At 35.4% G+C, this 144,179-nt stretch overlaps 2 protein-coding genes across 4 annotated transcripts; both read right to left on the bottom strand.

Annotated features, from left to right (window-relative positions):
* Positions 1 to 78,217: 78,217 nt before the first annotated feature.
* SLC17A9 (solute carrier family 17 member 9) lies at positions 78,218 to 123,804 on the bottom strand. Of its 2 annotated transcripts, XM_074288812.1 has the most exons (13): positions 123,153 to 123,804; positions 112,984 to 113,181; positions 112,046 to 112,185; positions 105,193 to 105,292; positions 91,127 to 91,257; positions 90,076 to 90,172; positions 89,503 to 89,599; positions 87,492 to 87,579; positions 85,845 to 85,879; positions 85,166 to 85,281; positions 84,181 to 84,236; positions 83,858 to 83,887; positions 78,218 to 79,459 (listed from the first exon to the last, which is right to left on the bottom strand). In XM_074288812.1, exons 1-13 carry the CDS (start codon positions 123,308 to 123,310, stop codon positions 79,296 to 79,298), a joined length of 1,410 nt encoding a protein of 469 aa, XP_074144913.1. In that variant the 5' UTR covers positions 123,311 to 123,804; the 3' UTR covers positions 78,218 to 79,295. The 2 variants fall into 2 exon arrangements, with proteins under 2 accessions (XP_074144913.1, XP_074144915.1); XM_074288814.1 differs by lacking the exon at positions 84,181 to 84,236.
* Positions 123,805 to 132,509: 8,705 nt separating this feature from the next.
* On the bottom strand, positions 132,510 to 143,513 carry GID8 (GID complex subunit 8 homolog). Of its 2 annotated transcripts, none has more exons than XM_074288815.1 (5): positions 143,093 to 143,513; positions 141,400 to 141,529; positions 138,642 to 138,838; positions 138,119 to 138,316; positions 132,510 to 133,255 (listed from the first exon to the last, which is right to left on the bottom strand). In XM_074288815.1, the coding sequence occupies exons 2-5, from the start codon at positions 141,515 to 141,517 to the stop codon at positions 133,082 to 133,084; spliced, it is 687 nt and encodes a 228-aa protein (XP_074144916.1). In that variant the 5' UTR covers positions 141,518 to 141,529; positions 143,093 to 143,513; the 3' UTR covers positions 132,510 to 133,081. The 2 variants fall into 2 exon arrangements, with proteins under 2 accessions (XP_074144916.1, XP_074144917.1); XM_074288816.1 differs by lacking the exon at positions 143,093 to 143,513 and adding an exon at positions 142,725 to 142,881.
* Between the last annotated feature and the right edge of the window lie 666 nt (positions 143,514 to 144,179).

Raw genomic sequence — 144,179 nt, 5'->3', positions numbered from 1 at the left:
TTATTGGACAAATTAATAGACTCCATTTAAGTACAAATAGTATTTATTACTATTTTTTTTACAAATAATTAAAAATAATTAACAATTATCAACACTACATTCTACTAAGTTGAAGTTCAAATGAATGAATAAACCCCATTGGCCTACTTGGAGTTTCTATATTTAATTAAATTAAAAAAAAAACATGTTTCTTTAAGAATATTTTATAATTCAAATTTATCATCACTAAATCAGTATCTTTCACACAAATTATTTTGTATTATTGAGGAGGTTATTGGCCATTTTGCAAATATACAAGCATTCTAGTTTGTTAGCCTTTCATTTCTATTTTTCCATGACTCATTTTCTAGGGAAAGTTAACTGATATAAAATAAATTATCAGTATTTCTGTACATTATTGACAAAAACCAGCAAGAAGAGAGAGAAATTTCATTTTAAATTATTACAAAATGTATAAAAACTTGGGAATCTACCTATTGCTATATAAGTAAGAACTATATTCATTATATAATTATATTCATACCACTCTTTGCAGAAATAAAGATAGACCTAAATAATATCAGGAATAAATATTGTTCCTGGTAGGCAGAGCCAATATAATAAAAATTACAATAACACCTAAATTAATTTATTCTGTACCATGCCAATCAGACTACCAAGGGATTACTTTAGAAAGCTAGAAAGAATAATAACAAAATTAATCTGGAAGAAACAAAGATTAAAAATTTCAAGGGAAATAAGAAAAAATGGGAAGGAAGAGAGACTAGCAAGTGCCAGATTTCAAACCACACTCCAAAGCAAAAACCATAAAAAATAACTTAATTAAAAATAGAAAGGCTGATCAGTAGAACAGATTAAATACACCACATGCAGAAGAAACAGAGCCAGTAGGCTAGTGTTTAATAAACCAGAAGACCCTATCTACTGGGGTAAGAGCTCCTTTTGTTGTTCATTCATTTACGACCCTATGTGGGGCATTTTTGGCAAAGATACTAGAGTGGTTTGCCATTTCCTTCTTCGGGTCATTTTACAGATGAGGAAACTGAGATAAACAGGGTTACGTGAATTGCCCAGGGTCATAGAGCTAATAAGTGTCTGAGACTGTATTTGAACTTAGTTCTTCCTAACTTCAGACACAAATCTATCTGTCATACTACCTAGGACTCACTATTTGACAAAAACTGCTGGGAAAGCTAAAAAGCAATCTGGCAAAATTAAGTTTAGTATAAGACCATCTCACAATGTATAACATGATGATCTTCAAATATGTATATGATTTAGATATAAAAAGGTCATATAATAAACAAATAAGAACAACAAGAAAATCATCCTTCAGATCTATAATTGGGGAAAGTTTGTGATCAAAGAAGGGATATAGAGCAGCATAAGAGGTGCTCTAAATCACTAATAATTAGAGACATGTCAATTAAAGCAATTCTGAAGCTCTACTTCCTATTCATCCAATTGGAAAAATTCTCCAAAAAGGGAAAATGACAAGTGTTGGAAGAGCTATAGAAAAGGGGGCATATTAATGCACTGTTGATAGAATTGAGGATTAATCCAGTTTTCTAAAAAGTAAGAACTATAGCCAGAAAATTAGTAAACTATGTATATGTTCTTTGATCCAGAAGTACTACTACTACACCACAAAAAAGATCAAAGAAAAAGGAAAAGGATCCATATCCATTACCAAAAAATTTGATAGCAGTTATTTTATAGTGACAAACAACTGAAAACTAAGAAAACATTCATCAAGTGGGAAATGACTGAACAAATTATAGTGTATGAATATAATAGAATATTATTATTTCATAAGAGATAAGGAAAGAGACAGTTTGAATGAAACCTGGGAAGACTTAAATGAACAAATTCAGATTGAAACAAACAGAACCAGGAAAATAACCCACGTAATAACAACAATATTATAAAGACTTAAGAACTCTGATGCAATTACCAACCATTATTCCAAGAGTCTAATAGTGCAAACAAATTGTTTCCTAACAGAAACATTTTGGATTCGAAATGCAGAATGAGACATGCAGTTCTAGACATTGTCAATGTATGAATTTGTTTTGTTTGCCTATTCATTTTTGTTACAAGGGTTTTGTGTTTTTACCCCTAGTACTGGAGAGCAGAAGGTTGAAGGATAAAAAAATAAATGCTTGTTAACTAAAAAAAAAATTTAAAGAAAGCAAAGAATTAAAATGTTGGGGAGCAGCCAAAACTTTGTATTTTGGCTTATACTATATTACTCCTGCCAAGACACACCACCAATTCTATATCACCTGGAGTGACTTGGTTACCACTAGCTAAACCAGAGGAATAGTTCAAATCATATCAACTTTGATTCTCAGGTCAAATTAACTCTTTTCCAGGATAAGACTAATTAGGGTTTGGTGGGTCTTCTATGAGTGGGCCTATTTCTTCCAGGAGATTATTTTCAGAGAGCCAGTGGAAATGTAACTGTCTTGATTTCTAAGAGATGCTGAAAAAAGTGGAATTCAGTATGTCTTCAGCCAATCCACTCTTCATGTTTCTATGATTCAGACCCCATCTCCAATGTAGTACTCCACCTTGAGCTCTTGATTAGTGAGCATTCCCCATTATTACCCCAACAGAGACTCATTACATTCCTCCCTTCCACCAAATTTACATCCAGGAACAATAATCAACTAACATATCAACACTATTATTATGGGAGAGAATGTTTCAATTTCCCTATGGCTCCACTCAACCTCCTTGTGACTTTCCAGACTAAGGCACTCCTCTCTGCCCACACCATTCCCCTATAATGTTTTATGCTCCCATATTAGAATGTAAGCTCATTAAAGGCAGGGATTATCTTGATTTTTCTATTTTACAATTATATATTCCCACCACTTAATATAGTACCTGGTTTAAAAAAAAAGTACTTAATAAATACTTTTTACTTCATTCTTGCATTCATTCATTCTCTTCTGAGTTTTTACCAACAATAAGCCATAGGACTACAGTAATATAGATTTGGACATGGAAGGTATATGGCCTATGTTATAGTCCAATTCCATATTTTAAAATGAAAAAAAATTAGATCAAGGAAGTGAACAACAAGAATCATTTCATTACAGCAGATTTTAAAGAATTGTTACCACAGCATAGGACTCAGAAGCAATTATTTTATGACTTCAGCATAGGAAATAAATTATGTTTTTTAATGACCATATTGTTGACTCTCAAATATGCTCTCCTTCTCATCACATAGTTTGTTCCCTTCCTGAAAATAAGGAGACTGGCAGGAGAAGCAGTTAATGAATTGAGGCTCCAAAGGATCAACAAGGATCATGTTCTAAAACATTCATTCATTCAACAAATAGCTACTAAGTACCTAAATGTTCCATGTCTTTAGTTCAGTTCAATGGGAATTTATCAAACATCTATTATATGCAAGACACTCCCATAGATAAGGAAACCATTCATGTTGCCCTAAAGCAAGCAATTACATAGTGCTTTAAGATTTTGCAAAGTGCTTTACAAATATTATCTCATTGGTCCTCACAATAACCCTGAGAGATATATACTATATCTCCATTTTTCAAGTGATGAAACTGAGGCTGAAAGGTTAAGTAATTTTCCCAGGATCACCCAGCTGATTTGACGTTCACCCTTGTAAAGCCTTCTGTTCCAAATTATCCCCTCACCCATTCCCCTAGCTGGCAGGTAGTCCAATACATGTTAAATATGTTAAAATATATGTTAAATCCAATATATCTATACATATTTATACAGTTATCTTGCTGCACAAGAAAAATCAGATCAAGAAGGAAAAAAAGACTGGGAAAGAAAAAAATTGCAAGCAAACAACAGAAAGAGTGAGAGTGCTATGTTGTGGTCCATACTCAGTTCTCTTGGTCCACATCAGCTCCCATGGTCCTCTCTTTGGGTGTAGATGGCTCTCTTGATCACTGAACAATTGGAATTGGTTTGAATAATCTCATTGTTGAAGAGAACCATGTCCCTGATAAGTATTTGAGGCTAGATTTGGACTCAAGTTTTCCTGACTCCCCGGTAAAGTTCTCTCTCTATTGTACTATCTAGCTGTTACTCAAGGATCATGTATCCTGCTGGGACACATCCTCAGATAAATAAATACCAAACATATATAGTAGCTTCTGAGGTTGGAGAGTCAGTGAAGAGAAGTGAATTTGAGTTGAGTCTCAAAGGGAGTTAAGAATTACAAGATGGAAGTAAGAAAGGAGGGAATTCCAGGTACCAAGGACATGGCCTATGTAAAGGTGTAGATTATAGCAATTATATATATAAATGTACAAATAGAAAGCAGAGGGGGGAAGCTAGGTGACATAGTAGATAGAGCAGGAGCTCTGGAATTAGAAGGACCTGAGTTCAAATTCAGCTATGTGACTCCAGGAAAGTTACTGAACTCTGATTACCTCAAAAAGAAAAAAATAGCAAACAGATCAATTTGGATAGGACATTAAACATCCTGGAGAAAAGCACTGGATCTCACATCAGGAGACCAAAATCAAACTCAAGATTAAGTTCAGTCCTGGATCTGCCATTTACTAGCACAAGTCATTTAGCCTCTAAGTCCATTTCTTCATCGATAAAGTGGAAATAATCTTATACTATCTATCTCAAAGGTTATTGAAAGGATCTAGAATGGAAATATGAATAAAGCCATTAATAGAATGCAATACAATTTTCGTATTAAATGAACAAAACATGTTATCTGCCTTAAAGGAGTTTGCAGTCTAGTAAGCTTCTTATTGCCTGAGTCTGGTGCTCATCCCTGATTTTTCCATATATATGCTTAAGTTGGGTTTTTTTGTTGTTGTTGTTTCGATGGATTTTTAAAAAATGAATCTTAAAAATCTCATTTAAAAAATTGTTGGTCTCAATAGTGAAATATGGGTCATATTTTATGATAGAATATTAGAAACTGCAATAGCTCAAATATATCCCAGGCACTCAGTAAAACTCTAAAAATGAACAAGAAGGAACAATAATAAAGAAAATCAAAGAGAAACAAATGAGTTTTTCCAACTAGTATGGGCAAAGACTACTGGGAACTTGTGGGGTCTCTGAGCACAGAAATGCCAAGGAAGTGGAGGCCCAGTAGGCAAATATCCCAAACCTATTTTTAAAAAAAGGTAGAATCATATCATTGGCCAGAGTGCCAGGCGGCCCTTCCTAGTTGATAGCAAAAAGTTATAGCTAGGTCAGCGACCATTTGAGGAGCACAGCAGGGAAGCTCCTAGGCAGTCAGTTCCTAAGCTTCAACAGAAAAGAGGGCTGACTGATCTAACACAACAACATAACATTCTGAAAAAACTGGAGCCTGTGCAGCACAGGACTAAACTACAAAGCCAAGTCAGTGCCCAGAGACAGATAGCCGGTATTCATAGTAGGATTCAGAGTAGGATCAGCATCAGGAGAAAAGGCCAGGATAACACCTGGAAAAGTAGCATACCTGAGGGTCCTGTAGGAGGCTTCTCAGTATCAAGTAATGAAGCCAATTCTACATTCAGGACTTTATAAGGAGGAAAAAGTAAAGGAATCTAAATTAAGCCCCCAGGACACTAAAGCTAAATTCAGTCATTCTTGTGGAGGGTAGAGCAGTCTTAGCCCTTTCCTCCAGGTCCATTCAGAGGTTGTCCATATCATCCAACAATATGGGAAGGAAAAGAATCTAACCCAAACACAAAGTCTCAGATTGAAGATAGATATATGAATAATCAGGAAAAAAAAGCCAAACAATGCAGAAAGATGATGTATTTATAATTTGCAAAAATCTTTTTATATGTTATTTTATTTGATAGCTACAGAACAAACCTATAAGATAAGAGTTGTTATTATCCCTATTTTGTAGATGAAGAAACTGAAGGAGGGAAAAGTTAGGTAGCTAACCAATGATCATGCAGCTAGGAAGTAAGTATCTGAAGTAGGATTTGAATGCAGGTATTCTTGATTCCAGATTCAATTGTGTGTCTACTATGCTATCTAGAATTGTGAGAAACTCACCAGGTAAACCCAATATAAGAGTAACTTCATAAGTACAAGTAAAGTCTCAGAGCATAAAAATAACCTGACACCAAGAATTATAAGAAAACCTCAAGAAATTAAATCAGAGATTTTACAATATAATGTAAGTGAAATGAGAGCTAATGAGGAAAGAATAAGAAAAAGAATTAATTAATGGCTTAGAATGAAAGGTGCCAATCCCTACCCAAATGTGAATATTAGAATTGGACAAATAGAAAGGCATGACTCTATGAAACAGCAATAAATGTTAATAAAAAATCAAAAATTAAAAAAGAACAGAAAAATATAAGATATATACTATCAAAAGCCTCTGACCTAAAGAAATGATTATCAAAAAATCATCAGAATCCCTGAAAATCATGATCCAAAAAAGGCTGCATACTGTGGTTGACAAATTGTAACTAAAAGTTCCCAGAGCTATTAGAAACAAAGGGCAAGATGAAAATCTATTGGTCACCTCCCCAGGGAATTGTCATGAGTTTCGCAGCACATAGGTTGTCACCCTACAAAGAATTCCTTCCTCAAAATACAGGTTGTGGAAACCATCTTCTTACCTAATCAAGAGCAGTCAGGGCTCCTAGCGTCATAACATTAAAAATACAGTCTCTTTCTGGCAGACACAATTTCCAGAGTCATACTTTGTCTCCAAGCAAAAAGTGTTTTTAAAAAAGGAATTTACAGAAAGAAAGGGGTTGGCAGAAGCAGGCCTCCAACTGCAGCAGACACAGGAGAGTAGTGTCTGGCTATGGTTGCTAACGATGACAAATGCTTCAGGTAATTTAAAAACAGGAAGCTAACACAAACACCCAGCTCAGCTGAGCTAGACAGGCTGCAGTGCGGGATATCTGGCAGCCCTTCAGTCAGTCAGAATGGGGTGACAGGCACCCCCACTGAGGACAGTGTGAGACAGGCAATGGAATGCAAAGTTTTTGCCAGTCAGAATCCAAGCCTTCCTACATAAACATAGAGATAGGTGGAAAAGAAAAAACTAGACACATAAGGTAAAAGAGGCAAAGGAAGGCTCTTACATGAAGCTGTCCCAGGAGATAGTTGAAATTGCTTTGAGGGTCTTTGTTAAGGTGAGAAGCAAGGAGGGCAGGAATTGTCTTTTGCTTCTCTTTTATATTCCCAAAACTGTGTTTAACACTGTGCCTGTCACACAGTAGGTGCTTAGCAGATGTTGATTGACTGATTGCATATAACATCAAACTTATTTGATGTGTTGATTGGTTTTGCTTCTCCCCCTCTCCCTTTTTTTAAAAAACTCTTTGTTACAAGGGCTAACAGGCTAGCTAGGTGATACAGTGGCGACAGTGCTGAGTCTGAATGAGAAAGACCTCTTTTTGATTTCAAATCTGGTTTTAGACACTGTCTGAATGACTCTAGGTAAGTCACTTGACCCTGTTTGCCCTTGTTTCCTGATCTGTAAAATGAAGAGGAGGCAGAAATGGCAAACTGCTTCAGTGTCTTTGTCAAGAAAACCCCAAATGGGATCACAGATCCCGCCCAACTGAAACAATTCAATAACGATACAAGATAATAGTAACAACAGCTTGTAGGGGAACATAGAGGAACAAATTCAGAACTGAAGTATATGAAAATAAAAGATATAATAAAACACCACTTTAGAAAACAAAAACATTACTTTGAAGAGTTTGGTTTTGTCATTCAACCAAACTGGAATCACAGGCAATATATCTTCTCTCTCCATCAGCCCATAATTTTTCCTGCTAATAAGTATTCTCACTGATATTTCTGGCTGGATCCAATGGGAAGACTCAGTGTGCTTATTTCACAAATTTCAATGGGGTCATTTAAGTTACTACCTCAGGTGAACCCTGTGGAATGAAGCCCTAAGCCTGCCAAAAAAGATAGAATACTTACTTGACATTGGGAATGTGAGCACTTCATCCCCTCAATACCAAACATTGTGTTTAAGTCTCTCTTGGGGTGTTTAGTTTTTACTTTATATTATAGTTATGTGGGAAGCAAAGTAGCATAGTTGATAGACAGATCAGCTCAAAACTAAGACTTGGATTTGAGTTTTACATTCAACTTATATTGACAGGGTGATTTTGGGAAACCACATAATCTCTCAGTGTTCTTAGCAATTCAACAGCAATCTGAATTATACAGGAAGTTTTCTCACCTTAGGCATAGTTGCCTATATCAGAGAAGTCACAAATCCAGTCCTTGACTTTAAAAAAAAAAATGGAATTTTTGAAACCAGATTATCTAATCCAAACCCTTCATTTTGCAGAGTCAGTAAAATAAGACCTAGAAATAGAAAGCAATTTATCCAAGATCACAAACCTAGTGAATGGCAGAATGGATACTGGAAAGAATCCAGATTGTCCTACTCTTATTCTAAGATAATTCTATTATCTCATTATGTCTACTCTGTGTCCCTATCTCACCCACCTATGAGAGAACCATAAGGGCAAAGATCTATATGCCTTTGTAGCCTTCTACCATGCCCAATCAAGGTCACACAGTGGGATTTTTTTAGTTAGATTGTTGAATGGATGGGATTAATTAAAAATCATGGAGTCAGTCATTTTTATCTGAGGAGAGAGAGAAGAACAGTCTTAACTTTATGTCACATTTCTCTATAATAGTCTTCTACAGAGTTCAAGACATCTCTCATGTACATTATTGATTGTCACAACAATCTTTTTAATAATATTTTTCCCAATTATATGCCAAGACAATTTTTAGCATTCATTTTATAAGATTTTTAGTTCCAATTTTTTTTTCCCTCCCTCACTTCTCTTCTTCCAAAAGTATTGGGCAATTTAATACAGGCTATATATGCGTTATCACGTAATATTTTCCATAATAATCACATTTCCAAAACAAATTATGAAATAGATATAGGTAAGGTAAATTCTCAGACTGATTTGCTATAGTCAATACTCCCTGACTCCAAGAAGAAGCTGACAGGTATGTCCACCTGACCCAGGGATGACCCACTCTTCCCTAGGAATGGGAACTAGTATAATTTAAGCAGGTACAACTAAAACCAAGTGCAATTGATTTTATATCTTCATCATCCCTGACTCACTGACAGAGAGAGAAATAAAATAATGAAAGGCCTCATGTAGGAATTGGTATTTGAATCTAAAGTTAAAAGAAGCTAGAGATTCTAAGAGATAGATATGAGAAAGAAATATGGCTTGTATAAAAGACCTGTAGGGAAGAGCTGAAATATGGTTTTTAAAGAACAGCATGAATATGCCATTTGATTTAGATGAATCATAGAATAGACTAGACTATAGAATGTATGAAAAGGAGAAAGAATTAATATAGAATAAGCCTGAATAGGTATTTATGTTGTGAAGGGCTTTAAGAACAGTGCTATTTGATGCTAGAAGCAATAGAGAATCATTCAAGTTTATTGAATGGGGAGTGGTTTACCTTTTTATTAGGAGATAAATCATACGTTTAATTATGTATAATTTTGGTAGATCATTCAATGATCATAGTTCTTAAGTCTTTCAAAGCTGGCTTAACTTTACTTAATATTGTTATATAAATTTTTCTAGTTTTGTTCATTTTACTTTGCATTACTTTACATAAGTCTTTTCAACTTCCTCTAAAACCATCTCCTGCATCCTACATACCCTAAGCCAAGAAAAAGGATAATCTTTAAAAGAGGAATTTTTATTCCAAAAAAGAAGATAAAAATACAAAAATATAGAAGTAGTATTAAAGACTCTGAATCTCACTTCATATTTGCATAATAGCTAATTATTTGACTAAACCATTGACTTAATATGGTACTTCTCTCTGTCTCTTGTCTATCTCTGTGTTTTTGTCTCTGTCTTTCTTACTCTTATTCTCATCAACTACCATGGATTTAATTATCATTTCTATGCCTATATCTAACAGATCCAGCCCCTTCTCTCCCCTGAACATCATTTCCCCTTCATTGATTGTTTATTGGATTCTTCAAATTGCCATCTTAGAGACATTTCAAATTCAATATGCCCAAAATGTATCATTATCCTTCCCTCAAAAAATTATCCTTCCAGATATTTTCTTCCAATGCCATTTCTGTCAATAGTATTATCATTCTTTTAGTCTCCCAGGTTCAAAGACCCATAATTATCCTTGATTCTTCACCCTCCCTCATCCCACATATCCAATCAATCATTAAATATTGCCACTTCTATATCTATAATATCTTTAATATACAATTCTCTCTACTCACACTGCTACAACATTAGTTCGGGCTGTCATCCATCACCTCTTGCCTACACTATTATAATACCCTACTAATTTGTGTATCTCAAATCTGCTCTCCACTCCAATTGATTCACAATACTACTTCGAATATGATTTTCTCTAAGTATATATATGATGAAGTCATTTTCATACTCAGTAAATTCCAGGGGCTTCCTACTGCATCTAGGGCCAAGTATCAACTTTTCTGTTTAATTGTTAAAGTTCTTCACAACCTGACTTTTACATATCTTTCTAAGTTCATTGTATATTACTCCCCTTCGATGATCTTTAAGCCAACCAAACTGGCTTTCTCTCACTTCCTTACATATGCTATTTCATCTCTCATTTCTGTGACATTGGACTAGCTAACCTACAAGCTAAGAATGCATATCCCTCACTTGAGAATCAAAATCTTTCTCTTTCTTCAAGATTCAATTTAAGCATCATCATCACCTGGATGAAGACTTTTCTGATCCCACAAACTGCTACTACTTTCCTCCCAAACTATCTTTTAGTTAAGTAAAAGTATTTTTTTAAACTTAACTATTTTGTATTTTATTTGTTGTCTTCCCCATTAGAATTAGGCTCTTAACAATAGAGACCGTATTTTATTTGCATTCTATTTTTTAGCTTGATACCTCACACATAGCATTAATAATTGTTCTTTGTTGATTGATTTCCCATAACTTCATACTTTCAGGCTTGGAGAATTCATTGAATTATCTCTTTATCTTGGTCAAAGTATGAAAAAAAAATACATTTTTTTCTTTTTTAAGCCAAAGAAAAGGTAAAAATCTCTAAAAGAGGAACATTTGTTTTTAAAACAGTAAGAAAAGATAAAAATACAAAAATATTGAAGCAGATATAAGTCTATCACACCATTTCTATATATTTAATATAACATATATATAGTGATAGATAGCTAATTACATGACTACACTATTGATTTAACATGTTACCTCTTACTAGTAAATGTAGGTACATTTTAACAGCGCCCTTTGGGAATAATATCATAACACAAAAGAGATGCCAATGGTGGATTATTTGGGACCTTGCATTACCATGACCAGGGAAGCAGAAAAGTTGAACTATGGGAACATGAATACAATTCACAACCATAAAGAGGACACCAGGCTGACTATAGGAAATAAATAAAATTAAAGAAAACTCAGCCTTCTGGGTTTGTGTTCCTAATTTGGTTTTCATATTAAACGTTTTGACAATTCACATGTCCTAACAAACAGGACTCTGCTATAAACAGTGTACTTGTGGTGAATTTAGTTACCTGTGGGTATCTAAGTTTCCATGAGAAAAATCTTATATATTGGGCTCCCTGTGATCTTAGACATAGAAACATAAAATATTGGGCAAAAATGATTGTCCTTAATCATACCTTTTAATCACCCCCAATTTTTTCTGTTATCTCTGTATTGGGGGATATGGGATACTTATAGCACAAGGCAAGTTAGGGTAATTAGAAAGGACATTTTAAGGCAATAAGAGTTTCATTCTTCACATCAAACCTCATAATCAACCACTTAAACCCTTCCATGTCCTGATACTTCAACTGAGAGAGAAATGAACACTAGGCTGTATTCCAGTTCTGGGCATTGGATTATAAATATATCTTTGACAATTTGACACTCATGTTCCATAAATATTTTGGTAATCTTTTTTTTAATTATTCAGCTAAATTGTTCAACATTTGAACTATCTTTGCTTACCTTAACCTGACTCTATAGGGCCCAGCAGATACCAATATTACATAGTCTTATGCTTGTGAAACTTTCATCTTCACTGAGACTTCAGAAATACACAGATATACTGATTCTATAAATCCCCTGATATTATCTTTTATTGGTAGTAATAAATGTCCATATTAATTAACTTAATGGGTTTAACTGCAGTAATGACTTTGTATTAAACTAGTACCCATTTCATGTCCCATATAAAAGCTGCAATAATAAAATTTGCCTGCAGGATTTTTTTTTAAAGCTCCCATTGTTCTGAAACAAAGCAAATAGGCTGTTGGAAAACTCTAAAGTTGCTCATGAGGATCCAGCCTTTTGGAGATTGGAAGTAAAAGGATCAAAACAAAAAAGGTTGGTAATCTGATCCCTCACCCTCAGAAGATATTTGGATAATGGGTCACAAGGCCCAAAGTCAGTAGGCAAGGACTTCCTTGTGGTATCAGTTACAGGATATTCCCCAAGAGAAAACGAGGGTACCACAGTGTCATCAGAAAAGGATTTTTAGTTTGGATTTAAAGTCAGTAGATCTAATTCAGTTCCTGCTACTCTATACCTTAGAGGAGTAAATTTCCCTTTGTGAGCCTGTTTTATCATCTGTAAAATGGAAGTGATATTACTTAATCCTATCTCCCTCATAGAATTACTGGTAAGAAAATTCTTCATAAGTGAATATGAAGTTATTATTACTATTATCATCACCTTAGTTATTGTGGTTTGTCAATCGGTGAAGATAAGAAAAGTGCTCTGGAGTTCCTCCTAAGCATCTTGGTGAAGGAACCCTTGTGGAGGAAGAGGAAAAGTGGTCCACCTGGATCATGAGAACTTGTTTTCTTTCTCTTTTCTACTTTGAAAAGTTTTAACTGAGTCAGCCAATTTAGGAATTTTGAGGGTGCCTACACTATTCAGTTAGGCACGTGGGGTGGAATAGGGGTTTATTTTTCATTTGGTATGAATATTTAATTTGGGAGAAGTGAGCATGTAAATGACTGTCTCAAAGTTAAGTGTAATGCTTGCTTTTTCTGTAGAGACTTAAATACATTTTTCCTTAAAGCAAAATTCTATAACCACATCACTTTGTTATCCTCTGTTGTCCTATTCTGACTCAATTTAGACAGCAGTCTACTTAACAACCCTTTTCATGGGCCCCATTATCCATCTTCAGAAATGGCCACATCTTAACCCCTTAGTCTTCCTTAATACTCTTCAGACATCCTTAAAAGAAGCATCCTCAACACTAAGCTGGATGCTGTTTCTCCTTCATTTCCTAGTGCTAACTGAGCAGATTCACTGCAGAAGCTAAAAGGCAAGATAATCTAGATAATAGGTTATGTAGCCTAAAAAATAAAGAAAGGCTAAGATTTTAAATCAAATCATGCTTTTTCATCAGACTACATTCCCAGCATCTCATTGACACAAGAGGAGACTCTCAAGTCTTTAAAAAGAACTTTAGTATTAATCTGAGACATGAGAGACACTGGCACAGAATCCCCCAGCATGGCATTCCCACATCAAAGAAGATGCCATACTCCATGAGCAAGGTAAAACTGAAGCAGCACAAAGGAAACATGAGCTAGACAAATCCAGCCATCTCTGTTCCAAATGCTCTAATGGACTATTTGTGCCTGACCTTGGTAGAGTCTTCCAAACTCATATGGGACTGATCAATCATAGCCAAACACATTGTACCCCAACATTATGATGTCGTTGGTTCTCTTCAGAAGCAGGATAGATAATAATAGAGCTTAAGGGAGCTCCATTTTCAACAAACACAATATAGTTGTATCCTAGAAAAAGTTAAGCTGTGTAAACTTTGGATTATTATTTGTCAATAACGTCTTTGATACATTTATGAATAATGCGACTGCATAGGTTTATAAAGTTACAAAGGACAAAATCCCCATAACATCGTTTGGCTGACTTCCCAAATCATTATGTTATTTGTTACTTTGACTTTATACTCCTCTGTAAAACAAAGGGATTGGCTTAGGTCATTTTAAAGTCCCTTTCATCCCTAACATTCTGTGATTCCAGCATCCTTCCCCTAAGACATATCTAGCTCTCCATTATAATTTACCTCATTTATTTTCTAGGAACCCATCAAGACTGTTAGACAGGTACAGTTTGACCATAAAAACCCAAGCCTACAGAGAACGGATAAATGAGAGGTGGCTACTGACTTTATTTAAATAGTCATGATTAGTCCTTGAATAAGGTAAGATTGGATATACAAAAATTCAATTTATATGTAATTATTCTAAAATTCATCTAATGTATAAGATTTGGCTTTGTTTATTTAAAAGTCAATCAGAGCTATCATTAGCCATTGCATAACCTATGAATAAGGGATTTACTCACCAAACTAGAAATGCAAATAATGCCGCAGGAGGAATGTTCAATTTAATTTACAGTCCTGAGTACCACTGTTCATGAAAATGGATTCGATTTGCTATCAAATTAGAATTGTCATACCTATTCATTAAAGCTGGCCTTTCCTATGAAGCCTACTTAGAAATAATCTTGGAATATGGTTTGATTTAGTGTCTCTCTTTCAATTTAACTACTATTTCTTATGCACTTACTATATAAAAGAAAATATGCTAGGCTGGGAAGCAACAAAGGCCAAAAATGCAATTGCTCCTGCCCTCAGGAAACTTACACTCTGCAAAGAAGGTACAAGGTATATACATAGTTTTCTATGAAATAAATAATTTCAAAAAGGAAAGAGTAATAACAAAAAAGAGTATATAGAAAGTGGAAAACAATGCCCAAGCTGAAATTTGAAGAAAGTTACAGATTCTAAGCAGCAGAAATGAAGGAGTACATTCTATAACTGGGATGGGGGAGAGGCAGAACCAAGACACAGAGACAGATAGCAAATCTGAGAACAGAGAATAACTAAAAGGCAAGTCTGACTGGGACATGGAGTAAAAGAAGGACAATGACAAGAAATCAGCCTTGAAAGATAAAGGGAGGCCAGATTGTAGAGGACTTTAAATGTCAGTCTAAAGAATTTTGTATTTTATCCTAGAGGCAATAAGGAGCCACTGAAAATTTTTGAGTAGGGGACTAGCAGAGTCAGATTTGAGTTTAAAGAATATTAATTAATATCCATTTGAATTTCTTTTCACAATCTATAGTTTAAATTTTTCACTAATCAAGCCAGCAGTATTATTCTCTCTTCGCCAGCATTATTTGAAAATAGTGTTTGCAAAAAATGCAATAATCTCTTTACAATACAATGAAAACATAGTCTATGTTTTTAACTCCCAAATAGCAAGTATGGAGATATGTGAGGTAATGGATTCTAACCTACATATGGCTTTTCTTTGTGTTTGCATGGTGATCTCACTTTGCATGAGGATAAATCTGGTCTTTCCTCAAACATCACAGAAAGTTGGGCTCCAAAAGATCTGGACGACAACTCTTTTCTTTCTGCCTAGAAAAGAACTCATGCTATCTTGTATATGATCCCTATATGCATTTCTCTTAGTAATAGATATTTAATGGGTATTTCTCTAGGAGCACAATTAGACTTACCAAGGGGGGAAAAAGTGTATATACACACACATAGACACATACCACAGAGTTAGTTTCTTCTGTAGCTGTCTGCTACTTTCTACAAAATCACTTTCAGCTTGGGCCCCAAGCCCTGTGACTGCAGAGCAGCAGTACTCATAAATATTAAACATGGCTTCCAAGCGACTCCTCAGTTCCTTTTATGGCACAAAGCATGGAGATCCCAGCTGAAACCATTATGTTCCATCGCTGGTGCCTGCTGAAAAGGGGACAGAGGCTCCAAATATTTATCAATGCTTTGTTGTATTGGGAGAGTGCTCACTGACAGATGGACACTCTCTTTAAAACCTCAACGTATGCAAATCGCCAGACAAAAGAGCCCAGGATGTTTTTAATATCACACACTTGCCTCAGGACATGTTTTTAAATCCCCGTTTACCTAGAGCCCTGGCTTTTTATCAGTCAAACGCCTTAAGCACTATGTCAACTTGGACATCTGGACGTATTTTTTTTTAAATGTTTTATTTGCTAAAATATTTAGTAATGTGACAGGGGTTTTAACTGGGGACATCGATTGTAATGGCATATGTTCCAACCTATCTGCTCCAACAAGAAAACTAGTGCAAAACCCTAAGACTTGTTATCCAATATGGGCTAGGTAGTAAGATAAGAAATAATGATTCAAGTACTTTTAACATAACCAAGACATCTTCCCACCACAGCAGTGAATAATAACATGGTGATTAACTCCTTAGATAAGTGCTAAGAATAGCGTGGAGGGGCAATTGGTAGAGTAATCTTGCTATTGCATTCTACCCAGTGCCTGCAGCACAGTCTGAGCTCTCCAATTTAGGAGCAATGGGGAGAATCTGGGAATCTGACTATGAAAAGGATGAAGGCCAAGTAACTGGCATTGTTAAGTCTGGAAAAAAAAAAGGTAAGAGGTTACAATATATCAGTCCTCTTGGCACAGATTGGATAGGAAGATCGACCAGATGATTTTTAGCTCTGTTAAAAACTATAAAGAAATGGTATTTTAATTTATCCCAAAGATAGAGGTTAGCTATCAGCAGAACTTCCCAGTTATACTTAGCTAAATTGATGATAGGTATTGTAATATGTTTATTTAAAAAGGAAGAAGAGTAGGAAGTTTGCCTTTTGTGGGGAAGATTTTTCTCTTTAAAAGGAAAAAAGTTGGTTTATTTTTGCTTTATTTTTTAGTCTGGGAGAAGAGTGAAGAGAACTTGAAGATCATTGAATGCATCCAAATCAAGACCCACAAAATGGATTTGACTTGCCCAAAATAACACAATATCAATGAAAGAGTCAGAACTCAAATTCAAGTCTCTCCATTCTCAGTCTTTTGGTCAACAAACATTTATTAAACACCTGCTCTGTACAGAGCCATACTAGGAACTGGGGTATACAAAAACTTTATATAAGGCATGGATCCCCGCTTTCTTGAAACTCAGAATCTAGTAGGAGATTAACAACTCTGGGTATTTGGACAAAAATGAATAGAAATTTAATATTACAATTAAATAAGGAAGATAAGATACACATACAGATAATCATCCTATAATGAATTGCCTAAGCATCTAAGAGAGCTCAAAAAAAAAAAAAATTTCCATGGGACTTCCTGGAAGAGGGATTAAAGGGTCTAAGCATTCCTATTCAGATATATGTTGAACTAATTGAATACTGAGGCCCTTTCCAACCCAAAGATTCTATGATAAACACAAACCACTATATAAGTATATTAGAAAGATATATACACAGTACCATGTGAGATTTGAGAATAAAAGTCATTACCAAACACAAGAATCAAAATAGATTTTGTATGAAAGGTGAAATTTTATTTGAGCATTGAAAAGTGACTAGGAATTCAATGGGAAAAGAAGATGTGCATTTCAAGCACAAGGAATAATATGAGCAAAGGCAGAACAGTAGAAAGACACAGAGAATGTTCAGTGGCTCAGAGAGCTGTCTGGTTTTACTGAGGCATAGAGAAAGCAAAGGATATAATGTGAGAAAAAGTAGGTATTACAAGATAATAAAGAGCATTAAATACCGAGTAAAGGAGTTTGAAATTTATTCAATAAACAATAGTTAGCACTTGATATTTTTGAGCAGGGTTCCATAGCCACCTCTATGTATAAAGAAGATGATTTTATACTGATAAGAAGGATGGAATAGAGAAGAGTGAATGAAAGATATCTCCTCTCTACAATGCTCTTTCCACTGTAACACACTGGCTTGGCTATATATGATATTCAGATGTTCAATTCAGCAAACATTTTTAAGCACTAACTATATGCTTGCTAAGATACAAAATAAACACAAAATAGCCCTCAAAATTATGAATTTTATATTCTAGTTAAGGGATCCTAGTATATAAATGAATACAATACAAAGAAAATTGAAGGCATGAAAAGCACAAGTAAATGAATCAAGGAAGACTTCACTGAGAAAATGGTAACTGAGTTGAGTCTTGAAGGAAGACTAGGATTCTGAGAAGTAGATAGAGATAAAGAGGAAGGATATTCTAGAGATAAAGGAGAATGGTTTATGAGGATGCATAGAGACACAATGGAGCTATAGTTTCAAGAAACAGTATTTCTGTTTGGCTTACACATAAAATAAATGAAGAGATTAGTATGAAATTTGTAAATAGTTTCAAAATCTAGGCTAATAAAATTGGGGGAGGGCTCTACAAGCAATGGAAGCTGCTAGACATTGAACAGAGATAGGTTTGGTCAGAAGTATGGCTTAAGAGAATTATTTTGCAACTATGTATAAATTAGATTGGAGAGGGAATAGATAGAGTCTAGGAGATCAATTAGGAGGCCTTTACATCCTCAATTGAGGATGATGTGGACTTGAACTAGGGTGGTTGCCATATAAATGGAAAAAAAGGGGATATGCAAGAGATGTGAAGGTAGAAATAACCAGCTTTTGCAAATAAGGATTCTTCCATTCTTTGAACTTGTAAGCAGGAATGTTCTGAAAGCAGCTAATACAATTGATGTGAGCTGATTAAATTTTCAGTGTAAGCATTTACACTTTGGAAATTAGCAAATGCTAAAAATCAGGGAATTTTTTGTTTTGCTATTTCTTTACTTAAAGTGATAGAATATTAACAATATAGATTAAGTTTAAAAATGGGTCATACCTACATTCGAGGGAGGGAATAGACTATGTTGTTAGTCATTTATTAGCACACCCTTACTTGTATCCCCTGTGCCTTAACACCACATCTGGCATAGTGGACATTCAATAAATGATGATTGATTACAAGTCTCAGAAAGTGTTTCAACAAGAAGATTCAAGTATGACTACAAAGTTTCACATCTGGGTAATTTGAAGAATATTGGTACCTTCAATCTCATTTTTATACAAGATGACCATAGATTCCTTGGCCCTTTTTAACTAAGCAATGTGCAGTGAGCATTGATAGTCAAACTTTAAATATGACAAGATGAAGCATTTGCATTAACTGGTGAAGAGATCTAAGGAATTCCCTCTCTCTGCTGTCTCATAAGGCAGAAAGAAAGTAAGACACTTTGGGAAGATTTAGGTCACTGGGGCCCAGAATGTGTTATAAATGCTTTTTACCATTTTTATCATTCAAGTTGAAATTGGAAATACTTTATTGTTCACCTTACTTAGAAGTTTAAATTCCATCAATACTCTTAAATTGATGTTTCAAGTTTATTGGTTTCCCCATCATTAGTAATAAACATCCTAAATTGTTGATTTTTATATTAATCAACAGCCACACAAGAGAAATGAAAGACAACAAATGCACAAAATTTAACCACTACGAAGTCAGTTTTAAAGAATAAAATTTTAGATGAATTGGTTAGCACATTGATTTCATATGGGCAGGAATATGTCTGCTGAAAAATGTAACCCCTTAGTAATAAATATTAAATACTAATTATTGAGGTAAAGAATCCTTATTCCATAAAAACTTCTGGGGAAAGTGGAAAGCAGTTTGAAAAAAAAGAGTTTTAGACTAACATCTAATAAAATGTTATATTATGAACAAATTAGAGGAGAAGGGAAGAAAATCCCCTTCACATTTATAGATATGGTGAGGATAATACTAACTAAACAAGGAATACAGATAAAAGATGAAAAATTTAAAGATAAACTGCATAATTTTGATTATATAAAACTGAAAAGGTGGTAGGCTATTTGTTCAAGTAAAATAAATATAGTTAGAATTAGAAGAGAAAGAGTTTACTGGGGGAAATTTTTGCAATAATTTGATATTCAAGACATATAGGGAATTGATTAACATATATATGCATATGTGAATAAGCGATTCCCCAGTGATAGAGAAATGATAAAAGAATGTGTAGAACTCAAAAGAAAAAATACAAGCAATAGTGGCCATATTAAAAATGCTTCCAAATCACAAACAATAAGAGGAATAAAAATTAAAATCAATTTTAAATATATTATGAACAAAACCCAGAATGGAAAAGAAATTCCATTAAAAATAATTATCAACCAGCTACACCCAGCAAAATAACTCTGGGAGATGACTATAAACCACTACATAGAATTCCCAAACCCTCTAAATTTGTACACCTGCATTTTGGATTTCCTTCACAGGCTAATTGTACACTATTTCAAAGTCCGATTCTTTTTGGACAGCAAAACAACTGTTTGGTCATTTAACATATATTGTATTTAATTTATACTTTAACATATTGAACATGTATTGGTCAACCTGCCATCTGGGGGGAGGGGAGGAGGGGAAAAATTAGAACAAAAGGTTTGGCAATTGTCGATGTTGTAAAATTACCCATGCATATATCTGGTAAATAAAAACTATTAATAAAAAAATAATTATTATTATCAAATATTTGAGATTCTACCTGCCAATAGGAGGTTACAAAACTGTTTCCATACAATTAAAGACCAATTTAACAATTTGAAGAAATAATTGCTCTTGAGTAGGCTGAGTTAATATAATCAAGATAATTCCATCAAAATTTATTTATTTATTCAGTGTCATACTAATCAAATTACCAAGGAATTGTTTTGTAGAGCTAGAAAAAAAAATTTTTAATTCACTAGAAACATAAAAAGTCAAGAATATCATGGGAATCAATGAAAAATGTGAAGAAAAGAAGTTTAACAGTTGTAGATTTCAAAATTAAACAGTAGTAATTATAAAAATAAAACTTTTACTAGCTTGTTCAGTGGAATAGATTTGATATACAATATGAAGAAGAAAATGGCAATAGTAATCCAGTGTTTGATAAACCCAAAGATCCAAAGTTTTGGAATAAGAACTCACTATTTGACAAAAACAGCTAAGAAAACTGAAAAATAATCTGCAGGAGCTAGGCATAGAACGATATCTCATAAAGTATTCCAAGATAAGGTCAAAATGAGTATTGATTTAGACATAAAGGGTGATATCATAATCAAATTAAGAAAACAAGAGAAAACCTCTTAAATTTATGGTTTAAGAAATGTATAACCAGACAAAAGATAGAGAAAATTATGGGAGATAAAATGGATAATTTTAATTATATTAAATTTAAAAGCTTTGTATTAACAAAAACACTGCAGCCAAATTTAAGAAGAAAAGAAAGAAATGGGGGGTATAACAAGTTTCTTTGATAAAGGCTTCATTTCTCAAAGATTTAGGGAACTGAACTAAATGTATAAAAATAAGAGCTATTCTTCAATTGAAAATATTCTAAGGATATGAATAGGCAGTTCTCAGGAAAAATATCAAAACTATCAGTAGTCATATGAAAAGTGTTCTAAGTCACTATTGATTAGAAAAATGTGAATTAAAACAATTCTGAGCTATTGCCTCACACCTATCAGATTAGCAAATATGGCAGAAAAGGAAAATGACTAATCTGAGGGAAAGAGTATTAATATGTGAAAAAATTGGTACACTAATGCACAGTTGATGGAATTGTGAACTGACCCAACCATTTTTGGAGAACATTTTGGAACCATGTCCAAAGAGCTATAAAACTGTACCTACACTTTGACCAGCAATGCTACCACTAGGTCTGTATTACAAAGAGATCAAAGAAAAAAAAAAGGAAAAGGACCTATACATACAAAAATATTTATAGTAGCTCTTTTTGTGATAGCAAAGAATTAAGAGATTGAGGGGATGACCATCAGTTGGAGAATAGCTGAGAAACGTGTGGAATAAGATTGCAATGGAATGCTAATATGCTATAAGAAATGACAAGGAATGTAGTTTCCCAGAAAAACCTGGGAAGACTTATATGAGTTGCTGCAAAATGAAGTGAGCAGAATAGGAGATTATTGTGCACAGTAATAGCAATCAATCATTAAAGATTTAATACTGTGATCATTTTCACAGTTCCAAAGATAATGAAAAAAATATCCTGCTCTAGAGAGAGAACTATTGAATTCTGGGTGCAGATTGAAACATTTTTAAACTTTCTTCATTTTTATTGCTTTTTTTTTCACAACATAGCAAATATGGAAATATGTTTTGCATGACTCACATGTATAATAGTTATTATATTGATTGACTTCTCAGTAAGTTGGGGATATTCTAAAGAGATGAAGAGAATTTGGAAGTCCAAATTTAAAAATGAATGTTAAAGGTATAATTGGAAAATATTTTAATATCTTTTTATTTTCAAAATACACACAAAGATAATTTTCAACATTCACTCTTGCAAAACCTTGTATTCCAAATTTTCTCCCTCTCTTCCCCCTATCTCCTCTCCTAAACAGTAAGTAATCCAATATGTTAAATATGTGCAATTCTTCTATGCATATTTCCACATTTACTATGCTGCACAAGAAAAATCAGATCAAAAAAATGAGAAAAAAAATCAAGCAAACAACAACAACAACAACAAAGGTGAAAATATTATGTTGTGATCCACATTCAGTCCCCACAGTCCTCTTTCTGTATGTAGATGGCTCTCTCCATCACAAATCTATTGGATAATCTTATGATGAAGAGAGCTATCTACACCCAGAGAGAAGACTGTGGGAACTGACTGTGGACCACAACATAGCATTTTCACTCTTTCTGTTGTTGTTTGCTTGCATTTTGTTTTCTTTCTCAGTTTTTTTCTTTTTTTCAATTTTTCTTATGCAACAAAGATAACTATAAAAATATGTATACATATATTGCATCTGACATATATTTTAACATATTTGACATGTATTGGATTACCTGTTATCTAGGGAAGGGGGTGAGGAGGAGGAGGAGAAGGAGGAGAAAATTTGGAACACAAAGTTTTGCAAGGGTCAGTGCTGAAAAATTACTCATGCATATGTTTTGTAAAAAAAAAAAAAAAAAGCTTTAATTTTAAAAAAGTAAAAACAAAAACAAAAAACAAGTCTATTGGAATTGGCCTGAATCACCTCATTGCTAAAAAGCACAGCTGATCATCACATAATTTTATTGTTGCTGTGTACAATGTTCTTTTATTCTTCTTACCTCACTTAGCATCATCCTGCTGATCGTTTCTTATAGAAGAATAATATTCCATTACATTTCAATATCATAACTTATTCAGCCATTCCTCAAGTGATGGGCATCCACTCAGTTTGCAGTTCTTTGCCACTACAAAAAGGGCTGCTACAAACATTTTTGCACATATTGGCTCTTATCCCCTTTTTTATGATCTCTTTCAGGTACAGTACAGACACTGCTGGATCAAATGCCCCTTGGGCATAGTTCCAAATTGTTCTCCAGAATGGTTGGATCAGTTCACAACTCCACCAACAATGGAGTTGTGTCCCAGTTTTCCACATTCCCTCTAACATTATCATTATCTTTTCCTAGCATCTTAGTCAATTTGAAAGGTTTGTAATGGTACTTCAGAGTTGTCTTAATTTGCAGTTCTCTAATCAATAGTGATTTAGAGCATTTTTTCATGTGGCTAGAAATGGCTTTAATTTCTTCATGTGGAAGTGTTCATATCCTTTGACTATTTGTCAATTGGGGAATGGCTTATGTTCTTATAAATTTGAATCAATTCTCTATAAATTTTAGAAATAAGGCCTTTACTAGACCCTTAGATATAAATTTTTTCACCAGTTTTCCTTCTAATCTTGGCTGCATTGGTTTTGTTTGTATTTTTAAAACTTTTTAATTTAATATAATGAAAATTATTCTTTTTGTATTTCATAATCTTCTTTAGTTCTTCTTTGGCCATAAATTCCTTCCTTCTCCACAGATCTGGGAGATTCTTCTAAATTGCTTTTAATATCACCTTTATGTCTAAATCGTGAACATATTTCAATCTTATCTTAGTAGAGAGTGTTAGATCCTGGTCAATGCCTAATTTCTGCCATACTACTTTAATTGGAAAATATTTAACAATATAAACAAAAATTCAATTAAAAATAAAACAATTATGGGTTTTTTTCATACCCTTTAGGGTGGCCAAGATGAAAAAAAATACAATTTTTGGAAGGGCCAATAAGAGAAATGGCAAATTAATGCATATTAATGGAGTTATGAATAGAACCAAACATTCTGGAAAACAATTTTGAATTTGCACCCTTGTATGATGCCATACATACCTAAAAGAGGCCAAATTCAGGTGCAAAGGACTCATCTATACAAATTTATTTATAGTAATAGTTTTTATAACAAATAAAGAAAGACAAAGTGCTCATCAACTGGAGAATGGATAAAGAAATGATGGTATCTGAACAAAATAATATATAACATTGTGCCATGAAATAATGAATAAGATATATTTGGGGGAAAGCTAGTAAGATATGAACTGATTAAAAAATAAAATAGAATTAGAACAACTTACATGATGACCACAATAATCTAAAAGTAAACAATTTCAAAAAACTTCAGAGCTCTGATCAGAGAAATGACCAATTAAACTTCAAAAGATTGATGATAAAGCATTGTTCTCCCAACTTGATACAAAGGTGATAGACTAGAAGATCATAAAACAACACATTTAGACATTGCCAATGTATTGATTTGTTTTGCTTGACTATACTAATTAGTTGCTAGGAAGAATTTAAGGGTGGAGTAAGAGTAAGAGGAGAAGTGAGAGAGATGCAAATTTTTTTTTAAAAGAATGAAACATTTGATGAGGTAACTGGGGTTAAATGACTTCCCTGGAGTCACACAGCTAGTAAGTATTAAGTGTCTCAGGCCTCATTTGAACTGAGGTTCTCTTGACTTGAGGGTTGGTATTTTATCCACTGAGCCATCTAGCTGCCCCACATTCTGTTACCAAAAATAGATAAATCATTCACAATTGATCATCATACAGTATTGCCATTAATATGTACAGTGTTATCCTGGTTCTGTTCATTTCATTTTGCATCAATTCATGTGAGGCTTTTCAGGTTTTCTGAAAGCATCCTGCTTGTCATTTCTTATATCATAATATTATTCTTTCACAATCATATACCACTAGTAATCTACTTTTAGTGGCTCCAAGCTAAGTTTTTTTTTTGCTTCTCTCAAACTTTAAACAGTTTAGCAAAGAAGAGATTTAGCAAAGGAACATACAAGAATGGGAGTTGTTAGGTTTTTTGGGAGGAAACTGGAGGAATAACATACCACAATGGTACATTCAGCAGGACTAAAGACAGGAAAAATTCAAGTAAGAAAAATTCTCTCTCTCCCTCTCTCTCTCTCTCTCTCTCTCTCTCTCTCTCTCTCTCTCTCTCTCTCTGCCTCTCTCTCTCTGTCTCTCTGTCTCTCTCTCTGTCTCTCTCTCTCTCTCTCTCTGTCTCTCTCTCTCTCTCTCTCTCTCTCTCTCTCTCTCTCTCTCTCTCTCTGCCTCTCTCTCTCTGTCTCTCTGTCTCTCTCTCTCTCTCTCTGTCTCTCTGCCTCTCTCTCTCTGTCTCTCTGTCTCTCTCTCTCTCTCTCTCTGTCTCTCTCTCTGTCTCTCTCTCTGTCTCTCTCTCTCTCTCTCTCTCTCTCTCTCTCTCTCTCTCTCTCTCTCTCTCTCTCTCTCTCCCTCCCCCTCCCCCTTTCTTCCAAGAATTCCAACTTCAAATCTTGCCTACTTTATACTGTAACAATTACTAAATACCAAGCAGGATTTGATCTCAGGTCCAAACACTTTACTAAATCAAATACTTATACTACCCAACTCAGAGATAAGTGCTTTGCAAACTTTAACAAGATATGGGAATATAAACTGTAAGTTACTAATTTTTCTGCAGGACCACAGACAAAAGGGTATGAAAAAACAATAAAAACTCTGAATCTATTGTCAGCTTCACAAATGAAAAAAAGTCAAATGACCTTTATTTTCTGTATGGTAAATCATTTAGCCTTGTTCTAATACACCTAAATTATGGAACTCCTTTCCATATATCACAATCTTCAAAGTAACCTCCTATGATCAACCTTACCTAACATTCATATTCTTCTAGCTCCTTTCAATTGAGCCTTATATTGACATTGTTATTGTTGTCATTATCATTGTAATTTATTATTAACAATAATCACTATAATGCATATGATTGTGCAGTTTTCAAAGTACTTTTAATCCATTATTCTATTTGATTGTCCCAACAACCCAATGAGTTCTCTTTCTTTTCTTTGCTTTGCTTTTTTGCTAAGACAATTGGTAACACAGCTAGTGAGTGTTAAGTGCCTGAGATGGATTTGAACTCAGGTCCTCCTGACTCCAGGGCTAGTACTTCATTCACTTCATCATCCAGCTGCCTCCATGAGTTTTCTTTCTTTTTTTTTTTCTTTTTTTTTTGCTGAGGCAATTGGGATCAAGTGATTTGTCTAGGGTTACACAGCTAGGAAGGAGTTTTCTTAGGTAAAAGAAAATGAGCCCCAAAGAAGTGATTTCCTCTAGTTTATCATGACAGTTCATGACAGAATTTGGAACTAGAATTTAGATGCTCTCACTTCAATCCTAGTACTTCTTTCATAACAGTGGGCTGTCCCCTAAGCATGAGTAATAAAGATGAATCTACCAAAGATACCAAGAAAAATGAAAGATCATTAAATAAAAACATGGCTTACCTAGAAGAAAAAAAACAACTAAAATTTACACTTAATTTATATAGCATTATAAGCTTCATGCTCTACTTTTTTATGTCTTTGAAGTAAGTGGTAAAAAAAATATTTTTGGCCTAGACTTTGATTTCATTGATGTAGATATTTTCCATTTGGAAACGTCCACACTCCTTCAGAATTGCAACTAGTCTGTAATTTATAAACAGAGAGTAGCCTGAGGTGATAGGTTTAATGACTTGTCCACTGACATCAAGCTAGTATGAATAAAAGGCAAGACGAACTAAAAGATCTTTCTAACCCCAATGTTAGCAGCCCCCTATCCACTATGTAAAAGTTATTACTTATGTTTTTCTGATAAAGAAACCAGTTCAGAAAAATTAACTGATTTATCCAATGTTACATAGATAATATATGGTGGAACAATGATTTGAACTTTTGTCTCATGGTTCTAAATCTAAAACTTCCTTCCCTATATTATGATATTTTTTAGAGACTAACATTTATTTTCTTAACTACTTTAGTGTAGGATGTTAAGGGAAGTGGAAGAAAATGATATTTGGATACTTAAACAGAGGTCAGTTGAAACATTATTGTTATAAATCATTTGAGGAATTGAGATAAAATGTAATAGGCAACCAGCCCTAGTAATTCATTAGTAAGGTAGTTAGAATCTGGATAGATTATAAAGGAGGAAAGAGAAAAAAAGATTGGAGGCAGGAAAGTAAAAGAGAAAGGAAATGCAAGAGATATTATAGGAAAAGAATGCACAAGATTTAACCACTGATTAGATGGAGAAGGGAGCAAGGGAGAAAGCATCAATGACTGATGTGTCAGTCTAATTGGCCAGAAAAAAATTAATGACAACATTCATAGAAATAAAGAAGCTAAGAAGAGAAAAGGGAGATTGGTGATAGGAGGGTGGGAAATGAATGCTATTTTGACCATGTTAAGTTTGAGGTGCTAAAGGGATATCCAAGATATGTCAATCCTGATCTGGAACATGGAAAAGAGAGCTGGCTAGAGAAACAAATGTGGGAATCATCCATCAAAGTAAGTTAAAGTTCTGATTGTGAATAAAATCAATGAGAGTGTATATAAAGAAAAAAAGGCAAATACAGAGTCTTGGGGAACAAGGAAAGAAAGAAGAACAAGAGAAAAGAGAAAAAAAGGAGCAGTGAAAAATGTAGGAGAAAGCCATGAAAGTAGAGTGTCACAGAAGCCAAGGAAAGAGTTTTAACACAGTGTAGTCAAGAGTATCAAATACTCTTTGGTCCAATTTGGGGTATGATCTTGAGAGAAATTCTAAGAGTTAAGATGCAAAGGAAATAGAGAACCATGAAGAGAAGAGAGAAGTTCTTTCCTATGTCTTTCCCATCCCATCATAAAGTCATAATGCTGCATATCCAGAACTATCTTGAGATATAGATTAATCTCAAAGGTCTATACCCTGAAGCCAATTTCTAATCCAATTGAAAGCACAAGTGTTTGAGCATTTTGGAAAGTCCTTAAAGCTCCAACCAAGTAAGCCCTAAAATGTGCTCCCTTTACAATGAGCCTTGTTCCTTTCCAGCTCATTGTAAACTTCTTCAAAGAGAACATTTGTTCTTCTCTCAAGGAGACAGATTTCCCTCCCCCCACTTTTTCTCTTCTGGAAACACTTTCATGTCCTAGGCAAAATGTCAGGAAAGGAAACAAAAAAACACCCAGGGTAAACATGAAATGCTTCTGCTACACTGGCTGCTAATTATATTTTCAATATAATAAAGGGCAGAGATTCTCATGTGGTTACAGCTTTTTTAGGATGAAACTTAAATTACCTTCATGCCTTCCTCTTCTTAAAAGTTATTTTTTCTGCTGCCTTCATGACTCCGTGTCATGTGTCTATCTCTGCCTCATCTTTCTCTGGAGACCAGCCGGTCAGTTCTTGCCTATGATGTACTGTGACTCCACCAGTGATAGTTATGTACCCAGATTTTTTTTTTACCTTTAGATGTTCAACAGCATGAATATTCTTATTTTTTATTTAAAACTAATTTGGAGTTCTCACTCTCCAAGGGGCTTCTAATCACCAAAAAGTGCCCCAGGCAAAAACTGATTGACAGGAAAACGGTGAGGCTTCTGAAAAGTAAATTGGCTATTGACAGAGCAGTATACAAAGGAAAATGCTAAATGCTTATTATTTATGAGCTATTAGGGAAAATGTTATTAGCATCTGTTTCCCACATGGGCAAAAACACCTGTCAGACATCAGGAAATGATAAAACGAGGCACATTTAATAGTTACTTTGTTTAAAAAGTCATTAAAATTGAATGTCAACTAAAACTTAGGAAAACATTTATTCTTCAAACCACTTTGAATCTGGTTGTTGAGGAAGAAAAGAGCTTTTGCTAGTAAAGACCACTACATAGGATTTGACAATAGAAAGGCTAGTGTTCAGAGAGCAAGCGCAATAAAATACCAAAATAAAAGGAGATAGGAAGAAGTGGAGGGAATGGCAAAAGATGTATGTGTGATAGAGTTGGGGGGGGGGGTTATACCCCTTTTGACTACTGAATTCAGTGCAACCAACTAAATGGGAGGGGAGATGTCATTGCCTTACAGAAAGGAATGGCTTCTAAGTACAATGAATGAAGTTACAACTTACTCTCACTATCAATCTTTCGGAATTTCTGTTTATCTGTCGGTCTTTCTCTCTTTATTCTATAAACAAATTATTTATTCTTGATAATTGAAAGGATGAGCCTCCCTCCCCCATGGCATCAAGGGAAGCCAAGAGCAAAAAGGAAAGAAACTAATCCCCTTCTTCTCCCAACCTTCCTCCCCCCATCTTCACTCCTGCTGGTCCTCCATCAGTGTTTTAATCCTGCTCTGAAGACACAGGAGGGGATACCCCTTCCTTGAGTAGACTGTTTGGAGGCAGGGTGCATCCCATGTTCCCTATTGCTGCTGAGAACTATAGCCAAGCCGCCAATTATGGCCAATTGTAGAGATGGCTTTGTGAAGGAAAACCTATCTGCTCAGCCTCAGGATGAGGTCATAGGCAGGGGTTTGGCAGGAAGGGCTAATGAGAAAGCCAAAGCCCATACCTGGAATTTAGAAGGGAATTCTCCACCAAAGAAGATTGAAGCAACCAAGTTCCCTACTATAGAGCCTGTCATATCCCCCAAATTCCTGCATGGTACTGCTCCCAAAATAACAGATGTTTATACAAAAAACAAATAGTGGCTCAAAAGAGATTACTCTGAGGCTCCATTCGCTCAGTATGGACCTGATGTCAGAAGAATAGCAGAGAATCATTGAAATAAAATACAGATTATAATCAACTGAGTTATAGATCAGTCCCCAATCAATAAAAACAAACAAATAAAATCCAGCATTTCTCAATTTATGTTCTCTCTACTAAGGTAAGAGACTGAGAACCAAGGAACAATTAACCATCACTAAATCTCTTCTTCCTTTCCTGGTTCTCCACATGAGATTTTTTTTTACTATCTTCTCTGTCGCACCCCTTCCACCTAGGTTTGTTTTCCCAACCTCTACCCAGTTTCCCCTTCTCATTTCCATTGAGAATACAGACATGAGTTGCAGCCCTACATATAGGGAGGAAAAAGTAAACGTAAATTTTGGCACTACTCTTCCCTCACTCCCACCACGGTCACATTCCCCATCCCCATCCACATTCAGTACATGTTAATTCCCATTCCATCCCACTACCACTTACCCAGAAGTCCCAAAGTGCTTATCACTCAATGTCTCTTTTGACAAACTTCCCAGGACAGCCTGAAACACTAATAAACCTTAGCTTCACTCCCTTAAGTACAAAAACCCATCATTTATATATGTATGAGAAATTCTTTTTCTCTATTGGACAAAAGAGAGGAGGGAAAAGGTGTGGGGAATAGAAGGAAGCCTTTTTATTTCTAATTCTCCCTTTTGTTTAAGTGGTAAGCAACATTTAAGAGGAATTATGTTTTGATTTTGAGAGCAGAAAACAATAACATTCCTAATTGGAAATAATAGGTGGTTCTATGGAAAGAGAAGTAGACCAGTTTTATATATTTATATATAGAAATTTATATTTAATATATTTATATCATATATAAAATATAAATAATATTTATAATATACATATAATATATTTACATTATATACATTTATAACTATATAAATATTATTATATTACAAATATAATATTATATTATATTTAATAAATTTATATACATATATATATAAAAGAAGAGGAAACAGAGGGACAAACAAGGGATTTATACTTAAAGAAGAGTCCAGAGAACACACTACTTAATGAAGATGAAGATGTGCTACTCCCTATCATACTCAGTCAGAATGCCTGAATCCACTTCAGAGCCTCAACTCAGAAAACTCTTTCCCACTGTAGACACTCCCACTCTCCCACTCCCTCTACCCATTTACTTCCACCCCGGTATTTGACCAAAAAAAAATAACAAAAAAAGTTTGAGAATTTAAGTAAGAAAGGTGTGAGGAAGAACCTTTCAATTTCAGAGAGCCTAAAATTCTTTTAACAATCAGAAAGTTCTATCAATCACATAACCAAAAATAAAGAAAAAATTTTTATTATAGCTTTTTATTGACAAAACATATGCAAGAGTAAATTTTCAACATTGACCCTTGCAAAAACTTCTGTCCCAACTTTTCCTCTCCTTCCCTCCCACTCTCCCCTAAATGGCAGGTAATCCAATACATGTTAAATATGTTAAAGTATATGTTAAATACAATATATGTATACATATTTATGCAGTTATCTTGTTGCACAAGAAAAACCAGATTTAGAAAAAAAAGGTAAAAATAACCTGGGAAGAAAAACAAAGCAAGCAAACAATAACAGAAAGAGTGGAATTGCTATGTTGTGGTCCACACTCATTTCCCAGTGTTCTTTCACTGGGTGTAGCTGGTTCTGTTCATTACTGATCAATTGGGAGTTGATTTGGATCCTCTCATTGTCGAAGATAGTCACTTCCATCAGAATTGATCATCATGTAATATTATTGTTGAAGTATATAATGATCTCCTGGTTCTGCTCATTTCACTCAGCATCACTTCATGTAAGTCTCTCCAAGCTGGTCATTTCTTACAGAACAATAATATTCCATAACATTCATATACCATAATTTACCCAACCATTCTCCAATTGATGGGTATCCATTCAATTTCCAGTTTCTAGCCATTACAAAAAGGGGTGCCACAAACATTTTTTGCATATGTGGGTCCCTTTCCCTTCTTTAAAATCTCTTTGGGATATAAGCCCAGTAGTAAAACTACTGTGTCAAAGGGTATGCACAGTTTGATAACTTTTTGGGGATAATTCTAGATTGCTCTCCAGAATGGTTGGATTCTTTGACAATTCCACCAACAATGCATCAGTGTCCCAGTTTTCCCACATCCCCTCCAACATTCGTCATTATCTTTTCCTGTCATCTTACCCAATCTGAGAGGTGTGTAGTGGTATCTCAGACTTGTCTTAATTTGCAAAAGAAATAATTTTTAAAGAAAATTACCTGAGTCAGTAAGCTTCATCAGTCCTTCAGAGCTCTGCTTGGTATTGAACTGCTTCAGACTACATCCCTATAAAGTAGCCCTCTGAATGTGTGGCTCACTCTGCCATCTTTTTCCATTGCCACTCCTGAGTTCAAATACTACCAGCATATGCTGTCTGCTTTGAATAGTGCCCTTGTCTGACCCTGATGTTATCTAATTCAACTCAACAATCTAGCATAGATTTTCCTCACCAGTAGGACACAACTACAGCTGACCAAGAAATAAATACCTTATCTTTTAGGGGGCCAGGAACAGTTTGCCCAATCTTGGCTATTTCCCAGGATATCTACCCACCTAGAATGGACTCTCAAAAACCTTTACCTTGTTAAATCAGTAGATTCATTCTTGAATTATCATTATTAATGGATATTAAAGAAGGGAAATGGGAACCAGAGAAAAGTGAGACTGAAAATCATAGAATCAGATTCTCAGAACCTGAAGGAATTTCAATTATTATCTAGTCGAAACTGTACATAAACAAGAATCTCCTCTCCTGCACTTTAAATAAATAATATCCTTCTGAGTTAAGGGGATATTTATTCTAAGCTTATGAAGATTTTCTTCAATGAAATGAATAGATGAAAGCAATTTAATTCTGCAGCCATGAAGGCAGCTAAAGCAAGTATTATGAAGTGCTTAGATGCTGGTCAGACATCAGACCAAGATCATCCTCTGTATCCTAGGCCATCAACAATTGTCTTGACTTCTGCCTTACCACTGCACAGCAATGACTGTGGAAGAGAGAGCAAGATTGATAAATTTGTGCACCTCTGCCTCATTTAAATCAAATACATATGCAAGTCAAGATATTTCCTGTGATATCATTGGTCCTCTTTGAAACAAAGGACAAACAAGAACTAGGGAAGAGTAGTACAAGTCTAGGATAGATAGTATAGGACCTTTCTTCATTCTAGAGACAAAGTTGTTACTTAGCTCAAAGTCATGCCTTTGAGATTAAGAATTATAGATTTATTCTTTGAGTTAGCCTACATGAAAAGCATTTTCAGGGTGGTTACTGAAAAACTTTGGTGGAAACTATAATAACTCTTTCAAGCCACCATTTTATTAGTAGTAGTAACAAATTGATAAAACTAAAGACAAAACCTAAGAAACTTTAGTTGTTTTAGATGCTCTATATATGTCACTTTTCGCAGATGACATGATGGTATACTTAGAGAACCCCAAAGACTCTGCTAAAAAGCTATTAGAAATAATTCAGAATTTTAGCAAAGTCGCAGGATACAAAATAAATCCACATAAATCCTCAGGATTTTTATACATTACCAACACAATCCAACAGCAAGAGATACAAAGAGAAATTCCATTCAAAATAACAGTCGATAGTATCAAATATTTGGGAATATATCTACCAAAGGAGAGTCAGGAATTATATGAGCAAAATTACAAAACACTTGCCACAAAAATAAAGTCAGATTTAAATAATTGGAAAGACATTCAATGTTCTTGGATAGGCCGAGCGAATATAATAAAGATGACAATACTCCCCAAACTAATCTATTTATTTAGTGCTATACCAATCAGACTCCCAAGAAACTATTTTAATGACCTAGAAAAAATAACAACAAAATTCATATGGAAGAATAAAAGGTCGAGAATTGCAAGGGAACTAATGAAAAAAAAGTCAGAGGAAGGTGGTCTAAGTGTACCTGATTTAAAGCTATATTATAAAGCAACAGTCACCAAAACCATTTGGTATTGGCTAAGAAATAGACTAGTTGATCAGTGGCATAGGTTAGGTTCACAGGACAAGATAGTGAATAAAAATAGCAATCTAATCTTTGACAAACCCAAAGATCCCAAATTTTGGGATAAGAATTCATTATTTGACAAAAACTGCTGGGAAAACTGGAAATTAGTATGGCAGAAACTAGGCATGGACCCACATTTAACACCACATACTAAGATTAGATCAAAATGGGTCCAAGATTTAGGCATAAAGAACGAAATCATAAATAAATTGGAGGAACAGGGGATGGTTTACCTCTCAGACTTGTGGAGGAGGAAGGAGTTTGTGTCCAAGGGAGAACTAGAGACCATTATTGATCACAAAATAGAACATTTTGATTACACCAAATTAAAAAGTTTCTGCACAAACAAAACTAATGCAAACAAGATTAGAAGGGAAGTAACAAATTGGGAAAAAATTTTTACAGTTAAAGGTTCTGATAAAGGCCTCATCTCCAAAATATACAGAGAATTGACTTTAATCTATAAGAAATCAAGCCATTCTCCAATTGATAAATGGTCAAAGGATATGAACAGACAATTTTCAGATGATGAAATTAAAACTATTTCCACTCATATGAAAGAGTGTTCCAAATCACTATTGATCAGAGAAATGCAAATTAAGACAACTCTGAGGTATCATTACACACCTGCCAGATTGGCTAAGATGACAGGAACAAATAATGATGAATGTTGGAGGGGCTGTGGGAAAACTGGGACACTGATGCATTGTTGGTGGAGTTGTGACAGAATCCAACCATTCTGGAGAGCAATCTGGAATTATGCCCAAAAAGTTATCAAAATGTGCATACCCTTTGACCCAGCCATACTACTACTGGGCTTATACCCCAAGGAACTACTAGAGAAGGGAAAGGGTCCTGTATGTGCCAAAATGTTTGTGGCAGCCCTTTTCATAGTGGCTAGAAGCTGGAAGATGAATGGATGTCCATCAATTGGAGAATGGTTGGGTAAACTATGGTATATGAATGTTATGGAATATTATTGTTCTATAAGAAATGACCAACAGGAGAAATATAGAGAGGCTTGGAGAGACTTACATCAACTGATGCTGAGTGAAACGAGCAGAACCAGAAGATCATTATACACTTCAACAATGATACTGTACGAGGATGTATGCTGATGGAAGTGGATTTCTTCAACATAGAGAAGAGCTAATCCAATTCCAATTGATTAATGATGGAAAGAACCAGCTACATCCAGAAAAGGAACAATGGGAAATGAATGTAAACTGTTATTTTTACCTTCTGAATCCAATTCTTCCTGTGCAACAAAAAATTCGGTTCTACACACATATATTGTATCTAAATTATACTGTAATATATTTAACATATATAAGACTGCTTGCCATCTGGGGGAGGGGTTTGGGGGAGGAAGGGAAAAAATCTGAATAGAAGTAAGTGCAAGGGATAATGTTGTAAAAAATTACCCATGCATATGTACTGTCAAAAAATGTTATAATTATAAAAAAAAAAAAAAAAAAAAAAAAAAAGAAACTTTAGTTGTTTTAGATGCTCTATATATGCAAACAGATTTTTACATTTTAATATGTATATATATACATATATATATATCTCCAAACCAAAGATGTCCAATGGAAAATAATTAGTTGCCAAAAATAAAATCTTTAATAAAATGCTAAATAATAACGTCACAATGAACCCAGTGGATGTGATACATTTCTTACAATAAAATCTTAACACTTTCTACCTTTTTAGCATATGTTTGCTTATAACAATTATATTTCTTCAAAGAAGTACATTAAAAATCTTTCACATTTCACTCCATGCTGGATTTCAGTGAGGTTGCTACCAAAGATATCATGATATCATGCACATAAAGGAATTTTTTTGATTCAAATAATTTAAAGCATAAATATCATACATAGTATAGGAATACTTGATCAGCATCTAATGAGTACAGTGATTTTTCTAATTTTTTCACTAAAAGAATGATAATATTTATATAACCCTTGGTAGTTTATAAGATGCTTTGCATATTTTATTCAATTTCATTTAAATTCAAGAAGTATTTATTAAGTTCCCACTGTATGTGAAGAACTGAGCCATTCATTCATTGAAGATGCAAAACAATCTCTAAACTTAAGGACCTTATATTCTACATGGGAGGATATAGCTAAGCACATAAGCAAATACAGTTAATTTAAAGAGTGAGAAAGAAAAAAAAAAAGAGTGAGAAAGAACTGACAGCTAGAAATATCAAAAAAAAAGCTTCTTATAGAAAGTATCACCTGAATTGAACTTTAAAGAAAGTCAAAGACTCTTAAAAAACAGGGAAATAAAGAAAGAGCATTCCAGGTATAGAGAAATTTTCCAGGAAGGCAGAAAATTAAATGTCACATTCAGAGGGCAGCAAGAAAGGTAATTTGACTGGAATGGAAAATTTTGAAGAAAATTAATATGAAATCATTCTGGAAAAGCAGGCTAGAGCCAGATTGCAAAGGCCTTCACATTTCAGGCTGAAATGTTTGTAATTACCCAAAAGGCAATAGGAAAGCACTAAAGATTCATGAATCACTACCCAAGAGAAGTTTTAGGAAGATACTTTTGCAGTTTTTTGTAGGATGAATTGGAGAAGTTATAGATTTGAAGGATTGCATTTGGTGAGGAAATTATTTTAGTAGACCAGGAAGGAGGTGAGAAAACTTGAACTACATCCCTCTGAGGCAGGTAAAGCAGGTTTTAACAGTATATATTTTGTAGATAAGAAAGTTGTGGCTCAGAAAGGTGAAATAATTTGCTTGAGATCACATAGATAGAAAATGGCAGAATTGGCCTCAAACTCAAGATTTTCTAGGTCTAGATCCAGTATACCTGAGGCAGTCCTACCCTTCAGGGCTCATGTGGCACCTGAAACAACCACTTAGAGAGCTTCACCTTAGGTTTCATTGGCTCCCTAGGAATAAATTTATGCCTGGCTCCAGAGAGATTCCAGTTCCACATCTGAAAACTAGGAAGTCATAGTTTTATTTATGAAAGTAATTTCAAATCAACATCCTTTCCTCTCTCCAGACATCACTCTTGCAGATGCAATAACTAAACTAACAATGAGTGAATTACTTAGGGAAAAGGCCTACAGCAAATAGCATGTCAGTGCCAAGGACAAACCAATTGAGACACTACTAAAAATGCTAGAGACATGTGACATAAAATATAACCTGTCCAATTAAATTATTTAATGTATTTAGCATTAATTATCATACTCTGAACCTGAAAATGATTCATATTTTCCCTCCTGCTGTCCTGGAAAATTTTAAACCATAATTCAGCTTGAAAATATATTTTAATGTTTTCTTCTGCTCATTCCACAAGAGACAAACATTGTGACAACTTTTTGAGCTTTAGAGAAGAATACTGAAAGGAACTGAGTTTGGAGACTAAGGACCTACACTCAAATTCTGTCTCTCTGATTTAAGAGGCTAAGTAATACAATAGGAAGAATATAAGAGACGCATTTGAATCCTAATTCTGACACTAGTTATGTAACCATCAACAAGTCAATGTGTGTGCCTTCATAAAAATAGGGGCTTGAGGTAAATTGGGCCTAAGGTAGCCCTTTGGCAAAGTCTTATGGTCTTGTGAAGTATTCTGCAGGGATTGTGTCTCCTTTGTCAGCAGATTCCTGCAAAGTTATGAAATAAATTAAACTTCCTTTCTCTAATGGTCACAACATTTGGGAGAGGTATTTCAGAATTTTTTACTCAACTTCTGTCTTGCATCCATTTTTATGCTCACCTATAAAGCTACACAGAGATATACAACATTTAACTTCTTATTGACATGTGTGTTTTTTTATACGTGGATTTGTGAGGTATGCCCTACCTTCACCTTTTTTCTTGCTTAGCTGGAAACTTTTATACTTTACTCAAGGCAAAAAATGTACTTTTAATGTTTTCTTCTGCCTTACATTAGAGGAATATTATATCAGTTCCTCTAGTTTCAGGTAAGCATTACAGAAAACAATTACATATAGAATCAGAGTATTAAGGTTCAACCTCTGGTTCAAACTGTTAACAGCCTTACTTTAATGGGGGAAAAATAGCTATCTTAAGTATCTAATTAGGCCATCTAGTTCTTGTTAAACTGGGGTTTGTGAAATTTTTATGTATGCGTGTCTGTGTGTATGTATTATATGTATGTATATAATACATATACACAGATATAAAGCTATTTCAATATAATTGGCTTCCTTTGCTAAACTATGTATTTTATTTAGTACATTTTAAAAAATTTTAGACTGGCAAATGGGCTGACTATACAAAGAATATTAAGAAATCCTGGTCTAATTCATTCTTCTGCCTCTTATCAGAATTATCTCATATAACTGGTCCTACATAATCTTGTAACACCCACCCCCTTTATCTCATACATTCATGCTAAATAAAACTAGAATTCCAAACTCTTTCTTCTTTAATCTATCCTCTATGAAGCTATCAAAATTAAGCAAAATTCTGACGTGTCATTCCCTTGCTCAAAGAATATCACTAACTTTCTCTGGCCTATGCAATAAAATGCAAACTTCCTTCATAGTTTCATTTACACATACATTTCCAATCTTTCTTCATGACCACTTCCCTCTGTGTGACCTGCATGTTCAGCTTAGCTACTGTGTGAAATCTTTCCTGATCCTTCAACTATCAATGTTCTCCCCTTCCTTGGTTTCCATGGATAGATCATTAGATGATAGAGATATAGGCAAGCACAGACAAGCTTTAGACACGTACACTTATTTCTCCTAGTGCCTAGATAATGCTGTACATAAAGCAGGTATTGAATAACTAAGGAAGGAAGGAAAGAAATAGAGAAATAAATAAAGAAAAGGAAAGGAAAAGAAAACTAATAAGTTCTACATGATATAGGGGTTCACACACATTTAACTGGAGTATACCACCACAGAATTTTATTTTTATTGTTTTTAAAAGTAAACATTTATTGACTATTTAATCATAAAGTTCATTCTTTGTTTTTATCAAACAAAACCTTAGAACTTTACAAAACATCTAAACTTTAAATCAAAAATACAAACTTAAAAATGGATGAAAAATATCAAATTTTGGCCATAACAATCAAAGATACAATAAGTTTTATAATCTTTATCTAATGAGCAAACCCATGTTGATCAAAACTGATTGTTTTGTCTGAAGAGACACAAATTGTTCAAATGGATTATATTTGTTGTCAAAAAGACTATACCAAAACAAAATTGATATTTGTTCATGCCATCCACATTCCATACTGTCATCTTCAAGAGTTGAGACCATTTTTCTTTCCATTCAGTTAAGATATAATTTCTTATTTTATAATATTATGTAATTAAATCATTTTGGATATAATTACTCAACAAGGTTGAGTTTTGAGAAAATTTTTGTATATATTTTATCATTCCAGAATCAAATTTTAGAGTATATTGGAAAGATTTAGAAATATCCTTTTCTCATCCTTTAGCCTTTTCCAGATATAGAATATTGCAAATCATTTATTCCATTACACTGCAGACATGGCACTATCTTTGCCTTCATCCAATAACTTATCAATAATTTCCATTCTTAAACCTTTACAATGAAAAACACTCAATACCTGAAATTCAAAATTGTCAGATTTTTAATGCCATTTTCTAACTATCTCATCAATCAGTGCTACATAGCTATGTCCTTTAATAGCTGTATCATTAAAGGAAAATAAATTACAGTAAAATAAAGATTCTAATCCCTGGATGGATTGTATTCTGACCACATGTACCTATATTTTCAATCATACCTATCGAGGTTCATATGATTGAAAATTTTGTATTTCCAGTTCACTTCTGAGAAATATGCTTGATCTAGACTGCGAAGGATATCTAGATAATTGATACAGGTACTCCAATTTGTTGGGGGTTTTTTAATTGCACCAACAAGGTCAACAAATGAAATGTTTGATGACTTTGAATAGAAATTATGTGATGTGAGCTAAGAGACAAAGTCTATTAGTCAATGTTGAGTTTATTGCATACACTGGAACTGATGGTGGCAATTGTCTTCATGCAAGTTATTAACTAAGCAATCTAAAGTATTTTCATTACCATCAGTGTATTTATTATAAATCTTGTATAAAACAGGTAAGATTATAAAACATAAATTATGCTCCTTTTCTTATCCTAACAGTTTTAAAATTTTAATTTATGTATAATCCAATTAAAATTAAATGTAAAGTCATAGTTTTGACATACTTTTTAAGTTGACTACATGGAACAAAGATTACATACCATACACATCACTGGACATGCCTGGCACATCTAAGAAGGGAAAGAGAATCAATGGTGATGCAATCATAACAGTGAGGATGAGTGCTGTGGGAGAACATGAACTTTCTAATCATTGCTAGAGCTATTTGGAACTTGCTGCATAATAATATATTTGAAAACTAAAAGAGTGGATCTTGCAATTAAATTAAAATCCAAAGATTTTGTTTTAGAGACATTAAGGTATGCTTAGGCACATTTGGTATGTGTCCTTTGTAACTATGCTCTTTTTTTTTAATTATAGCTTTTTATCGACAGAACATCTGCATGGATAATTTTTCAACATTGTCCCTTACACTTACTTCTGTTCCACCCCCTCTCCTAGATGGCAGGCAGTCTCATACATGTTAAATATGTTATAGTATATCCTAGAAACAATATATGTGTCCATATTTATACAGTTCTCTTGTTGCACAAGAAAAATCAGATTCAGAAAGGTAAAAATAACTTGGGAAGAAAAACAAAAATGCAAGTAGTCCTCATTCATTTCCCAGTGTTCTTTCTTTGGGTGTAGCTGATTCTGTCCATCATTGATCAATTGGAACTGAATTAGATCTTCTCATTGTCGAAGATATCCACTTCCATCAGAATATATCCTCATATAGTATTATTGTTGAAGTGTATAATGATCTCCTGAGCAGAAACTCATTTCACTCAGCATCAATTCATGTAAGTCTCTCCAGGCCTCTCTGAAATTATCCTGTTGGTCATTTCTTACAGAACAATAATATTCCATAATATTCATGATATTCATATACCACAATTTACCCAACCATTCTCCAATTGATGGGCATCCATTCATTTTCCAGTTTCTAGCCACCACAAAGAGGGCTGCCACAAACATTTTGGCACATACAGGTCCCTTTCCCTTCTTAAGATCTCTTTGGAATATAAGCCCAGTAGTAGCACTGCTGGATCAAAGGGTAGGCAAAGTTTGAAAACTTTTTGAGCATAGTTTTAAATTGTTCGCCAGAATGGCTAGATATGTTCACAACTCCACCAACAATGCATCAGTATCCCAGTTTCCCCACATCCCCTCCAACATTCCGCATTATCTTTTCTTGTCAACTTAGCCAATCTGACAGGTGTGTAGTGGTATCTCAGAGTTGTCTTAATTTGCATTTCTCTGATCAATAGTGATTTGGAACACTTTCATATGAGTGGAAATAGTTTCAATTTCATCATCTGAAAATTGTCTGTTCATATCCTTTGATCATTTATCAATTGGAGAATGGCTTGATTTCTTATAAATTAAAGTCAATTCTCTATATATTTTGGAAATGAGGTCTTTATCAGAACCTTTAACTGTAAAAGTGTTTCCCCAGTTTATTGCTTCCCTTCTAATCTTATTTGCATTAGTTTTGTTTATACAAAAGCTTTTAAACTTGATATAATCAAAATTTTCTATTTTGTGATCAATAATGATCTCTAGTTCTTCTTTGATCACAAATTGCTTCCTCCTCCACAAGTCCACAAGAGAGGTAAACTATCCTATGTTCTTCTAATTTATTTATAATCTTGTTCTTTATGTCTAAATCATGAACCCATTTTGATCTTATCTTGGTGTACAGTGTTGTGAGGGTCCATGCCTAGTTTCTGCCATACTAATTTCCAGCTTTCCCAGCAGTTTTTGTCAAATAGTTAATTCTTATCCCAAAAGTTGGGATCTTTGGGTTTGTCAAACATTAGATTGCTATAGTTATTGACTATTTTGTCCTGTGAACCTAAGCTATTCCACTGATCAACTAAATGGTTTTGGTGACCACTGCTTTGTAATATAGTTTTAGATCAGGTACAGCTAGGCTGCCTTCATTTGATTTTTTTTTTCATTAGTTCCCTTGAAATTCTTGACCTTTATTCTTCCATATGAATTTAGTTATTTTTTTCTAAGTCATCAAAATGTTTCTTGGGAGTCTGATTGGTATAGCACTAAATAAATATATTAGTTTAGATAGTATTGTCATCTTTATTATATTCGCTTGGCCTATCCAAGAACACTTAATACTTTTCCAATTGTTTACATCTGATTTCATTTGTGGAAAGTGTTTTGTAGTTTTGCTCAAATAGTTCCTGACTTTCCTTTGGCAGATAGATTCCCAAATATTTTATGCTATTGACAGTTATTTTAAATGGAATTTCTCTTTGTATTTCTTGCTGTTGGATTTTGTTGGTGATATATAAAAATGCTGAGGATTTGTGTGGATTTATTTTGTATCCTGCAACTTTGCTAAAGGTGTGGATTATTTCTAATAGCTTTTTAGTAGAATTTCTGGGGTTCTCTAAGTATGCCACCATATCATCTGCAAAGAGTGATAATTTGGTTTCCTCATTACCTACTCTAATTCCTTCAATCTCTTTCTCAACTCTTATTGCCAAAGCTAGAATTTCTAATACAATATTGAATAGTAATCGTGATAGTGAGCAACCTTGTTTCACTCCTGATCTTATTGGGAATGATTCTAGTTTATCCCCATTACATATGTTTTAAATAGATGCTCCTGACTATTTTAAGGAAAAGTCTATTTATTCCTATACTCTCAAGTATTTTAATAGGAATGGATGTTGGATTTTATCAAATGCTTTTTCTGCATCTATTGAGATGATCATATGGTTTTTGTTAATTTGGTTATTGATATAGTGAATTATGCTAATAGTTTTCCTAATATTGAACCAGCCCTGCATTCCTGGTATAAATCCTACTTGGACATGGTGTATAATCCTGGGGATGATTTTCTGTGATCTTTTTGCTAATATTTTATTTAAGATTTTTGCATCAATATTCTTTAGGAAGATTGGTCTATAATTTTCTTTCTCTGTTTTCAATCTACTTGATTTAGGTATCAGTACCATGTCTGTGTCATAAAAGGAATTTGGTAAGACTCCTTCAATCCCTATTTTTTCAAATAGTTTATATAGCATTGGAGTTAGTTGTTCTTTAAATGTTTGGTAGAATTCACATGTAAATCCATCTGGTCCTGGGGATTTTTTCCTTAGGGAGTTGATTAACAGCTTGTTCTATTTCTTTTTCTAAAATGGTACTGTTTAACCAATTTATTTCTTCCTCTGTTAACCTGGGCAAGCTATATTTTTGAAGGTATTCTTCCATTTCATTTAAGTTATCGAATTTATTGGCATAAAGTTGGGCAAAGTAACTCCTAATTATTGCTCTAATTTCCTCTTCATTAGTGACAAGTTCTCTCTTTTCATTTCTAAGACTAACAATTTGATTTTCCTCTTTCCTTTTTCTAATCAAATTTACTAAGGGTTTATCTATTTTGTTGGTTTTTTCATAGAACCAACTCTTAGCTTTATTTATTAATTCAATAGTTTTTTTACTTTCAATTTTATTAAGCTCTCCTTCTATTTTTAGAATTTCAAATTTAGTTTGACTAGGGATTTTTAATTTGCTCCTTTTCTAGCTTTTTTAGTTGTAAGTCCAATTCATTGACCTTCTCTTTCTCTATTTTATGCAAGTAGGCCTCTAGAGATATAAATGTTTCCCTTATTACTCCTTTGGCTGCATCCCACACATTTTGATATGATGTCTCATTATTGTCATTTTCTTGGGTGAAATTATTGTGTCTATGATTTGCTGTTTTATGCAATCATTCTTTAGAATGAGATTATTTAGATTCCAATTATTTTTTGGTCTATTTTCCCCTGGGTTTTTATTGAATGTAATTTTCATTGCATTGTGATCTGAAAAAGATCTATTTCTGCCTTTCTGCATTTGAATTTCAGGTTTTTATGTCCTAATATATGGACAATTTTTGCATAGGTTCCATGAATTGCTGAGAAGAAAGTGTATCCTTTCTGTCTCCATTTAATTTTCTCCAAACATCTATCTGTTGGAATACCTGGGAGAGCTGTTGGAATACACAGGAGGCACCTGACAGTGGCTGCTGGAGATCCAATCCAGAATGGATTTCCTCTTATGAGAGGATGATACAAGGAGACTGAGAAGCACTTGTTGTTCTCTGACCTCTCTGACTGAGAGGCCATTTTGTTATTTGACCTTTCTCCTCTTCCCTCTGCCTCCAATTTATCTCATTCCTAGTCTGCAATACCTGTGTAAGCAAAGGCTGCCTTCCAACTCCTTCAGATGTTATAATTCATAGCTGTGAATTTTTGGAAAATTGCTCTGTCCCTTAACATCTATCATATCTAACTTTTTTTAATTATAGTTTTTATTTATCAGATATATGCATGGGTAATTTTATAGCATTGACAATTGCTAAATCTTTTGTTCTAATTTTTCCCCTCCTTCCTCCCCCCTCCCCCAGATGGCAGGTTGACCAATACATATCACACCTAACTTTTCTAGTCTTCTATTTACATCTTTGACTTCTTATTTATTTTGTGGTTTGAGTTATCTAATTCTGAGAGTGCAAGATTGTGGTTTGATTTATCTAATTCTGAGAGTGCAAAATTGACATCTCCCACTATTATAGTTTTACTGTCTATTTCTTCTTGCAGCTCTCTTAATTTTTCCTTTAAGAATTTAGATACTACATTATTTGGTGCATATATGTTTAATATTGATATTGCTTCATTAATCTATGCTACCCTTTAGCAAGATATAGTGTCCTTCCTTATCTCTTTATATCAGATCAAATTTTGCTTTTGTTTGATCTGAGATCAGGATGGCTACCCCTGCTTTTTTTACTTCACCTGAAGCATAGTAGATTCTGCTCCAGCCTTTTACTTTGACTCTATATGTATCACCCTGCTTCAAGTGTGTTTCCTGTAAAAAACATATCGTAGGATTCTGGCTTTTAATCCATTCTGCTATCTGCCTCTGATTTATGGAGGAGCTTACCCCATTCACATTTATGGTTAAAATTTCTAATTCTGTATTTCCTGTCATCCTTGTTAACCTCAGCTTATGCTTTTCATCTTTCCTTCTCCCTTACCCCTCTCCCTAGTATTAAACTTGTGAGTACCACTTGCCTCACACAGCCCTCCCTTTTTAAGATTCTTACCCCCACCTTAGAGTTACTCCCCTTTTCTTGCCCTTTTTCTCACAATTTCTGTATTCCTTTCCACTTAGCTTACTCCTTCCCTTTTCACTTTTCCCCTCCCACTTTTCAATGAGGTGGGAGAAGTTTCTCTGTATGTCGAATATGTCCAATATTTTTCTCTTTAAGCCAGTTCTGATGAGAGTAAGATACACACTATGTTCATCCCCCTCCCTTCTTTCCCTTAGATATAATGGGTTTCCTTTGCCTCTTCATGAGATGTAAAAAATTAAAGAAATTAAAGAACCAGGAGTGAGAAAGAGGGAAAGACATGAGAAACAACTTATGCAAAGTTTGTCTGGAGACAAAGATTAGTGTCGGGCACATGGCAGACCAGGCAAGGAGGGGAAGAATGTTATTCTGGAAGATATGGGAACGCTGATTAGGATGCTACTGTAAAAGCCCAAGAGAGAAGTAATAGGAATCTGAACTAGAGTGGTTGCCATATGAATCCAACAGAAAAATTAAGAAATGCCAGTAAGTGAAAGATATTGTAGAAGTATTGTTGACAAGACTTGAAAGTTGCTTATATATTGAATGAAGGAAAATAGTCAAGAAAAATTCTAAAGTTGCAAATTGGGTGACCAGCAAAAATAGGGAAGTTAAAAGTAGGCATGCATTGGAGAAAAATTTTGATTTCCATTTAGAACATGTTTATTTTGAGATGCTTATGGGATATTCAGATGGCTATACAGAACAAGTAATTGGTGATAGAAAATTAAGGTTAGGGAGAAGAAGAGATAAGGTTAGATATGAGCGTCATATACATAGAGATGATAATTATATTCATAGGACAATTATACCTATTGTTTTTTTTCAATGAGAGAGAAACAGAGACAGAGAAAGAGTCAGACAGACAGAGACAGAGAAACATAAGAGAAGAGAGACTAGATCCAAATCTGGGCGACATTTATTCTTAAAGAAATGGAATATGGCACAGTCGATAGAGCAACAGCCATGAAGTCAGGAGGCTCTGAGTTCAAATGTGGTCTCAGACACTTAACACTTCCTGGCTGTGTGACCCTGGATAAGTCATTTTACCCCAATTGCCTCAGGGAAAAAAAAAGAAATGGAATATGGAATGCACCAAAAAAAACCCCACAAAATAGGCAGAAAGACAAGTAGAAACCTAAGCATGAAAGAAAAATATCATAAAAAATAAAAGATTGCAGAATGTTCAGGAGGAGATTGTTATAGCATCAAAAACTGTGAGCATTAGAAATAAGGAAAAACCATTCGATTTTTAAATTAAGATCATTGGGTTGTTGGTTAGAGAAGTTTCAGTTTAGTATTAAGATTAGAAATCAAATTACAATGGGTTGAAAAGATAGCAAAAAGTGAGGAAGTTATGGATAATATTTTTTTGGATTATTTATTTTTTTATTATAACTTTTTATTGACAGTACATATGCATGAGTAATTTTTTTCAACATTATCTCTTGCACTCACTTCTGTTCCAACTTTTCCCTTCCCTCCCTCCACTCTATCCTCTAGATGGCAGGCAGTCTTATACATGCTAAATATGTTATAGTATATCCTAGATACAATATTTGTATGCAGAACCGAACAGTTCTCTTGTTGCACAGGAAGAATTGGATTCAGAAGGTAAAAATAATCTGGGAAGAAAAACAAAAATGCAAACAGTTTATTTCCCAGTGTTCCTTCTCTGGGTGTAGCTGATTCTGTCCATCATTGATAATTGGAACTGAATTAGATCTTCTCTTTGTCGAAGATATCCACTTCCATCAGAATACATCCTCATACAGTATTGTTATTGAAGTGTATAATGATCTCCTGGTTCTGCTCATTTCACTCAGCATCAGTTCATGTATTCATCCTACTGGTCATTTCTTACAGAACAATAATATTCCATAACATTTATATGCCACAATTTACCCAAAGATTCTCCAGTTGATGGGTTATGGGTAATATTTTTAAGGAATTTGGCTGTAATAGAAAAAAAGAAAAATAGAACCATGATTTGAGAGGATTGTGGAGTCAAAGGGCTTTTAAGAATAAGGGAAATCTTGGTATGTTTGTAAGCAAGCAAAAGAAATAGTGGATAAAGAGAGATTGAAGATTAGAGGAAAAGAGAAAAAGATAAATAAAGCAAAATTTGGGAGATAAAATAATAAAGGGTCAAGAGCAAAAATTATGGGGGTTGACCTTTTGAAAGCTATAGATATAAGGATAAGATTTTATAGACCTCAGCCCTCAGTTTCCCTCTATGTACATGGGATAACTACAGTATAATGAACTATTTTTCACTCCTGTTTTGTAGATGCTGAATAACCCTGGGAATAAATATAGTTTAAAGAACACCGTCCTGGATGGATTCTAGCCAGATTTACTAAGGACATATTATCTATATACTGGAATTAGCCACTCCAGGAGTAAAACTTTACTCTTGACAGACTCTGGCAGGACTGGACTCTTCCTGGACTTGCTCAAGAAAGTGAAGCCAGTACTATTGGCATTTAGCCACCTTTGTTTCCTGGGTTATTTAAGTCATGATGGATCAATACTCAAATTGGAATCTCACCCATGGAAAGGATGCTCTGCCTAGGACCCTCCCAGTCAGGACTTGCAGGGCTATAATCTAGTCTGCAATGTTGGTGCTTCCTCAAATCTGTGATGTATTTATATGTGCCAAAATGTTTGTGGCAGCTCTTTTTGTTGTAGCTAGAAACTGGAAGATGAATGGATGTCCATCAGTTGGAGAATGGTTGGGTAAATTATGGTATATGAAGGTTATGGAATATTATTGCTCTGTAAGAAATGACCAGCAGGAGGAATACAGAGAGGCCTGGAGAGACTTAAATCAACTGTTGCTGAGTGAAATGAGCAGAACCAGAAGATTACTATACACTTCAACAACAATACTGTATGAGGATGTATTCTGATGGAAGTGGAAATCTTCAACATAAAGAAGAGCCAACTCACTTCCAGTTGATCAATGATGGACAGAGGTAGCTACACCCAGAGAAGAAACACTGGGAAGTGAATGTAAATTGTTAGCACTAATATCTGTCTGCCCAGGTTACTTATACCTTCGGAATCTAATGCTTATTGTGCAACAAGAAAATGGTATTTACACACATGTAGGTTATATTGTAACACATGTAAAATGTATGGGATTGCCTGTCATCAAGGGGAGGGAGTAGAGGGAGGGGGGGGATAATTTGGAAAAATGAATACAAGGGATAATATTATAAAAAATATATATAATAAAAAATTATTAAAATTTAAAAAATCTGTGATGTATTCTTTCTTCTCTCCCCCTCTAGTCTAGGTATCTCTTTGTATATAATAGTTATATTAATCATAGGATGCATTAAGTGCTTTTGTCAATTTAACTGCACTGTCAATTCTTGTTTTCCTTTTTAAAAACATTTTCATACAATCTGGTATCTTAGATCTTGTGGAAGCGAGCAATTCCATAGGAGCAAATCATAATAAATCTTAACCGAACATAATTGGTCTCATGAACAGGATTACTATACAGGATGTTGCTCTTTTAAAAAAAATAAGTGTGGGAGAAAAGGAGATATATATTCATAGTTGATGATTTGCCTTATTCATCCCTGACCAAAGTTTGGGCACAGAGCATTGGGACATGTGAGGATTGGGGGTCTTGTGTAAAGCAAGGATCCCACACACAGATAACAAAATGTTTACAACAAATTCCTATTGAAAAAGGGAAAGAAATGACAGGTATTTGTAGTAGGGATTGGGCTTTGTTAATTGCCTGCCATACTGTCTGTGAGATAGGAACCAGAAAATACTAGAGAAAGTGGAACTGGGAAAAAAAAAAAACTTGCTGAGTTATAAGGAAAGTTATCTATGCTACAGTGTCAAAACTTTATTGTGGGAGATCAAGCTAGAAATTATCAGAACATAGCAGAAAAGGCTGCATTAAGGGTGGCACAATATAAGAAAAGGAAGGGGAAAGTTAATCAGAAGAAAGTACATGCTGCTTCAGCCCCAATTGACTGGGATCCAGATAAAGGGGATGGTGAGATATGGGATGAAAGTGAGGAGGATGATTTAGCTGAGAAGGCATGGAAAGAGCATGAGGAAAAATACCTAGACAATCTGACTGCACGCCCAGGATATGAGGAGGTTAGAAGATGGCCCTAATGGGGCTCAAAGGACTAAGAAGGTCATTAAGGATTTTATATAACAAGAGGTTACTGACATAATTGTCTGCTTCTCCCAAAGGTCAAGAGAGCCCTTGATTACCTAGGTAGTCTTAGTGATGGAGATGATGAAGGAATTTAGCTGGATTCCAAAGACTATATGAAATTTATTAGTATATGTTCCAATCCCTTTGTACAACAAACTTTTAGAGACTGTGCTAATACAAATGATGCTTCTGGTATTCCTATAAACACCTCCCTTTTGGAGATAGTATGTGAGGGTCTGAAGAACCAATATTCTGATATTACAATGTGGCCAAATAAAGAGAAAGCTTGGTACACTGTGAAAGATGGTATCCAGAGGTTAAAAGAGGAAGTCATGAAAACTGCTATAATGATGAGAGACACTGATACATGCACTAACAGTGCCATAATAGCTCTCCATCACAACCCAATAATTAAAACCACCTTCTACTTGGCAGCCATGGGAGAAAATTTAGGGGCAGTAAGAGATAAAATATCCCAGTTAGGAGATCTGGGGGAGTTTGGTCTTGCTCCTACAGGCAGTGATGATCTGTCCAACACGACTAACATTCAAAACAGATTGTCTAGGGGAGAATTATTTACTGCCTTACTAAAAACAGGAGTAAAACAGGAGGAGATTGATGGAATTCCAACTCTGAATTGTATCAGATGTAATATATAATTGGCATAGATATTTTGAGAGGGATGAATATCTGACTATCAGAAGAACAATATTAATTTGCTGTAAGAAAATTATGAGCTATGCTTTAAAATTGTCAGCTCTGCTGGACATGTGTGTAAGCTTTATGAAATTATTTAGCAGTTAACTATATTGTGAAACTTAAAAATTTTGAAGAAAAAGAAAACAAAGGAAAGGAGAAAAGAGGTGATTTTATATACATGGGACAAGAAAGATTGATTTGCAGAAATAATTGACTTGGATAATGCAACCCATTCTTTAGATGATTGTATTAGTTGCTATCTAGGACTTGTCTGTGGAATGATAACCAGGCAGATAGGAACCTGTCTGTTAAACCATTCATCAAATCTATGTGCTCTCACTTTGTATCCATTGTCTAACTTTTCTATGTTATATGAAGTTTCCTCACAGCATATATGTATATCCTCTAATGATGTTGTTGATCTGTCTTCAGTAGGGCGAAGTGCCCCTTTTTCTGGTTGTTTAATGAATGTTTTTCGTCTCCACTGGCAGGGTGATGATTGGTACTTTTCCTCTGACACAGTGGATGAAGTTACTTCAATTGGGTACCCTTATACATATCTTATACATATCTATATCCTTGAATCCTCTAATCTCTGTTTTCAAATCCTCTAGAATGTTATATCAGCTATTACAAAAGAATCAGAGAGCTCTCAATGAACATCACATACAAACATACATAGTGGCCAGCAAATTAATTGAAGCTTCACATTTAGTTACTTCTGATACCAGTTATCATTGGTATGATTTCTTTTTTAATCTGCTACTGCTCAGAGATATTACTCTATTATAGTCCATGTCCTTATCATTAGCGCTATTATCAATATGCAATATATACATATATATCAGAATTTATACTCATTTTACACTATAAGTAGGGACAGCCTATGTCACTATAACCCGAAATGGCCTGTGGCTTACATAATTTTAAAGGAAAATGAAAGATATAAGGATAAAATTCTGTAGGCCTTGGTCCTCAGTTTCCCTTCATGTCCATGGGATAATTACAGTACAGTGAACTATTATTCACCCCTGTTTTGCAGCTGCTGAATAATTTTGGGAACAAATATAGTTTAAAGAACACCATCCTGGGTGGATTCTGGCCAAATCCACTAAGGACGTGTTATCTATATACTGGAACTAGCCACTCTAGGAGTAAAGCTCTTGACACTCTTGACAGACTTTGTCAGGACTTGCCTCTCTTCTGGATTCTCTCAAGAAAGTGAAATCAGTATTGCTAGAATTTAGCCATCTTTGTTCCCTGGGCTATTTAGGTCGTGACAGATCAATATCCAAATTGGATTTTACCCATGAAGAGGATGCTCTGCTTGGGACCCTCCCAGTCAGGACTTGGAGGGCTATAATCCGGGATTCCTTAGCCTGAGGTCTGCAATGTTGGTGCTTCCCCAAATCAGTGATGTATTCTTTCTTCTCTCCCCCTCTAGTCTACATATCTCTTTGTATTGTTCTAGTTATATTAATCATAGGATGCATTAAGTGCTTTTGTTGTAAGAACTGCACTGTCAATTCTTGTTTTCCTTTTTTTAAATAATTCATTGTTATTAAACATTTTCATACAATCTGGTATTTTAAGTCTTGTTGTGGGAGTGAGCCATTCTGTAGGAGCAAATCATAAATCTCATTCTAACACCTTTACAAGGAGAGGCCACCTCTTTTTACCAAAGACTATCATCAATCAATTAGCAAACATTTATTAGGCATTACTGTGTTCATGGTGCTGTGCTAAATGCTGGAAATATAAAAGAAAAAGAAAAATAGTCTCTCAAGGAACTTATGGTCTAGTAACTAGAGAAAAATCCACAAATCAGAATATATAATATATAATATAATATAATATAAAATAAATATGGGGTAGATAGAAAATAACCAAAGGGAGGATAGCATTAAAATCTGGGGGACTTGTCAGAGTCTCCTGGGAGATATAATTAAGCTGAGTTAAAGATCCTAAGAGTAGAGCAAAGGAAGAAATAATGAGAAATAATGACAAGATGTTTTAAAGTATAGAAGTTGGGTGAAAAAGAAACTCAAATGATAGTCTGTATTTTCTTGGTAAAGCTTGGATGTGAGAAATTTCTATCAAAAGAAAGTAGAGGGAGATAGACAGTACAGTAGTTTAAAGATGAAAATCTTCCCTCACCCTGCTGGTCTGCCTTCTCTGGATACATTCTATTTTATCAAAGTCCTTCATAAAAATCTAGTACCTACAGCTGAAGACAGCATTTCAGATATGATGTGGCCATAGCAGAATACAACAGAACTATAAATTCCCTCTTTCTGACAGTATGCCTTTTCCAATATCATATAATATGTTCACTATTTGGCTATCATGTCATACTGTTGACTCAATTTTGGTTTTGGGGTCACTAAAGCACCAAGATCCTTCTTTAGACATGCCATCTCCATCCTGTCCTTGTCCAAGTGAATCTTTGATCCCTGTTGAGGACTTTACATTTATCCTCATTAACTTTCATCAGTAAGGTGAAATTCTATCCATTGTTTTAATCTGTAGAGGTCTTTAGGGATCCTCGTTATATCATTCAATATGTTAGCTATCCCTTCTATCTTTGGTTTATCTAAAAATTTGGTAAGTAGTCTCATTTATACATTCATCTGTCATTGATTGGAAAAAAAAAAAAGAGGTAGCATGGAACCAAGGGAAGATCCCTGGGGCTCTCCACTTCAGATCTTACTCCAAATAAGCATCAGTCCAATAATGACTACTGTTTGAATCCAATTGTTCACAAACTTCTGCGTCAACCTAACTGTAATATCAACAAACCTGTATCTCTCCATTTTTATCCAAGTTAAACTGTGTAATGTCTGGGCTAGCTTTCTGGAGGTGCTCTGGATGGGCCGTGGTCTCAGTAGGATAGTCACCACAAGGATGGTCAGGAATAGAGTCTAAAGTCTTTATTCTTGAGTCTCAACCCTGTCTTCTTCACAGTCTGTTCACTCTGATTTATAGTGTCCCCAGTTCTCTCAGCCCTTAAATACTGTATTAAAATTACATCACTACATCACACTAAACATGTGAGAATTAGAGAACCATTACATCATTATACTAAGTACTAAGTATATGTAAACTAGAGAACCATCATCTCATCAATCACACCTTGTTGTAAGTATCCTTGTTTCAAGTATACTTCTCTAGAGTTCAGCCCTCTACATTAAATATCTCAATTTCTTTGGATTAGTTATCATGTAATATGATCCAGTCTTCAGTAGTTCAGTAGAAAGCTACTGAGAATTAGGTTCCCAGTTTCTTTAAGTATGGAGATGTTATATTTAATATGTATGAGAATGCCTGCCATCTAGGGGAGGGGGAGGAGGGAAGGAGGGGAAAATTCGGAACAGAAGGGAGTACAAGGGATAATGTTGTAAAAAATTACCTATGCATATGTACTGTCAAAGATGTTATAATTATAAAATTAATTTTTAAAAAAAGTATGGAGATGTTAGTAGAATGTCCTATGTTTTTGTTTGTTATACAGACAATCAGTAACTATGTTCATATGTTAATATTGGTTGATCTACTAAAAAAAAAAAGATAAAAGATAAAAAAGGTATAAAGATTTTTTAAAGGTTAAAAACATATGGAAAAGATGAAAAATTTGGATAAAAACTTCTTAATGCCCTGGCTTGTTGAGAAGAAATAAACTTTCCTTGATAGATTTGAAGAAATTATACTTATGGAAAAGAAAGAAGAAAAACACTGTAAAGACAAAAGAGACTCCAAACTTTGATAAGAAAACAAAGAGGATAGAAAGAAGAGTGCTGACTGTGGCAGGTTCATAATAAGAGTAAATTACATATTAGACATCCTTTATATAAGGACATTAGCACCTACTCAAGAGTTCCACAGATCAACCAATAGAATCTAAAAATACCAAGAGAGAAGTGAATTTCCATTACTGGGACTCCAAAAAGAGATTATACAAAGAAAACGGAACTAAAAACTCAGTTACTATTTTGCTTAAGTCTTCTCTGTAGGAAAATGACATTCAGACTAGGAAAGTTAGAGCAAAAGCTGCTAATAAGGAATTAGAAACCCACATGAGGACATGGTTAGAGAGCACCTAGCTTTCTTCAATGATTTTAAGTCACAAGACCAAAACAAACTACATTCTAGAGTATTGGAAGAATTTGTTCCTGTACTTACTGATGGGGGTGATAGCCCCTTTGAGATTCCTTGTCTGATCTCCAACTTTCTTTGGGACTGACCTTTTGTGTTCCATGGGGAGAGATCCTATCTGAGCCAGTTTTGGGCTGTACCTAGCCCCCACGGGATCTGAGCTGGCTTGGGTTTTCAGCCCCCATTCTGATGATCTGCTCAGATAGCCCAACCCCCACCTGGTGGGTTCTGGCCTTCCAGGAATCAACCTGGGCTCCACCCATATATACCCCTTCAATCAGATAAAACAACCAAGTTGGAATCATCCCTGGGCAGAGAATTGAAAGATGCCAGCATCAGAGACTCTCCGTCCTGCTACCTCTGGCTGGTGTATTTCTTCCTCTATCTAATGCTTTTACTAACCAGACTTTAACCTTGCTTCCAAACCCTGCAATAAACCTCCTTTTATCAATCTAGGTATTTGGGCCTGTAAATGAATTTACAAGGGACTCTTACCACCACGAGACCTGATTTAACTTTGTATCTTTGCGCTGAATCCTAAGGGGTTGCAAGGGAGCTTCATGTGACTCCCTGTACCCCAATCCTGCCACTAGACCTCAATTAATCCTAATTGTATTGAGGTGTAAACCTCATCAGTAGGTATTTACCTCATCACTTACTGTCAATGAATTTTAAGGTAGCTAGAGGGCACAGTGCATAGAGTTCTGGAAATGCAGACTAAATCTTAATGGGATGAAATTTAATAGGGATAATTAAAAAGTCTTGAACTTGTTTTTTTTTTAATTAATTGAACAAGTATGGAATGCAGAAAATGTATATAAGAAGCAGTTACTTAAAAAAAAATAAGTGGGAAATTTAATGTATTGAAATCTTAACTGGAGCCAACAGTATGTCATGACAACAAAAAAGTTAATTTGAAACTTCAAATTATTACCAGAAATATAGTGTTTAGAGTGAGAAAGGTGATTGTCCTCCATCCTGATGTGATTATGGCCAGAATAAAGAGCTCTGCTTAAAGCACTACATTTTGGAAATAATTTTGACAAGTAGAAGAATGTATAAATAACAATGGCCAGAATGGTGAGGAGACTGGGGAACATACCCTGTGGACATCTAGTGGTGAAACTATGTTTATTTATCTTGAAGAAATATGCTAGTTATTCTTAAATGTGTGAAAAGCTTTCCTATGGAAGAAGGAAGGGTCAAGCACTGGTCCTAGAGCCAAGAAGTTCTGAATTCAAATTCTGTCTCATACATTTACAGGATGTGTGAACTTGAGAAAGTCACTTAACCTCTCTGCCTCAGTTTCCTCATCTGTAAAATTAGAGAAATAATAGCAAGTACATTCCAATATAAAGGCAAAATGAGAGTAAAATTTGCCAAGTGCTTTGAAAACCTTGAATGCCAGCAGCTGCTGCTTCTGCTGCTGCTACTACTTTCACCACCATCATCTCTATTACTACCACTGCCACGATAACTGCTACGATAACGGTGGTGACAAAAACAAGGATGATAGTAATAACATTCCCCTTCACATAAAGAAAGTCTTCCTAACAATAAGAATTGTCCTGAAGAGGAAGGGGCTCAGGAGTAGTGAGTTCCCTCTCCCATGGAAGACTTGGGAATGCTCTAGAGCAATGATATTGATCTCAAATAGAAACAAATTCCTGCAGGCCACATATTGAATTAGAAAACCACAAATTTACATTATATTGTAATTTTTATTTATTTTTTAAAACATTTCCCAAGTACATTTTAATCTGGTTTGGGTCTCACTCTTAAATTTTGCTGGCAGCTTGGGCTTTCAGGTTGCCAGCTGGACACCTGGGAGGGTGTTCCTTATCAGTTACAAGATAAGACTGCATAATGTCTGAAGTCCCGCATTCCTGCTACAATCTGGGATTTCTGCCTCATTTTTTCCCCTAAGATCCTAATGAAGACCTACCTTATTGCTCTGCCTCTCTCTCCTGGAGATCATGGCTAAGTGTATTTACATCATTTAATATTATGTTTGTTTTTATCTTGTATAAAACATAGACAAGACTTCAAAAAACAAAGCTTCAATTTGTGCCAAAGAAACCCTCTGGAGTCTAAAATCCTGACTAGAATTTTATGCTATAAAATGCTTCAGGATATTGTTAATGGCCAAGTTCTTCTATACAGAGGAAGAGCAGTTAACTGGGAATGGGAGCAGGGGGAAAAAGAAAATGAGGGAGTTTGATGAGTCTTTTACAGGATCTGATTTATAATATATACTTTAAAAATATGAAAGAAAGAAAATCTGTCAATGAGTGGCCTTAGGCAGGTCATCTGGACCTCAGTTTTGCTATTTGTAAAATGAGGATTTGTAAAAATTTGTATTCTATGGCCACGATACCAAAGTCAAACCAACCCTTTACCTTTACTAGGTTTACATGATGAATTTTAGACATTCAGAGAACTCTGAAAATAGGAAAGTGAAGGAGAAAGAAAAATGCAAAAAGAACACATTGCTCACTACTGAGGCTCTACTGATCTTGGACCCCGCAAATAACTGGAGGAGCAATGTATAAGGAAATGAGTGAATGACTGAGTGTTTCAATGACTATAGATAACAGAGGAGATAGGCAGATGCTGGAGGTTGGGGGGAGGGGAAGAGGAGAACCTGACCAATTTTGTCTCTGAAAGAAGGTAACTAGATTAATTTTTCTCTTGCCACTTTCCACCCTGCTTCTCACTAATTGTAAAGATGGTCTAGAACTCAGGACTTTGTTCCATCTCATTTGACAAGTACCTTTCACCTAGGTTATGTCTGCTGCTGCCTAACCTTTTCTTTCCCATTCTCTGAAAGTTAGAAACATCTTTTGTATTCCAAAGGCCAAAGGGCTGAACTTCCCTTTAATTAAAATGCACATCCTTTAATTAAAGGCCCCATAACACATGAAGGGCATTCATTGAAATACGATGTGTGACATAGTCATTACCCTGCTGTTAATTACTAATTAATGAAGCTATTTCAATTAATAGCTTCCCCACTGTCACTCTCCCTTTGACAGGGCCCCGTGCTGAGAGCTGTCCTGGAATCACAGACAATCATAACTCCTGGAACATCACCAAACGCTGCTGGTTGAATATTCATGCTAGAGATTTTAACACTTTTCAATTAAACATAATAAAGTAAAATTCCTGTCAAAAGTATATATCAAACATGCAACAGCTCTTCCCTTCTCTTCCTTCCTCCCACCTCAGCCCCCATTCCCAGCCTGTCTGAAATAACTAAAAAAGAAAGAGGGAGCTATGTTTTTAGTTTCCTCTTTCTCTATCAGCTTGGACTATGGTGTAGCTTTTCAAAACCAGATGGGGTTGAGGTACAGTTGAGAGAGCCCTGGAGAGATTAAGGGGCTTGCTGGTTCAAATATGTTCTCCCTTCTTCCACTTAAAATTCTCATACATCACTTGACCATTCTTTAAATGGTCCAAAATATGCTTGGCCTTCCTTTCAGGTACAAGGCTAAATGTTCCTTATGGAGATGTACCTGGACAAAAACTGTTGGGAAAATTGGAAACTAGTATGGCAGAAACTAGGCATGGACCCACACTTAACACAATACACCAAGATCAGGTCAAAATGGGTTCATGAACTAGGCATAAAGAATGCGATTATAAATAAATTAGAAGAACATAGGATGGTTCACCTCTCAGACCTGTGGAAGAGGAAGGAATTTGTGATTAAAGAAGAACTAGAGATCATTATTGATCACAAAATAGAAAATTTTGATTATATCAAATTAAAAAGATTTTGTACAAACAAAACTAATGCAGACAAGATTAGAAGGGAAGCAATAAACTGGGAAAACATTTTTACAGTCAAAGGTTCTAATAAAGGCTTCATTTCCAAAATATATAGAGAATTGTCTCTAATTTATAAGAAATCAAGCCATTCTCCAATTAATAAAAGTCAAAAGATATGAATAGACAATTATCAGACAAAGAAATTGAAACTATTTCTAGACATATGAAAAGATGCTCCAAGTCATTATTAATCAGAGAAATGCAAATTAAAACTCTGAGATACACACCTGTCAGATTGGTTAGAATGACAGGGAAAGATAATGCACAATGTTGGAGGGGATGTGGGAAAACAGGGACACTGATACATTGTTGGTGGAATTGTGAATACATCCAGCCATTCTGGAGAGCAATTTGGAACTATGCTCAAAAAGTTATCAAACTGTGCATACCCTTTGACCCAGCAGTGCTACTACTGTACTTATATCCCAATGAGATCTTAAAGAAGGGAAAGAGACCTGTATGTGCAAGAATGTTTGTGGCAGCCCTCTTTGTAATGGCCAGAAACTGGAAACTACGTGGATGCCCATCAATTGGAGATTGGCTGAATAGATTGTGGTATATGAATATTATGGAATACTATTTTTCTGTAAGAAATGACCAGCAGAATGAATAGAGAAAGTCCTGGAGAGACTGACATGAACTGATGCTGAGTGAAATGAGCAGGACCAGGAGATCATTATATACTTCAACAACAATACTATATGATGATCAATTCTGATGGACGAGGCCCTCTCCAACAATGAGATGAACCAAATCAGCTCCAATAGAGCAGTAATGAACTGAACCAGTTACACCCAGTGAAAGAACTCTGGGAGATGATTATGAACCACTACATAGAATTCCCAATCCCTCTATTTTTGTTCACCTGCATTTTTTATTTCCTTCACAGGCTAATTGTACACTATTTCAAAGTCCGATTCTTTTTGTACAGCAAAATAACTGTTGAACATGTATTCATATATTATACTTAACTTATACTTTAACATATTTAACATATATTGGTCAAACTGCCATCTGGGGGAGGGGGTGGGAGGAAGGAGGGGAAAAATTGTAACAAAAGGTTTTGCAGTTGTAGATGCTGAAAAATTACCCATGCATATATCTGGCAAATAAAAAGCTATAATAAAACAAAACAAAACAAAACAAAAAAAATACTTCCCATTGTCACTTCCTCTGTGAAAGTTTCCCTAAAGCTCTCAGATAAAAAGCATCTCTCTCTTGTTAACTTTCCCCAGAGTACTTTGTCAGGAACTCTCCTTTGCCCCTATCAAATTCTTCCATGCAATACAATTGTTTATATATATGCCATTTTCTCCTATTAGATAGGACCTTAAAGATAGGACCTTTCTTATCTTTGTCATCTCTGGCCCTGAAACCTCCTCACTCAGGAAGCATGCTCCATTCTGAATGCCCCTTCCTCCAATTGGTCATTCCTCTCATAGTATCCATCTTACGGAAAATGACTCTCCAGGATCCACTCCTGACTTTATAGATTTTTTTCCAGAATCTTTCCATGTGGATACTCCATCTTGGGGAAATAAACAGACAGAGAGCCATAGAGACAGAGGTAGGCAGAGAAAGACAGAGGGAAACAGAGAGACAGACAGACAGAGAAACAGAGTCAGAGAGACACAGAGACAGAGACAGAGAAACAGAAATTCTTCAGTTCTTTTTATGTATTATCTTCCTCCATTAGAATTTAAGCTCCTTGGATAAGCTATTTATTCCTTTTCCAATATCTTAGATACATATACAAAAGACTATAAAGATTTTTCTAAGTCATGGCTTCATTTGATATACACAACAAACCTATGTTGTAGAAACAGATAGATAATTTATCCATGTTTTTCACAGGATTATTCCCATTTTACAAATGAGGAATCTGAAAGCCCAAGACTTGTAATTGTCACACAAATAGTTCTTGGTGGAGCTGAGATTTGAATCTAGGCTTAGTTTAGCAGGCAGATAAAATGATCTGAACAACCACATAAGAACCACAGAGAAAAATTTCCCAATCTTACTTCAGCATTAAGGAGGATACTGGGGAATTGCAAATTAAAGGTTCCCCCTCACTCCCTCCATATTGGCAAATAAGCCAAAAGATAATGGCATTGATAAGGAGTAAACTGAGGTTCTAAACTGAGATAGGTCAGTTCCTTTCCTCCTGGGTCTGATTAACCTCTGTCTTTCCCCAAAGCAACCAAGGGCAGGTTCGGTAGCAAATGAATTCCCTACTCAATGCTGTATCAAAACAAAGTCTTTATTGATAGTAAAGGGATAGACAGACATTTGGCCTCCAGGAAGACCAAACTGCCTGGCAAGGGGACACCAGTTGGCAGGCAGTAGGCTGGTGTACACCGAGTGCAAAGATTCCATTTTTTCAACCTTCCTTTTATACATAACTAGGGTTATCAAAACGTTTGCACAGAAGTGTTATCCAAGAGGTTCTGGGGATATTTGTAAATAAGACAGGAATTCTTTGTTGTTATCTCCTTCTGCCTCTCCCAAAAAAGAATTTCCTGCTGGTATTTGGCCTATCTGAGCAGATCATTAGAGTGGGGGCTGGGTACAGCCCAAACTGGCTTGACCAGATCAAAGATCAGTCCCAAAGGAAGTTGGAGATCAGACAAGGAATCTCAAAGGGCTGTTGACCCCAGGAAAATAGATACATTGTTGCATTGTTTGTGTGAATTGGTTTAACCATTTTGAAAGCAATTTGGAATTATGCCTCCAAAGTCACTAAAACTATAATCCACTGATACCAACCCTAGGCGTCATATCCCAAAGAGATCAAAGAAAGAGGGAAAGGATCCATATCTACATATATTCAGAATCCTTTTTTTCAGTAGCACAAATAATTATAATAATAGACGCTATGAGGAGAAAGAGTTGCACAACTTTTGAGGAATGGCTAAATTATGTTATATGAATGTAATGAATATTATTGTGTTATAAAAATTGAGAAAATGGAGAGGTTTCCAAAGAAACTGGGAAGATCTCTGTGAACTGATTCAAAGTGAGCAGAACTAAAAACAATTTAGGCAAATTTAAGCAATTTATATGATGATGACAACAACATTAAAAAAAAAAAACAAACCCTCTAATCAATGCAATGACAACCCAGAATTCCAGAGAACCAAAAACAAAGCTGATGCACTTAAAATGAAGAATGAGGCATATATTTTTGGACATGGTCAATGTAGGAATTTGTTTTGTTTGCGTATGCATATTTGTTAGGGGGTTTTCTTTTTCCTTTAAAAAAATTATTCAGTTTTTAAAAAAAATTAGGGATTGGGTGAGAGAGAAAATTTTGTTGATTGAAAAAATAATAAAATTAAATTATATTTTTAAAAAAGTTTTCTTTGTTTTTATTTGTAAAACAATTAAAATTGATCTAACCATTTTTGGGGAAAACGCTATAATTAATTAGACAAGAAAAGTTATTAAACAATGCATTCCTTTTTATAAAGATCCCATTACTGAGACTCTGTCCTAAAAAGTGTTGTTGAAAACAAACAAATAGATGTAAAATACCATTCACAGAAACATTATTTAGCTGAAAACCAAATTATGTGTCCGTTATTTGGGCAAATGGTTGAATAAACAGAAAGTATGCGGATATAACAATTATTACTTCTATATAAGAAATGGCAAAGAAGAATTCAGAGAATTAAGGGAATTCTTAGTGAAGAAAATAAAGCCCAAAAAATGATAGACAAAATGACTGCAACAACATTGGTAAATTTGGTCTATGTAAAAACAAAATATGGTAATTTTATTTGTTTTAAAATAACAAAGTACCATAAGAACCTTCTTCCCCTCCTCTTCTCCTTCCCTTTGTTGTGTTGTTTTCTGCCATTAGAATGTAAGCTCCTTGAAGAAACTGTGTCCCCTTTTCCTTATATTTGTATCAATAGAGCCTAGCACAATGCCTGGCACATGAGTGCTTAATAAATATTTATTGCCTGCTATTTCCCATCTCCAAGCAGATCCTCTTCCTCTGAGGGTTTTATTGGAAAGTCATACCACAACTCCCAGAATGGCCCCAATTCCAAATTAATTTTTATCAGCCTATCCAATGTTTTCCAAATCCAAATACTTTTAGTACTTAGTCTAGAGCCTAAGATTGTCCTAGGAATGACTCCACCCTGTGGCCAACTGAATGATGAGTCAATCCCTTCCTGGAACCACCCAGACAAGAAAAGCTAGGACCTTCCTGTTGACTCCCTGTTATTCACTCTGACTATTCACTCTCAGATCTGCTTCACTTCTGGCCTGGTTATCTCGTCATCTTACTAGTACCTCCCTGTTCTCTCTCTCCCGCTCTGACTTCCCTTTATGTGCTATGCTGTCCCTGTAGAGTGTAAGCTCCTTGAGAATAGGTAACACATTATTTTGCTGGATTTTGCATTCCTCATTCTTAAGATAACCCACACAATAAATTTTTTAAAAGGAGGAGGAAGAGTAAGAAGAAGAAAGAAGAAAACAGTGGACTGGGAATAGGAGGTCAGGATTGAACATGCTGGACCTCGGCTTCCACATTGTAAAAAAGGAGTAGGGGTGGGAGAGTGGTTATGAGGTAAATAATAGTGCTTGCACTCCTTTTCTCACTAGATTGTTGTGAGGAAAGCTCTTAAAGCTCTAATAAACTATGGCTTATTATTTTAATGCTGAATTCAAATAAAAGGATACTGATTCTTTCCTTTCTCATATATCAGTGATTCAAGAAAGGGCCTGAGGCTAGTCATATGGAGCTCAGGACTTCTTTTCAGTTTGGACTGGTGGACAGAGGCCTGTCCAATTGCTCCCTCTATTGGGCAATAGTGGAACAATTCATCAGGCTCAATAAAAGAAAACATTTTCCTGAAAACCTTTCACCGGCTATTTGCTTATCAATCAGTCACTGTCCAAACATTTACTAAACCCCAATATGTGCAAGTCACTGTGCTAGGTGCCAGGGATAGGCATAGGATCTGGACTTATGATTTCATTATTATAGGGAATAGATGACAGCAGAAAGAGGAGTTAATTCCTGCTGGATAAGGAAATCCCCTATGCTAATACAGGTTGAATACCTTGCAATTTGTGATCTTAAAGAGTTGCCTAGAGCAAACTCTATATGAGGTATGTAACTGAATGTGTGAGGGGGGCATGAAATTATGACTTATTATCAGTATATTTTATAAACCTAAAGTCACATAAAAATTTCATACAGCCAAACTTGTCAGAGGGAAATCAGCTTGTCTTGAACCCAGGACTGACTCTCCTGTAACAATCCCTATTCCCTTTTAAAAATTCAGTAGGGGGGGAAAAATTCTAAAATTAAAAAAAAGATTTAAAAAAAAATAAAAATTCAGTAAGGCCAGCCAAATGATTCAATGGATAGAGCACTGACCCTAGAGTCAGGAGGACTTGAATTTCAAATCTGGCCTGAGACATTTAACACATATTAGCTGTGTGAGCCTGGGCAAGTCACAACCCCAATTGCCTAGCAAAAATAAAAATTCAATAAATGCTGAATAATAATATGCTGTATGCAGAGCACTGTGGTTATATAAAATTTAAGTAAGATACCATCCCTGCTTTCAAATGAGCTTCTAGTCTAGTTGTCAGCTAATATTTATTAAGCATTTGTTATGATCCAGGTATTGTGCTAAGAACTGGAGGATAAAACACCAGCACTAATAACTATGAAATTTAGCAACACATGAATATATTGGAAATACACAGAGTAGTTACTGACAGAAAGGCTCAGAGAAAGCCTTATGGAGGTGGTGCTCAAGATGAGTTTTAAAGACTAGTTAAGAAGTCAACACATGAAGTAGGAGAGAGAGGAATTTTCTGGCATGGAGACTCAAGAGATAAAAGAGATGGAGGCTGAAAATTACCAGATCAGTTTGAAGGGAGGGGTTCTATTATAGAATGCATGGTGGGAGGTACTACCAGCAAGACCATAAAAGTAAGACAGCTCTAAGTGATGGCAGATCTTCAATAGCAGGAAAATGGCCATATGAATTTTATTCAAGACAATATGGAATCAAGGACCTTTGAGCAGATGTGTCATGATTAATGTATAAAGAAGCTACTATTGTCTCCCACCCTAATTAGCTTATTAAGTATATAATTTGTAATGAAAAATATATGTATGTATATATGTGTATGTATGTGTATATACATTATATCTAGACTACTTTCAGTTTTTCTCAGTCTACACTGGGTTGAAGATAATCATGAAGGAAAAAGAAGATACTTCTTCCTCAAGGGAAAATCAGCACAAAATAGAAAAGGAAGGCATTAGAAATTGGTAGTAGAGATAGATTGGAAAAGTTTCATATCAAATTAAGTATTTGAACTTCATAAAGCTAGTGATTCTATGAGACAGGGCTACATTCCCAACATGGGGATGGCCAATGCAAAGACACGGGGACAGAAGATGAGGTATAGTGATATAGTCCAGTTTAGCTAGACAGTTGAATGTAGGAAGAATAATATATCATGAGGTTGGAAAGTTGTGAATGTCTTTAAAGTGAAAACAGAGGAATTTATAATTTTTTTCTAGAAGTAATAGTGAAAGAGGCAGAGATAAGGAATAAGATTACAAGAATGAAATATAGCTAGGGAAAATATCTGAATCGGCAAGTAGAGTGCCTTGTGTGAGGAATTGCTAAGAGGCCAGTAAGAGGGGTGGACATGAGGCCTTCTCAAAAAACTGACTCAACTAAACCAGCTATACTCAGCGAAAGAACTTTGGAAGATGACTATGAACCACTTCATAAATTCCCAATCCCTCTATTTTTGTCCATCTGCATTTTTTTATTTCCTTCACAGTCTAATGGAACACTATTTCAAAGTCCGATTCTTTTTGTACAGTAAAACCCCTGTTTAGACGTGTATACATATATTGTATTTAATTTATACTTCAAAATATTTAACATATATTGGTCAACCTGCTATCTGGGGGGGAGGGGAAGGAGGGGAAAAATTAGAACAAAAGGTTTGGCAATTGTCAGTGCCGCAAAATTACCCATGCATATATCTGGTAAATAAAAACTATTTTTAAAAAAACTGACTCCTATCATAGTTTGGGACTACAGTTTAAGGAAAGCCCCCCTTGCTTGGACCCTTGCTTAATCTTGCACAAACCACTTTGTAATCTATAGTGTCTGTTCTTTACCTTGGGGCCCAAGTCTTTGGGGGTATAGGGCAATGATCACATCTTCTGAAACTACTTCCTGCTGAGAATGAATGTTGAGCTGGGTCATCCTATAGGGTCCCATTTGAAGAGGCTTGAGCTGATTGAAGATCCAGGAGATTGAGTCAGACCTCTGAAGCTGGCCAATACAGCTGTGTAGTGCTGTCATTTGAAGGTTTTTCAAAGCCTAGGGGAAAACAAACCTAAGAAAACTAGAGAGACAGTGCAAGAACAAAGAGCAGAACCCTCATTTTTGAGAAGTGTGCTTATACTACTTAGCTGAAGATTCTGTAAATGGTTAGGCTTGATCTCTTTTTTAAAGACTTCATTATAAATAAAAGTGACTTTCCAACTAATGAAAGAAAATATTCCATAAGTTACATCCCTCTAAGAAAACTTTAGTACACTAAAATCCTCTTTTCTAAATCATACATAAGATATTTCGGTTTCAGTTTCAATAAACAATAAAATAACAAGTCCCACAGATAGTTGTAGCAATTGTTTTTACATTTACATGAAGTTTTTAAAAGGACCTTATTTCACACAGACACATATATCTAAGAACAGATGGATGAGTAGGCCAAATATTCCTATACCTAATTATGAGATATAATGACTACATATTTTCATATTGAAACAGCAAAATATTACATGCTTAATCTGTATTTATGGCTTCTATTGACCACTTACTCTGATTACATATAAATTTGCTATAAGATGAAAAAGCAGGGGCATGATTATAATAGCATCAAAACTGATCCTTCAGGGTCTTAATCTGAATGCACAATTGATTTTTTTTTCCCCCTGAGGCTGGGGTTAAGTGACTTGTCCAGGGTCACACAGCTAGGACGCATTAAATGTCTGAGACCACATTTGAACTCAGGTCCTCCTGAATTCAAGGCTGGTGGTCTATCCACTGCGCCACCTAGCTGCCCCTGAAGGCACAATTGATTACCAACCATGTAGTAACAATCCCACTTTAGCCAATTCAGCTCTCAAATGTTAGGTTACTAATTTAATAATTCACCAGATAATCATTCCCAAATTCAAAATTCAAACAATAAGTTATAATCCCAAATGATTTCATCCCAATATCAGATTTTAAATCTTAAACTATCTATTCCTTGTGCCTGTAAAGCAAAGAATGTTATAGATTATATTCATTAAACAATGAGAGCAAGATGCATTTAATAACTATTAGATAATCTGCTGAATGGGTTTGAAATAACCACTCTAAGAGAGTTTGCAGCTAACCAGAAATCTAACAAACTTCTCTTAAAAGTTCCTTGCATTGCTAAGTGGCAGAACCTTTGATACAGCATCACAAATGACTTTGCCTTAAAACAACCACAGAGTTTTAAAATAAAAACATTTAGTAACATCATGTAAATGTTAGTTATTCCTTTAAACATTAGAAGCAATTCATGTTAAAGTCATTTCATTTAACCAGCAAAGGGGTGACAGAAGTTGGGGAGTGAGCTCCAGTGAGTGAGTTTGTTTTCTCACTTCTAAGAAGCAGTTATACCCAATGAGGGAAAGGTGAACTAAACTTTCACCTTCCCAATCCAACAGATCTTTCCCTTTCCCCTTTCCCCATGCCATATGGTGTCTCTCCTAATTCCACTCTTTATAGCTAACTCTTTTACTTTCAGGATATGTACCAATCTCATGGGGTGTTTCCTTTCTTTTGCAAATGGCAAGTTCCAAAGAAAAACTTATCATTAATTATTAAAACCCTTTTCCATACTCTCCCATTCTATTTCAATTTACCATTCTTGATGTCTATTCTGTCTCTCCATTTTGGGGTCTTGGAACCACATCTTTTGGTGCCAGCCAAAACATCCTGCTCCCCTCCCCTTCCCCTCTCTCTCTCTCTCTCTCTGTCTCTCTGTCTCTGTCTCTCTGTCTCTCTGTCTCTCTGTCTCTCTCTCTCTCTCTCTCTCTCTCTCTCTCTCTCTCTCTGTCTGTCTCTCTCTCTCTCTGTCTCTCTCTCTGTCTCTCTCTCCCTCTCTCTCTGTCTCTCTCTCTCTCTCTCTCTCTCTCTCTCTCTCTCTCTCTCTCTGTCTCTCTCTCTCTCTCTCTCTCTCTCTCCCCCCCCCCCAGGAGAATGGACTTTTTGAGGTGGAAGTTTTTCTTTCCCCCCAAAAAATGTGACCTAAATTGCTGCGTTTAAATTTAAATGGTATATAATAAATAGATACAAGACCCTGGGAGCAAAATGGCAATTTCTCTTACTCTCCATCTCCCCCAAATTTTGTACCATTCTTTGGAGAGGCTGGACAAGACATAAGTCCACACACAGCAACCCTGGTCATTCCCAGTCCCCTCTAGAGAGAAAAGACTGAAAACTTAAGAAAAATTCAAATACTTTATATCAAGATGCACAAAACAAATGCTTTTAAATTCCAAAATGACCATTTCTTTTACTTTGTAATTCAGTTGACTGGGAAAACATAGAAGAAAAAACAGACTCACACTCATATACAAATAGAGACTGTTTTTAAATTCCTTTCTTATTTTTCCCTTTACACTTTGGGACTCATCCCAACTTTGCAATTTCTTAGGTTCATGCTCCAATTAATCAGGCTTAAACTGCTCCTTGCCCATTTTGCTGAATCTGGTCAATTACAGAAGAGTCACCCACTTCCCTCAGTCACCTAGAGAGGCTTACTAAACACTTCCCCTTTCGTTGGATCACTATCTCTAGCGATCCCGGAGCCCCGTTCAATTTTTACATGATGGCTATCAGTATATCTTACATGACTGTTCCTCTCACGCCCTGGGCCAGGCTTTCTTTCTCTTAGTCTGGCGGAGCTTCTTTTGGTTTCTACTCTGGTGAGTCTTTCTCTTTGGACTCCTACTTTCTCACAGTGGGATCTCCTCCATCAAGTCCAAAGACTGGCAGGGCTAATCCCCCAACAGGTATCTACCTTTGGGAGTGATGAGAGTTGCCAGTGAGAGAGCCCAAATCCTGAATGAGCCCCAGAAAAACTGTGGGACAGCGACCACTGACCCAAAAGAATTCAAACAGATGTTTCTCAGAGCCAGAGCAGAAAGCAGTTTATTCAATTCCTGCAGGTAAAGGGTATCACCTCCACTAGTGATAGGGGTTGAGGCCCTTTAAGACTCCTTTCTAATTGCCCAACCCCCATGGCTGACCTTGATTCACAAACCCTTTTGAATATCCGGGCCCAGCCCCCACGATCAGCTCAGCTTGCCCCAGCCCCCACCGGATCTGAGCTAACTGAAAAACCTGCCAAGAACTTGGGGTATCTCCCACAAAGCTCCTTTTAGGTATAAAAGAGCCGAGCTGGAGCTCTCTCTTTGCAGGAGCCCTTCCCCCCAATATATGGTATCCTTCCAGCCATGTAGGGGTTCCTGCCCGTCCAGTGGCCACCTCTGGCCCTGGTGTCTTTCTAACTGAGCTTTACTTCCAAATTCCTACAATAAACCTTTTATTTATCAATCTAGGTTTTCAGGGCCTGTAAATTCATTTACAGGGGAGACTGCTTCTCATGGGATTATCTTACTATCTTTGTGCCGGCAAACGGGGTTGCCCCTTTCCTTTCTCTCATCACTAGCATAGTCTAGTGGGCAAAGCACAGGCAACAGAGCAGGTTTTTTAAACCCTGCAGTCCCTGAGTTAGGATCAGGGGTCATAATCTGTTATGGGAATCTACTCCATTCTCAGGGTACAAGGTGGGGACTATAAATTACAAAATGGTTTGTGAGAAATTAAGCAAGGGTACAAGGGAGATCTGGAACTGTAACCCTAAACTTTGGCAGAGGTCAGTTTTCTGAGAAATTCTCATGTCCAGATATCCCACTTGGGCTAAAAATTTAATGTTCGGTCTCCTTTCTTATGCCTTAGTGTACTGCTAGGTAGCAATGTGAATGATTTAATTAAAAATCATTATTTGCTGCTGTTGAAAAACAAATACAAATAAAAATATTCCACAAATCAATGGAATTATAAAATACTAACTATAACTCAATGGTACATCAGAGCTAGAAGAAACCTTGGAAATTATCCCTTCCAATGCTTTTTTTAAATTTTATTTATTTGAAGAGAATTGAGGCATAAGAGGAAGTTATTTCCCACATAAAATAAATAGCAAAGCTGGGGCTTGAACTTTATTCCATGCTCTTTCCAACCTAACATGTAAAATTCGGTCATCTTCCCAAAGCACATGGGTATAATTGGATTTCTTCACAATTTAGAAAGTGGCAAAATTTGATTTTTGCTGTTTTTAAGACTCTTTGTTTACTACCTTATAACAAAACTCTACAAACTCACTGGCAATGAATTATTCCCAAACATCAGGAATATACTGGAGGTAACTCAGATCAGTTCATCAGAGCCAAATCCTTAAATCACCTGTGATAAATGGTTGGGCATTTATTTGGTTTCCACAGTTATGAAAATTAAATTGGAGAAATGAAACTTAAATTAGAAAACTGAAACCCACAAGGACATCAAAGAATAATCAAAGGTGGGGTTTATCTCCCCCAAAAGAATGTAAGAATATAAGCTCCTTCAGGGAAGGGTCCAGATTTTTTTGTTTTTTTTGAGGCTGGGGTTAAATGACTTGCCCAGGGTCACACAGCTAGGAAGTGTTAAGTATCTGAGACCAGATTTGAACTCCAGTCCTCCTGAATTCAAGGCTTCGCCACCTAGCTGCAGCTGCCCCCCAGATTTTTTAAATAAGTAGTGAGCCTGAGATTTGAAATCTTTTGTCCTTTCTCAGTTTTCCACTGTTATCTTCTCCTTCTAAAATGGAAGTTTCTTAGGGGCAGGAATTATAATGAAAGGTGGAGATTCCAGTAACTTCAGTTACATCCAATTAAAGGAAAATTAATTGGGAGGGATTTGTGTTTCAGGATAGGAAATAAAATACTACTTTAGGAGTTTCAAAGATTTTTGTTATCTACTTAGATACCCATTCTTGCAAGAATGTAAAATTAATCTTTCCTGCATTCATCAGTTAGTGGAATTTTTGGTAAGATATTTTGTTTCTTGCATACCTCAAAAATCAGAAAACTTTCAGGGCTTGATTTATGGTTTCTTTTTTAGTGTATCATATATCTCCCCTGTCACCCACTTACCCCCCCCAAAAAAATACACATACACACACACACACACACATATATAAATGGTAAAACTTCATTCTCTGGCACAGATCAAGAAAATCGGGAATCTTATGGTATAGCAGAAAGAACATGGGGCTTGGAGTCAGTAATGAAATGACCAGAATTCAATATAGGATCTAAACTATCTAGGCAAAAATGAGCAAAGTATCTTAGCAACTCTAAGCCTTAGTTTTCTCATTTGTAAAATGGAGATAACTATAATACCCACCTTAAAGAATTATCCTAAAGATTAAATAATAATTTATCTATTGGTGCTTCATAAATCTTAACATCACCTATTTTTGTTCCCCAGATTCCATAATATTGACAGTCATCTCTTTCCAAAACTGATCCATAACAACAATCATGTTTCATGAACTGAAGAACTCAAGTCATCTGGACAGGTATGTGGAGAGACAGACAGTAAAGAAAGAGATTTGGGAACCTTATTATATAATACTATATTCATCACTCTTATTAGGTAGATCATTTTCAATAGTTATGGAATGTGGAGACTTGACTGTCTTTTAGAAGGGCTATGAGCCCTTCATAAATTTCATACATATGAATGTATGAAAAGCAAGGGTAGAACAATTCTCTGAGACAATTTTGTTAGGTTCTTACTAAGTGCTAATGAGATAATGAGATATTAGGTTCTTACTAAGTGCTAAGTCAGTACTTGACAATTCTCTAGTTCTGGCCATGACTGGGAGCTTTACTTGTGAATTTCTGGGGAAGAGCTTGCATGCTTAGGAGGAGCAAGTTCATTGGTTGAAGTTATTTTTCCCAGAAGCCCTTGCATTATCCCACACCTATTTTCTGGGAGGATAAAAGAGGGAAGTCACTACTCTGGACCACAGTTAATGGCAACTGTCTGGAGACAACGGTTCTCTATAGGGAGAAGAATCTGTCTGAGAGATTTGAGTTGACACAGCAGATCTCCTCCCAGAGAGGGATTGGCAGCTTCTGGAGACAACAGCATGTTACATATTGGCGTCCACAACGTGGGGCAAGGACTTTTGCTTATCCTGACAAGGACTTATTCTGAGCCCTTCAGAGGAGCTAGACTGGACCATCGCAATTTGCCCCCGAACAGGGACAGACACGATCCTGATTCCAGTGGAAAAGCCTCAGATCCAGATCTCAGTCTCTCTGACCCAGAACCATGAGTAACAAGGACACTTTGTTAAAGATTAAGTGAGCATTCTGATAGATAAATAAGGAACTTAACTTGTTAAGGGCTAAACTAGCAATCTCTTATAGTAAAATGGGGCAAACACCTTCTATTCAAGGAAAATGTTTGGAGAGTATCATCAAGGTTATGAAAAGCCAAGGATTGATTATAATTTTAGAGGAGATTACTGAACTTTTAAAAACTGTGCAGGTCATATGTCCTTGTTTTTCTCTGGAAGAAGAATTGGATCCAGATGAATGGGAATTAGTAGGAGAGCAAGTAGGTGAACACTACAATTGCCCTTGTGACATTTTGCCCTTTGGTTCCGGACCAAACTCAATTTCCAAAGATACACTTCATACCTATAATTTAATCCAAATGGCTTTAAAAATTGTTATTCTAAAGGAAGAGAAGAAGGAGCAAAATGGGGAAGTATCAACTAAACTAGCTGAAAAGGAGGAATCAGATAACAATGAAGTTAAGTACAATTCTGAGCAACAGGAGCATTTCCCATATCCTCCCTCAATTAACCCTTCAGAGGTGGAGGAAGAAGGAGGAGGGGAAAAGGCAGAAACACAAACAGAATCTCCTGTGAAGCAGCCTAAGCCTATGACAAGATTAGAAAAAGCATTGGTTAAAGCTAAGAGAGAAGGACAGGATATAAGTGATTTTATACATGCATATCCTGTGATTGAAGAGATTGATTCTGTAGGTCAAAAAAGAAGAAGATATGCACCTTTAGATTTGAATAAAATTAAAGATTTGAAAAAAAAGGTTGTACCCTTTATGGGGCTACATCAGCTTATGTTAGAATGTTACTAGATGGTTTGTCTTATGAAGTCCTAACCCCGAATGATTGGAAATCCATAGCAAGGACATGCCTAGAACCTGGAGAAAATTTGCTATGGCTTGCGGAGTTTCATGAATTATGTAAAATCCAAGTCAGATGCAATTTGGAAATAGGAGTTAACACACAATTCACTTTTGAGCACTTAGCTGGTGAAGGTCGGTATGAAGAGAATTCAAAACAGATTAATTATACCATGACAATATATGAGCAAATTGCTAAGGCTGCAATAAAAGCTTGGGGTGTCCTTCCTGGACAGAAAGATCAGGGAGAGGTTTTCACTAAAATAGAACAAGGTCCCAATGAACCTTTTGCAGATTTTGTGGGACGTTTGCAAACTGCTGTCAAAAGCTACAGAAATAATGACCAAACATGGCTAAAGAAAATGCCAATGAGATTTGCAAAAGAGTTATATGGGGATTAGACAAAAATGCTCCTTTAGAGGAGATCACAAGACACTGTGCTACAATGGGAACAAATGCTTTTTACACCCAGACTATGATGAACATGGAAAGACAGGGTCCCTCCTGGCAAGGGACTTCTAGAGAAATTCATCAATGTTTCCAATGTGGAAAAATTGGACATCTAAGAGCTCAGTGTAGGTATGGAGATACAGTGAGAAGACAGGGTGAGAGAAGACCTAAAACTCCATGTCCAAAATGTCACAAGGGTCTCCATTGGGCCTCCGAATGTAGATTGACCCAGGGAAATGACAGGTGGGGCCCAGCTTCAGCCCCCCAAATGGGGCATGATGGCAGCCGAGGTTACATCCAGAGAATTTTAAGACATGATCAATCAGCCAAAAGGCAATCAGATGGAAGAAAGGGATTGAAATTAGGAAAAATAGAGTTGTGTGCAGTAGAGACTACCAAGATACTCCCTGGAGAAGTGAAATCTGTTCCTGTTGAGCCTATGGATCCTTTGCTTCCAGGCACAGTAGGCTTGACCATTTCACCTTCTGAATGCCTACAAAACAGTGTCCATCCAAACACTGATATGGGAAACTGGAGAACGTGTAGCTAATATCCGTCACTAACACAGGTAGATAACATGTGATTTATCAACCAGGAGTAGTAGTAGCACCAGGCTTATTGTTACGTACCCCTAATAAGCAACCTGGTGATAGTCGCCTAGATTCTGACTCCAATGAACAAAATCCAGGAATTTATTGGACAGCAGCTGTGACAGCTGACTGACCTATGCTTACTATTTATATAAATGGAATACCATATGAAGGATTGGTAGACACGGGTGCAGATTGTACAGTTATTAGAGGTGCCAATTGGTCCAGTCACTGGCCAAAGATTAAGGCAGACACCTACATGTCTGGGGTAGGAGGATCAATAGCAGCAGAAGTTAGTGCTAGGCCTTTGAGATGGATATTTGAAGGAGAAACAGGAGTTTTTACTCCTTTTGTGGTTGAAAAAATCCCCATCAATCTATGGGGAAGAGACATTTTACAGCAGATAGGATTACAAATAAGCACTTCGGCTTTTTAGGCAGGGCTGCTGTTGAAGGCCTACCTACACTTTCACTGGTATTCAGTGGAAGACTGATTCACCAGTGTGGGTAGAACAGTTGCCCTTAAGAAGTGATAAAATTCAGGCCTTATTAAACATAGTGAACGAACAACTTGACCAAGGACACTTGCGGCCTTCTCTAAGTCCTTGGAATCCCCCAGTATTTGTGGTGAAAAAGAAATCTGGGAAATGGGGGATGTTAACTGATCTAAGAAGAGTAAATGAACAGATGGAAACTATGGGAACTCTTCAGCCTGGACTTCCATCTCCTACTCAGTTGCCAAGAGAATGGCCTCTATGGGTTATAGACATTAAGGATTGTTTCTATTCTATTCCTCTAGATAAGGAGGATATGAAAAAAATTGCTTTTTCAATGCCTAGTGTTAATTTGGCTGAGCCTTATAAAAGATACAATGGACAGTTTTGCCACAGGGAATGAAAAACAGCCCTACTATGTGCCAAATGTATGTTGCTGCTGCTCTTGCTCCAGTAAGAAAAGCCTTTCCAAAAGTAATATTGTTACATTATATGGATGATATTTTGGGATGTGCACCTAAGGAACAAATGTTAGAAGCATGTCTACAAAAGACCATGGAAACACTAAAATACTACAAACTGCATATAGCTACAGAAAAAATTCAAAGACATGCTCCTTTTCAATATTTAGGATATGAAGTATATCCTAAGACACTCACAGTACAAAAGCTTTCTTTAAGAACAGAGAAGTTGAACACCTTAAATGATTTCCAAAAATTAATAGGAGATATCCAATGGATGCGTCCAGTGTTAGGCTTAACTACCAATCAACTACAACCTCTATATGACATTTTAAGGGGAGACAGTGCTTTAAATTCACCACGCCAGCTTACAAAAGAAGCACAAAAGGCTTTGAGAGAAGTTGAATTGGCTTTATACAATGTGGTTGAAAGCATCACTCAAAAACCCTTGGAAATATCAGTTTTTGCTACAAGAGAGACTCTCACAGCAGTCCTTCATCAAGGAGACAGTGTGATTGAGTGGGTGAACCTCCCAGCACAACCAGAACAAATCCTTACTCCTTACCCACTGCTTGTGGCTAGGATTTTATTAAAGGCTATTAAGAGAGTAATACAATTATCTGGAATAAGTCCTGAAAAAATATACACATTCTATACTAACACACAAATTAATGTATGCTGTGAGACCATTCCAGAAGGGCAAATTTTATTGGCCACCACTCCAAATTTTGCACATGGATCTCCATTAAAGATAACCCGGCTACTACATAATTGGCGATGGATTTTTGAAGAAAGGTTTCTAAGGTTCCTCTTAAAGGACCAACAATCTTTACAGATGCCTCCAAAGAAAATATTTGTGCTGTATACTCTCATGATTTAACCATAAAGAGAGTAGTCAGGACTCCTTTTCAGTCCACTCAACAGAATGAATTATTTGCTATCATGCTAGCTCTTACTTATTACCCAGGAGACATAAATATAATTACTGATTCAGCCTATTCAGTAGGTGTAGTACAAAGAATTGCCACAGCCCAAATAAAATTTGCAGCCTCTAATATTTATCAGCTCTTTAAGGAACTTCAAGAGCAAGTGAGAAAACATCCAGGCAAAATTTATATTTTGCATGTCTGTTAGGATTACTAAGTGAGAACTGAGGTTGTCTGGACAGTGACAAGGTGAGAATTCAGGTTTTCTGGACAATTACAAGGTGAGAACTCAGGTTGACTTGATAGAAGGAGCAAGCCCATTGGCTGAAGTGGTTCTTCCCAGAAGCCCTTGCATTATCCCACGCCCATTCTCTGGGAGGATAAAGAGGACAGCACTCCAGGAAGGGAAGAAGACTCTGAATTGCATCAGGCTTGACGGGGCTCTCTGCAGGAAGGGAAGTCACTTCTTTGGACAAGAGTTAACAGCAACTGCCTGGAGACAACGGTTCGTTACAGGAAGAAGAATCTGTCTGAGAGATTTGAGTAGACACAGCAGATCTCTTCCCAGAGAGCGATCCAGCAGCTTCTGGAGACGACAGCTCGCTACAATGTCCACTCACATAGTGGACTTCCAGGTCCTATTTTTGATGGAAATTCAAAGGCAGATCACCTTCTAACCATATTGGCCAGTAGTTCTTTATTTCAGGAAGCACAAGAATCTCATTCTAGATATCATCAAGCTGCGCGAGCGTTACGTTTACAATTTGGAATCACAAGAGGGGAAGCTAGGAGCATAGTAAAAAGCTGTACAGCTTGTCTTCCTTTCCATGCTCCTACACTCCCTCCAAAGAAGAATCCTCGTGGTTTGAGACCCAATGAAATCTGGCAAATGGATGTGACCCATTATAAATCTTTTGGTTGTCTGTCTTTCATCCACGTGGTAGTAGATACCTTTTCAGGATTCACTTTTGCAGTGCCAACAGCAAAAGAGACCGCCTGAGTGGTCATTGAATTCCTTATCCAAGCATTTGCAATTATGGGTGTGCCACAAGAAATAAAAACAGATAATGGACCTGCATATAGTTCTAAACATTTTGCGCACTTCTATGCACAGTATAAGATATTACACATTACTGGAATACCTTTTAATTGGCAAGGTCAGGCAATAATAGAGAGAAGAAACAGAGACATTAAGACACTCCTCCAAAAACAAAAGAAAGGGGGAGCCACAGGTAGCCCTAGGAAAGTTCTAAATTTAGTTCTCTATACCATTAATTTTCTAATTTTTGACAAAGATGCCCTGGCTCTGGCAGACAGGTTTTATAACCCACCAGAAGGGCAGTGTCCAGTGCAAGCAGCTCCACTGTCCTTAGATAATCGCCAGGTGATGTGGAGAGACCCAGAAAGTGGTGAATGGAAGGGACCAGATAGGTTAACTGCCCGGGGGGGGGGGAGGGTTTGCTTGTATTTCTTCAGATGGAGAAGGAATCAGATGGGTGCCAATGAGTTGTATTCACCTTGCCTTTGGAGAGAGACAGAAAAAGAGAAAGACCTCAAAACAAAGGAGAAAATCTAAGAAACATCTGACACTGAAAGAGCATGGCTAATAAGACTGTTAAAGAACTTTAAAAACCAGCAGGAATCATTGGATTTCCTAACACAAGATGAGACTAATGGACAATGGACTTATGGACATTTATAAATTCTCAATTTATGATTATTTGATCATGTTGTTACATACTTCTAGCATGTGTTTACTATGTTACTATGTGTTTATGTAATCTATGTAATTATGTGTAATGCCTCCCATATTGATGGATTTATGTTTCAAGGTCATGACCACCTTATGTTCTAAATCAAAAGAAAGGGGGAGATGTTAGGTTCTTACTAAGTACTAATGAGATGAGATATTAGGTTCTTACTAAGTGCTAAGTCAGTACTTGACAATTCTCTAGTTCCGGCCATGACTGGGAGTTTTACTTGTGAATTTCTGGGGAAGAGCTTGCATGCTTAGGAGGAGCAAGTTCATTGGTTGAAGTTATTTTTCCCAGAAGCCCTTGCATTATCCCACACCTATTTTCTGGGAGGATAAAAGAGGGAAGTCACTACTCTGGACCACAGTTAATGGCAACTGTCTGGAGACAATGGTTCTCTACAGGGAGAAGAATCTGTCCCAAGAGATTTGAGTTGACACAGCAGATCTCCTCCCAGAGAGGGATTGGCAGCTTCTGGAGATAACAGCATGTTACATATTTTGAACCCTAAATCTTCAGTCCAACTTTGTCCCACTGGATCTGCTTGAGAAGCTTTGTTTCCTCAAAGTATAATGAGTCTTTTGTCCTCTAGAACTCTAATTCAGGGAGCAGGGAGGAAAAAGTATTATGCTGGTAAGAAGGGTACAAGTCCAAGATCCCCACTTTAAGTGAACCTAACTCCCTTTAGTTCTTAATCCTGTCCTCAGGAAAGTATTTCACTTCTCTTGTTTGTCTATTTTTTTTGAAAAACAGATTTCCACCCCCTGCTATAAAGAGGAGATTTTCAATGACTCCTAAACCCCCCTAGAAATAGCTTATAACTTCTCATGCAAATTTTAATGAAATTTGGGAGAGATCTTTCTTCTTGTAAAAAATAATTTGCAAAGAGATGTGAATAAATAAACTATAATGATGAGGATAGTTTTGATTTTTACTAGTCTTTCAATGATCATTTAAATAAAATTCTGGGTTTTTTTTCTTCTATGGTATTAATATTTTGCCTTTTTCTTTAAAGAAGACTTAGTTAACAACTTCTGAAAAAATGTCATGGATTCCCCAGTCATGGGTTAACCAGCATATTAGTTACTCAACAAAGGGACCCATTAACAACAACCGCACCACTTGAAATCATCTTTATTCTGAAAGAATTTAACCTCATAAAGGCCTTTTGAAGTAGGAATGGGCAGCATGGATATTATTATTCCCATTTTACAGATGGGGGTAACTGTGGCACAGAGATAAGTGATGTTCTTCCAAAGGTCTTATGGCACTCCAAATTTCCACTGAGGTCCCTTGAATTCCTTGGACAACATTGTTTCTTCTGGGCCAGAGCTAGTTAGTTTTTTCCTCTTCAATGAAAAAAACTATCCAACTCCAAGAAATTGGTATCTGATTGGATAGCACTCAAAGGACCATGGATCCCCTATTGCAGAGGAATCCCATAGTCAGCTACCATCTAGCTATGGCTAATCTGGAATGTCTCCTGCATTCTCAGAATGCGAAGTAAGAACACACCCAGTGCTGCTGAGAGTTTGGGAGCAAGAATGCATGTGTTTTGAATCCACAGGATCAAATGGGACTCACAGCTGACACTTTTCTACTGACTGCATGGAACACAGCTGGTCTAATTAGAACTGACCCATGCCCTGAAAGCAATGGAAAAACTCTTCAGAGATCCTTACCTCGGGGATTTCACATCTGGCCTTAACAGGTCAATGCACTACCCTCAGGGAAGGAGAGTAGAAGATAGTAACCTAGAAAGACCCATTGTTCAAAGGGAAGAGGCATTTGGGCCAGAAGGAGAAACCAATCTCCAATACCAATACACAAACTGTTTTATGCCTGAGATTTCTCCAAAAGATTAAATGCCACTCATAGATCAATAGGCTGTTTAAGGCCACCTTTTCCTAAAGGTATTCTGCAAGATAACTTCCCAGTCTGCATAGATCTTACTATAATCAGGGAAGACCTAAAGGTAGAGGATTCCAAAAATAATTATATCTAATATCTGAGCAGGTCTTTGCTTCTCCATTTTCCTCAACCCTTCGATGTTTTTCTTTTGACTCTGGTTTTCATTATCAATGGAATGAACCAACTTTTTCCCTTAGAAATTGGATATTTTCCCCATGAATATTCGAATAGAAATGCAACATTTTGTTGTCTCAGTGGTCAGCTTCCAGCATGAGGTTAGGGAATTAAAGATCTTCATAAGCAGAGCTGAAATCCACCCTCTGGGCTTCTCCAAATACCAGGAACATGCAGAGTCCTATATTGCTAATGATGGCCACAAGATTGAAAACTGAAGTCCAGGAGCCAGTAGTTTCAATCAAATATCCTCCTAGGCACACCCCAATAACACCTGAATTCAGGATATAAAAGAAGAAAAAAATTATAATTAAAATGACTCACATCATTCCAGGTTAAGAGTAGGATTTGGAACTGGGATGCTGTGGGGAAATTTGGATTGGTCTTCTCAAGGATTTGAGATATGTTCCAAACAACCCTAACTTTCAGAATCTCATATTCAGATCTGGACACCATGCTTTAGGGACACATTGGCAAGAATTGGCACTAGAACGGAGATATTTCTGGGAATTTATGTCATGTGAGGAAAACCTGAAGGACCAGGGATGCTAAGTTTGGAAAAGAGAAGACAGGGGTAGGAGAGGAAGAGGGAAACAGAATATGCCAACTATCTCTAAATATTAAAAGTACTATTGTTAGGATTACTAAGTGAGAACTGAGGTTGTCTGGACAGTGACAAGGTGAGAATTCAGGTTTTCTGGACAATTACAAGGTGAGAACTCAGGTTGACTTGATAGAAGGAGCAAGCCCATTGGCTGAAGTGGTTCTTCCCAGAAGCCCTTGCATTATCCCACGCCCATTCTCTGGGAGGATAAAGAGGACAGCACTCCAGGAAGAGAAGAAGACTCAGAATTGCATCAGGCTTGACGGGGCTCTCTGCAGGAAAGGAAGTGAGTAGACACAGCAGATCTCTTCCCAGAGAGCGATCCAGCAGCTTCTAGAGACGACAGCTCGCAACAATTGGCGCCCAACGTGGGGCAAGGACTTTTGCTTATCCTGACAAGAGGAGCTAGACCAGACCTTCGCAATTTGGCGCCCGAACAGGGACAGACACAGTCCTGATTCCAGTGGAAAAGCCTCCCATCCAGATCTCAGTCTCTCTAACCCAGAACCGTGAGTAACGAGGAAACTTTGTTAAAGATTAAGTGAGCGTGCTAATAGATAAATAAGGAACTTGTTAAGGGCTAAACCAGCAATCTCTTATAGTGAAATGGGGCAAACACCTTCTGCTCAAGGAAAATGTTTAGAGAGCATCATCAAGGTTATGAAAAGCCAAGGCTTGATTATAATTTTAGAGGAGATTACTAAACTTTTAAGAACTGTGAAGGTCATATGTCCTTCTTTTTCTCTGGAAGAAGAATTGGATCCAGATGAATGGGAATTAGTAGGAAAGCAATTAGGTGAACACTACAATTCCAGGCCAAACTTAATTTCCAAAGATACAATTCATATATACAATGTAATCCAAATGGCTTTAAACAATGTTATTCTAAAGGAAGAGATGAAGGAGCAAAATGGGGAGGTGTCAACTAAACTAGGTGAAAAGGATGAATCAGATAACAATGAAGTTAAGTACAATTCTGAGCAACAGCAACAGGAGCACCCCCCATCTCCTCCCTCAATTAACCCTTCATGGGTGGAGCAAGAAGAAGGAGAGGAAGAGGCAGAAACACAAACAGAATTGCCTGTGAAGCAGCCTAAGCCTATGACAAGATTAGAAAAAGCATTGGTTAAAGCTAAGAGAGAAGGACAGGATATAAGTGATTTTATACATGCATATCCTGTGATTGAAAATATTGATTCTGTAGGTCATAAAATGAGAAGATATGCACCTTTAGATTTGAATAAAATTAAGGATTTTAAAAAAGGTTGTACCCTTTATGGGGCTACATCAGCTTATGTCAAAATGTTACTAGATGGTTTGTCTTATGAAGTCCTAACCCCGAATGATTGGAAATCCATAGCAAGGACATGTCTGGAACCTGGAGAAAATTTATTATGGCTTGCGGAATTTCATGAATTATGTAAAATTCAAGTCAGATGCAATTTGGAAATAGGAGTTAACACACAATTCACTTTTGAGCACTTAGCTGGTGAAGGTCAATATGGAGAGAATTCGGAACAGATTAATTATACCATGACAATATATGAACAAATTGCTAAGGCTGCAATAAAAGCTTGGGGTGTCCTTCCTGGACAGAAAGATTGTGGAGAGGCTTTCACTAAAATACAGCAAGGTCCCAATGAACCTTTTGCAGATTTTGTGGGACGTTTGCAAACTGCTGTCAAAAGAACTATTGGAGAAAATTCAGCTACAGAAATAATGACCAGACATCTGGCTAAGGAAAATGCCAACGAGATTTGCAAAAGAATTATATGGGGATTAGACAAAGATGCTCCTTTAGAGGAGATCATAAGACGCTGTGCTACAGTGGGAACAAATGCTTTTTATACCCAAACAATGATGAACGTGGAAAAACAGGGTCCCTCCTGGCAAGGGACTTCTAGAGAAACTCGGCGATGTTTTCAATGTGGAAAAATTGGACATCTAAGAGCTCAATGTAGATATGGAGATAGAGTGAGAATACAGGGTGAAAGAAGACCTAAAACCCCATGTCCAAAATGCAACAGAGGACTCCATTGGGCATCAGAGTGTAGAATAATTCAGGGAAATGGGATGAGGGGCCCAGGTCCAGGGCCCCAGGCAAAAAAGACTTGGGGCATGATGGCAGCTGATGTTACACCCAAAGAACCTTTAGAAGGCCAGGACTCTGATTTAATCAACCAGCAGAAAAGCAATCACATGGCAGAAAGGGATTACCTGATAAGTGAGTCAAAAGGCAATCAGATTGCAAAAATGGATTACACTTGGGGAGAATACAGGCCTTTTAAACCAACAGGGCTGTGTCCAGTGCAAACAATTCCAATGTAATTGCCAGATGATGAGAAGAGATTTAGAAAGTGGTAAATAGAAGGTAATTAGATAGGTTAACTGCCTGGGAGAGAGGGTTTGCTTGTATTTCTTCATCAGGAGAAGGAATCAGATGGGTGCCAACGAGTCATATTCGCCTTGTCCATCAGAGAGAGACAGAAAAAGAGAAAGACCTCAAAATAAAGGAGAAGATCTAAGAAACATCTGACACTGAAAGAGCATGGATAATAAGAAGACTGTTAAAGAACTTTAAAAACCAGCAGGAATCATTGGACTTCCTCACACAAGATGAGAATAATGGACAATGGACTTATGGACATTTATAAATTTTCAATTTATGATTATTTGATTATGTTATATACTTCTAGCATGCGTTATGTTACTATGTTACTATATGCTTATGTAATTTATGTAATTATCTGTAATACTTCCCATATTGATGGATTTATGTTTCAAGGTCATGACTGTCCTATGTTCTAAATCAAAAGAAAGGGGGAGATGTTAGGATTACTAAGTGAGAACTGAGGTTGTCTGGACAGTGACAAGGTGAGAATTCAGGTTTTCTGGACAATTACAAGGTGAGAACTCAGGTTGACTTGATAGAAGGAGCAAGCCCATTGGCTGAAGTGGTTCTTCCCAGAAGCCCTTGCATTATCCCACGCCCATTCTCTGGGAGGATAAAGAGGACAGCACTCCAGGAAGAGAAGAAGACTCAGAATTGCATCAGGCTTGACGGGGCTCTCTGCAGGAAAGGAAGTGAGTAGACACAGCAGATCTCTTCCCAGAGAGCGATCCAGCAGCTTCTAGAGACGACAGCTCACTACATACTATCATGTATATGAGGGAGCCATATTCTGTATGCTCATCTGGAAAGTAGAACTAAATCAAATGGATAGAAATTACACAATAGATCTATAAGAAAAAGCTTTCTAAGAACTAAAGCTATTACATGCTTTATAAATGATAAAGTATTAAAGCATGAGCTGGAAGAACCCATCCCATGAGGGATATTGTAAAGAAAACCCTTGTTCTGGATGCAAAGTCAAATGAGATAACCTCCAAGGTCCTAACCAACCAAGGTCTTTTTTGTGTTAGCGTCAGCTCAATTTATGAGAGCTCATTGTTCCATTTTTAGTTTCATCACTTACACTTCAGAAATCAGCAAAGCTACAAATCAAGATTTGATACGTTAATTATCTGAACTTAATAAAGTGGAGAAAATTTTAATAATGCATGGTAAACTAAAAATGTGTCTTGAGTACTTTTTTTCCCCCTCCAGGATTGATTGTTAAACAGTAACCAGCATACCCTTGACTCTACCTCTGAAATTCTAGGATAATAACCTATTATAAGGATGTTATCTAAGGCTCTCTCTACACTTTGCTAGAACAAATATCTATTTTTAGACAACAAACAATCTTTCAGGGTAACAGTACCACGTGCTAACTGTCTGCCCCAACATTTGGCTAAAGACATAATTTAGGTCAACGAATGAGGCTCGATCTTCAGTCCAAACAGTTGCTGCACCATAAATAAGGCTTTCTGTGATATTCCAGAGGTCACCTTGTACAGGAAAGAATTGACCTTAACCATAGAAATGAAAGAAAATGGACTGTGTTCATTCTGAGGCTGAGGTCTCCAGATTGATTTCCTAGATGGGTTTGGTTCCAGAAGGTAGTCACTTATAGCATAACTTTTTAAGTTTAAGAAACTCATTTCTCTGAGTTATATGCTACTCACCTGCCAAAGCTCCCGCTGTGTTTGCTACACCTATGAACAAAACAGAAAGAAAAAGAAAAATCATGGCAAACCTTTCTTCTGATAGTTATGGGAATGTACAACCTCCCTATGTGTGCATTCTGGGGGGGATGGAGCATCAGGGATCTTGAATCCTTGGACACTGCTCAGTGGCTTTGACTCCTAGGGATAGGCTGGGAAACAACAGGGGAAAGGCCTCCTAGTCCAGGCCAGGAATGATTATAAGGCTGGCTTCTCTGGGATGAATTCCTCCCCAGGGGTGGGGAAACAATCTTCTCTAAGCAGAGTCAAAAATGCATCCTCACCAAATAAAAAGCCAGCACAGGATGGGGCCAGGTCCTGAATGTTAACTGAAATTCCACTATTGTAAAACAGAAAAGAAAATGTAAGATGAGTTCTGGCAGAATTGGAACAGTGCAAGTGAGACCCCTTCACTTGACTAAACTTTCCAGGAATGGTAAGGAGGAAAAATCAAAAGAAAGAGGGATATAAATTCAATAAGGGAAAAATAATGAAAACCACCAAAAAGATTTAGGCCATCCCAGGAATTATTATAGCCTTAAATTTATTAGCAAGGCCCCCAATTAGATACATGCAGACACTAAGCTCTAAATATAGCCTTTGACATTAACTTGCTTTGTGATCTTGGCCAACCCATTGAATCTCTTGATGCCTCAGCTGTCTCATCTACAAAATGGGCATAGCAACTCTCATGCCTAGTAATGAAAAATTATGGGTGGAAATGATAGAAAAAATAAATCACTAATAACATAAATGCCAACTGTAATGTTCAAATTGCAATATAGTAGTCATTTACTTTAAAAAGCAATACTAAATGGTTAATTCAATCAAAATTATCTGAGCTTACTATGTGAACTAAATATTGTTGCTATCAAAGAAGGAAGGGAAAGAGAAAAAAAAAAGGAAGAGAGAATTTGGGGGAAGACAAATGTCAGATGATCACAAATTAAATTATCTTTAAAAGACACAATTTAACTAGAATACATGGAACATAAATGTAAAAATCAAACCAGCCTCATGGACAGTTTTCCCTTTCAAAATCCTTGCTTCAGTATTCATATCATCTGCCCTTAGAATTGAAACACAAGTCCCAATACCCAAAGATGTATGGATGACTTTAAAAATTCATTTGCAAAATGAAATCCATGGGTTGAGTATTGATCTTTTGAGTACGTAGTACACGTGTTGATCGCTGTTCTAGATGATGAGGGTAAACGTGAGGATGCACAGAATAGGTGACAATCCAATAGATAAAGATCAGTCCCTTACCTGTGGTTAAAAGTCTGGAGTCCAATTGAAGCTGATGCAAATATGATAGATTTACAAAAGCTCCTTGTGTGACCCAGAAACAAGGCAAACACACTGGACACACCTAACCCCATCACCTGTTAGAGAAACAGAAAAATAACTGATTCAAAGAATCACTTCAGAATGTGAAAGAAAGAGCTCCCAATCTTGGGGAAGAGAGGTCATCCTTAATTCTCTGAATTATGTGAAACCCTTCACAAGTAAAGCCAAAATTTATCGGAAGAGCAGGATGTCTCTCCTCTGAACTAACTTCCACATTAGCAGCAGCTAGCACTTCAGCAGACAGTTCTAGCTGCTAATAATGTCCTATAAGGAAAGAGACAAATGAGCTTGCTAGTTTGGAAATAAGGGAAATAAGTGAGAATTGCTCCCATTTTATAGGTAAACTGTTTTACAGAGAGAAGATTGCTCAACAAGCCAGAATAGAAAGAAGTGCTTAAGTTTAAACCTATCACCTTTAAATGGAACTACAGTTGAACAAGATTATCTTCTGCCTCATGCCCAGATATACCACATGTTGACCTCATTCAAGAAATCAAGCAAGAATAAGAATGTGGATTCACTATCAGGGAAACTCTCCAGGCCACAAATAAGTCAGAGAAGAAGGATACAAGATGAATGTGAAACCTCTTTTCATTACCTGCATCAATTTGCGCACAGTGATGGTTCTATAACCTGGAATGGGGACAATGAGATTGTTACTTCACAATATATACTACTGAGAATTTTTGACTAAAGCAAAAGAAAACAAAAAAGGTACATCAATGATCAATCAGGCTCTGATTTCTCTGAGGACCACAGAGTAGTCTGCTAGGAAATCACAAAGCTGGCTGCTCAATAAATTTTTTTTTTTTTAGTTTTTGATTTTTTTTCCCCTCAATAGTATTTTATTTTTTTAAATATACATAGATAAAATAGTTTTCAACTAGGTTTTCCTGCCATCCATGTTTCTAATGATCTAATGTAATCCTTTCATTTTATGAGATAGAGGTCAGGAGTTGAGAAATGACCCAGCCAAAGCTTAAGCAATTGGGATTTAGTGGTTGGGCTAGGACTACAATTAATGTCCCCTTATACTTAATTGTTTTCCCTGCTTCATCATTATCCTTCTGTCTTCAATATTGTGTGAGAGCTTAAAGGTAAAAAAAGTATTCTCATTTAGCTCTGGCACCTTGGCTAGGGAAGAACACTGACTCAATCCACAGCACTCTCTTATTTAATAGAGGAACCGACCGAGGCATGGTTTCCACCCTAGACTTGAAAAGGAAAATCTTTTGCTTGTCTTTTCAATGAGTGGTGAAGGGACACGAAGGAGAGAGAAAATTCACAACTCAAAATTTTGAAAAATGAGTGTCAAAAATAAATAATGTTTTCAAGCCTATTTTGTGCCTATAATAGACATTCATAGTGTTGTAAGATATACAATATTCTTTTTATATTCCTTTTGTGAAAATGTCCATGTTTATTGATATTCACAATAAAAAAAAAAAAGATTAAAAAGAGAGGGGGAGGAAGAGAGGGAGGGAAGAGGAGAAGGGAGAAAAGAGAGGAGAAAGAGGGGGAAAGAGAAGGAGAGAGAGAGAGGGAGGAAAAGAGAAAGAGGGGGAGAAGAGAGAGGAGAGAGAGAGAGAGAGAGGAAAAGAGAGAGAGAAGGAGAAAGAGAAAGAGAGAAAGAGAGAAAAGAGGGAGGGAGGGAGAGAGAGAGGAGAAGAGAGAAAAATAGAGAGGGAGAAAGAGAGAGAAGAGGGGGAGAGGGAGAGGGAGAGAAGGGGGGAGAGAGAGGGGAAGAGAGGGAGAGAGAGAGAAAGAGAGAGAGAGAGAGAGAGAGAAAGAGAGAGAGAGAGAGAGAGAGAGAGAGAGAGAGAGAGAGAGAGAGAGAGAGAGAGAGAGAGAGAGAGAGAGAGAGAGAGAGAGAGAGAGAGAGAGAGAGAGAGAGAGAGAGAGAGAGAGAGAGAGAGAGAGAGAGAGAGAGAGAAAGAAGCCTGCATTCCAGGCTTTATGTCTAGAAATTACTAGACAATCCTGTTCCTTTCTTGCTGATGAGATATGGTACTACACTAGTGAAAGGGGTCATGTGAAAGGAGTACAATACCACTCTCTGTTATTTACCCAACAACTTTCCTTCTGTCCCAGCCTCTAGGTTTCTTCACATATTTGGAGAGAGGTAGGGTAGAGAAAAAAGAAGGTAGAAAGGGACTTCAGGAAAGAGGATATCCATTCATGATCCTCTATATCTCAGGGATGACCAAACTTGCAGGAAGCAGAAGTGAGAACAGGCAGTCCTTACCCTGACTGATGAGGTGATCCGAAAGAAACCCACTAAAAATGCTGGTAGGGATTGCAATCAGCCAGGGGACAACATTGAACACCCAGCCCTGAAATAGATAAAATATCCCCAGAGGGAAGATTAAATAACCTTCTGGAAGTCAGAGAGGTTCTTTCCCAGGAAGTCAGACTACTGGATCAAAAATTCCAGGGCTCAGGGGATAGGACTCTGCTACTGGCTCCCCCTCGGTTTAATGAAACAAGCCCTTGCTAGACTTCTTGGGCATACCTTTTTCTGAGTATTTTTCCCTACAAAAAATAAGCAGTCTGAGGATGGAATTGCAAGTTATGGCAATATTGTTAATGGTGATAGCATTACCACAAATATGTAAAAATGCAAAAGAAGGGGGGAGAGTTATTTCATAAGCACAGAGATTTAAGGAGAGAATCCACATCAGAATTTGCATGAAAAACTAGCCTAGTAAAATAACTGGTGTTGGTGGTCACATCAAAAAAAAAAAAAAAAAAAAAACAAGAGAGAGAGAGAGAGAGAGAGAGAGCTAGATAGGACCCTGAAACAGTGTAATCAACACAGTTGAAAGGTTAGAAGTTAGCATTTTCCTTATATTTTTGGCAAAGATGGCCAGGACAACAAGGGAGTGAGTGAGTGAATAGGTGAGTGTGAGTGTGAGTGTGAGTTGTGTGTGTGTGTGTGTGTGTGTGTGTGTTTATACTACATCCTAGAATCTGGAGACCACAGAGAAATGTTTGCCTTAAGTTCAGTGGAAATTTTATGATATATAGAAAAGTCTGAGATCCTTCCCCTCCCTTTCAGGGAACTACCTTCTCTGAAACTAATAGTTTTAGGGCCTTGTCTGGAATTTCACAGAAGCAAAAATTTTTATAGAAGCACATTTTAAGGTGGCAAAAAATTGAAAACAAAGTAGATGCCTATTAATGGGGAGCTAGCTAAACAAATTGTGACAAAAAGATGTAATGGAATATTAATGTGCTATTGTGAAAAACAAGTATATGAATAATAAGGAGGAAAATGAAAAGATGTGCATGAATTGGTTTGATGTTAAGCCGAACTACGAAAACAATACACAATGACTACACCAACATAAATGAAAAAAACAACTACCAAAAAGCAACTGAAAAAATTCAGTGAAATTATAAAGAACAAGTCTGTCCTCAAAGAAAATATATGATGAGACACATCCACTTATTTGCAAAAGTGTGGGATCTATGGGTAGGTGTGGAACACTGAATTTGATATCAAATTTTATAGCTGATTGATTCATTTATTGTTATTGATCAGTTTTTTTTTTTTTTGGGGGGGGGGTGAGGACAACTTTTCTTCTTTCTCTTTTTCTTTTTTAAAAAATATTTGTTAAAGGGAATGACTGAGGAAGATACAGAGGAAAAATCTAGTCAATATAAAAACAAAAATAAAATTAGTAAAATCTATTTTACAAAAGAAGTAGGAAAAGATATTCCCCTCCCCAGTCCTTTACAAAAGGTATATAATAATATAATATAATGGGTGAGGCATATAATACTAGACTGCTGTGTTAATCAGTTTTGTTGAATTATTTTTCTCTTTTTACTCTTTTAAAAGTACTTATTTTTAGGCTGGTCCTTTCTGTAGAGAAAACCAGGCAATATAAAAATAAAAGATAATAGTAATAAAACAAATTTCTTAAATGGTGTTGCCTGATGGAGGACTGAGAGGTTAAGTAATTTGCATAAGATTACATAAGAAGTATGGTTCAGAGGCCATTATTTTGGATTTGAGGCTGGTTCTCTAACTTCTATAGTACTACCTCAATATAAGGTAAACAAAGCACACATCATATAATATAATAATAGATTATTGGCCAAATACAACCATTGATCTGTATGATCTCAGAACTAAAAGCAATTTCTTCTAAGCCAGGCATTTTTAATATGTCTATATTTATGTTTTACTTTCAATTGACTTGTCTCCCAGCAAGAGACAATTTTATGCGTTAAAGATCAGGTCAACCTACCTTAGAATTGGGGAAAGTTTCCTTAAAGAAGGTTGGCAGCCAGGAAAGGAGGATGAAAAATGAGCTAGCAGAAGAAAGCTGAGCAACTATGACTGCCCTGTAAGAGAAGAGACAGAAAGAAAATTTATAGGTCTAGAGAGCTCTACGGGAAAAAAGTTAACCTAGCTATATACCAAGTAAGCTGGTAGGTAGGCCGATAAAATAACCAAAAAATAGTAATAATAGAACAGTAATAGTAATAGTAGTAGTAGTAGTTGTAGTAGTAGTAGTAGTTGTAGTAGTAGTAGTAGTAGTAGTAGTAGTAGTGTGTTGGAGTTTGCTTGAAGTAACAGCCAAGACATATGAAATATGTCTTCTTTGTATATAAATATGAAAGTACTATCCCTAAATGCCCTGAGCCATATATACACACTCTGAACTTAATTTCCCTTTTATCCACTAGCACAGCTTTTCAAGAAGGCACACTGAGGTAGAGACAGTCTGTAACTTTACAGGCAAGCTAACTGGCCCTCCAAGGGCCTGAACACACAACCGCAACCCCCTTGTGACCATATACCACAAACATTTACTTACCACACAGGAGGTCTCCGAAATAACTGTCTCCAGGGAACTTTTTTCTGCTTGGAAATGGAAAAGCCTTTTGCCAAAATTCCCAAGGATATTACTAGTTCTGGAGGAAAGAAACACTTAAAAGTATATCTTCATTCAGTACCATTAAATATACATGTTCACTTAGAATTAGGGGAAGCCATTTCCAATGAGTACATTTATTTTATATAAGTAACAAATAACTCTACAACCCCCAATGTACAGGAATAAGTCAATTCATGCAGGATATCTATGAACACTGTACATAGTGGAAATGAATGCCCTCATTCATTTATTCAGGATATATTTGCTGAGAACCTATTAAGAAACAGTATGGTTACATTCACATTTGTGTATAACTCTAGACCACCCGTAAGAAAAAAAATATTGAGAAAACCAGTCACTTTATTAAAGAATATCTCTTTCTCCAGGACCATGGAGACTAGAGGTATAAATATTTATTTTGTTCAAAGTCTTATAAGTGAACTTTGTGTTTTAGGTTTGGTAAATTTACAGGCTAGAAATCAAATCCATGATTTAATTTGTATAGGAAACTTCCTCTACTGATGTAGGCTGGCATCTTTTCTACAAATGAAAATTTTAGATAGTTACTCATATTATTAAGTAGTGAAAGGACTGGCCCAGGGCTATATAGCCAGGATGTGTCAGAGTCAGGACCTCAACCCAGATCTTTTGGCCCAAAAGACTTGAGTTTAAGTCCTCAAAGCCAAATCTCTCAATTATGAAGACTTAGCTGAAGTAAACTTTTTTCTGAGATCTCCAAAAAGGCTCTATTGTAAGACAAACTGAAGTATCTGATACCAACTGAAAGTTATTTTGTCACAAAGCCAAAAGTACACTTGTCAATAACCTCTTAGGAGTTCTTCCCAGACAAGGAAAACTTCTGTGTTCCCTCAATACATTTCTCTTCAGATGCTTATCTATTCTGATGGGAAGATAGGAGCTAGTCCACAAGGAACCACTCTAAGAGATAGCATCAAAACTGTGTCTGGGAAAGAGCCATCTTGGAAATTACCTTTTTCCTTTAGTAGGTATCTGCACATAAAATAGACCCAAATCAAAGTGAGTACACCTGAGAAGTAGAAGACACTCTGCCATCCATACCAATCCAAGAGGAGAGAGCCAGCTCCTCCAATCACCAGAGTCCTGAAACAAGAAAAGAAAAGAGATATAACTTCAACAACAATACTATATGATGATCAATTCTGATGGATGTGACCCTCCTCTTCAACAATGAGATGAACCAAATCAGTTCCAATAGAGCAGTAATGAACTGAACCAGCTACACCCAGCGAAAGAACTCTGGGAGATGACTATGAATCACTACATAGAATTCCCAACCCCTCTATTTTTGTCTGCTGCATTTTGGATTTCCTTCACAGGTTAATTGTATACTATTTCAAAATCCAATTCTTTTTGTACACAAAACAACTGTTTGGACATGTATACATATATTGAATTTAATTTATACTTTAACATATTTAACATGTATTGGTCAACCTGCCATCTGGGGGAGGGAGGGGAAAAAAAGGGAGGGGAGAGGAGAGGAGAGGAGAGGAGAGGAGAGAAAAGAGATATAAAAAAGTCACCAAATTGCTGGCACCCACTGACCCAATAATCCTATTAATCCTCACTGGAGAAGAAAATAGCAAATTACTCCAGCATCTTCCAAAGAAAAACCCAAATGGGATTTTCAGTCGGATATGACTAAAATTGCTAAACAAAAAATAACATAATACATAAAAAAGTCAACTTCAATCCAATTCCATGATCAACATAGTCCAAGGAAGCAGATAATGTCATAATCTTCCCACCTCTCTCACTAGAAAGGTGGTGGACTACAGTAGCTGCATGTTGGATATTTCAACTGAAGGCTTTCACAGAAGAGCATTTAGTGACTAGTTCTAATTAAATGATTCTATTTTTATGAGAGGATATTACATTGGGGAAGCATGTATCTCAGGAAATTACTGCTGATGTATAAAGAAAATAATAAAACAAAGGCATCAATAAAACTTTTAATAAAATAAAGAGGCTGCTATTAACTTTGATTTCCCAATCAAAGTTAGTGGAATGTTTGAATTTATAAAGTATTTCTATTTACCATATTCTCCTGAAGCCCATTTTGAAAGAGATTATCAAAATAATATTTCTTACCTAAAGTCTCCTCAACTTCACCATCCCCCCTACTAAGACTTTGGTATGCCTTTACATAAATTCTTCAGTGACAAAGAGAACACAGACATTTGGAGCATTCCAGAAATAGGGCTGGAGAATAATTTGGGGTATATTTAAATAATAGTTCACAACATTTAAAAATAGAAGACCTTAAAAGTCATCCAGTACAAATCTATCATTTTATAGACAAAGAAACCAACACCCAGATTGACTAAATGTCTTAACTAAGGTTATAGACCTAATAGCAGAACCAGTATTCAAATTCAGATTCCTACTTCCAGGACTCTGCTCCTCTGCTATAGCAATAGAAAGGGAATCAAGTTCAAAAGGTGATGATCTGCTCTGTACCCATATGATCTATGCCTCTCAGAAGACTACAAAGTTTAGATTGAGAGCTTAGAGGTAAAAACTGGTTTTCAAGTCTTGTTAAAAAAGAAAAGGTGGGGCGGGGTAGGCACAACTAGGTGGTGCAGTGATAGAGTACCAGCCCTGAAGTCAGGAGGACCTGAGTTCAGATATGGTCTCAGACACTTAACACTTCCTAGCTATGTGGACCTGGGTAGGTCACTTAATTCCAATTGCCTCAGGAAAACAAAAAATAAGTGACCTAATTAACACCTGATTGACATCTGATTGACATCTTAAATGAGAATTGAGTTCCCAAAAAGTTGTGTCACCTTAAAATATTAGCCCAAATCTAAAGTCTTATTCTTGGGTTCAAAACATTGAATTTAAAATACAAGATGGTAGACATATATATCAATTTGTATCATCAAGCATTTATTACATTTTTATTCTGTGTGAAGTACCATGCTAAGTGATAAACATATGTTGCAGAGCAAAAAGACATTCCCTGCTTTAAGAAGCTCACATTCTAATAGAGGAAAAAAATATGCAAACAACTACGAACATACAAGATAAACAGAGGAAAAAGCTCTAATTTTCCTAAGTAACCAGTAGGATATTAGCAGAGACTAAAACAGAGCCAGGGAAGCCAAGAGGCAATAATGAACAGAGAGAGAATTCTAGACAGAAAGGATAGTCAGTAAAAATGCATGGAATCAGGCAGCTAGGTGGCCCAGTGAATAGAGTACCATCCCCGAAGTCAGGAAGACCTGGATTCAAATCCAGCCTCAGACACTTAACACGTCCTAGCTATATGACCCTGGGTAAGTCACTTAACCCCAATTGCCTCAGCAAAAAAAAAAAAAAAAAAAAAAAGCCATGGAATCAGAAAATGGACAATGTCTTTTGTAAAAACAAAATAAAAACCAGCAAGAAGATCAATACCAACTGTATAATAAGAGTATTTGGAGAAAAGTAAACTCAAAGGAAACTGGAAAGTTAGAAAGGGACTAAGCTATGACTGGTTTTAAAAGTTGAAAAGAACAGTTTATATTTGATCCTGTGCTAATTGGAAGCCATTGATTGTGGGGTTGGGGGAGAAGAAGTGACATGGTTAGACCTGTACTTTAAGAAGATCACTTTGGCAACTGAATGGAAAATGGGGACAGATGAGGAAGGAAAACCAATAGAAAATTAGTTTTTTAGGAAAGAAAGGAATATGTGTGTTGAGATAACACTGAAGTCAGAGGATAGTCACAGCTATTAAAAAGCATATAAAAATACTTTGAATCACTAATAAGAGAAATGCAAGTTAAAACAACTCTGACATACCACTTTATTCTTATGAGATTTGCTAATGTGACAAAAAAGGAAAATGGCAAATGGTAAAGTAGATATGTATTGGAAAATGAGGACAGTAATGCACAGTTGGTAGAGCTGTGAGCTGATCCAACTGTTTTGAAGAACAATTTGGAACTATTCCCAAAGGACTATAAAACTATTATTATCCTTTGATATTTTGATATCCTTTGACCCAGCAATCCACTAATAGATCTATTTCCCAAAGAGATCAAAGGAAAGGAAAAAGGACCCATAAAAACAAAACAAAACAAAAATTATATATATAGCAGTTCTTTCTATAATGGCAAAGAATTGGAAATTGAAGGGATAGCCATCAACTGGCAAATGGTTGAACAAGTTGTGGTATATGATTGTGATGTAATAGTATTATGCTGTAAAAAAATAGCAAAGTAGATATTTTCAGAAAAAAACCTGGGAAGACTTACAGGAGTTGATGAAAAGTGAAATGAACTAACAGAATATTGTACATAGTAACAACAACATTGTAATGACAATCAATTGTGAAAGATTTAGTTATTCTGATCAATACAATGATTCATGATAATTCCAAAGAACTCATGATAAAAAATGTTATTCATCACCAGAGAGAAAACTGATGAACTTGACACTAGATAAAAACATATTTTATTTTACTTTATGTTTCTTGGTTTTTTCTATGATATCACTGATATAGAAATATATTTTGTATGATTTCATATGTATAATGGGTATTATACTTCTTGCTTTCTCAGTGGTCAAGGAAAAAGCAGGACGGGGGTAGAGAATTCTCAACTACAAAATGAAATTTTAAAAAATTAATCAAATTTAATTTTCAAAAAACATAGAGGCAAGCCTAAGTAGAATTAAAGTTCATGTCAAAAATAATGAAATTTGGAAGAGGGGAAAGTTGGGATGGGATAGGGAGGAAATAAGTTCAGTTTTAGACATAATAATTTTGAGATGTCTATGGGATATCAATAGGCAGTTGGTGATATAAGAAAGTTAGAAGAGATAATGGGGCTATAGAAACAGATCTAAAACTCCTTTGCAAAGAGATGATAATTGATTCCAAGGGAGCTGATGAGATCATAAATAAGATAGTATACAGGAAGAGAAGAAAAGAAGGACAGGACATAGCTTTGGGAAACTTCCATGGTTAGTGGGCATAAATTGGATGAAGACCCAGCAAAGGAAGCTAAGAAAAAATGGTCAAAGCACATAAGAGAAATACAGAAGACAGTAGTGTCACAAAATCCTAGCGTGAAGAGAGCATCAAAGAGAACATGATCAAGTTTGTGCTATTATTATTCTCATTTCTCAGATGAGAAAACTGAGGCAAAAAGAAGCTAATTAATCTGAACTCAGCTCTTCTTGACTTCAGTCCCTGTTATTCTATCCATTACACCAACTAACTGCCATCCAGAAGAGTATGAAAACTAAGGATTAATATTGAAAAAAGGTCATCATTAGTTATTTTGGATAAAGCAGTTTCAGTTGAATGATGAGATTGGAAGCCACGCTGTGGAGAGTTAATAAAGAAGAAAATGGAGGCACTAATTTTAGATGACTTTTTCTTTAGTCATGAAAGGGAAGAGTAAGATGATAGATAGCAGAGATGCTACTACATCAACTACAGAGATGGTTGATCAAATTAAGGATTTTGTTTTGGTTTTTTGAGAATAAGAGAGACATATACATGTTTATATAAAGAAGCATCTAGCAGAAAGGAAGAGATTTAAGATTAGTAAGAGAATAGGAATGATGAGGGGTAGGTGAAGAAGACAAGAGATCTTGAGAGGATGGGATGTAATAGCATCAAGAGTTCATGAAGAGACTTCTGGCCAAGATGGCAGAGAGGAGGCACACAGCTGCTTGAGCTCCGTGTTTTCTCTCAGAATTTACTTTATGACAAGCCTCGGAATTAATGCTTGACCGGAAAAAAAAAAACAAAACACAAATAATCACCAATGGAAGACGTCCTTGAAATTCGCCAGAAAAGGTCTGTGTTTGCTCAGGGAAGGGGACAAACAGACTGGGCACAGGCTGAGGGCAAGCAGTGAGAATGAGACAGGCAGTTCACACAGCTCAGACCGGAGGGGGGAGGGGTACGATCTCTTCCATTTCTGCAGAACGACCTTTACCCCAGTGTGGATATTCCGTCTTGGCAGCAAGCCAGGATCAGCAGAGAAGGTGTAAACACAGGAGGTAAAGAATAAAATCCTGGAAAGCTAGTCTCTCTGGATCCGGCCACCCCCACCCCCACCCAGAGTGACTCAGTGTGTTCTCAGAGCCTGAGCACAGCCATTGCTGTCCTGCTAGTGCCTCGCTGCTGTCTCCCGCAGTCTCTAGAGAAAGCCCGGTAACACCATCCAGCCCCATTTCCCCCCCCCCCAGAAACAGACCAATTGTTTCTCTTGTCAGTTTGTTTTTTTTGATTCTGCTCTGACAAAATGAACAAAAAATTTAAAAGGGCTCTAACCATTGACAGCTTCTGTATAGATAGAGAGCAGACTTCAAACCCTGAAGAGACTAAAAGTAGACTATCTCCAGGGGAATCCTTTAAGGGGTAATGATCTGCTCCTCAATACACAAGACTCTCATAGTGGAAATCAAAAAGGCTCTCACAAGAAAGCTAGAAGAGAAATTGGAAAAGGAAAGGGAAGCTTGGCAAGAGAGTCTTGAGAAGTCATCCAGAGTGGATAAAGAGATCAAATCATTGAGAAATAAAATTAGTGAGTTGGAAAAAGAAAACAGCTCTCTAAAAAATAAAATGGATGAAATGGAAAAAAATTCCATGGAATAAAAAAACTCACTTAAAAACTCAATTGGACAATTACAAAAAGATATAAAAAAAAGTGAGTGAAGAAAATACATCATTGAAAATTAGAATCGAACAAGTAGAATTGAATGACTCAAGGAGAAACCAAGAAGTAGTCAAGCAAAATCAGAAAAATGAAACAATAGAAAAGAATGTCAAGTACCTTATTGGGAAGACAACAGACCTGGAAACACAGATCCAGGAGAGACAATTTGAGAATAATCGGACTCTGAAAAATATGAGGAAAAAAAGAGCCTGGACACTATTTTCCAGGAAATCATCAAAGAGAACTGCCCAGACGTTTTAGAAACAGAGGGTAAAATAGACATTGAAAAAATTCATCGATCACCTACTGAAAGGTACCCTAAAATCAAAACGCCAAGAAATATAGTTGCCAAGTTCAAGAACCATCAGATGAAGGAAAAAATATTGGAAGCTGCTAGAAAAAAATCAATTCAGATATGGAGGAGCCACAATCAGGATAACCCAGGTCTAGCAGTGTCCACATTAAAGGAGCGAAGGGCCTAGAATATGATATTCCAAAAGGCTAAGGAACTTGGTATGCAGCCAAGAATAACTTACCCAGCAAAAATGAGCATCTTTTTCCAGGGAAGAAGATGGACATTTAATGAAATAAATGAATTCCATCTATTTTTGATGAAAAAACCTGATCTACACAAAAGTTTGATGTTTAAATACAGAACTCAAGAGATTTCTAAAAAGATAAAAAGAAATCTTGAGAACTATATTTCTGCCATAAAGATATGTAAAGAATATATGTATAATTTGTCCTAGAAACTAGAGGTGGAAAGGAAATTATATCATAAAAAAGGGTAAAGAGGTGGTACTACATCTCATGAAGAGGCAAAGTAACCTATTATATCTGAGAGAAAGAAAGGAGGGGGATGAACATAGTGTGTATCAATAGACATATTCAATTTATGGTGAAACTCCTTCCACTTCATTGAAAAGTAGGAGGGAAGGAGTAAGCTAAGGGGAAGGAAATACAAACATTGTGAGGAAAAGGGGTAAAATAGGGGAAGGAACTTTAAGGTGGAGGAGGGATACTAAAAAGGGAGAGCTGTGAAAAGCAAGTGGAGCTTACAAGTTTAATACTGGGGAGGGTAAGAGGGAAGGAAAGGAGAAAAGCATAATAGGATGGCAAGCAATATAGAAATAGTCATTTTAACCATAAAGGTGAATGGGGTAAACTCCCCCATAAAGAGGAAGCAGTTAGCAGGCTGAATTAAAAGCCAGAATCCTATAATATGTTGTTTACAGGAAACATAGCTGAAACAGATACATTCAGAATAAAGGGAAAAGGGTGGAACAGAATCTACTATGCTTCAGGTGAAGCTAAAAAAGCAGGGGTAGCCATCCTCATCTCAGATCAAGCAAAAACAAAAATTGATCTAATTAAGAGATTAAAAAGGGCATTATATCTTGCTAAAGGGTAGCATAGATAATGAAGCAGTATCAATATTAAACATATACGCACCAAGTAGTGCAGCATCTAAATTCTTAAAAGAGAAATTAAGAGAACTACAAGAAGAAATAGATAGCAAAACTATAATAGTGGGAGATCTCAACCTTGCACTCTCAGAATTAGATAAATCAAACCACAAAATAAATAAGAAAGAAGTCAAAGAGGTAAATAGAATACTAGAAAAGTTTGATATGATAGATCTTTGGCGAAAGCTAAATGGAGACAAAGGAGTACACTTTCTTCTCAGCAGTTCACGGAACCTATACAAAAATTGATCATATACTAGGACATAAAAACCTCAAAATCAAATGCAGTAAGGCAGAAATAGTAAATGCATCCTTTTCAGACCACAATGCAATGAAAATTACATTCAATAAAAATCCAGGGGAAAATAGACCAAAAAATAATTGGAAACTAAATAATCTCATGTTAAAGAATGATTGGGTGAAACAGCGAATCATAGACATAATTAATAACTTCACCCAAGAAAATGACAATAATGAGACATCATACCAAAATATGTGGGATGCAGCCAAAGCAGTAATAAGGGGAAATTTTATATCTCTAGAGGCCTACTTGCATAAAATAGAGAAAGAGAAGGTCAATGAATTGGACTTACAACTAAAAATGCTGGAAAGGAACAAATTAAAAAACCCCAGACGAACACAAAACTCGAAATTCTAAAAATAAAAAGATTAATAAAATTTAAAGTAAAAAAAAACTATTGAATTAATTAATAAAACTAAGAGTTGGTTCTATGAAAAAAACAACAAAATAGACAAACCCTTAGTAAATCTGATTAAAAAAAGGAAAAAGGAAAAGCAAATTGTTAGTCTTGAAAATGAAAAGGGAGAACTCACCACTAATGAAGAGGAAATTAGAACAATAGTTAGGAGTTTGCCCAACTTTATGCCAATAAATTTGATAACTTAAATGAAATGGAAGAATACCTTCAAAAATATAGCTTGCCCAGATTAACAGAGGAAGAAGTAAATAGTCTAAATAGTCCCATTTCAGAAAAAAAAATAGAACAAGCTATTAACCAACTCCCTAAGAAAAATTCCCCAGGACCAGATGGATTTACATGTGAATTCTACCAAACATTTAAAGAACAACTAACTCCAATGCTATATATAAACTATTTGAAAAAATAGGGATTGAAGGAGTCATACCAAATTCCTTTTATGACACAGACATGGTATTGATACCTAAACCAGATAGGCTGAAAACAGAGAAAGGAAATTATAGACCAATCTCCCTAATGAATATTGATGCTAAAATCTTAAATAAAATATAAGCAAAAAGACTACAGAAAATCATCCCCAGGATAATACATTATGACCAAGTGGGAGTTATACCAGGAATACAGGGCTGGTTCAATATTAGGAAAACTATTAGCATAATCGACTATATCAATAACCAAATTAACAAAAACCATATGATCATCTCAATAGATGCAGAAAAAGCATTTGATAAAATCCAACATCTATTCCTACTAAAAACACTTGAGAGTATAGAAATAAATGGACTATTCCTTAAAATAATCAGGAGCATATATTTAAAACCGTCAGTAAACATCATATATAATGGCGATAAACTGGAACCTTTCCCACTAAGATCAGGAGTGAAACAATGTTGCCCACTATCACCATTATTATTCAATGTTGTACTAGAAACACTAGCCTCGGCAATAAGAGCTGAGAAAGAGATTAAAGGAATTAGAGTAGGTAATGAGGAAATCAAACTATCACTATTTGCAAATGATATGATGGTATACTTAGAGAACACCAAAGACTCTGCTAAAAAGCTATTAGAAATAATTCATAACTTTAGCAAAGTTGCAGGATACAAAATAAATCCACATAAATCCTCAGCATTTTTATACATTACCAACACAATCCAACAGCAAGAGATACAAAGAGAAATTCCATTCAAAATAACTGTCAATAGTATAAAATATTTGGGATATATCTACCAAAGGAAAGTCAGGAATTATATGAGCAAAATTACAAAACACTTGCCACAAAAATAAAGTCAGATTTAAATAATTGGAAAGACATTAAGTGCTCTTGGATAGGCCGAGCGAATATAATCAAGATGACAATACTCCATAAACTAAGCTATTTATTTAGTGCTATACCAAGACTCCCAAGAAACTATTTTAATGACCTAGAAAAAAATAACAATAAAATTCATATGGAAGAACAAAAGGTCAAGAATTTCAAGAGAATTAATAAAAAAAAAAAATCAAATGAAGGTGGCCTAGCTGTACCTGATCTAGAACTATATTATAAAGCAGCAGTCACCAAAACCATTTGGTATTGGCTAAGAAATAGACTAGTTGATCAGTGGAATAGGTTAGGTTCACAGGACAAGATCGTGAATAAAAATAGCAATCTAGTGTTTGACAAACCCAAAGATCCCAACTTTTGGGATAAGAATTTTTATTTGACAAAAAACTGCTGGGAAAACTGGAAATTAGTATGGCAGAAACTAGGCATGGACCCACATTTAACACCACATACTAAAATAAGATCAAAATGGGTCCATGATTTAGACATAAAGAACGAGATCATAAATAAATTAGAGGAACATAGGATAGTTTACCTCTCAGACTTGTGGAGGAGGAAGGAATTTGTGACCAAAGAAGAACTAGAGATCATTATTGATCACAAAATAGAAAATTTTGATTACATCAAATTAAAAAGCGTTTGTACAAAGAAAACTAATGCAAACAAGATTAGAAGGGAAGTAACAAATTGGGAAAACATTTTTACAGTTAAAGGTTCTGATAAAGGCCTCATCTCCAAAATATACAGAGAATTGACTCTAATTTATAAGAAATCAAGCCATTATCCAATTGATAAATGGTTGAAGGATATGAACAGACAATGATGAAATTGAAACTATTTCAGATGATGAAACTGAAACTATTTCCACTCATATGAAAGAGTGCTCCAAATCACTATTGATCAGAGAAATGCAAATTAAGACAACTCTGAGATACCACTACACACCTGTCAGATTGGCTAAGATGACAGGATGTGGGAAAACTGGGGCACTGATGCATTGTTGGTGGAGTTGTGAAAGAATCCAACCATTCTGGAGAGCAATCTGGAATTATGCCCAAAAAGTTGTCAAAATGTGCATACCCTTTGATCCAGCAGTGCTACTACTGGGCTTATATCCCAAGGAAATACTAAAGAAGGGAAAGGGACCTGTATGTGCCAAAATGTTTGTGGCAGCCATTTTTGTAGTGGCTAGAAACTGGAAAATGAATGGATGCCCATCAATTGGAGAATGGTTGGGTAAATTATGGTATATGAATGTTATGGAATATTATTGTTCTGTAAGAAATGACCAGCAGGATGAATACAGAGAGGCTTGGAGAGACTTACATCAACTGATGCTGAGTGAAATGAGCAGAACTAGGAGATCATTATACACTTCAACAACAATCTTGTATGAGGATGTATTCTGATGGAAGTGGATATCTTCAACATAGAGAAGATCTAATCCAATTCCAATTGATCAATGATGGACAGAATCAGCTACACCCAGAGAAGGAACACTGGGAAATGAGTGTAAACTGTTTGCATTTTTTGTTTTTCTTCCCAGGTTATTTTTACCTTTCGAATCCAATTCTTCCTTTGCAACAACAACAACAACAAAATTCAGTTCTGCACATATATATTGTATCTAGGATATACTATAACATATTTAATGTGTATGGGAATGCCTGCCATCTAGGGGAGAAAAGGAGGAGAAAATTCAAAACAGAAGGGAGTACAAGGGGATAATGTTGTAAAAAAATTACCTATGCATATGTACTGTCAAAATGTTATAAATATAAAATTAATAAAAATTTAAAAAAGGGTAGGAAGAGGAGCAACTCAGGTAACCCATAGAACCACTTTCCTCAGCACCATCTGACAAGGTGCAATTGGCAGGTTATCTCCATCCCTGAGTTGTATAGCATCTCTATCTCTGCTTCTTTAAATGTGTAGTTTCCTTTAAAACTCAGCTTTAAGTGACACTTTCTCCATAAAGCCTTCCTGATTGGCCCTAGTCCACCCCACAACTGTTAAGTTTCCTCCCTGAAATATCTTGTATTTATTTAAGTATATATTTTGTGTATATATATGCTAACTCATACTGCTCTAGGAACAATTCTTAGTCATAGCAAAAAAAAAAAAAAAAAAAAAAGAAAGACAAAGCTAATAACAAAAGGTAGCCCCTATCAAAATGTGCATATCCTTTGACCCAACAGTGTTGGATAAGTTGGGCTTATATCCCAAAGAGATATTAAAGGAGGGAAAGGGACCCACATGTGCAAAAATGCTTGTGGCAGTCCTTTTTGTAGTGACCAGAAACTGGAAAATGAGTGGATGCCCATCAATAGGAGAATGGCTGAATAAATTGTGGTATATGAAAGAAAAAGAAAAAAGTTCATGAAGATGGGTTTGCCTTGGCAAGGAAAAGGACTAACTCTTCATGTGAGATAGGGATAAAGGAAGAGATAATAGGGAAAGACATCTAAGTGAGATGAGATGAGAAGGAAGGGAGAAGAGGAAGCTCTTGATGAATTGCCTCAAAATTTTTCAGTGATCTATAAAGATGCTCAATTGAGAGGGTAAAAGAAGGAGATGCCATAGAAAGCATATTAAGGACAGAATGAAAAAATTTAAAATAACTGCTGTGATGAGTGAAATCATGATCAATTAAGGAGTTGAAAAAGGACTACTTGACTACAATAAAGGCCAAATTGAAGTTATGTAAAATAAATTTGTAATGGACCTAGTCCACTCAGTTCTGCAATTTTCTCTAGCTTCACTCAGAAGCATATGAATAGAGTTGAAGGAAGTAGATACTAAGAGCAATCTAATGAGGTTTGCAATGCATGATGGTAATAAAATGTGGGCTAGGGAAAAGCTAATGACCTGGGGGTAAATCTAAGAAGTAGAGAGAGTAGAGGGAAAGCAAAGGATAAAGTATAGGGATATAAAGGAAGAGAAAAAGATGGAATGTTGGAATTTATAACATAGGGGAAAAAAAGATTTAAGGGTTTGTTTTTTTTTTTCTCTTGAGAGGCAATTGAGGTTAAATGACTTGCCCAGAGTCACACAGCTAGGAAATATTAACTGTTAATTGTCTGATGCTGGATTTGAACTCAGGTCCTCCTGAGTGTAGGGCTAGTGCTCTATCCACTGCGCCATCTAACTGCCCCATGATCTAAGCCTTTTAATGAAATGTAAACTCAACATGCATCAATAACATGATATGAAAGACAAAAAAAAAAAAAAAAAAGAAAGAAAAATCTGATGTAATCTTAAATTGCATTAAGAAAAACATAGCTTTTAGGAATAAAAAGAAGTAATAGTATTGAAGAAGGGACCCCAAAACTCTAAAACTCCTTGAAGGAGAAAATCTTCAACTCTGCTTCAGTGAAGGACCCATACGGGAGGAAACAAAACAAAGTTTCATTCTGTTATCTAGATGGGTTGGTTCAGTCCTGAGCAAAAGAATTCCAACCCTATTCAATTAAAGAAACTCATTCAATTCTATTCAAATTCTAGCTCAAGCTGACACCTAGCTTGTTGATGAGCCAACTTGGGCTGTCCTAGCCCCCCCTAAGGCCCAATATAATAGCTTCCTTCTTTTGCAAATGGACTTCAGCAGCTCACTCAGCTGCCAGGACTTTCTGTCCACTGAGAACTTCATTCTCAGTGCAATATTTTGGGGAGAGGATCCTTTGTTGAATGTAGGATATACTACAATTCAGTGAGTTCCTTTTTCAGTTTTCAAATTCTGTAAAACCTAGAATCTAAAATGCTGAATCTGGAAAATATCTCAGCATCCAAAACCTTTTTTGACATATAAGAAAACTCAAGCCCAGAGATAGAAAATTCAAGAATTGTTCAAGGTGAATTAATCACAGCACTCACAATAGAACTCATGTCCCCCAATTCCCAAATCACCTTGGTGCTATCTCAGTTTCTAATTCAAACACAAGAAAAATCTCAAGCTAAAAGAAAAAATTCCAATTATTAGCCAAAGGTCTATTCAATCAACATCAAATACAACAAAAATTTAACACAGCAAAAAATCCTGTAGTTTTCTTATAATACATTCCTTTTGTTTCTTCAGAACAAAGTATCTTAAGAAGCAAAATGATGCTTAAATGACCTCCCCACCCACCAATCTATCTTTGTATATTTGACCCTTAGTATGGTTAATGGGGGTTTGCTTGTGCCTAGCAGAAGGCAGAGGCTGGGACATTATAAACAAATTAAACCCTTACCTAGAAACCATGTGAAGCCTGTGTTTCTGTCTATCTTCTATGCCCTATGGTCCTGCTGTCTCATCTATGTCACAACACCTGCAGTCCAAAATTACATCAGGACAACTATTGAGGGAATTGTTAAAGGAAAGAGGAAGCAGGGGAATCTCTCTCCGCACAGATAAAAAAGAGACATATGAAAAGCAATGGTCTCTCCTCCACACCAATTGCTAACCCCAAACCCCCATACCCCCAAGCCCTCCAAACACCCAGAGAGGGAAATGTGCATAAAGAAACAGCATTTCAAAGGGCAGGAACAGTGTCAGGAACAAGTCTCTGTTCATCTCCTGGAGCAATTGCCCCAGGCTTCCACATCTAGAAATGATGCCCTCCAGGATATCTGTCATCCAGATATCCAGATGTGCCCTGTGTTGAAGTCCTTTGTTGCCACAAACAGTTCCTGATATTTCTTCCCATGTATCATTTTTAGGAGGCTGAATTGTTTGTGGCTCAAACACAAAAGCAGCTGGCTCAGTTTGAGGAACATGACATGATGACATGAGTTCATCCTTCTTTTTTTCCTTTTGCCCTCCCTTTTAACCCCAATATCATTACTGTGCAAGTAGAACATACCCAAACTGGGAACCTGCACCCACAGTGCTATAGGTGAATGCTCGCTCATTCTCTCGGACTTTCTGAGACAATAGGCTCGTCAAAGCAGGGAAATAAACCCCTGGAACAAAAAACAAACAAACAAACAAACAAAAAACAGACTAATCAGACCAAAAGAAAAGACTAATGCCTTCCCAAATCATTCATTTTTTCACTCACTTATTCAACAAATATACATATTCACTTAAGGTGGCTACATGAATTTCTTGGAGGGCCCCTGGGTGGATTTAATCAGCTCCCCACTCCCCTCATCATTGTCATTACCACCACCACGATTAAAATTTACATACCACAGACACAATATCTGTACAATAAACCTGTAAAGTAAGTATTATTATGCCTATTTTACAGATGAGGGAACTGAGTCTCAAAGTAGTTAAAAAAACTTGCCAGTGGCCACAAAGCCAGCATGTTGTAGAAGATTCCAATAAAAATCTTTTTTGATTTCCTGTTCTGAGAAAAGTAGAGAAAATTCATGGAGATCAGAAGAATCTTTAGCACCTGGAAACACAATCTCTAACCTTAAGGTGTTGTGAACTTCAAATGACTATAAAGCTATCAGGAAAGTCACAGAAGTATTGTGAATGAATACTGTTCTGCGTCCCTCTCCAGTCTCTAGTGAGACTTGCAAAAATGTAGGGATAATTCTTTTTATATTGCAAAATGTTATACATGTTAAGAGAGTGTTACCTTAGTTACCAGAATGTTTGATAATAACTCCTTATAAGAAGTGAAGTCAAGATAGGAGAGGAAAGGCAGGGATTCACCTGAATTCTCCCAAATTTCCCTCCAACTATTAAGATAAACAAAAAAATCCTGGAGAGGCAAAGTCAACAAAAGGATGAAGTGAAATAATTTTCCAGCCAAAGACAGCTTAGAAAGTTGGCAAGAAAAGTCTCTCTCACAGGGATGAGAGTGGAATGCAATCTAGCCAAGGCTGCATTCAGGAAGCCAGCATCAGTCCCTGGGAATTTGTGCATTTTTGGCTTCCCAAGCTCTCAGCTCACAGATTTTAAGAGGGATGGACAACTAATCAAAAGGAGATGATAGGGAACCTTCTGCTGGCACTGGAAGCAGGACTCTGTTGTACTGTCCATATATGGTTCCAGATTACAGTTTCAGGCCAAGGAAAAACATAAGTAGGAGCAGGGACCCTGGCCATAGATCCAGGGTGCAAGTGAATGCTTGTGGTCACTCAAACCAGAATACAGGCCAGAAAAGTAGTAACCACACCTCTCCTTAGATCATACCAGCTTGAAAGAACCAAAAATTTAAGAGACTTGTAGAAGTAACTCTAATAATAGCTCAGAACAGTGACCTATCTACTCTGGCAGCAGATCACAAATTTAACTTAAAAGTTAAAACAAAGAATAAATTATAAGTCAAAAAAATAAATTTAAAAAAAAATGAGCAAATCACATCCACACAAAAAAAGAACCTGAATACAAAAACTTATTATGGTGACAAGGAAGATCAAAACACAAATTATGAAGAAGACAAGGAAATCAAAATAGCTTCATGCAAAGCTTTGAAGAAAAATGTGAATTGGTCTCAGGCTAAAAAAAGAATTCCAAGAAGATTTCAAAAAAGGATTTTAAAAATCAAATAAGAATCAGAGGAAAAAATTGAGAAAAGAAATGAGAATGATGCAAAATAATAATTAACCATTTGGCAAAGGAGTTACACACACTAAAAATAATAATAATAATAATAATAATAATAATAATAATAATAATAAGGAAATAACACTTTAAAAAACAAAATAGGCCAAGTTTAAAAAAAAAAAGTACAAAAATTCATTGAAGAAAAGAATTTAAAAAACAATACTGGCCAAATAGAAGAGGAATAGCTCACTGAAAAAAATAATTCCTTAAAAATTAGAAATGGGTGAGTGAAAACTAATGATTCAAAAAGTAATAAAACAAATTCAAAGAACGGAAAAATAGAAGAAAATGGAAATTCGATGAAATAAAGGACATTTAAGCATTCCTGATGAAAAGACAAAGAGCTGAATAGAAAACCTGATTTCCAAATATAAGACTCAAGTATAAAAAGATAAACAGGAAAGAGAAATAAGTGGTTAAATAGGTTTAAACATTTATATTCCTATATAAAAAAACTATACTTGTAAATCTTTATTATCATTAGAGTAGATAAATCAAAAATACCTAGACAGAGGGTATATGTATGGGTTAACTATGATGAGGCAATACCACAAATAAATATTAAGGGGTGAGGAAGAATGGTACAATAGGAGAGAAGGGAATGGAGAGACAGAATGAGGTAAAATACTACATAAAGTAGGCATAAAAGAGCTCTTACAGTAGAAAGGCAAAATGGGAGGAAGAGTTCAGGGAGGGCAACACTTGAACCTTAATAAACTCAGAATTGGTTCAAAGAAAGAAAAACATACACCCTCAGTTAGGTATAAAAATCTATCTTATGTAGGAAGAAAAATGGGGAAGAAGACTAATCGAAGGGGAGATAGATTAAGGAAGGTCAGAAATAAAACAATTTTGAGGAGAGAGAAGGAGGGTAAAATGATAGAGAGAAGGATAAATGGGGAAAAGTAGAATGAAGAGAAATAATAGTTACTAATCATAACTATGAATATGATAAACTTACCCATAAAAAAGTGAATAGTAGAGTAACTTAAAAACCAGAATCTTGCAATATGTTGTTTATATGAAATACACTTGAAGTAGAAAGAGTGCAAAGGCAAGGGGCTAAAGTAGAATCTATTATTCTTCAGCTGACATAAAAAACCAAACCAAAACAAACCAAAACAAAACAAAACAAAAAACCGGGTAGCAATAATGATGTCAGACAAAGCAAAAACAAAAATGGATCTAATTAAGAGATAAGCAAGGAAACTACATTGTGATAAAAGATATCATAAACAATGAAGTATTAGCAAAACTAAATATATGTGCACCAAATATGATACAGCACCCAAAATCTTAAAAGAAAAGTTAAGTGAGCTATAGGAGGAAATAAGATTGTAAAACTATGCTAGTGGGGGACCTCACCTTTTCCTCTCTTAGAACTGGATAAATCTAAACAAAAATTAAGAAAGAAGTTAAGGAGAGGAATAAAGTTTCAGAAAGTTGAGATATGATAAACCTTTTGAGAAAATAAATGGGAATAAAAAGAAAATTTTTTCAGTGCTACATGGTACTCACTCAAAAACTGACCATATAATATTAGGACATAAAAACCCCACAACCAAATGAAGAACTTTTTCATGTCAAATTGCTATAAAAATTACAATTAATAAAGGACCATGGAAATACATATTTGAAAATTAATTGGAAACTAAAAAATCTAATTCTAAAGATTGAGTGAATCAAAGAACAAATTATAAGAAGAATAATTTCATTAAAGATAATGACAACAATGAGGCAAAATATCAAGATTAATGGGATGCAGCCAAAGCACTACATAAAGGAAAATTTCTATTGCTAAGCCCTAACAATAAAAATAGAGAATGATGTATGAATCAGATCAATGAATTGAACATGAACTTAAAAAAAAAAAACTAGACAAAGAAAAAATTTAAAATCCTTAAACACTAAATTTGAAATCTTGAAAATCTAAAAAGATTAATTGAAAATAACAAAAAACTGAATAGACTAATAAAATCAATTATTTTATGAAAAAATACATAAATCACTGTTTAAAGTAAAGAAGATAATCAAATTACAAGTATCAAAAATGAAGAGAGTGAATTTATCACCAATGAAGATGGAATTAAAGCAATTATTAAAAGCCATTCTGTCCAATTATATGCTAAAATATGATCATGTAAGTGAAATGGATGAATATTTACAAAAATATAAACTGCTCAGATTAACAGAAGAGGAAAAAGAATACCTAAATAACCTGTCTTCGAAAAAGAAATTGAACCAGTGATCAATGATATCCCTATGGAAAAAATCTGGAGAATCAAATGGATCCACAGGTCAATTCTACCAATCATTTAAAAAACAATCAATTCTAATCCTATATAAACCAATCAAAAAAATGCCAAAGAAAGGTCCTACAAAATGCCTTTTATGACACAAATATCATGTTGATACCTAAGTCAGAAATTCTAGCTAGAGCAATAAGAGAAGGAAAAAAAAAAAATTAATTAGAATAGGCAATGAAAAAAGACAAAATTGGGGCAGCTAGGTGGCGCAGTGGATAGAACACCAGCCTTGAATTCAGGAGGACCCAAGTTCAAATCTGATCTCATACACTTAAGACTTCCTAGCTGTGTGACCCTGGAGCAAGTCACTTAACTCCAGCCTCAGGAAAAAAAAAAAGAAAAGAAAAAAAAAAGAAAAAAAGTTATCACTCTTTTACAGACTACATGATGATATGCCTAGGGAATCTACTTTAAAATTAATTGAAAATAATTGATAAATAAACAAATTGCAGGATTTAAAATCAACTCACATAAATCATCGACATTTCTATATATTACCAACAAATTTCAGAAGGAAGAAAAGAGAAATTTCATTTAAAATAACTGTAATATAAACACTTGACAATCTACTTGCCAAGACATACACAGAAGCTGTATGAACACAATTTCAAAATACTTTTCATACAAATAAAGCCAAATCTAAACACATAAAAAATATTAATTGCTCATAAGGAGGATGAGCCAATCCAATAAAAATGGCAATTCTACCTACATTAAGTTATTTTTTCAGTACCATACCAAACTACCCTCCCAAAATTTATTGAATCAGAAAAAAATAATATCAAAATTCAATTTTTGATTGATTCAAAATTGGAAGAACAAAAAGGTCAAGACTATCAAGGGAATTAATGCAGAGGAAATATGAAGGAAGGTAGTCTAGTTGTATTAGATCTTAAACAGTGTTACAAAAGGCTGTAATCATTAAAACAACCTAATACTAGATAAGAAATAGAATGGTGGATCAGTAGCATACTGATTACAAAACACAGTAATAAATGACAACAGTAATTTAGTGTTTGATAAAGCCAAAGATCCAAGGTTTCACTATAATAAAAACTATTGGGAAAACTAGAAACTAGTTCGACAGAAACTAGATCTAGACCAACATCTCATACTACATAGCAGGATAAAGTCAAAATGGGTATGTGATTGAGATGTGCAGGGTGATACCATTAGCAAATTAAAAGAGCTTAGAATAATTTACCTGTCAGATCTTTAGATAAGGAAAGAATTTATGACCAAATAAAAGTTAGGGAGCATTACAGGATATAAAATGGATAATTTTCATTACATTAAATTTAAAAAATTTTGCACAAACAAAATCAGTGCAGCCAAGATAAGAAGAAAACTAGGAGCAAAATTTTACAGCAAGTTTCTCTGATAAAGGCCTCATTTCTCAACTATGTAGAGAACTGAGTTGAATTTAAAAGAGCACAATCATTTCCAAATGATAGATGGTCAAAGAATATAAACAAGCAGTTTTTAAACAAAGAAATCAAAGCTATCTATAGTCATTTTTTTAAAAAGTCCTACCATTCATTATTAGAGAAATGTAAATTAAATCAACACTGAGTTATCATCTTACACTTATCAGATTAACAAATATGATAGAAAAGGAAAATGACAAATATTGGTAGGAATATGGGAAAGCTGAGACACTGAGGCATTAGTGGTGGAATTGTAAATATACCCAACCATTCTAGAGAACAATTTGGAACTGTGTCCAAGGAGCTATAAAATGATAAAAACCCTTTGATCCAGAAATACCACTGTCAGGTTTATATCCCCCCCAATTTTTTTTTTAAAAGGAAAGGAATCTATAAGTACAAAAATATTTATAGTAACTCTTTTTGTGGTGACAAAGAATTAGAAATTGAGGGGATATCTATCACTTGGGCAATGCTAAATGAGTTATGATTATGATTATGATGTAGAATTATTGTACTATAAGTGATGAACAGGATGTTTCCAGAAAAATCAGGAAACGGGGCACCTAAATGGTACAATGGATAGAGCATCAGCCCTGAAGTCAGTAGGTCCTGAGTTCAAGTCTGATCTCAAGAGACTTAATAATTCCTAGCTGTGTGATCCTGGCCAAGTCACTTAACCCCAATTGCCTCTTAAGGAAAAAAAAAAAGAAAAAAAAGAAAACCCAGGAAAGACTTACATGAACCAATGCAAAGTAAAGGGGGCAGAACCAAGAGAACACTGGGTATAGGAACAGCAATACAGTATTTTGATGGACTATGAATGATATCCATTCTTAGCAATACTAAGATAATTCCAAAGGATTTATGATGAAAAAAGTATTAGCCACCTGCAGAAAAAGAACTGATGGATTCTAAATGAAGATCAAAGCATACTTTTTTTTTCAGTTTATTTTTCTTGGATTTTTTTTTGAGGAGGGGAAGGAGTCTATTTTCTTTTATAGCATGACTAATAGAGAAATATGCTTTGCACACATATAACATATCAAACTGCTTATCTTCTTAATGAGGGAGGAAGACAGAAAAGTAGGAAGACAATTTGAAATCAATTTTTTAAATGTTAAAAATTATTTTTAATATAATTGGAAAATAAATACTTTTAAAAAGAAAATAGCAATTTCTTATATTTGGACAGTACTTCCTAATTTTCAAAGGCCTTTCTATGTATTTCCTCCTTTACTTACAGTACACATCCATTTCCCATTTATGTTCAGCAGCACAGAGTTTATTATGAAAAGAATAGATTGACAGGTTTGATAAAATCATATTCTTTGAGTTGTTTGGATCAAAGTTTATAAAGAAAGAAAAATAAGGAAAAAAACACAAAACAAAGAACAGCTGCCTTTTAAAGACCCACCTTGAAAGAACCCCATAAGTATTCGAGAGAGTGTCATAAAGACCAAATGTGCGCTGCTGATTTGGGAAAGCAATGGGGTAATAGCTGTGATGAAACCCCAGGCTGAGGCTGAAATCAAAATGACCTTGTCTCCTCCAATCCTAGAAGGGAGAGGAGATGGAATTTATATTAGAGGAGAGAAAGTATGGCAAAATCAAAGGAAAAGTAAGAAATAGAGAGAGATAATACTATCTCTTTTTTCCTCTCTTCTCTCAATCTCTCCTTTTTTTTTTTCTTTTCTCTCTCCCACTTCCTTTCTCTCCTTGCTATATCCCTTAACTCTCTTGGTTTTCTCTCTGGTGTGTCTGTCTGTCTGTCTGTCTCTCCCCCTCTAGGTGTGTGAGACTCTGTCTCTCTTTTTCACTCTCTTTTTCTTTCTCTCCTTTCTCTCCCCTCCACTTTCTTCCCCTTCTGTTGCTTTTCTCTTCCACTCTTGTCTTTCCCTTTCTTCCTATTCCTCTGCCTCTCTCCCTTTCCCCCCTCTTTTTTCTCTCTTTCTTGTTTTCTTCTTTCTTACTCTGTTCATGTGTCTTTCCCTAAAAAGGTCTAAGAAATTATTTTTGTTCCTTTAACCTATAATTTCTCTAAGTTATGATAGCCTCTTTTAATATATCTTTATTTGGATTCTTTTCTCTTTCATTACAATTTAAAAAGAAAATGTCTACTTTTTCTCTTAAAAAATTTTTCATGTCAAAACTTCCTTTTCTCTATTACATAATTCTCTTCTTTAACCTTTTTTTCCAATTTGATACATTAACCCAACTAAGGCAAAGCTCCAGATATCCCCATTCTCTAAAAAACATAGGGGAAACGGGTATTAGAGGGAAAGAGAACCAGGATGAGGGAAGTCATTTGATGACAAGCAATGGAACATCCAAAATGGGAAAAATTGAACTCACCGATCTCCAAGGTGGCCTCCCATGATCTGAGTTAGGCAGTAACCCCAGAAGAAGCTACTTAGCAGAATTCCAGATTGCTTCTTGTTCCATCCAAAATCTTCATTCATGGAGACAGCACAAATGGGCATGGTGACCCGGGCACAGTAAAGGAGACATGTCCCCAACAATAACATCACAGTCCAAAGCTGGCATTCAGGCCTAAGAGAAGCACCAAGAAAATAGAATCAGATTATTAGAAAATCCCACCCAATTAAAAACAACTTGAATTGTTTTTTCTTTGAAAAAGTAAAATATAAAAGATTAAAATCACCTGGTTTCCTTTTAACAAAATTAATGAGAGACAGCTAGGTGATGCAGGGGATAGAGCACCAGCCCTGAAGTTAAAAGGACCTGAGTTCAAATCTGCTCTCAGACACTTAACACTTCCAAGCTGTGTGACCTTGGGTAAGTCACTTAATTCAATTGCTCAGGAAAAAAAATTATATATATATATATATATATATATATATATATATATATATATATATATATATATATATATATGTTTAATTAAAAAAAAGATTCAAGAACCATCTTTGTGGTACATAAAAATAATAAAATTGGGATTATCTTTTAGCTTATGTTGTTTGAAAGGTTCTGTTGGCAGATAGAATTTCCTGAAACCTGATGTAACCTTTATCTTCAATCACAAGCAGAACAGGCCAACAGTGAAGATCAAGGTAAAGAATTAACAGGTCTTTATGCAAACTATTAAATACAACATTTAAAGAAACCCTTTGAGAAAGGAGAAACCCAAATTTACATGTTTGTAAGGTAAAAAAATGTATTGCAAATAAGATAGATATTATTTCTGGAACAACCATTCATTGGATTCTGCTAAACATCCAGAATTACACTTATTTACCATTTTAAGGAAAGAAGCCAGAAAAGACTACAGGAATTTACAGAAGCCAGGAAAACACAAAATTCTGGAAATCCATGAAGTAAAAAAGGTGGGGGAGGGGAGATAGAGAAAAAAGAGAAAGAGAGAAAAAAGAGAAAGAGAGGGAGAGAGACAGAGAGAGAGAGACATAGACAGATAGAGAGAGAGAGAGAGAGAGAGAGAGAGAGAGAGAGAGAGAGAGAGAGAGAGAGAGAGAGAGAGAGAGAGAATGAGGATATCCATGAAAAGAAAAGTAAAAGCCATAACTAGTTGTGGGGGCAGGAAGGGAAGGAGAGAAGGATTCATTGCTTATGAAAAAAGAAGGAATTGTTTAAGAAGATTGCAAAAGTTAGTCATATGAAACTCATATGATCTTTGAATGTTCAACTGGGAATCAAAAGGGAATTCCTAATAACCTAAAGGAACTTTGGTGAGAAAGAGGGTGAACTATCTGACAGAAAAAGGAGACATATCATAATAACTATATTACATTCTCAATTATCATCATGGTAGAAAGAGAATTTAAATAAGAGACCTGATTTTTCCAATAATGTACTATATAACATCAAATAACTGTTGTGTGTCTCAATTTATACAATGAGGATAGTAGAGTCTATCCTGCTTTAATCTTCCAGAGATTTTGTGAAAATTTGATATAATCATAGGTACATAGAATTTAGAGCTGGAAAGGACATAAGCAGCTAGAAAGGCAGTAGCACATAGTGGGTAGATAAAGATGCTGGACTTGAGAGGCAGGAAGACCATATTTAATACCAGCCATTGTGATGCCTGAACCTGAAAAGCCAAGGAGGATGGGATATATTGCTTTTTTGAAGCAATAGGAGCTGGTTCTGTTTCACCTTTGTATTGTAATCCCAACATCCAATTAGAGCTAGGAATATGAGGCTGCTTAGAAAACTGTTGAATTAATATATAATTGAGGGAGGGGGGAATGGTACTATTAGTCATATCTAACATAATCACCATCTCATTGAGTAAGGCTCAGCCTGAGGTGAGGTCTTAAAATTTAGCATTGAAAAAAAAACAAACAAACAAAACAAAACAAAAAAAACTTTAAGATAACTTTGCTGGTTAGCCCTTTTGTAGAGGCAAGCAATTGGAAACTGAATGGATACCCTTCATTGGGAAATGGCTGAATAAGTTATGGCATATGAATGTAATAGAATTATTATTGTTCTAAAGAAATGATGAGCAGGTCCTGATTTCGGAGAGGCCTGGGGAGATTTACATGAACTGATGCTAAGTGAAGTGAGCAGGACCAAGAGAACAAACACAGTAACAAAATTATGTGATGATTAACTGTGATGGACTTGGCTCTTTTCCACAATGAGATAATTCAAGGCAATTCCAATAGACTTGTTTTTTTGTTTTGCTTTGTTTGTTTTTTTTTTATTTCTCTGAGGCTGGGGTTAAGTGACTTGCCCAGGGTCACACAGCTAGGAAGGGTTAAGTGTCTGAGGCCAAATTTGAACTCGAGTCCTCCTGAATTCAAGGCTGATGCTCTATCCACTGCGCCACCTAGCTGCCCCCTATTCCAATAGACTTGTGATGGAAAGTGGCATCCTCATCCAGAGAGAGAACTATGGAGACTGAATGTGGATCAAAACATAATATTTTTTACCTATGTTGTTGTTGTTATTTGCTTGTTGTGTTTTCTTTTCCCCTTTTGATCTGTTTTTCTTTTACAGCATAAGGAATAGGAAAATGTGTTTAGAACTACTTGCACATGTTTAACCTATATCAGATTGTTTGCTGTCTTGAGAAGGGGGAAAGGGAGCAGAGAGGGAGAAAAATTTGGAACACAAGATTTTGGAAAGGGAAATGCTGAAAATTATCTTTGTATGTATTTGGAAAAAAGAAATACTATTTAAACTTTGCTGGTTACCATTTATAATTTTGCTAGTGCCCTACTTTTACAGATGAAGAAATAGCTGTTATTCTCATTTTACAGATGAGGAAACTGAGGCTCATAAAATTGAATGATTTGCCCATAATCATACAGATAGCAAGTATCTGAGGAAGAATTCAAATTCAGATCTTCCTGATTTCAAGACCAATATTTTATTCACTTTCCCAAAATATGTGTTTTTAAAAGGGATTACAGAATTATTGCATATGAACTGTGACCAATCTGTAATATACCTAATGTTCAAAGAAAGGAAAGTGATATTAATTAAATTTAACAAGCCAGCACATTATATACTTGGGGCTGAAAGAGAATTTAGAGGGCACTTAATTTAATCCACTCATTTTATCAGTTAGGGATCAGTATGGCATTGGGTAAACACTTAAGTGTCTATTATGTACCAGACCCTGCAGAAAGTCTCAAGGAGTTCACATTCTATTGGGAAAGAAATCATACAGTAAGTATTTACAAATAAGCTATGTACAAACTGGTGAAATTAATTTTGTATCTTTTTATTGACCCCATTTATAGTTAATTATTTTTTCCCCTATATCATGGCTCTTTATCTCTGAATTTACTTCAGAAATTCTGCTGGCCTGTAATGAGTTAAGTTTAGAAATTTAGTTCCCTTGACAACCACAGTTTTATTCTTGCCTCAAGGAAATCTCCTAAACCTGAGTGATAAGGATAGATACCAGGGAATCTGGCCATGAACAGAGTCTGGTTTGCTATCTAAAGAATCTAATCCATTACGTCTAATTTTACAAGTGAACTCAAACAATGAATTTAATCACAGGAGGGAAGGAGGGGGTTGTTGCTAGACTGTTCCCCATACTTCAGATATGTAACCAATCATGTAGTCTTTATCCCCATGATGCTGCCAACCCTGTAACAAATTGGATTATTCCTTCACCTATCCTGTTCTGTTTTTTATTCTATGCTTATTTAAAAAAAAAAAAAAGAGCTGTAAACTGATCTAGGGATCTTTTGGCTAACTGGAGCAGTCATTAGACTCTTTATTATCAGGTTCATCTCCTGTTAATGAATCAAAGAACATGTGCCTCGGGTCTACCTTTGATGAATTTCACTCACAACAAAAGATAAATTGGAGGCAATCTTAGAGGAAAAGCACTTGAATGAAAGGAATAAGGAAAGGCTTCCTATAGAGAGTGGGATTTTAGCAGGGATCTAAAGCCTAGATGGTGACTTGGGATGATGATTAGAAGAGATCATTCTGTGCATAGATAACAGCCTTTGAAAATGCTAGAGTTAAGGGATTTCTCATTTGAGAAATATCAAGAAGGCTAGTATCACTAGATCCAAGAGTATTTGGATTAGTGTGTAAGGAGTAAGAAGACTGGAAAGATTGAGGCAATTTATGAAGGACTTCAAAAGCCAAACAGAGCACTTCATTTTTTAGCCTAGAAGCAGTTGAGAGCCACTGGTGTTTATGGGGGGAGGGGGAGACAACAGAGGAAGAAGGGTTACACAGTTAGATATTTACTTTAGGAAGATGACTTTGACAGCTTGGTAAAGGATGGACTAGGGACAGACTTGTGACAAACAGACCTAGCAATAGATGATGGACATAAGGTGATGGAGGACCAATATCAAGGTAGTAGCAGTATCAGAGGACAGGAGGGAGTATATGTGAGCAATGTTACAGAGGTAAAATTGACAGGCCTTGGCAAGATATTGAACACAATAAGTGAGAATGAGTAGAGTATGACACCTGGATTTCAAGCTTAGATGACTAAGAGGATGGCAGTTAACATGACAGTTATAGGGAAGTTTAAAAGGGGCTAAGTTTGGGGAAGAAAGATAATGAATTTAATTTTTGGTTAAGTTGATAAGTCTGCTATCACTATGATTTCCCCACCTATCACTATGATTTCCCCATCTCTTTTTATTTCATTCTTTATCAGTTCTTATAAGTCTTCCCATGTTCTTTTTTTTTTAATTTTTAAAATTAATTTGATAATTATAACTTTTTTTGACAGTACATATGCATAGGTAATTTTTTACAACATTATTCCTTGTACTCCCTTCTGTTCTGAATTTTCCCCTCCTTCCCTCCACCCCCTCCCCTAGATGGGAGGCATTCCCATACATATTAAATATGTTATAGTATGTCACAGATACAATATATATGTGCAGAACCGAATTTTGTTGTTGTTGCAAAGGAAAAATTGGATTCGGAAGGTAAAAATAATCTGGGAAGAAAAACAAAAAATGCAAACAGTTTTATTTCCCAGTGTTCCTTCTCTGGGTGTAGCTCTCTGTCCATCAGTGATCAATTGGAATTGGATTAGATCTTCTCTATGTTGAAGATATCCACTTCCATCAGAATACATCCTCATACAAGATTGTTGTTGAAGTGTATAATGATCTCCTAGTTCTGCTCATTTCACTCAGCATCAGTTGATGTAAGTCTCTCCAAGCCTCTCTGTATTCATCCTGCTGGTCATTTCTTACAGAACAATAATATTCCATAACATTCATATACCATAGTTTACCCAACCATTCTCCAATTGATGGGCATCCATTCATTTTCCAGTTTCTAGCCACTACAAAAATGGCTGCCACAAACATTTTGGCACATACAGGTCCCTTTCCCTTCTTTAGTATTTCCTTGGGATATAAGCCCAGTAGTAGCACTGCTGGATCAAAGGGTATGCACATTTTGACAACTTTTTGGGCATAATTCCAGATTGCTCTCCAGAATGGTTGGATTCTTTCACAACTCCACCAACAATGCATCAGTGTCCCAGTTTTCCCACAGCCCCTCCAGCATTCCTCAGTATCTTTCCCTGTCATTCTAGCCAATCTGACAGGTATGTAGTGGTATCTCAGAGTTGTCTTAATTTGCATTTCTTTGATCAACAGTGATTTGGAACACTTTCATATAAGTGGAAATAGCTTCAATTTCATCATCTGAAAATTGTGTGTTCATATCCTTTGACCCATGTTCTTTTAAATATATATATATATATATATATATATGTAATCTGCTATTTCTTGCAATGCAGTAACATTCCATATAGAATTTTTATTCTTCCATGACTCATTCTCCATAACACTCCTCATAAATCTTCAAAACTTTCTCTCATCTCCTTTAAATCTCATTCTTTCCTCCTTTACTCCAGTTTCTGATAAAAAAAAAAAATTATCCCTCTTCTTACCACTGCTAATCCCAGTGTGTGTGTGTGCATATATATATATATATATCTTTGAATCTAATAATTCCTTTTGTCTCAACCAACAGATTTCCCTTACAATAATCTCTTTTCTCACTAATTTTTTTAATCTCTCACTTTCTACTGACTCCTTCCCTCATGTTTAAGTTTCTCCCATTCTTAGAAAGATAGATAGATACATAGATTTAACCCCACCATTCCCCTCAAATTGTCATCCTATATCACTCCATACTTTCACAAACTCCTAGAAAAACCCATCTAAAAATTTTCCCTTCTACTTCTTTTAATTATTTCTCCACTATTGGCAGTCTAGCTGATTTCAACTGATGAGATGAAAATGCCCTCTCCAAAGTTAGAGGTTCCAAATGCCTTGGAGTTAAATATTTTAAGTTTAAGTGAGGGCAAAGCTTTTACTTCTATTCTTCTTTGGAACCTCCTTTTCCCTGAGAGTAACAAAATTTTAGGAAGTATAGTTGACCTTTTTTTGTAAATAACCTGAAAAGGACTGAAGAAGTCCCAAGTATCTTCACATTTGAACATTGTTGGCTTTGAAACAGTAAGGACAACAAAGACTATTGCTTTCTAAATGGCAAAAAAGAAAACATAATAAAATGGGGACCTGGGTCCTAAATCTGTCATTACCAAGTTGAATGACTATGAGCTAATCACTTTTCTGTGAGCTACAGGTACTTGACCTATACAATGAGTATAAGTCTTTACCCTACCTTACAGAGATGTTACCAATTTTCAAACAGCAATGCTTTGTTGAAGAAGCTTGAATCAATCAACAAGCATTTACTAAATACCAGTTTCTCTAATAGGTACTAGAGATAGTGACAAAAATAAATTAATCTACCTTCAAATACCTTAAAAAATGTGTACATTTTTAAGAGGCCACAAACTTTATACAAATACAAAGTCATACCCTAAACTCCTTCCTGCCAGAACACTAGCAATCTCATATAGGAGGTGATGATTTTAGCTAAGTTTTGAAGGAAACTAAGCTATGGAAAATGGAAGGAAATTCTTAACATAGAGGACAGCCTATGCAAAAATACAGAAAAGAAAAATGTTGTGTGTGAGGCACTGCATTTTTCTTAAAGGATTTTTTTGGGGGAAAATCTGTTTTCATTCACAATATGATTTTTATGGATATGTTTTGCATAATTTCACATATGCCATCTTAATGGACGTTTGGAGGAAAAGAGAGAATCTGGAATTCAAAGTTTTAAAAGGAAAATGTAAAAATTTGTTTTACATGTAACTGGGGAAAAATAAAAATATCAAATACAAAGAATATAATTTTTTTAGCAGCTCTGTTGCATTGATGAGATGAAGAAATAAAAGACTTGAGAGGGGAAGGCTGAGTAGAAAGTTACTGTGACAGTCCCTAGGCAAGAGGTGATTGAAGCCCTGGGAATAGAGGAAAAAGTACACATGCAAGAGATATTGTGGTGGTAGCATTTATAATAGCTGGCAGTTGATTGGATGTGTAAGGTAAGACAAGAGTCAATGATGACTCCTAGTTTATGAATCTGGATGACAGATAGTGTCCTCAACATGAATAGGAAAATTAGGAAGAACTTCGAGGTTTGGGGGGGAATGCGATGAGTTCTGCTTTAGACAAATTGAGCTTGAGAGTCCTAAAGGCCATCCATATTGGGTGATGTTGTACAAGACTAAAGCTGGAGACATGGATCTGGGAGTCATATGCACATATAACTGAATCCATGGATATTGATGAGACCTATAAGTGGCTATACAAAATCATAAGATCATAGATTTAGAACTTAAATAGAACATCAGAAGCCATCTAATATCCCTTCTTTTAAAGATGAGGATATGTGCCCAAAGTAATTAAGTGACTTGCTCAAAATCAAATATTGTAAGTGATAAAGGTGAGATTTGAATGGAGCTTTTTAACTCCAAATCCAATGTTCTTTTCCCTTTTACAATGACGCTATTTTTCTTTTCTTTTTTTTTAAACAAGAAGCAAATCTTAAAGCTAAAACTTGGAATATAATTTAATATTTCCCTGACACTTTGTGCATAAAACATCCAGTATCTATGAGATGAAGTAAATAATTTACAACTCTAAACTGTCATATACCTACTTCAGGAATGGAGCTAAGTAAGTCATGCTGCATCTGGGGAACCCTACAAGTGTGAAACAAAAGTGGTGAAAAGAAGGAAATGAAGAGAATGGATGACCTGCCCCAAATCTAAACTATGTATCAAAGTATAGTTATACTGTCTTTAATTGGTCACTGGAAGAAAAGAGCTTCTTTGTTATGATTATAAATAGCAGCTGCCTATTCATTCTTCAAGTATTACTCCTCCCCTTCCCAACATTCATTTATTATTATTTCATAGTTCAATATGTATTTTACTCATTTATGTTGTCACTTATTTTGGTATTTTAATTTTAAGGCTTTTCTTTGATTGTCTGCTTTTCATTTCTGCATCAGTTCTCCAGAGCCATGCCTATCACAATCCCTCTGTGGTTGCCCCTAAACTTTATCATTATCCTAATTAAAATGTGAATATTCAAGTTATTTTTCTTTTATATGTAACTCAATTTTCTAAAATTCATTTTTGTGAGTCTTGGGTTTGTTTGTAGTGTGTGTGTATATGTGTGTGTTTCTGTGTGTGTGTCTGTGTGTGTGTCTGTGTATGTTCTGGAAGAGATGATATGTAACTCGTTCTAAAAATCCACTTTGTAAAATTTCTCTTTATTCAGTGCAGAAGTACAGAAGGCACTTAAAAATGCTTGAGTTGAATTGTTTTGTTTTTTTTGCTAAATAAAGTCTTCATTTTTCTGACACTACAAATAAATTAAGCAACTTTCTGTAATTGTACTAGATAAGCACAATTCCTAGGATATATCTTAGAACTTAAGTGTCTTTTCACAGAAAAAATTAAGTTTTTGCAGGGTGTCAGGATGCCCTCTAGTAGAATTCAACACCAAAAATTTCATGTAGAATTCAACACCAAAAACTTCATGTAGAATTCATAGACTTTAAAATAGCCAGAAAAGACTCTTAAAGGTCTATAGATGAAGAGACTAATGTAAAGGGAGGAAAAATAACTTGGTCAATGTCCCACATTAAGTTGCAAAGACTAGTTTTCAATCCAGATCAATCCACTCCTCCTCTTTTCAATAAGTTTTCGTAATTTAACTTTTATCTCTCAGAATTTATTTAACCCTCTGTAAAATGAGGGTGATACCTACAATATTTATGTCTCAGGGCTGTGAGAATCCAATGAAACAATAAAAATTTAGCAAATCTTAAAGGTTATTCTTTCACTCAATTTTAATCATGATGAAAGTAGGTAGTGTTCTATCTGTACCAGCAAAGCCCTTTTCCACACAATAAAAATTGTTTTTGAAATATGTGTATACAAAGTTTTGTAAAGGAGAATGTTGAAAATTATCTATGCATATGTTTTAAAAATAAACAACTTTAATTTTTAAAAATACCAAGATGAAAATAATTGAAACTTATTATAAAACACTTGTCTTTTGCCAAGTTTGAAAAAAAAAAGAAATGTGTATATATATATATATATTTACATGTATAAGACATATATTATTTATATGTGTGTATACATATATAACATTGTGTTTTTATATATGTACATATATAGAATTCTAGTTATCATTTTCCAGAAATGTCTTCCCCCTCTTTCTACCTACTCATCTTTCAGAGGTCTGGGTCCCCAGAAAGTTTGAGCCTAATAATGTTACCCTCTTCCATTGTCTATCTATCCTAAAGGGGGTGTTTCAAATCCCCAGGATTATCTGGGTATAAATCCCAGTTTAAGAAGCTGTAAATATTTTGTAAAAGTAATCTTTGTAAGGTGAAACAAACAAACCAACCTAAAGGTATTATTACTCATTTCCCCGAGTTAATAATATCCTAGCACTCACCACACCTGTAGCTTAGCCACTATTTACATATTAATACTCTACCCTCTCCTAACACACACACACATAGCCTCTCTTTTAAAACTGTTACCCTGAAAATTATGACTTTTAAAACTACAGAGAAAAAAGGGCCTCAAAGTCTGAAGAAGGAGGCCATCAGATAAACACTTCAGGCACTCAGATGGTTCTTCCTACCTGGACCAATATGTCTCTGCGCTGACATCTCTCTTCATCCTTTCAGGAGAAGGTGCTTTGGACCCCAGCGACGGCTGGAGTGACAATTGATGCTGGTGCTGATGGTGACAGTGGTGATGTACTGGCGCGGCCCCAAGTTTGCAGTGACCTGAGGCCATAATCCCAGGTGGGCAATGCAAGCAAGTGGAAGAAGCTCCTCTAAGGATCTGTTGGGATAACTCGGGGGTGTTTTCCCATGACTGCAAAGCCGTAGGCTGGCAGTGCCAGTCCAGCGAGTGTCCCAGGCAGTCTGCAGAGCACCAGTGTCTCTCTAGGAAGGCTGGGGTAGAAGAGAGGTTGGGGGAGGACTGGCCAATGCTGAGAGGTGCTAGCTCAGGACCAGCTTGGCCAGCGAACCGTCTCGTCCGTCTTCTGACAGTAATCCAGAATCTCGCGGATCTGGTCCGTAAAGCGAGCCAGACTCCAGGGGAGTGCCGCGTCAAGTCCACGTGTCAGTCAGAGCCGCTCTTCCTGTCCAGGCGTTTCCAGGACGTGTCTCCCCCCGAACTGCCACAGTTGCAGAGCCCAGCTGGGCGGGGCTCCCTGCCAGCTGGCTTGCTGGCAGATCACAGCTCCTCAGCATCCACCTTCAGGACAACCCTCAGAGAGCTCCAGAACTGAGCGGGAAGGGGGAGGGGAAGAGAGGGCGGGGCCGTTTAAGGGGGAGGGGGAGGAATATGAGGAAGAGGCGTTCTATCCGCTGGCTGGGACGTTGCTGCAATTTCATAACTTGAAATATGCAAGGGCCCGAGCTGGTCCGTTTATTTCTCCTCTAAGAGAGGAGTTCGGGGAAGGGGCCGGTAGGCGCGTAGCTGTAGTGCCTAGCTCTCGATCTCGGTGAGTGGGTTGCGTGATTTAACTTAGTTTCTGTCGCACAGTATTTGTTGAGGAGTTCGGAAAACAGCTGGGGCTGGAGCGGGAGCGGGAGTGGGGGTGGGGGTGGAAGGTGGCCACAACGAAGTGAGGGAAGCAGGAGTTACTGTAGGGCGAACTCCTTAGTCACCAAGCGCAAGGAACACCCCACTTTTACCAACGACATTATGGGAACTTGAGTAAAGGAAAAACGGTGAAGGGAGCTTTCCTTAAGAGGACTACTTTTTTTTTTTTTTTTTTTTTTAAACTAATTTCACCGCTATAGGGTGCTACCTATTTTAAATTTTTCTTTGGACTCACCCAGTGTTTTCTAAAGTTCGTTAAGATAGCCATATTTTTGCACTTGAGAAAATGCTTAAAAGAAAAAAAAACTATAGCATAAGAACAATTAACTCTTTCATTAAATATCGCTGAACACTGAAAAAAGGGTGACTTTCACTGATTTTTTTTTTTTTCCCTCCGCCCTCGGGGCGGGACGAGGGCTAGCCCAGGACCCGTTATTGAATTGGTATGGATGAGGAAATTCCTCCACCAATCTAGAAGAGCACCTTCTCTGAAACTTTATCTGGGAGCGGTTAAGTACCTGGCCCTGAGTTAACAAAACCAGTAAACACTGGTCTTAGTGGAATCCAGGTATCCCTAATTATCCACGTGATACTGTCTCTTCCCCCACGGGGAAAAAAAAAAAAAAAAGCAAAATTTGTATTTACTGTCCTCTCCCTTTTGATCCTTGAAATCACTGAATATTAAATTCTCTTGAAAGAGAAAAAAGGAATTGCTGTGGTCCTTAGCCTAGTTTAGCTCTATTAGCCTAGCATAGCTCATAGTTCGATGGGAAAGCTCAGATTTCAGCAATAGAAAAACTGCCAGACTTCAAGCGAAAATTTCAATTATTTCTTCTAAGATAATTCTGTAGGTCTATGGGAATTTATAATGAAATGAAACTTGATATTCCAGAACCATTATCAATACAATATGATCTGAGTTATCTCCATCCACCAGATTTCTTATGTCAAAGTTATTTTAATCCAGCTAATAGTAGTGTATAAACTATAGATAGCTCTTGAATTGTATTTCAGGGTTGGTTTCCAAGTATTCATGTAAAAATATGTTGTGTTGAGAACTGAAAAGTTCTTTTAAAAATATAAGGTAAGATTAGTTTCTTGCATTTTACCAGTGATTATTTAGCAAAACTAGATTCAACTAAATTAGGGTTTATTGGAAAGCAACGTCATCCTCTTTAGTTCTTTGCTCCTTTGCATTTTTTTTCCTGTAATTGTTAAAAGTAGGCTTCTGTACATAAGTTTATTTAGGGAGATGATGCTCCTAGTATAATTAAATCTCAGCAAACAGGGTAATAAAGGGATGGAACATTTTTAGTCCTTCAATTTGTGTGCTGCTTTAAAAGCTTTTGCTACTCAAAACTTTTCTTCTTACTAGTAGATCCCCTATCCATTGCTTAAAAACTTAGGATCTTATTTTTCTACAGGTTTCCATTTTTTAATTTTTTTTTTTTGGTAATTTACTAGAGTTCATGGCAGGAAATCAGGATGTAGTGGCACTGAGCACCTGAACACTTAAACTTTAATGTTATATTGAACATAATAACAACTTAGTCAAATGCTAAAGTTTTATTTGCCTATACTAAATGTATGCTGACTTCCTATTCCTTTTTATTCTTCCTTTCTGATTTAGTCCTTGCCTTCTTCCAGTTTTTCCTTGCTCCTTTGTATTTTTTCTCTATAAATGTCAAAAGTAGTCTTTGTACAGAAATTTATTTATAGACTGTACTAATATAAAAATTAAGTCCGCTAATTACACCTTAATCATGCACTTTCCTTATGTTATCATTAATTTTAAAAAACCTCTATCCTTTTAAGAATCCAGTAATTATAGATACAATGATTAAGATCTATTATAGTGCAACTTTCTCACAAAGAATGGGGAAAAAGATCCAAACAAACCTTTGTGGGCAAGGCTGTCTTATTTTTTATATGCTCACTTATCACTCCTTCCAGATTATATGGATAGATGCTCAATAAATAGACAAATATTTTGTTCCTAACACAAGTATCCAGTTTTGACAACTGTGAATGGAAGAAAATAAATACAATAAAAGGTGTAGAAAGAGACCAAAACAAAGGTAGTAAAAAAATACCTTAACACTAAAATTCAGAAATGGGGGAAAAAAGGTTAAATCTTATATATAAACTTGGTACAATTAATGTAGTCTATACACAGAACAAGCTCCTGTTTTTACACTTCTCAAACATGAATAGTATTTTACTTTGCAAAATAAGTTTCATATTAATTCAACAACTAGTAGCAATTTAAAGATTAAATTTGGAATCATCACAATTCCAGGTAACCAAGGTCACATTCAAGTTATTTGAAGAGCTGGAAGGCAAATCTTTCTCCAGTGGTATCTAGATTTTACTACTGGAATAAAGACTAGCACAAAATGAATACAGTACCCTTGCCCTTGAAGGAGATATATTTCTAGATAAGGATTGGGTTTTGCTGTAGATAGATTTATAAAAAGTTCCTTAAGTCTTTTGTCAACTTTCTTTTAGCTGAAATTTACTTCATAGGAAAAATTTATTCAGAATGAGCTCAGGCAGATTCACAATTATAAATCTGCCCCAAAAGTTACTAAACTGATATAGTGATACCACTGCTAGGCCTATGCCCCAGAAAAATCAAATATGAAAAATACCTATTTGTACAAAAATATTTTTGGTTTTTTGTAGAGGTCTCCAAAATTACTAAACTGATCTAGTGATACCACTATTAAGTCAATCCCTAAGAGAAAAAAAGGATGAAAAAGACCCTATTTGTACAAAAAAATGACATTTAAAGCAGGTTTGATTTTTTTTTTTTTTTTTGAATGCAGGAAAGATTTTTACATTCTTGAAATAATGAGTGCCTAAATTAGTAGGCATACTTTGAAACCCCAAAGGCAGTATTTTATTCCTATTCTGAAGTACCAGTCCCTCCTCGAGTCCCCATTAATTGAATGTTACAGAAATTACACAATTACTTTTTTCCCCTTGAGGCAATTGGGGTTAAGTGACTTGCCCAGGATCACACATTTAGAAAGTGTTAAGTATCTGAGCTCTACTTCAGGGCTGGTGCTCTATCCACTTCACCACTTAGCTGCCCCCAATGTAGTACTTTTTTGTAAAGGCAAAAAATTAGGAACTAAGATAGTACCCATCAATGGGGGAATGAATCAAAAAAAAAAAAAAAAATTGACATGGATATAATTGAATAATATTGCACTTTGAGAAATTATGAAAGTCATTTCAGAGAAATGTGGGAATATGTGCAAGTCAATTCTAAGTGAAATGAGAATCAAAATAATTTATATAACGTTATAAAAACCTTAAAAGATTTAACAACTCTGATTAATGCAATGACCAACCATAATTCTTGGCACCCAGTAACGATACGTGCATCTTGCTGGAGAGGTGATAGGACTATACATTCAGAATAATGTATTTTGGGATATGGGCAATATGGGAACTCATCATGCTTGATTGACTTCCTACTATTATTACAAGGGTATTCTTTTTAATTTTTTTCTACCCCTTTATCCCTCCACCTCCATATCCTTACTCAAGCTGCCCAAAGATAGGGATTGAAAATTAAAAAAAAAAAAAAAAAAAAGCTTGATAATTTGGAGTGGAAAAATATTGATCATGAAAGTTATCAGAATCACTATTACAATATATGTTGAGTTGAGATCCTATTCTAAGAATTTTTGCATAGTAGATGCTTAGTAAATATTTCAACTTAAAATCCATGATGCCATAAATATTTGAATGACTTTGGATGTCATTTTGTCTTGGTCTAGTCTTTAATTTAAACTTTCTTTCCTAATAACTGCTATAGCCAATTTGCTTTCCTAAAATTTTTAATATTTAATTTATATTTATTTAATATATTTAATATTTAATTTAAATTTAATATTTATTTATATTTAATATATTTAATAGCTCATTGTTTTTTGTAATTGAATAATTCTGTAACCAAATTATATTGATGTAATTATAAAAATACTTTTAAAAATTTTATGAATCCTATTTTAAGAATCCCTATTGTAAATAGGAGGGATAATAAGACCCTACCTGCTACAAGAGTGGGAAAACCTGGATGAAAAAAATCAATTTATAGTGGGAAAAAATTTATAGTGGGAAAATTAAAATTAACAGGAATGAAGGAAAGCAATAGAAAATATGCACTGCTTTTCATCTAGAAAGAGGATATTGATTATCCTATGTATAATAAGAGAAATTATTGAAAGGTGAAATTCAAAAGCACAGAATTGTTTATTTCATTTAAATGCAGATCTGTTCTTTTAACAAACATCTGACTTTTTTTCTGGAACAGTCATAAAAAGCTTGTTAACTGCCTTTTAAGAAATCCTGAACAGGTAAAAACAAAGACTGGAATTGAAAAGTAAAGGCTTAAAATCAATCAAAAGGACAAATTTTAAATGCTAATTCGTACAGATTACTGATAAAGAATTCCTAATTTTCCTTTACACTATGCCAAGTCTTCTTTAAAAATTTTGTAATCTGTGTATTTTTACTTATCTTCAGTAGGATGAGATTTTTTTTTTTTTAAAGGACATTAATCCCACTAGTAAATCTCAGCACTTTAGGAATATGCCATCTAGGTGCAAAAACCATGTTCAAAAAAATATCTTGTTATCTGGCAGATATGGTGGTTTTAAAAAAGCAACTACCAAATTACCAGAGTTCAGTAAATTCTGCCTTTTTTTACACTATTGTTAATTTTTTTTTTTAAAGAATGATAGGATAAAAGACCATGCATGCTCCATTAAAATAGGTACAAAGATTTAAAAAAGAAAGAGGATGAGAACACAAGATAAATGCTACCAAACAGCATCCATTTTCTAAGTAGGAAAGGATCTCAATGACTAAACACAGTCCTTTCTATAACATATCCCAAAATGGCTAGCCAGTCTTTCCTTAATTACTTCAAGTGATGGTAAAACACTACTTCCACTTTTGGATAGCTGTACTGTTTAACTTTTCCTCATACGAAGCCTAAATTTGAAGACATCTTCCTTCTACTCTTTAAACCCAATCATTTTAATTTTAAAAAGCATAATTTCCCTTTACTGCTAGCAAAACCCCTTTTACAGAAGCAAAAACTATATCTAAATGATTAAATATCAAATTAGAAGTAGCAATAAAGGAAATGAAATGCCTTCCAAGATAGTGAAAAAATAAATAAAAACTGCTGAAACAAATCACGAGCAAATTATAATCTTAGAATATAAAATTTATATGGTTTACATTATTAGTTTAACAGTATGTATTTCTAAACATTAATTACAGCAGTTATGTCAATGACATTAATCCACATGGGGTATTTAGCAAAATAATAATTCAACAAAGCAACAACTGATTTAGACACTGCTAAACAGTCTACTTTACTACATTAAGTTTCACCTAAATTTTCAAGCCCCATCAGTTGTTAACTAAGCTCTGTTGTCTTAAAGATAAATGCCCAGTAAACAACCCAATTCTTTGCTCTTTTAATTTAAACTTCTGTTTGTATTAAGACTTGATAATGACAACCCAGCAGGGATACCCTAACCTATCTGCAATAAGATAATTAACATAGAACTTTAATAAAACAATTAATTCCCTCAGCTTCTCAAAAATGAACAGCTTATAGATGTCATAGTAAAATAAAGATATCACAATTTTACCTAGAGGCTTTCAGGTGCTGTTTTGTATTTACAACGATCATAAATTCAAGGAAAAGAAAAATATAAATGAAGTTTGCCTCATAAAGGTTTAAAATGAATTCTCATTCCTAGGTTCTTTATATTTGTTTTTCATTGGTATGTTATAAATTTACAAGAGGGGACAAAATCTGCTAGCACTGTTTTGGATTTATTTTTTTTAAACTGGAAACCATGTCATTCAAATGCAATAATGTTTTACTAATCTAGCTTCAAAGGATTTTAAAGTAGGGAAAGGAAGAATAAAGATTTCTCTTCTAATTCCGCAATATCAGAACTATTAACAAGCCCTATAACACTTAGGAATTTTAACTTCAAAGGCACTTTCTACAAGAAAGCATAAAAAGCTAAAATAATTGTAAAAAACTGCTACATTTTCTAATCAGAAGTGAGATCTGAATATAGAATTTTTCCAGAAAAACTAATATATTTCAAATGTAATTTGATGCCAAATTTAAATTTTGTTTGTACTATGGAAATACTAAGATGATCATAAAGAGGCAAACACTCTATCAATGTGAACTATTTATGGTTAATTCAGAAGGATGCTTTCAATTTGTGAATGATTATATATCATGGGAAAATAGTTTTTAAAAAATATTTTAAAAGAAAAAGTAGAAATTTTTTCCAATTTTTCCAAATATCTACAAATCAATGGATTTTTAATATCTCATTAATGGGACCACAAAATCCCAACAATTTGTCCATAAAACACCAATTAAAGACATTCCATGCAAATGATAAAATCTGTTCATGTACTAATGTCATGGATATTTCCTGTGTGTGTGCATGTACATGTGTATGTGCATGTATATGTGTATGTGCATGTATAAGTGTGTGTATATATATACACACATACATACACACATTTCATAGCCCCTACTATTTAAGCTTATTTCAAATTGATTATATATATATTATATATATATATATATAAAAGCTATCTTATATACACTAATAATAAAAGAAGTCTAAGGACTATACTTAACTATCTTGATGCGTGCTTAAAGACTATTCAGTCTTTATCTTTACTCCTATCCTATTTCTTCCTGCTTCTGAAATTCTCATTTGGAGATTAAAATTGCCTTTGCATCCTAATTTATCTGGGTCCAAAATCCTCAAATGAAATACTCCTATAATAAAGAAATACAATGTTAAAAATATGAACATGTTTTCAGGTAAAGTTGATGCAAACAGGTGAATGAAGATTTAAGAAATGAATGAACTTCACCTGACTGCAGCATTTATTCTACTGTGGTACAAACCATGATTGAAATACAGGGTGCAAAATAAGAAAGCACCCTGGTACTTCATACTAACAAAGTGTAGAGATTCAACTTGTAAAAATTCAGGCTAGAGAAAAATTCAGCTATCACTGGTAAAGAATTACATTTGTTTCATCTTTGCAATCTGCTATTACATAACAGAAAACAGAAACATAACTAAATACTAAACATTGCCAGATTTAGCTACTCTATAAAAACAGAATATGGCTGCTTGGAAAACAAAGTGAATACAATCCAAATGGAATAGAAAACAATTAATTGTAGATGATAACAAATACTGGATACTTAATTACAAATACTCTTGTCACATATAAATCTTCATAAATTAACCAGATAATCCAATTAAAAGAAAAAAAAATAAGGCAAACAAGATTCAGAATACAATGCAACCATTAATGGTTACTACTTTCTTAAGTGCCAATAAAATTTTTTCCACATTGAATATTCAAATGGAAGTTAAATCATTCTAATCTACAAGCAACTTTTAAGTCACAGAAGACTTACATTATATGCTAGTGCATTGTAAATGTTATTCTTCACTGCTTTCTTCAAGTTCATTTTGATTATTTAGCAGCCTACTTAGCCCAGTTTATTATTAGCATTAACTAAGGAAAGTCAGTGCTCAAAAGCACACTCAAACATATTTATGTCACAAATACATTAGCTAACTCACGTTATGTAATTATGCATATAGAAATTATTCATACACAGAACACTGTGAAGTTGAGCCATTATGAACTTCTAAAAGATTGCAATTCTATAAATGAATAATGGGAACTCTATGGAACTGATCAAAATACAAAGAGTGGTACTCTGCAAAACTCTGTAGTACAACAGTTCCCTAGATGCTAATCATTAGTTTAGGAAAGTTTCAAAACAAATGAATTTCCTAAAAAGCCTTGTACCATTTTCATAAAAACACAAAATGTTTAAAAAATTCACCACCAGCACAAGGACTACCACTATCCCCACAAGAGGATTCCCAAAGCATATGTAAAGAGACAGATATGGTCATTTTTAAGGCTGCAGTTAACACTGTTGGTGTCACCGCAAAAATCCCATTGTGACAAAACTGTTATTAAAGAGATTAAATCATCTCTCTTTAGAAGCCATTTTGGTCATTCTTGAAATCAAAAAGAAACCTTTATTTTCAGCAAGACTGCAAAAAAGATGGTTCATTGATCCATTGTGAATAAGTCTCTCACCATATAAAACACCAAAATATATATATATGTTTGTATGTGTGTGTATATATATATATATATATATATAAAATTAAAACATACAACCCTTGCCCTCACACACACTCCCCTAGGAACCATACAACTCCCAAAAAATACCAAAGAGAAATCAAACACAACACCCTCACAAATGAAGTCTTTGAATTACAATTTACAAGTTTATATATACACTTTTTTCCTATGCAAAAAAAAAAAAAAAAAAAAAAAAAAGTGGGGGGAGGACCCAGAAGAAAAATGCTAGATGAAAACTTGACAAAACTTTGTGCTGAGAAAATGCGTTATTTGGCTACTATAACTTAACATAAAGCAAATAATCAGTACTCTATAAATATTTAAGTGTGAGGCATTCAGTTGAACTGATATTCTTTACTAATGCAGCGCATGAATGGCTACTAAACTAGAATCCTTCAGTGGCCAATCAGAAAAGCACTGGGATGTTAAAATGCAAAATGCAATTTATCTAATTCTTTAAAAATGTATCATAGTGCATAGCCTAAAGCAGACTTTCAAAGAGATACAGTGCCTTTCAATGCAACATTTTTTCTAGCATTTAAAAGGATCATTTCTCCCTTTTAAGATGTTTGCTCAAAAAATAAAATAAAATAAAATAAAGTCCTGTACTGTAGTAAAAATCTTTCAGTCACAGACTGATATAAATGAAGAATAATGTGCAGTAGTAAAGTTGCTTGCTGTCCTTCTGCACATATTTTACTTGGGTTCCTCAATTGTCCCCTTGCTGAGGTCTGTCATTTTGGGATATTTTACTTTCTTCTGGTCCAGCTCATTCTGAGCCCACAGTAGTAGCTTCAGTAATTTTGCCAACTTAGGTGTTGATTCACGATTTTCATAGTCTAGGACAGCTTGATTAACTTCACTCCACACCTAGAATAAAAAAAGATTAGATTATAATAATTACATCAGTAAGAAAAAGCAAATAGCCATAGTTTTCCTGACCAAAAAGAGCTCACAACAAAAAAAGTTAACACACATAATAATGGGAATAACAAATAAAAGAAAAGGGGGATAAAGTATTTAGTAATTCAGAGAAGATAATCATTTTGGCTAGCATAAAAATTGGGCTGAGGATATGACATCTGACTGTGTCTAAAAGACATGATATCTAGAGCTGAAAGGACAAATAATCCAACTTCACCATTTTAAGGATGAAAATATGTTCTCAACTTTTAATATTCAGATATCTAAGAGAGTATTATAGAAAGCATAGCATGAACAAAGTCATATGGTATAAAAAGTTCCTAATAGAAAGCATTGGGAGATGAGACTGAAAAGGAAGTTAGGGACAGATTGTAAATGAACGTAAGTACCAAGTTAATGTTGTGGACAATGAAGATTTTCCGACAGGTTTTTGAGCAGTGGAATAACAGAACAATTTCACATTAAAAAAAAAAAAAAAAACAACCCGGCATTTACAGGCTGGGGAGAAGAGGTAAGAAGAAAATAGAAGCAGAAATAGCGTTATTCCATTAGTTCAAATGAAATACAGAAAATGCCTCAAAAGTGGGATAATAGCACTGGGAAGAAAAAAGAAAAATAATGAGGATTACAATGTACCTAAACTAACTAAGAGTTTTAACTTTACTTAAATGTTACACAAATTCAATTTTATGTAAAGAATTCTCAAAAAAATCCTCATTCAAAAAAAAACAAAACAAAAAAACCCAAGCAATGATATATGTAAATTTTGCTGTTCTGTATCTCCTACCTTTTCCTTGATCTTGTCCTCTACAGCCCTTCCCCCAACCACTTCCCACCACCATGACCACCAAGAAACCCCTTAAAAAAAATCCAAATAAAAGAATAAAGATTGAGACCACCACCAATACTACCTGATCTAAGGCTTGGCTTGAGATCTTCACTTCCAAAAAAAAAAAAAAACATTGTCCTGCTCCATCCACTAGCCTGCACTAGCTCTGGTGGTAAGTCTGCCCCCTAGTCCTCTTTGTAGTAATACTCATCCCCGCCTGTGTTAAAACCCCTCATTTGTGTATTATTCTTTGTTTTGGACCAGCTCTCATATGGCTGGCCCCAAGTCTCCAAGTGTTCTTCCTCCTGTTGTAGCTTCTCCTGACCTCAGTCCCCAAGTGTCCTTGAACTATGTCCCTCCTTCCCCCACAGTAAACAGTCCTCTGGTTGATTCCCCTCCCTCCTCTCTCCTTTCACATTATTAATTTACATTATCTCCAGTTTATCCTGTTTATAGTTTATACATTACTTGCTACTTTTCTCCTGGCCTCCTCAATTAGACTGTGAACTCTTTGAAGGAAGGGATTGTCTTCTGTCTTTCCCAGAGTTCAGTACAATATCTAGCATAAAATGGCACTAATTGGCTGAATTATTTTCACTTGGATTGTGATTTCATCTGTATAGAAAACTATCTTCAGGTCAGAAGACCTCTACCAACCCAGACAGGCAACAGTTCTGCAATTTTAAAGAAGAAAAAGTCTTGTGGAGGGCAAGAAAGATTTTTTTAAAAAGCTGACAAAACACAAAGAAAGCACCTTTCTACAACAAGAGGAATTATCCAAAGAAGGGGACAAAAACTTTTTGAAATTGAAAAAACACAATTCTAAGAAAACAAAACAAAAAAAACCCTGATGAACTGAGAAATCTTCATAAGCTTCTTTATAACAAGAAAGGTATATAGTAGCTTCTCTCAAGAGGACTATGGTTCTGTTCAGTGGCTTTCCATTCAGAAACAAGAATGACCAATATAAAAAGGAAGAAATACTGAAAAAATTTAGGAATGCCATGTTAAAGAGCATTGTCAATCATAACAGATATCTTTAAAATTTCTTAATGTATTCCACATCTTCTGGCATGCCACTGCCAGCATATATACATGAAAAGCCCATACTAAATAAAGGCACTAAAGAGAAATAGAGCAGTTCTGGATGGGCAACAAAGGCTAACATAACTAATGTCCCACAATTTTATTAGATGACTAATAGTAAAGATGAAAAGAAAAGGGGTTTTTCAAAGGAAGAATATGAAGTGAAAAGACACCTAAAAAACAAAATCTTCAACAAACTACTTCTAAAAGCAAAAAAAATGCATTTTAAAAAAGGTTAAATGTAAAAAAGGTAGTACCACTAAAAAAAAAAAAATCAAAATTCTAAAAAACAAAGTGAATCCAAATTCATGTGAAGAGTCTTTGAAAAGCTGAAGAAATCTCTTACATATGAAATACTAAAAGAGTCTATAAAAAAAAGCTTCTGGCCAATGCTAACTTGGAGGAATTCACACTAAACAGATTTGCAACAAATTTATTAAAACCATCCTGCTTATGATTTCCCTGAAAGAAAAGATTAAAAGTTAATTTCACAAGATAGAGATAATTTTTACAGGCTTTTGATCTGATTTTTTTTTTTTTAGTCAATTCAAAGATCTGAAAAAGAATATATTTTTCTTTTCTAAGTCTTTGTTGTCCAAGCACTGTGTTGAGAACTATTACTGACACTGTGCTATAAGGTGTCTGAATTTATCCTTTTAAGTATTGCTATGCAACTTTTACTAGGTAAGTTTTTGCATGGTAATTGATATTTCCTACTTTTTTTTTTAAATAGTTGTGTATTTTGTATATTCTGACTTTAGTGTGCTTAATATTAGTAGCTTGATAATGAAATACATCTAATAATCAAATAGAACAAAATCTGCTCTAACTACTGGCATCTTACATGTAAAATTTGGGCCCTTACAGAATTGTGGAAAGGGGTGACTAACAAAAAAATAGAACAAAAGAGTTAAGAATAATGACATCTTCAATTTTTTCAATAACCTAAGAGTTAAGGACCCAGAGAAAGGGTCTTGTGTGGGGTTTTATAAAAGGAATGAGATAAAAAATCAATTAACAAAAGAACTGTATTGCTTTGCTATAAGCTAGCTAGGTAAGACAAATTAGCTGTGTTCTCAGTCGTCATGGTTGAGATGTCTCTAGTTAAGCATCATGAACAAGAGCAGAGGCAAATTAAGAGTAATCCTGGGATGGAGCTTGGCTAAATTAAAGAGCCTACACTGATTTAAAGCACTATTTTAAGCTAAGTACTGGTCACAAAAATACAAGTCTTTTGTTTTCAAATTCTACCACATCAAGTGGGTGGTTAAAAACAAAGTAGAGTCAGTGAGTTTTAGGCAAATCTTTTAAGATACCTGATGCTGAAATAAAATCTTTCATTCAAGGGAGTGGCAAGACCAAGGCAAATGTGTTTTGTATGTTTTTGTTTTTTAAAAGTATACATGACAGCATTTTTTAAAGCAGAGAAAAAGGCCAGTGTCCAGAAAGAAAGGGATAGACAAACAAAATGGAAGGAGATAATTATTAGAATAAAGTCATCTAGACTATGAACCACTATATAGAATTCCCAATCCCTCTATTTTTGTCTGCCTGCATTTTTGATTTCCTTCATAGGCTAATTATACATCATTTCAAAGTCCAATTCTTTTTGTACAGCAAAACAACTGTTTGGACATGTATACATATATTATATTTAATTTATTACTTTAACATATTTAACATGTACTGGTCAATCTGCCATGGGGAGGAGGGGGGTGAGAGGAGGAGGGGAAAAATTAGAACAAAAGATTTGGCAATTGTCAATGCTGTAAAATTACCCATGCATATATCTGGTAAATAAAAACTATTTTAAAAATAAATAAAGTCATCTAGGAAACAGAAAGAGATTGGCTTAAGAAAGAGACTGAATTTAACTAAAACTAAAAAGTAAAGAGAAGACATTTGATGTGGAGAGAAGTTTAAAGAAATCATCAAATGATCTCTTAAGTTGGAGGCAAGATAATCTATTCAGATTGAGTTTTCAGGGCTTAAAAAGAATGCAAAAGATTCAGAATACTCTTAGGAGAAATTCAATAGAAAGAAATGAATCAAAGACTGCCAGAGAGCAAAGAAGGATTAATTGAGGGTAATATACATTACATAACACAAATATACAATTGAGGGAAATAATATACAAACAGAAAAATCAGTACTATTTTGTAACTTTCTCTAGTAAGACTTTTAAGATTAAGAGCAAGAAAATATAAAGGTACTGGAAAAGGGCAAGAAAGAGGTTCAAAAACAGATTAACTATATTGATCCAGAATGTTAGGAGCTGTCAGAGGGAGTATGAAGGAAGGAGGGAATGAATAAAAAGAATTAATTCATGAGGGCACATTCCAAAATAACTTTTATACAAGCATGGTACTCAATTTAAGAATTGTGAAAAAGAACTATTCAATTCTTCTACAGAAAAGATAGAAAACCATAAGTAACATAGAATAATATATAAAATGAGAATTTTGCAACAAGGATAAGTTTTGATTTTTTTTTTTTTTTTATAAAATTCAGAGATTATTTGGAAGTATTCCTCATATCATCAAACATTTTATATATTTTTTTTTATTTTTAAACTATTTTTCTCCATATAGTATAAAAATTTTTTACCATTTGATATTTAAAATTTTAAGTTCCAAATTCTCTCTCCTGTTTTTCTCTCTCCCGTCACTAAAAAGGCAAACAATCTGATATAGATATTATATATAGTCATTATTCTAAGTTTCCTAAAGTTTAAAAAGATGTAAGACTGGAGAAGATTAATTTACCATTATCTAACAGAGTTGCAGGTAAAATTCTAAATTCTCAAATTGTTCTCTTCTAGTAACAAGGAAAATCTGAAAAAAGTGCTTTCAGCAATGTCCTCACATTAAAAATTTACAATTCTCCCCACACACCTTTTGCCGTTGCATCATATTAAGCAAATCTCCAAAGGGTGATTCTTCAGGATTATCAAAGGCAAGCAAAGCCAAAGTGCGTTCCATTTCTGTCAGGCATTCTCTACTTTCTTCTCCTTGTTCTGCCAACTGTGTCTGTGCAAATTCCAATGCTGCTTCTGTTTCACGCTGCCGAATCAATTCAATCAAATGCTGTTGCTACAAAGAAGGTTTAAAAAAAAAAATCAGTTCAAGACAATATCTACAAGTGAAGCATCTTCTATTAATTTGTCAAATGTTAGCCTAATATTGTGAATTTGAGTATTGCTGAGTTTATTTTTTAATTTGATAATTAAAATGTTTTAAAATAAAAAATATGAAATAGCACCTGATAACTACTTTTAAAATTTTCAACAAGAAATTATCCCCCACCCCAAAAAAAAGATTTTCAGAAGTGGCAAGTTAGTTCTTATATATAATTTTACATATTGCCTGCAACTCTCACTATGTCTTCAAGCTCAAGATGCCCCCTCCTTAAACTTACCTGTAAATGAAAATAAAGATACCGATTTGTGTCTAAGAGCTCTGGATGTAGACTATTTATCAATGCAATAGCTTCCTGAATCTGACCTTTCAGTATCATCTCACGGATTTTGATTCGTTCATCGAGTGTTTCTAGATCAACACTGGGTTCAATTCCAGATTCCATCCGAAACTTTTCTGCAGCTTCTTTAAACCCCTCTGAAATAGAAAAACATGTGTATCACCAAATTAATTTAAATGATTATAAGGAACTTTATTCTTAGAGGCCCTTTTGCCTTGACTAAATGTTTTCATATCAACTAAGTTAACATAAAACTTTAATCTGAATTATTTCATAGGAATACTTTGCTTCCTCACAGCTATTCCGTTCCCATTCCTCAAAATGATAATTAAAAAAAAAAAACAAACACACAATGAAGGTAATTTGGATTCACTTTTTAAAAAGCAACTAAAATGTGTCAAATTCTTTGACCAAGAGATCTTATTGTCAAGTCAAAGCCAAAAAGAAACATTTCATACAAACCAAAATTTTCATAGCAGTAATTCTGTGGTAGCAAAGAATAGGGGTAGATTACTATCAAATAAGGAATTGCTAAACAAATTATGGTACATGGATGGGCTACTTTATTATAAAAAGTGAAATATGAAGAATTCAGAAACATGGGAGAACATATAGACACCTATGTAGAATGAAGAACCAGGAAAGTAACATACAACAATGTAAATAGAAAGAATAACAAAAAAATCATATGCAATTATACCACCCCAAAAAATCTGACCCTGGAAAATAGGAAAAAATGTACTTCTTTCCAAAGGTCAGAAACTATGGGTGTGGAATCTTGCTTAGATTGTTAGATTTGGTTGCTATTTTGGTTGCTTTTGCTAAACTTCACCTCACCTTTTATTCTGTTACAAAGAATAGCTTACTAGATTGGGAAAGCAGAGAGAAGAGGTGGAAGGTTGGAGGAAATATATTCAGTAATTATTGTGATATAATACAAAGGTTGTCAACAGTATTTTTACAAGGGAAAAAAAAAAGTTCTTTATACAATCACAAACCCCATGATCATCATAAAGCTAACATCATATACAAAGAATCATAAAGCTGGAAGAAACTTGAGATCATCTAGTCCCATCTCTAATTTATATATATATATATATATATAGGCTAGCACAATACCAAGCAGTTAAGTGACTTTCCCAAAGCCATGTTGCTTTAATAAGAGACTTCACAGCATATAAATCACATAAACATGCTTTGGTTTAAAATACTTCAAAAAACCTTGGTTCACTGGCAAAGACACAGAAGTCATAGATCTGGTTTCAAGTGATTAACACAAACTGGCCAAGTTACAGAAGCCTTTACTACCTTTTATATAAGTTTTGCAGTAGTCATACACAGGAGGCATTATTATTTGCTAGCACCCATATTGTTAGATGATTTAGTAACTATAGCATCAAATGCCAATTTTTTCTCTTCATTGTATTAGGTATCTCCAGGAAAGAGGTCATACTAATTTAACAGACAAAAAAGATTTAAGTACTGCCTAGCTGGGTGACCCTGGGCAAGTCACTTAACCCCAGCCTCAGGGGAAATAAAAAAAAAAAGTTTAAGTTACATTCATCATGTAAAGATGCAAATCATTTTTAATTAAAAAAAAAAAAAAAAATCCCATGAGCTGATCATCTTCAATTCAAACCTGCAAAGAATATGGAAAATATTTTCGGAAGTAGCTAGGGATCACATTAAATTTTATGTCAGCCTCATAATAAGATTGGCCATAATTAAATTTTTAATCATACCTAATCAGGACTGCCAACAAAACATCAAAAAAGGTAGGGACCAACACTAGTAGAAGTAATTATATGACTAAAATCACTGGTCTTTTAAGGTATTTTAAAAAATTCTATTTTGTACTTATATCGTATTAATGATAAAGATATTTTGAATTTTGTTATAAAGTCAAGATTGTACATTTGAAGTTACTGTGTATTTATTTCCTTTGTATAGTCCTTCTCTTTCCTACCATACCTTCTTTACCAAACATAATATAAAAGAGCAGAAACTATTCCATTTTGGTCCTTTCACCCTGCCCCAGGCCTACCACATAAAAGGTGCTTATTAATAAGTACTTGCGAAATGAAATGTTCCTTAATTCAACTTGTAAAGTGTAATTACACAATACTACTACTACTACATTTTTATAAACAAAATTAATACCAGGATCCATGAAACCTTTGAAAAATTGCCAAGATCAGGGGATGTTTTTTAAAAAATGAAAAAGATTTGAATCTTTTCGGGGGAAATATGCTTTCTCTGTGTGAGGAAATACTGACTTAACAAAGTTAACAATTTTAAAATTTAAAAAGAAAAAAAAAAAAAGGTGTTAGTCTGACCTTGCTCCCAAAACTGAATTGAGGATAAGAATAAATGACTTTTAAATCAGAAAACAATTACAAGTTACATATCCTAAATATAAACCAAAATTTTTTTGGTCTAAATTTCATTTATTCGAAATTGTCTCCACTGAGGCAACAAAAGCTAATTAAAGCCCTAAGAGGTTAAGTGACTTATCCATGGTAATAGGTAGTATCTTTCTAAAGCAGGTACATTCACAAATCCTAAGTGGCCACCTATTTCTATAGATGCTGGACCATTCATTGTAAACATTTAAATTTCACTAAATGATAAACTTCTGCTTTTGTATAAGAAACAGATAATTTTCAACAATTTATGAAATATCATTCTCCAAATTTACCTGTAACAAGATAGTTCATAATGAGGCGGTTCATATCAGCTCTCTGTATATGTAAGTTATTGAGTTTTTCCATCCATTCATCTTTAGTGATTTCATCTGGTTTTTCTGCATAACTCATTCTGAACTATTTCTATAAGTAGGAAAAAAAAAAATCAAGATCATCTCAACACACACTGCAATAACAGATATTATTTACTTAAAGCCAACTACCAGATTAACAAAAGCTTATTAAAAAGCAAATATTTATACTCATGGTGGAAACTATAAGTACCCAGAATTTATGACCTTTATTGTGCAGGAAGAAATTTTTAAAATGTTTCCTATAATTTATTCCACTTTCTTCAGTGTTATGGAACATTAACAGCTAGATCCAAAAGGAACAAATTAAGATCTAAATTCAAACTGAATCTTTCCAAACACTTTGTTATTGCAATTAAAAAAAATTTTAGACAGCAATACCTGGAAATTTTTACATCAAAGATTTTTTTTATTCCAGTCTCCAGAGACTGAAACTCAACTTTTAAAAATTAAAACATTAAATTGCTATTATGCTAACCATAACTTAAGAGTAAACACTGCATTTGAAATTTAAGTCATCTCTAATGTGAACAAAAAACTTGCAACAGAGACATCTTAAGAATTGTAAATATTGATAACATTTTTCCCACACAAAAAAATTTATTCAATTGATACCCACAGATTTTCCATCCACCTCCAATTACCACTAAGTAAAATCAATCAAAAACCCAACCTTGGATGAAAAACCTAAAACTCAACTAACTGGTGTAAAAGTGATAAACAAGTAATTTCCTAGGCAATATTTATCATCTAATATTGTATTACTTGCTTCAATGTCCTGTCAATCTAGGAGACAACTTAAGTAAAAAAGAGTTATCTAAACCTCTGCATGTACTTCCTTCAAGCAGAGCTTTTGATACAATATTTTAAAATTTATACAATGCAATGCCTCGAAAATGCCCTGAGAACCATTGTAAATGCTTCCATTTTAGAGATAAAAAGACTAAGATTTAGTCATTAATCAAGATCAGACAATAAATAGCACAGATCTATCAATTTAGAGCTAGAAAGGATCTAAGGGACATCTAATCTAGTCCAACTACCTTACAGATTAAGAAAACTGAGAAACAAGTTGATTTGCTCAAGGTCACATAAGCCACTAAAGTAAGTGGCAGACCCAAGATTCCAACCTGGTCCTTTTGACTCCAAATCCTAGGAATTCGAGTCTCCTATTGCAATTTCTTATCCCAATACACCATGACACCTTTTCGAAGATAAAACAATAAAAACTCAGGAGACTGCCTTACTTTACTTCAGAGGTGCCTCCACGACAAGCAGACTTCCTACCAGCAAGCGCCACTACCTTCGCAGCCATCGAGACCAGCAGGCTTTGAGTTCAGCCGATAAGACTGCCCGGCCCGCCAGGAGTTGGTTTTCTTCACCTTCCTCCTTCCCATCTCAACTGCAAGGCCGGAGGCCCAGCCAGGCCCAGACTAGCCGCTCTCCCGAGACCAAAACAAACTGCGTGCCAGAGCCCCGGCCCCGCCCACCGCGGAGGGCAGCGTCGGACTCAGAGCCCGAGGACGGGAGGGTTGGAGGAAGGATAAGAGGAGGCCACCCTCGGGCCCGGCTTCCTGGGCCCCCCACGGCCCCCTCCCCGCCGACGCCATCTTACCGTGAGGATCCCGCCTCCTTAGCTGCGCGGTCTCGGCGACGGCACCTACTCCACCGCCGATTCGAGGGAAGGGGTCGGGGAAGGGGGAGGGGGAAGAGAGGTGGCGGCAGAAGCGCCTGAGGAGAAGGAGGCGGAGGCCGCAAAGGAGGGAAGATAGGCCACCCGCCCCCTCCCGCTCAACGATCTCTCGCGAGAGTTCCTAATTGGTGACCAATGAAATCTTCCCGTGAAGAGATGGGGGAGGGAAGGACACCGGAAAAGCAAACCCGTCGCTTCCGCCTTTACGCAGAAACTTTTTCTTTCTGCCCCTTTTCCAACTCTCTCCCAGCATTTCTCCAAAGGATCTATGGGAAAGGACGAGAGCCAATCAGAGGACAGCTCCAGAGACCGAAATGGACGCTATGGAGGGCGTCGCTTAGTTATCGCATCATCCAGTTTGTCTGGGTGTGGGACATCCTGATGTCGCTAACGCTATTAACTCCTCCCACTAACACAATAATTGTTAGTTCGGACCCTGGAGCTGGCGAGGAAGTCAGCGGGCCTAGGCTTGTGGCCCAAAATGTTGAGCCGAGGAGCAGGTGGGAAGCCAGGGGATGTGGATTAATATCCCATAAGTCTGCTTAGTCGGAGAACGGGACGTGGGTGGTAGGACTATGTTAAAGCTCAAGCTACCCTTCTTTAGGGTTCAACCTAAATCAGTCTATAGCACTTCACATCCTAGGGAATAATCATTTCCTTCTCCCCTTTTTTGGCGGGGGAGGATGGGGAAAGGGCAGTTTCATTTTTCGTCACAGCACACAGAATGCTTCAGCTCCTGGCCAGAAGCTTCTTTCTAACACTATTTAAAATACTACCGGTGTAATGCCTAACCCGACCTTCCCTTCTCCTTCCCCTTATTCTAACCCCTGCCAGTAGTTAGTGCCAATTCTCCTAAATTACCATGTATTTGCTTTGCAAACATTTTGTGTCTATTAAAACTTTCACTCCTCTTTCTCGCCTTACCCCCTTGAAACGAAAACATCTAGATGGTTGGCTGTTTCTTTGTATCCTCTGTAGAGTGCTTAACTCTTAACTACAATAACGTGGG

Source organism: Sminthopsis crassicaudata, chromosome 2 (assembly GCF_048593235.1).
Source record: "Sminthopsis crassicaudata isolate SCR6 chromosome 2, ASM4859323v1, whole genome shotgun sequence".
NCBI lineage: Eukaryota > Metazoa > Chordata > Mammalia > Dasyuromorphia > Dasyuridae > Sminthopsis > Sminthopsis crassicaudata.
The sequence above is the reverse complement of the archived record's forward strand: the minus strand, read 5'-3'. Positions and strand labels throughout refer to the sequence as shown.

Excerpts from the sequence above, each read along its gene's own strand:
- SLC17A9 (XM_074288812.1), bottom strand. The coding sequence starts at position 123,310 with ATGGCCTCAGGTCACTGCAAACTTGGGGCCGCGCCAGTACATCACCAC. Across the intron at positions 83,888-84,180 it reads CTGTGCTGGCTTTTTATTTG|GTGTAGCAAACACAGCGGGA; the intron begins GTGAGGATGCAT and ends TTTTGTTCATAG. Across the intron at positions 79,460-83,857 it reads CACAGCGGGAGCTTTGGCAG|GTGTTATTGGGGTGTGCCTA; the intron begins GTGAGTAGCATA and ends TCCTGAATTCAG.
- GID8 (XM_074288815.1), bottom strand. The coding sequence starts at position 141,517 with ATGAGTTATGCAGAAAAACCAGATGAAATCACTAAAGATGAATGGATG. Across the intron at positions 138,839-141,399 it reads TATGAACTATCTTGTTACAG|AGGGGTTTAAAGAAGCTGCA; the intron begins GTAAATTTGGAG and ends TTTCTATTTCAG. Across the intron at positions 133,256-138,118 it reads ATATGATGCAACGGCAAAAG|GTGTGGAGTGAAGTTAATCA; the intron begins GTGTGTGGGGAG and ends TTTTTATTCTAG.